Source organism: Mytilus californianus, unplaced genomic scaffold (assembly GCF_021869535.1).
Source record: "Mytilus californianus isolate M0D057914Y unplaced genomic scaffold, xbMytCali1.0.p SCAF_9, whole genome shotgun sequence".
Taxonomy (NCBI): domain Eukaryota; kingdom Metazoa; phylum Mollusca; class Bivalvia; order Mytilida; family Mytilidae; genus Mytilus; species Mytilus californianus.
In genome coordinates this window covers 53,033,456-53,155,351 of record NW_026262745.1, presented here as the reverse complement: position 1 = coordinate 53,155,351, position 121,896 = coordinate 53,033,456, and the positions used below count along the sequence as shown (strand labels likewise).

General features: G+C 32.2%; 2 protein-coding genes and 3 long non-coding RNA genes across 5 annotated transcripts; 2 read left to right on the top strand and 3 right to left on the bottom strand.

Annotated features, from left to right (window-relative positions):
* Window positions 1-4,942: 4,942 nt before the first annotated feature.
* Window positions 4,943-11,338, top strand: LOC127715425 (uncharacterized). Its single transcript, XR_007988409.1, has 3 exons — window positions 4,943-5,303; window positions 10,838-10,910; window positions 11,229-11,338. It is a non-coding gene; the product is annotated as an uncharacterized LOC127715425 (long non-coding RNA).
* A 1,437-nt stretch (window positions 11,339-12,775) lies between these two features.
* On the top strand, window positions 12,776-31,407 carry LOC127715363 (uncharacterized). Its single transcript, XM_052221398.1, has 12 exons — window positions 12,776-12,838; window positions 13,623-13,670; window positions 14,710-14,793; window positions 15,306-15,386; window positions 16,545-16,774; window positions 23,246-23,495; window positions 25,313-25,386; window positions 26,117-26,620; window positions 27,179-27,289; window positions 27,930-28,135; window positions 29,092-29,269; window positions 31,132-31,407. The coding sequence occupies exons 3-8, from the start codon at window positions 14,721-14,723 to the stop codon at window positions 26,360-26,362; spliced, it is 954 nt and encodes a 317-aa protein (XP_052077358.1). The 5' UTR covers window positions 12,776-12,838; window positions 13,623-13,670; window positions 14,710-14,720; the 3' UTR covers window positions 26,363-26,620; window positions 27,179-27,289; window positions 27,930-28,135; window positions 29,092-29,269; window positions 31,132-31,407.
* Window positions 31,408-39,713: 8,306 nt separating this feature from the next.
* On the bottom strand, window positions 39,714-44,811 carry LOC127715364 (uncharacterized). The gene is made up of 3 exons (XR_007988355.1): window positions 44,705-44,811; window positions 41,245-41,340; window positions 39,714-39,782 (listed from the first exon to the last, which is right to left on the bottom strand). It is a non-coding gene; the product is annotated as an uncharacterized LOC127715364 (long non-coding RNA).
* Window positions 44,812-49,965: 5,154 nt separating this feature from the next.
* LOC127715365 (uncharacterized) lies at window positions 49,966-53,312 on the bottom strand. The gene is made up of 4 exons (XR_007988356.1): window positions 53,293-53,312; window positions 51,153-51,406; window positions 50,780-50,853; window positions 49,966-50,074 (listed from the first exon to the last, which is right to left on the bottom strand). It is a non-coding gene; the product is annotated as an uncharacterized LOC127715365 (long non-coding RNA).
* A 6,039-nt stretch (window positions 53,313-59,351) lies between these two features.
* Window positions 59,352-60,710, bottom strand: LOC127715948 (ankyrin repeat domain-containing protein 50-like). Its single transcript, XM_052222054.1, has one exon. The coding sequence runs from the start codon at window positions 60,636-60,638 to the stop codon at window positions 59,352-59,354; it is 1,287 nt and encodes a 428-aa protein (XP_052078014.1). The 5' UTR covers window positions 60,639-60,710.
* Window positions 60,711-121,896: the final 61,186 nt, after the last annotated feature.

Here is a 121,896-nt window from a genome sequence, read left to right as displayed (position 1 = left end):
CATGTGACACCCTTCGTGATGCTCATGTTAGTACAAACCCGGTAATAAGTCTAATTCGGTAGACTAAATTACTCTTGTCCCTCCGTGATTTCATTTTATAGGTATACGGGACAGTAGCAAGGGGGGGGGGGGGGATAATAACTCATCGAAGCAAGTTTAAGGCGTTGTTTTCATGAAGATGCTTGTAATAAGCATCCAAATTTCTCTGTCAAATATTTATGATATTGCACTTTAAAGCGTTCAAATTCGATTTCTCAACATTTCGAAAAATGGGAGTTACATCATTAAAACACTCACACGACGAAATACCAGAGATTCATATAATGTTGGGGTAAACAGTATGAATGCTTACATAAACACTGCGACATTATGTTGTGCCAAAACCAGAAATGCTACCTATACATGTCGATAGCATTGACAAAATCAGGTTGTTTGTTTTTAGCAACAACAAAAAACCACTAAAACAAATCAAGGAACACCATATGTTTCTTTTGCAATTGGTTATGTGCTCTTTCAAAACTGTTTTGTCCTAATTCAAAGAAATTAATCAACTATACATATCTACTGTATGAATTTGTATTGCTGTCTGTGTCTTTTTGTCACCGATAATATCACTGTGATACATTTTCATCTTCTCTTATCTTTGATGTAAAAAAATATCTTTAAAACCTATGAACATGATAAACAAAGAAAAACTATACAAACTGAGTGAATAAATCTCTTTCTGTTTGAAAGATTTGCTATTTTTTTAGTTGACGTAACCCGAAAGGACAGTGTGATCGTTTGTCATCATTTTGGCGTCCGTCGTCTGATCATTTTTATAAACATCTTCTCATCTGAAACTATTTGGCCAAATTTAACCACACTTGGCCATTATCATCATTGGGGCATCTAGTTTTAAAATGTGTCCGATGACATCGCCTGCCAATTAAGATGGTAGACATGTCTACAAATAGAACATAGAAGTAAAATGCAAGTGTTGTCTTTTATTTTGAAAATCGCTACACACAGAAAAGATCTGTTAATACAGAATATTTTATTGTTGAGGTCTACCTATTGTCCATTTACGTCAAAACAGTCAGATCACTCATATCAGGAGTTATTGCCCTTAAATGACGAATTGTACTATTTTTTTTATGTTTGCCTATTATATTAAAATCTATAATATAGAGATAAACTTTAAGTAGACAAGATTTACAAATAAGTCACCATAGCCGAAATTGCTAGATGACCCCTTTTTCAGAGTTACTGCCCTTTACTAACGATTTTTAACACTTTTTGGCGCTTGTATTGAATATCATAAAAGCAGTAAAAGATAGAAATAAACTCAAAAAAGCAAATTGCTCTACAAATAAATAAATTGGCCAAAACCATTAGTCTACTTGTTATTGGGGTAATTACTCTATAATGATGATTTTTACAGATATGTTTTGTATTTTTGCCTATTATCTTAAAAATTATTTTAGATAGATAAACACTTTTAAAAGTAAAATTGATCAATAAAATATAATCTACAATACGTCAACATGACTGAAATTGTCAGTCGACTCATTATTGGAGTTTTGCTCTTGCATGAAGTTTTTTACCAATTTATATATGTTTTTGTCTATTACCTTGAAAATTTATAATAGATAGAAAAGACACTTTGGGTAACAAAAATTATCAGCAAGACAATATCTGAATAGTAAGTAGATTCTTTATCGGAGTGATTGCCCTTAAATGACGTTTTGTTTACCCCTTTTTATGTTTTGGGCAATAATGGTTACCAAATTAGATCTGAGTTATGCCGCTTTGTGCGACGAATATCAGTTTAAACAACTAAAACTGAAGACAAATTGTAAGTCGAACACTTTTTAAATGGAAAGGGTTAGAAATCAAAAAGAACTGCATTACTCGAATTAAAACCAACAACAAAAAACAATATGTGATCTTCTATGAAAGACTGGATTTGTTGAAATCCTTTTTTGGTCCGTCATTACAGACTTGTATACTTGTCAAACCATTGAAGCTTTTGTCAGAGGTACAATATTTACATTTTGTTCGTCGGGTTGTCTGTTGGACATGATCCCCTATCATCGACTGTATTGTGGAACACCACCCGTTAAACCGTTGTAAGCGGTCTATATTTGTTGAAAATTCCCATTAATATCCATCCAATAATGGTGTGCAAGCTGTCTGCGGGAGAACATCTCCAGTCATCAATGATCTGCAAGATGTTTGTTTTGCAAAGTATCTCTCGTCTTCAATGCTAAGCAAAATGAAAGCTTTTTTCGATATGTATACTCGCCTTAACGCCTTGGAAGGATAATGTACTCCAAGTATTCAGCGGCGCCACAAAGTTTAAGTCACCTATCCATAACGGCTATGGACTCACATTTCTAAATTTGGGCACAGTTCTTAACGACAATGTGCATGGTGTGTTTGATCAGTGGTAGGTGGTATGAAAGTCATTGTTCATACCTTAAATTAATATAAATGCCCAGATAAAATAATGCACATGAGAACTACAGCTTAGTGTTAAGACTTTTAATTGCCCTTCCACTATGTACCATTAGACTTGTTTCCATAACTCACCATAATATCGCTTCGACAAAGTCTTGCTTATTCCTATAAGAATTGAAAGCTGTTTTCTGACCTTTCATTCATGAAAATACCTGGGTTGAATCATGTATCAGAGGTTCATAACAGCATCTCATCATTCCAGTTCACCCTCAGAGTTAAGGTGTCTCAATTCACCTTTTCTATATACATGTATTTCCTGACACCAAAGTAGCTGAAAACTGGTTGTTACATTGATAGCTTTTGTACATATCTTACCATTAATTGAACGCATTGTCCAAGTATTCCGCAACACCAAATACACTTATCTTTTACGGGTATCGACAAACATTTTCTTGTATCTGTGTACATATCAATGCGGTAAATAATTTGTCCCGTGTCAGTTGAAATGAAAGTCAATATCAATACCTTTTATTGGTTTAAGCACAATATGGGATTATGCACCTGATGTCTACAGCCTGATGTCAAAAGCTAAGTTGCACATCCATCCACTATGTGCCAGTAGAAGTGCTTCCATAATTTACAATAATTTCCGTGCGGTAAACATTCTACAAAAGTTGGATTGACACCTCTTTTCTAGCCGTTTAACTCGTGCAAATGTCTTTAATATTTATTCATTGTCACAGAAGTAGAAATCAATCTGAAAATCCGGCAACCGCTCTATGATAGATAATTGCAGTCTATTTATTCCACTTGGAATTACCAACATTGTCAGTTAGATATCAACAAATTAATAAGAACACATGTTAATTATTTTATCGCAAAATAAACCATTTTTTTATTCTAAATCTATCTGGATTCTGAAATATATAAATGTTAGACATGACACATGTTACTGTAAAGACTATTCTTTATGAATTAAAACAGTTCGCTGGAAAGAAGTCATACGCCGTTTTTGTGTGATATTATTATTTAAAGTATTTGTTTTGCATGCTATAAGCACAGACTCGAAAACTGTTTTAATAACATTCAAGTAATTTAAAAAAACACAAACATGAACATTTAAATAGCTACCAATAAACAAATAAACAATAGACGAATATAAGTATAAATGTTCACCTACATTTGGTATTTAAAGACTCGTAGTTTTAGTGGAAATGACATGGGTAAGTTGTCATATTTTTTTTCCAGAAAGTACAAACGAACTTAATGTGTATTAAAAAGAAAACGCTGCGTATATGAGTTGCAACAACTAATCTAAAGCAAGTATAAATATAACATTGTGTTTAGCTTATTGATTATTTGTATTTTGGGTCAATGACATGATTGGTGTGTATTCAATTTTGTATCAAACTGGAAAGCGGACATGACAGCATAGAACCATCTTGTTTGGGAATATGAACAAATAATGTGTGCATTTTGAAAATAGTGACCAAAATATAGTTGTTAAAGTGGAGCCAACGGATAATTTTGGAACCGGAAATCAGATAATTTTCTATACATTGTATATGGATATCAAATGTCGTTAAAATTTGAATAATTTAGGTTTTGCGTCAATATTGAAAATGACGTTTGTTGAATAATTGCCTTTTTCGCCAGGAATTAATTTATATTCCTACAATATATTTTTCTACAATAATACACTTCTGATTCAGTGTTCTCAACTTAATTCAAGTTAAAAATATCATAGTGATTGTGCCAGTTATTTTTAATTGAAAGAACATGCTCGCCATACATTGATTTCTTAAATAAATAAATACAAATTACAAGCAGTTCAAACGCAATTGACCCTAACATGATCTAGAAATTTAATGCAAAAATGCAAATACCACGACTTCAAAAATATTTAAAAGTTACGTATAAACTCATCATGGATACAAGGATTGAAATTGTGTATGCCAAACGCGCGTTTCGTCTACACAGACTCATCAGTGACGCTGGAATAAAAAAAAGTTAAAACAGCAAAATAAAGTACGAAGTTGAAGAAATTCCTAAACGTTTTGCCAAAAACAGATAATTTATTATTACCATATCAATGATAACTCATATCAACACGGAATTGATGTCTACTGTGTAGTAAAGTTAATAATATTACTATAAATGGACTTTATACATATTATATGCATTCAATATATATGTTTGACAAACTGTACCTAGCACGTAATACATGGTACTACTAATAAAGCCTCCTCCGAAAAGAAGATTAATCAACATGATCAAAATCCAATGTAACGTTTATTTATTGTCACAGTAACGGAAATCAATCAACAAATCCTGCAACAGATTTATGAAAGACTTTTAGAAAAAAATGATAAATAATTGCACTCTTTGTATACCGCTTGGAATTACAAACATTGTTATTTATAGTAAGACGTAAACACAATTAAAAAACATATATAACATTATTTTCTTGCAATAACATATATTCAATACATAGTAAACATTGATTCGAATAGATATTGATTTATAATGCGTCAAACTTTAATGTACACTATTTCATAATAGCTTTAATTGTGTAAAACGTTGCACCATTGAAGTACTAAATTCAAGGTGATTCCTTTCATGGACTAAGTATAAAATGGATGACTCAGATAGCATTCAATAATTAGACAATACATATATCGATAAACATATATACAATTGACGAATTTAAATACAAATGTTCTCCTACATTATCAGGCATTTGAAAACACGTGGTTTAGTAAAATTACACTTATTGATATTTTCTTCATAAAATATATACGAACTGAAAGACTAGTAAACAAAGAAAGCTTGGACAATGGTTAACAACACCTAATATAAAGGTAAGTAATAATATATATATATATATCCGACGCAATCATAAGTTTGAACGTTGTTTTCAATTTAGACTTGTATATATATCAGATATCATCAACAATAGTAACATTTCACTTGACGATTTACCAATAATAAAACGTCGCCTCGCAGATATTGAAAAAATTTAACTATCCAAACATAAATAAAAACAAAGGAATAAATTTCAAAGAGATAAAATTCACACTGTCTATTTAAATCAGGATATGAATGATATCTATACAACAAACCATAAGGTCCCTAGAAAAAGAAAATTTAAAAGACGGAAACAAAAAACTGAAAGCATTGTTGTAAATTTGTCATCTAAAGAACTTACACGTGCTGAAGAATCTCTTTTAAGTAAAGGTTTAAACTTCTGTCCTATCCCATCAAATGTAAATAACTTTCAGCTAGACGAGGACTTAGACCAATTCGCTAGACGTTTACGCTTGAAAGATTTTTTCTACAATAGGGGCAAGAAAAACCTTGAAGAAGCTGGATTAACAGATTCAGATACTGACACCAATGTAGAAGTCACGCCCATCCCAAAATTTAAGAAAAAAAGTTCATGGAAACCACCTTAGAGTAAAAATGATAACTTGGAGTCATTCATTAACTACGTGAGGTCTGATATAAAGTCCTGTATAACAAATACAAGAAATTATAATTTATCCAAGTCAGAAAGCATTGCTTTGAAAGCGTTAAAAGATCAAGAGGATATCGTAATAAAACCTGCCGACAAAGGGGGCGCTGTGGTTGTCATGAATAAAACAGATTACATAGCAGAGGGAAATCGCCAACTTTCAAACTCCATTTTTTATAAACAATTAACCACAGATCCAACACTAAATATTATTCGAAGGATCAACACCATCCTTCAAGAGACGTTCGACAAAAAGCATATAGACAATGACACCTTTGATTATCTCCGACCTCTTGAGAACGAAGCAAAGGCCGGAAGATTCTATATGTTGCCTAAAATACATAAAACGGGAAATCCAGGTCGACCAATTGTTTCAGCAAATAGTCATCCAACTGAAAAGATATCAGAATTTGTAGACCATCATCTAAGACCTCATGTGAAAGAACTACCCTCTTACATTCAAGATACGACTGATTATCTAAAGAAAATGGAAAGCCTCAATCCTCTACCAAGCAATACTATACTTGCATCCATGGACGTGTCTTCTTTATATACCAACATTCCACAAGAAGAAGGAATAGCAGCGTGTGAAGAGGTATGGAACACTCGTAGTGAAAAAAAATCCTCCAACTGAGTGCCTTGTTACACTTCTAAAACTAGTGCTAGAGAACAACAACTTCTCTTTCAATGAAAAACATTATCTCCAGATAGACGGTACTAGTATGGGCACAAAAATGGCCCCGTCATATGCTAACATATTTATGGGCCAAATTGAAAAACGCCTCTTGGCTAGTGCTCCATACCAGCCCTTATCATGATTCCGATTCATTGACGATATTGATTTCAAATGGACAGATTCACAAGAACATCTTAATGAATTTCTAGGACACTGTCACTCTTTCCACCATTCAATAAAATTTACATATGAATCATCTATGGAGAAAATAAACTTCCTCGACACTACGAGTTACATCAAGAACGGAACCATTATAACGGACCTTCATACCAAACAAACGGACAAACATCAATTCCTTTCTTCTAAAAGTTGCCATCCTAAACACTGCTCCCGTGGCATCCCATTCAGCCAGGCATTGCGAATCAAGAGAATATGCTCTACTGAAAATACGCAAAATGCTAGACTTGGACAACTACGTAAACATCTAGTTGTTCGAGGATACAATAACAACATCATTGATAGCGCTTTCGAAAGAGCAAACAAAACTAGTCGCCAAGAACTTCTAGAGTACAAAGATAAGAATAAAGCATCTAACAGAACACCCCTTGTACTCACTTACCATCCTGATTTCAAAAATGTGTCTTCCATTGTTCAGAAGCATTGGAAAATTATAGAAAATGATTCAAATCTTAAAAAAGTATTTCCCTCACCACCAGTCAAGACCTAAAAACATCCGTGACAAATTAGTGACATCTGTATTAGCAAAGCAGCCTACTCCATCTCCCGGTTGCTACAAACAATGTGGTCGAAGGAACTGCTTGTGTTGTAAAGCTGCCAATACAAGCAGTTCTTTCATCAGCTCCGTTACTAAACAAAATTATACCATCTACTCAAATTCCAACTGTAAAACGGAGAACTCAATTTATATATTAACATGTGACACATGTGGCATTCATTATGTGGGAGAAACAATGGAAAAATTTAATATTCGGCTCAATAACCATCGTTCATGGTACAAAACCAACAAAAACTGTCCTCTCACAAGACATCTTCGTCCAACGAAACATCCTTTTGATAATGTTACCTTCCAAGTCATAGAAGTCAACACCGAGTGGGACACCACGGCGAGAAGGAGAAGAGAAAATTTTTGGATCCACCAACTCCACACTTTAGAACCTGATGGTCTTAACGAAAAAGATGAGAAAAGATACAGGAAAGATAAAGAATAATTTAGTACACAGCATCGTCCTTTTTATCCTGTAATATTGGCCAATGGACGTTGCTAACTTCAACTACCAATTTTGTAAAAATCTTGAACTTCATCCAAATTATGTATTATTTTCAAGGCAGCTAACTTCAAGTGCAACATATACATTGAGCTGCAAAAGTTTCTTATCATCTACATCCGATTTCACCTGGATAGATGCACGCTTGATAAAGCTAGTTAGTCTAGCGAAATATTGCGTTTATTTTCATCATTTTGTAAATATTTTAAACATTCTTATATTTACATACTAAATAGTGTGTTAAAATTACATTGTTAGGCAATCTATAATTTTATTTGTGTAATTGAATTAATCTCTGAACTGATTAATCCACACTCCCATAGATTTGTATGTCATGTGCTGCTATTTATAGGCACTTAAATATATATATATATATATATATATATAAATATAATTGATGAATTACATTTTGCGTCCATAATGTTGTTTGCTTTACTTTTTACTAAATTGTTTCAAACTGAAAAGCTGACATACCATTAAGGTCCAGCTCATATATAAGTGTCTGAGAACTGGGAGAAAAATAACGCATTTTAAAAAATGTGGCCAACAGATAGTCTAAAATTGAGAGAGAATGGATAATTTTGGACACCAGAAGTTAATTATATTATGTTATAACTTTATATCAAAATTCGTGAGACATTCTAACAATTAGAATTAGTACATATGTTGGGGTCCATATTGGAAATGGCGGTTGATTTATAAACGTTTGTAGCAGGAATTAATTCTTATTCAGACATTTTTCTACCACACTATATTCGATCACTTCAGTGTTTTCAACTAAATTAAATTTATAAACGACATAGTATTTTGTGTTAAATTCATTTAAAAATAGCATTGTGACCAAACATTTGTTTTTAAATAAAGATTGAGGAAGATTGCAAGCGCCAAATACGCTAGGTAACACTGACATATCATATTTACAATTGTATATGTAATACAAAGATGCAAATATTATGTATTCAAAACTAATTTACTTGATTCGTGTATGAAAGTTACTCATGTTACAATAAGAACATATATATCAAGCTATAATGATTAAAAAAAACGCACCAAATTGGTTTTGTCTGCATTGCATTAATATTGTGGTTAAAAGGGGCACTAGCTACCATATATGAAACAAATTAAAATATGATTTTGTTTCGTTCAATCATTAATAAAAGTGAAATAATGTAATAATTTGTTTTTAGTAGCCAATTCGGTTCAGTTTGGTCAAAATAACCATAGACACATTGCTGATGAATTTGGATATACGTTTAAGTATGTTATAAATCAAATATGAGAACTTGAGTCAAATCGGTGAACATGAATTTTACAGTTAGTGGCCCTGTAAGAGGTGTATGGATTAATTGATTGATTGTTGGTTGCTTAATTCCAGTGACAAATATTTCATGCATGCTCAGGACGACTATGTACGGATTAAGGCGTGTAGGATAATGTTTTTCTTCTTCATCATCTACATTTTACTCTTTTGTTATAATTCGTTGTTGCAGTCGAATCTTGTGTTTCTCTCCGAAATCTTTACGGGACATGCATTATTATTATTATTATTAATAATGACATGTATCAAATAAATGTTGTATCTTTATATTATTTAAGATTGAAACGGCAATTGAATAATCTATTTTATTTGTTTCTATTTTCTGCTATTTTTCATATACTATCATTGTATTATATTTACAGTTGTTGAAACGTCTCTTTTTTTGTCGAGCAGATACTGCTTATTTTTTCTAAAATCAACCCAGTAACGTCAATTGGATTAGGTTGACTTGATTATAATTTGATTTATACAGCTCATCAGATGGAATTTTAACAAAAATCACAACAAAACTAAATGCAAACATTAAGCTATCTAACCTCCAATTTTCTCATTGTAGGTATGAAGTTGCATGTTTAAATTTTAAGCATTTTCATAAATGGTCTTTGTGGCTGTTTCCCCTTTCACATTTACAGTGTAATAATAAACAGTCATCTGTACCAAGTCAGGAATATGACAGTTGTTATCCATTCGTTTGATGTGTTTGAGCTTTTTATTTTGCCATTTGATTAGGGACTTTCCGTTTTGAATTTTCCTTGGAAGTCGGTATTTTTGTTATTTTACTTTTGTCTCATATTAAAAATTAAGATGCACACTGAACCACACAAATGTCAGAAATATTAACAGAGCGAGACAACTTCACTCATATTTTCGTTAAACTGTGTTTTCAGATAAACAAAAGATATAAGAAAATAATTATCTCTTTAACTTGGTTGCACCATTTCAATTGAAACTTATCAATTGTGCATAGTTACGTTTATGTATTATCATAGTTACAGTGATATGTTTTCTCAATATCAAAATAGTTTTGTCTTGCATAGCGTAGTGTCACATATGTTGTGTGTTTATAGTTAACCAACCAGTCAGACAACTAACTTTAGAAGAAAAGCAGATGTCCCAATTTCAAAGTACAGTAATTATACAATGTGTTATTAAAAATCAAAGCATAACTTCCGAAAAACGTGAAACAAATCCAAAAAACCTGCGAAGAAGTTTTTTTTAGGTAAGCCTTCGTTCTGAACCCCCCCCCCAAAAAAAAAAGCCAATGATGTATTACTACCTCATAATGTGAAAAGCTTTAAGATCAAAAGGGACAAAAGATTAATTAAATCCACCTATAGTTAATCTTTGTCTGAGATCTTTATTTTTATTATTTTAATAATTTATCAATTTATCAAAGGATCATTGAATTGAAAATTTAAAGGTATATTATGAATCTTGTAAGTACCGAAGCCTGCACTACTAAGCTGGTGATACCCGTTGGGAACGAACAGTCCACTACCAGCCTTTCGGAACTATATGCCTAAGATCTGTCAGCTGTATATTTATTCGATTTGTCACGACTTGAAATTTCTTTTATCATTTTTCTGATTTTCAATTTTCAGGCTAGTTATGAGTAGAAAAGAGAGCAGGTCTTTTTATGTTGCCTTTTGAAAATATGGCGAAGGAAACTAACATGTAAGTTCAAATGTAAAAAGGGGTACACGTAAGAGCAAAGGTGGTTGACAGTTATTGCATTTATAAATTAACAGGGTTGACATTACGAACCCATTTCATCTGTGACGATTGATAATTTTCTTAAAAAAAACATTTTTTATTATACCTTTCAGATATTGGAAAATCATAACTTGCCAAATGTTTGATTCTTAATACTTGACTCACATTAAGTCATAATGCTTTAACTATTTTATTTTCTATTGTGTTTTGTTCTTTTCAGAGAACCTTATACTCAAACATACTCAAATACATAAATGTTTTTTTTTGTTTTCTTTATAGGGTAAATTATTTAACAAAATTAAAGGGCATCGTTAATATAGAAACATTGTCTCGAGTATATGGCAAATTAGGTAAAACAGGTATGTATATGTCCCGTAATACTATTTGGTTAACCTTACACAAGTTTTCGTTAACGAAGACCGATGATGTACCTATTACGTACTTAATAACTTAGTTATTTTGAACGCATAATAGTATGTTATTCAAAAGAGAGGCGAAAGATACCAGAGGTACATTCAAACTCGTAAGTCGAAAATAAACTGAACGCCATGGCTAAAAAAGAAAAGGACCCGCAGACAAACAAAGTACATAAAACACAACATAGAAAACTAACTGAGCAACGCGAACCCCACCAAAAACTGGGGGTGATCTCAAGTGCTCTGGATGGGTAAGCAGATCCTGCTCCACATGTGGCACCCGTCGTATTGCTCGTGTTAGTACAATCCCGGTAATAAGTCTGATTCGGTAGGTCACATTCGTGAAAAGGGGGCGGGGATTTAAAGGAACAAGTCGGCAAGAAGAGGGCCACAGTAATACAGCCTATAAAATTTACATAATTATACAAATATAATAGCAACAGTGATGAATTATATATAAGTTTAATAATTACAAACTAATTTGAATCATTGATTCATCGGCGGAAAATGACAACAATTAATATGAAATAGTTACTTTGAACAAAACACTATAGAATTGTCATTCATGACAAAGTACTAAAAGCATTATCTGCAATCAAAGTTTAAGAGAGAGAAAAACATACGAAAAAATTCTGGGGAAACCTGTATGATAATCGTTTAAACATATTCGTACAGACGACAAACAATAAAAATATCATCGATGTAAAAATTAAACTAATATTGATAGCGTTTGATTTTAGTCAGCTTTAACGGAATTCCCCTTTTTTGAATTTGCCTTGGGGTTTGGTATTTTATACGTTTTCACAAATTAGTAACTGTTGTTCTCATTTGATTTATCGATTTGATAACTTATAACATGGGAGAGAGAAAAAAAGACTTATAAGTAAATTGAATTTACAACTTAATTTTAACAAATTTTCAAAGAACTGAATTATTTTTTTAGAGCTCTAGTCACGTTTTGAAGCAACTTTTACGGTTAATTTCCTCTCCATTAATACTTATGGTAAATTTTCTAAAATACATTGATCTAGATTTCAAGGAGTCTATTTTCGCCTTTCAATCCTATCAAGATATTACATACATTTAACTCTTGAATTCGCCGTTATTTTTTTAAAGCTATTTTGCTAGATACACAATACTATTTGCAGCAGTGATTTGAATGCTAGAAAAAGTACATTTTTACAAAATGTGTAGTTACAAATTACTCATCAGACCTCGATTAACCGAAAGACGACATTTTCTGTGTATTGATGAGAGAAGCATTCAAACGCTGAAACATATATAATATTAACATCTTTCAGAGTGTTCCTTCTGCAGGTATACAAGCTGTGTACTAACAGTTTTGTATCTAATGAATTCACATAACGGTCTATACATGCAATTATATATTTTTTAATTATTAATGTGCGGCGAGTGTAACCTTGGTGAGTGCATTTACGGCATATAAGGTTTTTATACAAGATCTTATCACAGGTGTGTTTAATATATGCTATATGATAAATATTTGATCGACAACTTCGTTAAAGTATGTAAATTTTATGGGTTAATCGGCTTTCAAATATTTGGCTTTGAGCGTTCCTGGTGAAGGTAAATCCAGAAAAGCGCTTCGGACGCATGCAATTAAAAACATGTTGTTTTCATTTTTATGCTGCAATAGTCATTCTAAACGGTGAATATCGAAGTATTTTACATTTAGCGATCAATTGTGAGCAGTTTTATTCTAATATTTGCACATTGATGAAGGGCACACAATCAACACTATAAGACAGCAGATAAACAGGGAGTAATCACAAGCAGAATGTCTCAGAAAATTACAAAACGCGTGCCATGACCAAAACAAAATCGATGAAAGACAAACAACGATCAACAAACACTACATAGAAAACTTAAGATTAAGAACCAAGAACTTTGGCAAACAATGGAATGAACTCTAGAAGGGTAAGCAGTCCCTACATTACCACAGACATACGTCCTATTGCTCATGCCATCTTATATATATATATATGATTTCTGGCAGAAGGAAAGCATAACTACAATTACACTAAGCCATTCGAACATTTGTGGTACTAGACAAGCGATTAATAGATTTTTTTCTCAGTTAAAACGACTTTTATCATATGCTTTTATTCTCAATATTGTAATCAAATCGAAATTTTCTACTACTTACAAAAAAGGGAAAGAAAATATTTCCTCGACTTAAGAAAACGCTATGTATAAATTACTATTTTAACATGTTTAATTTATTGTTGTTGTGCAGGGTTAAACTGGTCTTCAGGGAAAATTACAGAGAAGAGAGAAGCGGAAGGTTAGTGTGTGACTTAAAACATATGGTCCTTATATCAAGGATTGAACTTCTGTATTAATATAAAACTAATGAGTAAAATAAATCATTTGACATTTTAAATTTAAATGTATTTTATTTCTATAATTACTATCAAACAAGTATTATGACAACTTGTAATTAACATATATTGATTATAGTTTTATCTGAGACGTAATCATTATTAAAAAAAAAGGATGTATGTGCAAACATATTATTACATCTACTACTTACAAAGAGAAAAATATTTTCCAAAAAGAAATTTGTTTAGTATAAATATAAATATAAAATATGTAGAAATACCATTTTCCACATTAGTAGGTACATCGTAAAGCTACGTCAGGGTAGGGCGTTGGGTTGTTTAATGTATTAAGCACGACCGAAAAATATTATGATAAACAGAATTTCGCATATCCTTATGAATTGTCACTTAACATTACATGTTATAGATATTTCTGAATTTTAGTCATATATTAGTTGGACATCTGAATGTTCCATTTAGTTTACTTAAATTGAAAACTTTATATGGCCTTATTTAATGGTATATATTGGAGCTTCACATATGATAGTATTTGTCGAAGACTTCCAAACAGATTGTGAAATGTGTAAAGTATGTATCGTGTACCAGTAATGAGAATAAGTTTGTATGATAACTCGAGTGGATTGTTATGAATACATTGGTCAATTATTGATATGTATTATACTACTACGATTCGCTTGGCACTGGTATCATTTATTAATACATCTGTGTTGACATGAATTATCATTGATATTGTCATAAGTAAATTATCTGGGTATTTTTTCGAAATACTAAGGATTTACTACCCTAAGAATAGATTACCTTAGCTGAATTTGAGGTCCTCAATGCTCTTTAACTCGTACTTTTTTTTGGGTCATTATAGCATCACTGAAGAATATTTTATTAACGAAACGCGATTCTGGTGTACACAATTTTAAGCCTGGTATCTATGATGAGTTTAGTTTTAAGAACACTGAAAACATTTGTTTTGTATGCATGTTATAGAGAGAAGAAAGATGATTGGAAATGACGTGGCCCATGGGCTTGCGTGGTCACATTACTGTGGTTATCTACAGCATGTTTTACCAGGTAATGTAGTAATATGATGCTACATTTGTATATTGATTCCAGGAAAATAAATCTATGGCAGATAAAGAAAGGCAACAGTAGTATACCGCTGTTCAAAAGTCATAAATCGATTGAGAGAAAACAAATCCGGGTTACAAATTAAAACCAAGGGAAGCACATCAACTATAAGAGTAAAACAACGCAATAACAGAACACAGAAGTGCAACAAAAACTAACAACAACAATGCAACATTCATAGAAATGAACTATTAAATAACAACTGCCATATTCCTGACTTGGTACAGGACATTTTAAGAAAAAATGGTGGGTTGAACCTAGTTTTGTGGCTAGCCAAACCTTCGCGCTTTATGGCAATGTTAAATATACCGCTAAAATGTCAACATTACATGACGGGAACAGTGTACAAATAGATGCAAAAACACCAAAGACAGAGACATACATAAATAAATAATATAATATTACATTTCGACATGTTAACCACAGAATAACAACGAATAACTAGAATAATTTAGGACACAAAAACAGCTTAATAGAATTACGATGTGTGTGTCTGTACCTCGAATGGATCAACGCCACAAAAAGTAACGTCACAGGTAAATTTCTAAAAATTGGATATATTTCAAGATTAGGTTTTTTCTAATTACGTTATTTGATGTATTTTATAACAATTACAAGAATACTAATATAGAATTGTGTTAGTAATAGTGCAACGAACTATGTCGGCCTTTCTTCCAAATCAAACTGTGTAAAACAAATAAATCCTGTTCACAAAGTTGCTTTAAACTAAGATTATACAAATGAACTGGGTGATTAATTATCGTTATACTTGCACATACGAATAGAAAATAAAAGATAGAATCACAACTACAAACGATAAGACACAAAACAATATCCGTTCAGAATTACAAATAAAACTTCGTAACTCAATACATGAACGCTGGATAAACAAATACCGAGACACGTCTTATAGCAATGTGAATTAACACTCAGTAAAACAGTCATATTCAGAACGGTTTTAGGAAATTCAAGCAAAAAAAGAATATACTTAGTTCAATGTTTTAGCGGTGAAAGTATAATGATTTTCTCAAGGTAATATTGATGATTGATTGCATGTTTTACCTCTTCAACAAAATGAGGTACTTTATGAACCTCTGTGTTATCAACGGACTGTATAATAAAGCAACAGCATAGCTCCTTTTGAACATATAACATAACACCGTCACATTGACACACGATATCGAGTGGAAATGAAAACGCTATCGGTGTCCTAAAAGTATTGCAAAATGCCAATCCGATTATTGCTCCAACAAAGTTTTGAGGGGAAACGACGGAAATATAAAATACTTAAGTTTTTCGGTAACATTACACATATGTCAATTGACAATAAATCGACAGACGCAATTCTACATTGAAGGATAAGCCGTTATGAAAGTGTGACTCGAAAATAAGTAAATACCCTCATTTACAACAACATTCAAAAAAATAATACATAACAAAATCAAATGAAAACAAGCAATGACAGCCGATTGTTATGTTTAGTTTTTTTTGTAAACCGTTTACAGAATATTCACGCGAATTGGAATAGGACTGGTGTATAGAGAGATATCTGGTTGCGTGTTAACATACAACAATAACTGAAAGATAGGACTTGCAACTAGTTCGCAGCATTTTGAAAGAAAACACTTGTTTAATAGTTTTAGTCATAACTTTAATCTTCAATATCCAATATTTTTTTCAATATGTACCCGTAGTGATTGAAGAGAAGATTGAACAAACAGAATGGTACAAAAAGCTACCAAATGATGAAAGAAAGAAAATACCAAAGAAACTATATGAATTGATTCCAAGAAAATGTTATGTAGATATACCAGGGAGTGATGAGAACATTGCAAGAGTATCAGATATAGCTATAGAGGGAGACAGAGCCGGCAATAAAAGAAAAATAAAACTTCAAATTTATAGCATTAAGGATGGGAAAATGGTAAAATTTACATTATACATATCTAAGATAACATATGCATAAACTAAGTAATTCATTGCTGTATTAACTAAGCTAGATATAGTTTACAATAATTTTATTTTGTTATGATTTTCCACAAATACTTAAATGTAATTTTTCCGTTAGAATGTTTGTCTCTCCTTCGACGAAATTCACAAAATGCGAGACATAGGGTTGTGCATCAGGCTGTGTCACTGGCGACGATGTACACTAATCGTTAACAGATCAATATTACAGAAAGAAGACGACCTGGATGATTCCGACATTTCAAACAGATTCTTTATAAGACGAAGTTTCTCTGTGATACTTCCTTTGTCCATGACCTTATTTTCATGCTTCAGCGACTGCTTAAAAAACTGTTTAATTTTGTCATGGAATTTCTCAATAACTTTAGTTGGAATATGGGATTCTTGCAAGGTCTGCATGTCTGTCAACTGGGTTCAACTTTTATTTACCCCTGAATACTTGATCAGAGTGACGTTTTTGTGGTCAAGTTCCTATCTCATATATTATAAGCAATGAGTCAACTATTATTGGTGTATGGAATTACTATAAGGAGAACATTTTGATAAACACTGATGGTCTTCTTCCTACTATCTATGTTTCACTCCTCGTACGATAAAGCCTATAGGTTGCATTTCTGTAAATATCGACAATGCAATTTCCCATAGGAACTCCTTTTACGACTAAAACTGTACCACTTTTACTATGAAGTTTTGAAAAAAATTATATCCTAGAATGGAAAGTTCATATGCACTACTATTTTTTTTAAAGGTCAAAATATAAGGGTGTGCGGCATATTTTCAACATTTATATGACCCGAACTTCTAAGAGTTTAAACTTGTAAAATTCTGTACTACCCCTACCTTGACGTTTGGTCTTCCGCAAATTTCAATTTTACCGCTATGCTTGTGTATATTTACTGGTAACATTCCCAAGTTATGTCTCTACGAGAAGAAACATAGAGATCATATCTGGGAACCAGTACGTAAGCAAAAATAAATATCTATGAATATTATATATCTCCCCAAAAGAGGCGTGGTTTGTGAAACAGTTGTATTTACAAAGTGCAACCTTGAGATTTGTTTTAGAAAGCTTCACGACTCAGCTTGATGTTCTAAAATCGTAAGATACTGAAATGTTCTATCTTTTATGTGGAAGTGAAAGACGATTTTAAATTTAATTTCGTTTTTAAGTAAAATATTTTAAAATGGAATATGTTCTTGTTATTAAAAGGATCATCCCAAAATAGTTCACCGTGAATGCAAAAAAAAAAAAATACTTATCTAAAGTAGGGAGACAAATAAATTATCAAACACATTAACAAAGAAATAACATATTGTTAGTTATATGAATTACTTGCAGCACGAATCCGTTTTTACTTTATGCTTCAAAAATCATAAAATAGTAATTTTTTGCTAGTTTTGTGGAAATAAATTCATTTAATTTTTAATTTAATTTTCAATACACTTTAGGTATTTAAAAAAACCAATATTGTTTTATCATGAAAGAAAATCTTTTCAGAATAAGTTTACTTCGAATGCAAACAAAATTCCTATTTAGAGTAGCGAGACAACCAAATAAAAAAACAAACAAACAAACAAAGCAATCATTATAAAATAACTAATAACGAAGAATTCAAATATAGAAAATAGTTCAACGAGTGACCGAACAACCCATTAAGTCACGAATTAATTATCAGTGTTGTTCGGTCACGAGTTGAATATTTTTCGATATTTGAATCTTTGATTACATTTTTTTGTAGTTATTCTTTTATTACAATAACAATGGGCTTTTAAATGAAATAAAAATAGAAAATGTAAGGAACTATATCTTTTTTACGCATTCACAATTTGCATTGATGCGACGTCATCGACAACGTCTTGACAACACCTATTGTAACCAGATCCGAGTTTATTTCACATGTGAAATTATCGGTTTTTTTTATTTGACTGGAACATCACGGTAATTCACTGCAACCAATGTAATAAATAAATTTAATCATATATAAAAAAAATCACTAAAATATTTTAAACAAGTCACACATTTTATAACATTGTTTATTAATAATTAGTTATTATTATTGAAAATTACGCACTAATTAAACGTTGTTAAAACAAATCGTTAAACAATATGGAAAGAGCGAAAATTATTATTTAAGTTTAAACAAGATTGTCAAAAGTTGGATTTGGTCTCACGTTATAAATCCTTGGTCAAATCAAAATAAATCTTCGTTAACGCATGAACATCTTTACTACGGCGCGAAGTCACTGTGTCCAAACTACCCCAAAAAATGTTTGGACTCGATGGTATCTAATATCCGGCACGGTGACGGAACATCAATAGACAGAGAAAAGGTAGTTTTCTGTTTATTTATTTGTTATTTTTATGATATCGAAGAATATATATACATATATAACTATTTTCTATTGTGATATGTAATAATTTCTACAACCGTTCTAGATTAACGGAGAAATAAGTAAAAATGCACGTCAAAATAACGAATTGAGTGAACCTTGCCTCGAATTTGTTTAATTTCTCGTTAAATTGTTCACATGGTACGGAAAGAAAGGTACGGAAAGAAAGATATTGACATGGAGATTGAAAAACTAGTCACTTTGAGCACCTCAATACTTGTATTTCTGCGTATGGAACGAAAGAAATGGGTCATGTCAAAATGGAAGCACCCGGTTTTGTCAATGTGTTTAAACAGGTTTTGTCTTAGATTTCACAAGGCAGAACCCGTTTTTGTCAAGGAAAAAAAATGCATAATTGCATAGCATAATTGAACTTCAGCGTTTAAAAGGAGTTTGGTGGCAGGTTGGAAAGCGATTTCTTACAGAGGACAACTTATTATTTATTTGAATCTGTAAACACTTGAATTCCTACTTTATTGGAACATAAATAATTATTATTTTGCTTTGCATTTAAAAAAAAATACTCTTACTGCGAAATAGATAGAAATGAAGGTTAAACCGCAAATTGAGGTTTAAGCTCTCTATACGTTTTTTTTTTTTATATGAATTATGTAAATTTGAGTGTTTAAACTTAAAATTAGAGTTTATGGTCTTAAAAATTGAAGGACGCACATTTAATATGTGATTTTCTTGCACAACAGGATGGTTATCTTTATAGGTAATCTAGGGGTGTAATCTTTCCTATGATCGTTTAAAATAAATCTTCTTAAGGATAACTGTTCATTATAAGGCATGATAACCAGACAAATGTATATATGCATGCAGAATCGCCATAGAAAATGAATGTTTATGGTGAGAAAAGGATTACAATAATCATACATTAAAAATCAAATCTATTTATCCCCAATTGTAACTATAATACTAAGTATAAATTAGAATAATAGTCTCAGGCCATCGAGAAAATGCAATAATGATTATTTTATTAATAGTTGTATAAATAAACGGTACTGTTATCTCTCCATTGTGTTATGATTATCGTACATTGACAATATATATGGACGAATTCAGGATTTTTCAAAGTAGTCGTAATTCAAACAGCTTACATACCGCAGAGCGTAGCGAAGCGAACAATGTTTTGGACGAATTTATGCTAAAAAAAATCGTAAAAAAAAAAAAGATTTTTGGGCCATCAAAGGTGGGGGTGGGGGGCGTGCGACCTATACGCCGCCTGGATTCGCCACTGATGTTATATAACTAAATCGTAAACCAACTTAAAATTTTATAAGAAATAAAAAAGCAGGGACACCCGCGAAATTGGATGTATGTGAGTAGGATTATCATGTTTATTCTAAAAATTCACATTGATATTTTGGAATTGTCGGAATGCAAGACCAAGGGATGCAAATTTGTGGCGGCTTGAACTATTTGTATGAAGCTTTATATGTCAGAAGTTAGAAGGCCTGACTGAAACATACCTCGTACACAGATCAAGGTTAACATTTCGTGTTCAAGTCCGTATCTCTAATATCATAAGTAATAGGTCAACTATATTTGCTCGTATGGCGCAAATGACTATTTATGTGACCTTGAACTTATTTTCTTGATTTATTGGTAAATGTTAATTTTTTTTTGTTTTTTTTTTTTTGTTTTAATGATTGTAATGTGTTCATGTCCGTCTGGCAGGTTTCATCAGACCTTGACTTTTTTTATGGTTCCATGAACCATGTTAATCTTATGTGATACTTTTATTAAATTATTTATCTTACAGGCCTTCAAAATAAATTCAATAATGATCATTCCAGCAGTCGCGACATGTCAGTGCGTACAGTCACTCTTGTATAAATAATACGTAGTATTTATTTTTGTAAAAAAAAACGCAATTAAAGTTGTTTTGCCATGTATTAGTTTATGTCGTTCGTGTAAGCCTTAAATATGAATTGTTAGACATTTTTTTTCATTCAAGAACGGTGCAATCTTGTTTGGAATTCTTGGTTGGTTTTAGCTTACCTGACCCCAAGGGAAAAGTGAGTTTTTTTCATCACTTGGTCCCCGTCGTCCGTTGTCTTCCGTTATTTTTTTACATTATCTTCTCCTCTGAAATTACTGGGCTACAATACATAAAACAAACCTTATCCACAATCTTATGTCGGTTTTAAAAGGTCTAACGAACTATGTTTAACTGTTTTTCATCATCATTGGGGTATCTAGTTTAAAAAGTTTTTGATGACCCCGCTTGTCAACAAAATAGAACATAGGGGGATGCAAGTTTTGTCTATTATTTTTGTAAAACAGCTATAGATAGAGAAAATTTAAAACAGGAACAGATATGTTCACAATGTTGAGCTCTACCTTTTGTCCATATACATCAAAACTCTCACACAATTCTTATAGAAATTAATGTCTTGAATGACAGATTTCTTCTTTTTCCCATTTCTGTCTATTATCTTGAAATATATAAAAAGTATATAGCAAAAATGATCAGTAAGACAATATATACGAATAAGTCGACTTGGTCGATATCCTTGTAAGAATTGTTGACCTTTAATTACGATTTTTACCATTTCTTTGCGTTTTTGCCAATTATCTTACAAAAATCTTCTCCTCTTTAACAATTTAATTAAACTTGGCCGCATGCTTTATTGAGATATCTGGTTTGAAAACCCACATGATCAGCCATTTGTAAATTTATTTTTTGTTTCAGGGTATCAGTGTTAACGTTGCTTTTCATAAAATAAACAAAACCGGGTTCTATACATAGACAAAACCGGGTCATTGTGTAGTAAACAACATTGACGAAACCGGGTGCTTCCATTTTGACATGACCCATTTCTTTCGTTCCATACGCAGAAATACAAGTATTGAGGTGCTCAAAGTGACTAGTTTTGCAATCTCCATGTCAATATCTTTCTTTCCGTACCTTTCTTTCCGTACCATGTGAACAATTTAACGAGAAATTAAACAAATTCGAGGCAAGGTTCACTCAATTCGTTATTTTGACGTGCATTTTTACTTATTTCTCCGTTAATCTAGAACGGTTGTAGAAAATATTACATCTCACAATAGAAAATAGTGATATATGTATATATATTCTTCGATATCATAAAAATAACAAATAAATAAACAGAAAACTACCTTTTCTCTGTCTATTGATGTTCCGTCACCGTGCCGGATATTAGATACCATCGAGTCCAAACATTTTTTGCCAGGGTAGTTTAGACACAGGGGAAGTGTTTCATGAGTATAAGCCATTTTATTTTTGTGCATGCTACATACCTTGTTTTATTTGTTATTGTATATGTTTTTATATTCGGTGAAAAGCTCATCAGAGCTTACGTTTAATTTGTTTGTCAATATTTCGAATCAAAATAAAGTTTTACTTACTTACTAATAGTTTGAAAGTGTTTAACTGGTGCGTGCCTAAGCAGTTTGACGGAACTTAACCAAGTCTTTAATAACTTTAATTGAACGCAAGAGAATCTATTTGAAAGGGATTAATTTTGTTTAAAAGCGATTAAATCAAACTTATATAAGTTTTCCAGTTTGTGTCAAGCTTTTTTTAAATTTTCAATAATCTATTTGAAAGAGGTTTTTTTTTTTTTTTACTCTTTGGCCGATTAATCTATTTATTGTTGCTGCTTACAAGGACGCTATTAATTTACAGTTCAAAGTGGGGATGTTGAAGCCATCCCTTCGATATTTGTACGGACGATTTTACGAGTTGGTTGTTTGTTATTGAAGATCTGTTTCACAGATGGCGACGGATATGTTCCAATTGTCGTAACCACAAGCCCGTCCCCTTTACCACGAATGTGATATAACCGAATTTGTACTTAAGTGAGTGACCCGGTAGCCCCATGTGGAACATGATTTGGTTACTCTACAGGAGCACACGGGTTAATCACCGGTTTTGCTGGGATTGGTGCTGCTCTGTCTTTATTTTTCTATGTTTTGTTGTGTAGATTATTGTTTGTCGTTTTACTTTAAAATCAATCAGTAGTCTTCAAATAGTTAAAGAAATCATATTATAATATTTTAGAAATACTATTGTGTTTGTGAATGCCCTCCTGTGTTGAATACAATAAACAACATGAATGACATTCAGACGGCTGGGATTTCACGTTCTACATCCAGCAATTTGTTATTCCCTTGGCGAAAAAGTCCCACACTACAGTTGTTTACCGTTGACACAAAACTGGTTCAGCTGATGAGATTCTACTACGCAATGAATTCATTACTTTGTTTGAAAAAAGACAACAAAGAAAAAGCTAGATTTCTTTTGTTTAACGGTAATTGGTTAATTATTACTTAATTAGATGTGATGCACACCTTTGAAAGAAGAAATTAATTCAAAATAATAATTTCTTAACTAAATCTTATTGCATGATTCAACTAGTTGAATTGCATGTTTGTTTAACTAATTTTATTGCAAGTTTTAAGCTTAGAATATATTTCTGCCAAATCATATGTTTGCACCTAGCCTTGCCAGTGGTTAAACAATATAAAGATATTTCGACTTCCTCCATTATGGCAGTAAATAGAACATTTTCTCTTATATAACCTTGTTTGTCGTTTGGTCGGTCTTCAACTCATGAGTTTGAATAACCATTTGGTATCTCCCACCTCTTTTAAGATTGGTTTGATCAATTGTTGCTTAAAAATATATTCTAATTCCGAAAATAATTATTACTAATTATTGAATGGAAATGAATATTGTTGAAATGCTGCCCATCCATTTCTTTTAAAACATGCAATAATTCTGAAATTGTATTTATTTATGCAAATATTAAATATGTCAAATCCAACATTTTTCTTTCTAATGGCGAGCCCTGATTTCCAAATAAGGTGACATGTTTTTATTTCATCGTTCATGTAAGTGGTAAAAATTCAATTGACAAGGTTTTGTTGTTTTTTTTTTTTTTTAACAAAATATGGTCTACATATGAACAAATAGAAACGGGGACATTCAACAATCATGTTAAAACACTTATTACGACGAAAAGACAAAATAGTCAAAGTTTTGTATGGGTAGGGTGTGTGGCGCACGCAAAATATGAAAGACCCAAACACAGTTTGTGCCTCTTCAAAGTCAGACTATCTAGACCGTGTGTTCATAGTTATTTGTCGCCGTTTTCATAGCTGTTATTTTTATGGAGGAGTCAGCGGTTGGTTGTTGGTGTGGTTGTGCTGCCCAGTATTTGTTCAGTTTTCATTTGTATGTATTATTAATAATTCAAACGGCGTAGATAGTCTCTGTAATAATCAGGAAGCAACAGTAAAATCTGATATTGACATTTTAAATTTTGAATTAGGCTTTTATTATTGTATATGATATCGAATATACAAAACTGACACTATACGTAAATGGTAAATCGAATAAAGTAATACCTATGACATACAATTAGTTTCTATGTTGTGATCAATTATTTGTCTCATGAATAAAAACAACACAAATGTAGAATTGGCGAATTTGTCATAGCTTTAGTTTTACAACATCAGATCAACAATCAGATTTTCAAGAGGCCAAAGAATAAATCATTCAATGACAATATAATTATGTTTTTCTTTGATTAAGTAAAGGGCAACCAGCACTGAAGAGGTGGTAACTGGGCTTCCAGCACCTAAATAAGATAGATTCTGCCATACACATTTATTGTTCAAATGGATCACAGCACCATCCATCATATGTCATAATGATCAAATTCGTATTCTTCAAAGTCATAACGATTTGGTAAAGACTGCATACAAAATCTGTAATTATAAAAAATATCAGCAGCAAACAAATAATTTTTAGGGTAGAGTGTGGTTGATTATTTTGTCCTTCCACTCCATCAAAAGTTTGTTAAACAATGAAACAATATGTCCGAAACAACTGGTTTTATTATTGTCTAAATTCCCGCCTTTTAATGCACGAGCTAATTGCGTATGGCTTGTGTACAGAAAAATATATAATATTATACCGGTTTAATATGTCGCTTGCAACAATCAAAACTTTAAGGGACTTTTAGGGACATAAATCAAATACTTATCAATTCAATAAATAAATTTAATTCATATTGATTAAATTTCATTGAAAACATTATATTTTGGATGTTCTGTTTTACAGAATCAGAAGATAAACTTTCAAGAGTTCTGCTTCGGGCCATAAAAGAAGATTTAAAAGTTGACAGTTCAGAACAGGTTTGATATTAATATTAATATCATCTAGATGCATTATATATACCGATGTTCAGAACTGGTAAATCCACATGCTATGTACGAATTGGATAACACTGAAGGAATCATATTCACTTCAGACAGAGCGAGACTGGTGGGTAGACGGAAATCGTCTACCGCAAGCGTTGCTTTATCCGTCATTCAAGTCAAAATATCATAGTAGGGATTACAACACTATCAATAGATTTACATATCAAACGACTATCATGGTATACTAAGATCTAAGTCATTTAATACGTAATAGTGACCGTACACAGCATAAGCATTGACCAATTCGACCATACTTTCTCATAAGCATGCTAGAGCTACAGAACAATCGCTGTCTGAAATCTATAATTAGGTACTGACCATTAAAATCATTGTTTATCATATTGGGGTGCAATGGCTAACTTGTCGCTGAAATAAGAAAAGGCAAACATCTGCAGAATATTTTTGACTGTTACATATTCATGAGCCGACTGTTTTTCAAAAACATTTTTTTTATTTATAAGCTAACCACCAGATTGATAAAGAAAATAATTCAAAAATACATCTTCCTTATATGAATATTGTTACGCTTATCTGCATTTAAAAACAACACTAGCATTTGACGGCTGTATCGACATTTATTGAATTGATTTATCGTTTGTTTTTATTTTATTTAGCTAGAAATTTGTATCATTATTCAGTATTCCAATTAAAAAACACATTTCAGACACTGCATGGTTCATTGATGGAAAATAAACTTCAGTCGGCAGAAGAAAATAAAGACGCCTTCTACCAATTTGATGTTTTTGTTACTTCCCCAGAAGATGTAGGAGAACACGACAAACAACCGGTTGAAAAAATGAGTAAACATTTAAAAGCCCGGAACATGAACATTTTGTTAGAGAAAGATTGCCTGGGAAAGGACTGGTTGGAAAAAATAAATTCGCTGCAACGAAATGCCGCTGGATTGTGATTTTAGACAAACCAAAAGGGTCTTCTTCAGAGAAAAAAAGTTGGTTTGAACACAAAGGGTCTAAAAGCAAAACATTGATGTCTTATAAAGTTGTAGCATCTTTGAAAGGTATACTTGAATCTAGGAAGGTCCAAACAGTTGCCATTGTAAATGAAAGTGATGAATTACATATCTATGATGATCTAAGATGGGTTGCTTGTATTCCATTCCATAACAATGAGAATAGTTTAGTTGATACATTATACAAGGTAATGAACGGTAAGTCTCGTGTTTATTTTTTATTTTTTTTATTTATTCTTTTTTAAAATGTATGTCCCACATAAGACAAAATAAAACTCTAGTATTAATGTATAAGCATATTATAACGTTATGGCCTTAATATTACAATAAGTGAATACGAATGATTTGCTGTACTTTGTTTTTCTTTACTTTTTGAGAAGTGTATTTTGTTATAAAATGTGCACCAAGGATATGGTCGCCGTTAACATAATTTGGGTTTGCTTTCTTTACATTATTGACGCAAGCAGACTTTCCCCGCATTTCACGTAATCTAGTTGAGCAAAACATAACTTCGAGCGAAAAAGCGTTGTGCATCAGAAAAAATGATTATTTTCTTTTGACAATCAAATAAGGAAAAGCTTGGAATTTAGAACCATAAACAAAATATTGTTATATACACGATGCTATGAATATGATTGTACAATTGTTCCATACAGAAGACTATTTTACGTCTAATTTAAAATCAGAATTTACTTTGTAGTTGCATCAACGTAGCAAATAATTTAAGCAATCCATCGTTGTACTTGATATTTCTAGGTAACGAAGTCAAACTTGAAAATTCTACAGATTTATATCTGAAACCAGGTGAAGCTGCAGTTGGGCTAGCATGGGGGTTTGCTGTCAATTACCTGAACAAAGTTCTACCAGGTGAGCTTTAACTTAAGAAAAGCCTGGTTCCAATGTTTACTATTTACACCTGTTAATCATGTTAACTTATCATGAATCACACTTCTGATGATGATGATGATGATGATGATGATGATGATGATGATGATGATGATGATGATGATGATGATGGGCGGTTGCTTAACGTCCAGCGGCAAATTAAATGCATATATTGAGGACGAGAACATATTAATTTGAAATGAATATTTACACTGCTTTGTACTAGACCGACCCGATGAGCCGTCGTGATTGTTCACAAGGTAACAGTCCGCAGGTTGAAATGTCATCCTACCCGGACACATTATTCTTACTCCGAGTCGACCAATTTTTGCTCTAACTCCTTAATGTCGCATGCTTAGCAGAGAAGCAGCAAATTGCAATTTTAAAGTTTTTGGTTTGACCCGGAAGGGTTCGAATCCACGACCTCCCGCACTCTAGGTGAACACGCTACCAAGAGATCACCGAGACGGTTATCACACATCTTAATTTATTTGTTTAGGTTTAATGTCTTCTAAAACTATATTCTTTTTGTGATAATTCCTTTCTTCAAACTTTGTTTGGAATAGTGTTTAATATTTCAAAATGATTTATATTTCTTGATGACTTTATTTTGTTCTCCAAGAAATGAAAGAAAAAACAGCAACAGTGATGGATGGCAAAAAAGAAAATTTTAAGTTAGACAAAAAGCTGTTCCTCGTCGTTCCGGAAAGCTGCAAAACAGAGCAGACATTGAAAGATATCCCTGTTCATGGTAAAACAAAACTACCAGACGATTCCTCAAGATCGTACCAGTTTACAATGTACAAGCTACATGCAGATAAAGAAAAGGTAAATACATGCATCTATTTGTTGAATATGTGTTAAGAGTGGCCATGTGACAACTACCATACAAAAACAAAAGGACGGAAGTACTAGTGTCCAAGAGGTTATTGCTGGGTGTTATTTGAAATAGTTGCATAAAATCGTGTTTTACTGTGATGTACGCCAACTGATATTAGTGTGTCATACGTCATGATTGCATATCAGCAGAATTAGTTCAGCTTGATTTGACTCTGGTGTTTACAACCTGATTTTGATAAATAAAAAAAAATAAGAATTAAAGGTCCGGATCTTTTTGAAATATAAAATACATCTATTTTAATTCTTTTCGACTCATATTCAGTGTAATACTAGTAGTGTAAATCACCCTGTCTTTTCAGCCTTTAACACAAGTATGTGTCTTTCATGACATAACAGAAAGATATATTGAAAGAATTATCCCATTCATATGAAAGAATGGAAAGTAAATATACGTATGCTTCTGTTTGAATTGGACAAAAGATGTTGTGCAAATCACTCTCAAGCAAACTATTTTCTAAAACAAATATCATGATGATGTTAAAGAAAAATGACAACAACACAAGAAGTTTTTTTCTGGATTTACCTTCACCAGGAACGCTCAAAGCCGAATACTTAAAGCCACTGACGTATAAGAACCGAAAAGTTGAAGAGCTATATTACCAAAAAAGGACCCAAAAAATAGCCACATCCATCTAAGATCTACCTGTCAGAAGGAGTTTCTTTATAATTTCAAAATATATAGCGGGCAATTTTAGAAAGGTCTGTTATAAAGTACGCCAGTACCGAAGTACTGGCTATAAAGCTGGTGATACCCCCGGGGGCTGATAGTCCACCAGCAGAGGTATCGACCCATGTCTTTAATAAATGACAACAACACGTTAGAAATTTTCTACTTATGACAATATTAAATAATATTTTTTTTTATATATTTCTATATTCAAAAGTATTTTGTTGGCCAATATGCAGCCCCAGTGGATGTGATATACCAAATGAAAGAAGCAGGTTTACTAACTCAGGAACAGATGAAGTCAGAGGTGAAAACATTCTACACAACTGTAGACAAAATAATGAAAATATTACTTCAAAACAAAACGAAAGATTATGAATTCGTTTTCTACAATGGTTAGTATCATTAGAAATCAATGAATTTAACACTCTTTAGTAAATATAGGGACGTTTAATTGAACAAAGGTTAACTAAAAAGTAACTCATTGAACGAATACGATACTTTTTAAATTGATAAACACAGATAAGAATTAACAAATGAAGTATTTAACTTTTCTCATCTTAGATGCTATTAGTTCAGAAGTTTGAAAACACAATCTTTAAGATATGATCTGTCGAAATTCCTGCTTTGTATTTATGACTAGAAGTGCTGCAGTATTCGTCAACTGTTGAATTTCATTATAGAACATGTTAAAACGTGTTGGTTGGTTTCATCATTCAGCTAATCAAATCCGTGCAAGTTATCGAAATAGTATCTCCGTTTCATAGTTGATCATCTGACCACTAACAAGACTTTATATTCTTTGAAAACCCATGATATGTGTAAATGGTGTTGAGATGAAGAAGTAAGTATATGCAATTCGTTTGTCAAATTATAGTCGTTCTGCGTTCTCATACTACCGTAATCGCTACAAATTACGGTATTTTCCTAGCCCTGAAAGTTTCCATTGCGACTTAAGGATTAAAAATGTTACGAAAAATGTATTTGGTGTAACAAATCTGCTACAAAATTACCATGCTATCATTGATTTTGGGGTATTTTGTTCTATGCAAAAACGAAAAAAAAAAAAAAAAATAAAGTAGGTACAAAATGAATTAAACGTTATCGCTTATGTCCACAGACAAAGAGATCTGAGGGAGTACGAAACTATCATTTGCTTCTGTTAAACAACAGAAGAAAATCTAGCGTTTTTAATGCTAATAATCCCATTTGTCTTGGTGTTCTTACGTACGTCTCCGGACGTGTCTGTTTATTCAACATTGCCGTGCAGCAGTTTTCAACGTAAACCAATAAGTAAAGGAATGACTGCCATTCTTTGGATTTATTGACCAAAATAAAAACTATATTTGCCTCGGAATGAACATATATCATAACCCTTAGATTGTACTTGCCTGAAAAACCACCATGTTTAACTTTGTGTTCCAAAATTTGCTTCTGCTGTTATATTTTTGCACCGATTTGAAGATATGGGTTATTTTTTTGCACTCGTATATGCCTTAAAAGCTTCATTAGCAAATCTGTGTAACTTATTATTTCATGTTTATTTGCCTTATTTTCGTTGACTGTTATCGTATTGCACGTCATTGGTTTAAATTCAGCATTTTGTAAATGCAAATTTCATCCTCTGGCAAAGTTGACTGTAGATGGATTTGGCTTTTAATTTATATCTATAGCTCTTCACGTGTTTCGGTGGTTGTACATTATCGGCTTTCAAATTTTAACTTTTACGCGTTCCTGGTGACAAGCGCGTCAAGCGCTTAGAATTTTAAAGTGTTATTTTCAGTTGTTATTTAAATGTCAAAAGAGAGAGTTACACAAAGGTCTTGTCACAAAATAATATAGAACCTCAAATCAGCCTGCTATACTTTAACCTTAAATCATTATTTTTATCGCAGTATACTGAATCCTTGTTTCATCCAGCTACTTTAATACAGTTAAAGCATCCAATATTTTGAAACTGTTGGTAACAATTGCCCAATCTGGAATTTGAACATATATTTTGACTAAAATTTAAATTAAGGGATTTTTGGTACTGTTGATCTATCATCACAAAGGATTTCCCCATAAATTTTGAAGAGTTATTTCCCCTACACAGTGAAAACGCCAATCTGATTTTAATATGTTACATCCGCTATCTTCTAAATGTTCAAGGGGAAAATCTCTGGTGTTTTTCTTTAAAACGATGATAAAAAAATCTCAGTATTCTGAAAATCGGCATTATGATCATTGTTACTGATTGTATTTTTCAATTTCACAGACAAAGAGGAAAAGTTGTCCACTGTAATGTCTAAAAGAGTTGAATGAGATAAAATTTATGGATTGTTTTGATTTTCGAGGAATTAAAGAACAAAAGACTTAATAAAGTGATACATTTCTTTTATAAATTAATCTTTTAGAGATTGTCTATGTTATTTTGTACAAATGTATAGTTATTTATTCACATTTGTTTTATATTGTAATATTTGGTACAACTGCCTTTTTATTATTGTTTCTAGGAACTTAACAACATTTAAATAGTAAATATTCTTATTCACTGCATACATGGTATATTTGAAGTACGTATCAAATTACTCAATGTTTAATATATTGTCTAATGATTTATGCCTGTTATGATTCTAATGGCTCTTTTTTCAACATTTAACTAGGCTTATTTCAAATAATTATTAAGTTTATGTATGCCTGTTTCTTAATAGCACTGTCTTATCGTCTAATAGTATTTTCATATACCTTTAACCTCGTTAACAACTATCCATCGGAGTCCAAATGAAGTGGATTCAAGCAACTATTGCTAACTGTACGGCATTCAATAAAAAGCAAAACCCATACCGGAACGAAAAACAAATATGATATAGACAGCAACCAACGACAATCACGGAATTACATACTCCTGATTTAGGACAGGCACAAATATAGTATGTGGCGGGGATAATTAGATATAAGAAGATGTGGTATGAGTGCTAATGAGACAACTCTCCATCGAAGTCACAATTTGTAAAAGTAATCCATTATAGGTCAAAGTACGGCCTTCAACACGGAGCCTTGGCTCACACCGAACAGTAAGCTATAAAGGTCTCCAACAATGACTAGTGTAAAACCATTCAAACGGGAAAAACCAACGGTCTAATCTATATAAAAAACGAATAACTAGAAACACTTATGAACCACATCAACAAACGACAACTACTGAATATCAGGTTCCTGACTTAGGACAGGTGCAAACAAATGCAGCGGGTTTAAACGTTTTAATAGGCGCCAACCTTCACCCTACCTGAAACAATAATGTAACATCACAACATAGAAAGAAACACTATAAAATATCAAACATGTTTGTGAATGTTCAACTTCCCCCAATTCTGGGATAGTGGTGTAACAAACCAACACAAGAACAAAACGTAAAAACCAACAGATCGGAACGAAGTCCAAAAAACCGCTAACATCAAAGGCACAAAGCATGAATTTCAGATTACTCAAAGCTAGTTCACTGCCAATAGCAAATAGTGAATAAATATTGTTTTCCCAGACTGAAGTAGACTTCATTGAAACAGCTGAACAAGTACGTTTTATACATATTTCATACATTTATAACACCGTTATGTGCATTGTAGCAACCTTATGAACGCGTATAAGATCAGTTGCTTTGCTTTGATACTTTATTCATACTGATTTTTAACTTTATTTCTAAAATTACTTGAAATTAATTATTGTTGTTTTTTTCGTGTGAAATTAGTATATATAATGAAAATCTCTAACATTGACAAACACATTTTTTTTTTAATAAACCGGAGCTTTTGACCGGACATGCAGTCTTCTTTATCAGAATTTTATTGTTGGTAAAGGCACAACTTTTATCATTACAATAAATAGTAATATAATAAAAATACCGAACTCCAAGGAACATTCAAAACGGAAAGTCCTTTTTTCAAATGGCAAAATCAAAAGCTCAAACACATCAATCGAATGGAAAACAACTGTCATATTCCTGTCTTGGTACAGACATTTCCTCATGTAGAAAATGGTGGATTAAACCTTGTTTTATGGCTAGCTATACCTCTCATTTGTATGACGGTCGCATAGAATTCCATTATATTGACATAAATGTGTGAGCAAAACAAACAGACATAATAGGTAAAATTGTCAAACATTGGGGTACAGCAGTCAACAATTTGTGATCATCTTAATCACTATAAGAACAAATGACTATTTTAACAAAGAAAAACAAAATGGCATATAGACTCTCTATAGACAAAGTACAGAAGCAAAAATGAAAGACAACAATACAAAATTGACCATAGCACAATAACACAATGGCGGGATGTATAAATACCGAGCCACACCAAAATTATATTACCAAAAATGGACTAAACAGTAAAGGTTAAAAATATACAAAGACAAAAAAAAAAAACTATTACACGTAATTGAAATGATAAACAACGTCAGAACCTAGAGACCATCATGTATAATTTGTGAAGTTGATACGGAATATTTATCAACAAGGTCTTGGTATCTTCCGATGAACTTTTTAAGAAAAAATACGAGACGTTCTTTGACATAACCCTGGTTCATCAACTTTCTTCTCAGACACTGGTGACGTTTTATAAAGTCTGATTACCGAATGTGTTGGGAAATGTATATTCCATATGCAGGTAAAGTTGGCATATTGCTCCAAAGGTGGGGGAAAAGACGTTAAATCTAACAATTGAAATTCGGGAAAGATAACGTCATTTTTTTATGTTTCGTTATTGCTTTTTTTTCTTCTTTTTGTCGGCAATTTTTTTTAGTCATAATGAAACCTGAAAAGGTTTGCACAAAGTTGTAGTCCCCCTTTAGCAACTCAGTATTGTGTATAAAGAAGTTTTGCAAGGGCGCATCACAGTGCCGACTGCTCTTTAAATGTCCTCCAATTCAGAAAAGCATTTATCATAAACGGTTAAAAGTGTGCATAAAATTATAATTTTTCATCAAATTGGTGATTCCTTGGGATAAATAACTAAAAGTCATAAACTTTACAAAAGAAATTTGAAGGGATGACTCGTGTTCAAATATCCCGTATCTTTTTTTTTATTTGTCTCTTCGATCTCGTGTATATATTAGATATAGTAATAGGAATATGTTGTATTACATAACAGAACAGAAAGGAAGCCAATTAATGCATATACTAGTCAAACTCTTAACGTGGTCTTGCCAGGAAGCATTCATTTTTCAAAATCCTAGATCCGACATGAAAACATATGAAACAAGTCAAAACTTATATGACTGAATACTGTAACAAGTTATTGGTTTCACCGCACCACCTGTATGTGCTTGCCTCAAGTAAGTGGTTGTCGTTTGTTGCTGTATGTCATATTTGTATTTCGTTTTATTGTTTTGTACATAAATCAGGCCGTTAGATTTTTCGTTGGTTTTATCGTTCGGATTGTTTTACATTGTCATGTCGATGTCTTCTTTAGCTTCCTATGCGGTATAGGTTTTGCTAATTTACTGTGATCTATAGTTGCTAACGTTTGCGTTATTTAGTCTCTGGCGGAGAGTTGTTTCATTGGCAATCATACCACATTTTCTTATTTTATATAAAACAGCGACAACCAGTGAGTAACAGGATCTTGACTTAAGTCAAGAACATAAAGAATGGGGCAAGGTTAACATGTTTGTGTGCGCTCCTCTTATCTAGGACAGTGGCATAACAGCAAACCAAAAGAACAAACTGCTTTAAATCATTAGAGTGGTACAAAGCACAAAACCAAAAAATAAAAACAATATACACAAAGCACCGATATAGGAGTACTCGTAGTTACTGAAAGATAGTTCAAAACCAATTACACTAATAAAATAAATCATGTTCTCCCAGACTAAAGTACCAATCAGTACACATCTAACGAATTTAGTGTAAAGACGTCACAAACAGCCCGATGCCAATACCAAGTTTGTATTGTATTAAAGATCTTCTTCCACAAGACAAGGTAGTCCTGCATGTACATACACCGATTTCCACTGGACATTTACAAACAATCTATAAATCTATCAACCGAAATTTACCCATGGACACATTTGAAATAGAAACATATTTTTCAATGAGGATTCCTTTTTTTCAATTGTTTTGAGAGAATAAAGATTTATATATTGAACTTCACAATAAGTTTTATTATTATATCGCAACATATTCATTATTCTAAAGATTTATCACTTGGTTGATGATTAATAAATTTTACTTTACGTCCAGTTGCAAGTATTTCATCAATATTAATTTGACAAAAAAAGTCTAGCAGGTAGGCCATGCAATGTTAGTGATAGACAAAGATGATGGGCGGGAATTTTGACTTTTAATTAATGGAAAACACTGAATATATGTTGGATAGGAGCAACAAAATTTAGCCTTGCAATAGGCCTACTACGTGTCTCTATAAACAGCGTACAACGAAGAAGAGAGTGTGCCATTTTCCTTTATCGAGACATCATATTTACTGTCTGCATCCTGTTCAGGCGATGGCTGTCCTCATATTCATACATTCACAATCAGCAAAACAGACGACACTTGATGAGGAGATCCTACCCCCAGAATAAGAACCGTTACCGATACCCCAGATACCTTCGGAGGGATATGTTTTGAAGTCCGCATTGTACATGTATCTCTAAATATTTTCACTGTTACCCTTTTATTGATAGGCGCTGACTTCTGTGTTATTGCATTGCTAATTAATAAAAAAAAAACAGTTAATCGTTTTGTGATTGTACTCTGTTTGCCCATTAGTGATGTTGTTACAATACTAGTATACAAGGACTGTCCGCATTTCTTCTTTGAAACTTATGTTGGAGCAAATTACATTAAAATTAAAAATTAAAAAAAAAACACACGCCTCGTTTACGCCAAAGCATATACGATTTTTTTTTCTAAATCTAATATTCTTTGATGAAAGGATCCTTTTATATATAAACATATCGTCTAAAATAGTATTTTGCATCGATACATAAAGCAATGCACGTCGAAGAAAAACATTAAAAATCGTATTTTATCTATATCCCTATTTATTATATTGATTAAGATCTTACTATGAACACCGGATAATTCTTATGATTCAATAATTTCGTCGATGATTGCAAATTGCATTCATAATTTACAGTGAAAATGTAGACACTCAAATGTTAGAAGTGCGAACTGCATGTGCGAAAATGCGAAAAGTGTTTCTTTCTTCTTTCCAAAAATGTTCAACGTTTATTTGATGTAGCGGCTTTTTTAACATGTTAAGGACACACCTCTAAATAGAAAAAAAAACAAAAACGTCATAAAATGTTGGGTCAGTAACCCAACAACTTAATAAAGAAAGAAAAAAAATAGTAATTGATCAGATATAGTTTTCATTCGTTAGAAAACTTACTCTTTTTTCATTATAATATGTCAAGTTAATTAACACCCTTAGTCTTAAACTAAAAGAGACTACTAAAGATATGTTATCAATGCCAATTGTTTTAAATTGAAAAACTACAGTATTCAAGAAGAGTAACCTTATTGCAATGAACCGCGTTTCAAGAAAAAAATCAAAATTGAAGCCTGGAAGTATATTAGGAATTTTCGTTCTCTGTTTTATTTTTATTTTGCACGCATATTATACAGAAAATTTCTCAATGCAGTCAGTCACCGACAATTGAAAAAGTGAGAAGGGAAGTGAAAAAAAATATATAATCAACTTAGCATTTTTAAGGACATTTGTTTAGTCTTTTTTATTAAAATTACAAAAAAACAATGCTTCATCAACATAAAATGAATGATTGATGTTTTATAATTATTTTTTCCTTACCCTGAGGTACAGCTATCGATAGTATGAATAAAGGGATACATGGGGTATACATCTATTCGATAGAAACCAAACATAAAAACAAGCTACTAGACATATAGAATTAAGAGGTATCGGTCTTATTCGTGCCTGTATCAACTGGCACAGTTCTTAGTAAAATTCCATATTATACTACTTTAACTTAATTTCAATAATTGCACACCTTCTTTATGATATCGTATTACTGGTACTGGTTTGTATTGCACTATAAGTCTTTTTTTTTTGTTACCAGACCAAATTGCTGAGCGGGATATACATCTTGATGACCTTGATAAATCACGCTGAAAGACATAAACATTTCGACCCACACAAACAGACACATTAATCTGAGTCCTAGTCCATTAGCGTTTGCTATTAAGATATTTTGTGCATGTTTTACCTGTACCATGACAGATATTTTCATCAATAACGAATGACATTCATTCAAAAAATGGTGACCCAATTTGCACTCTTTGATAAGTCGAATTAATCCAAGATACTGCTTTAAGTTTTCTCTTATAATGTGCGATGTACATGTACAATGTATTTACTTGTATTAAAAAACTTAGTAAAAATTCCTATCTGGAAATCAAATTACTGGTTTAGGAGAAGTAATGGATCGGTTCTTTTTGTTTTTTGTCCTTATTTTGTTTTTTGTTTGTGTTTCTTGTCAATCTGATCAGTCAAGCCACTTCTATCGGGATTTCATAGTTTGTTCTTATGTTGTGCTGTTATACACTGTCTAGGTTAAAGAAAGGCTCTAACGCTCACAAAAATGTTTAACCCCAACACATTCTAAATGTGCCTGTTTCAAGTCAGGAATCTGTAATCCACCTGTTATCGTTGGCTGATGTCTGTCATATTTGTTTTTAGTATTGTTTGGTCATAAATAAGAACGTTTATTTTCAAATTGTGTCACATTTGTCATGTCGGGGCCTTTTTCAGCTGCCTATACGGTATGAGTTTTGCTCATTGTTGAAAGCCGCACGGTAACCAATATTATTTTGCTTGAATCTGCTTAGTTTTAACTCTGTCTCATTAGCAAGCATTGATGTACACATACCACATCTCCTGATTTTATATGGACCCAAAACGATAACCCAAATATGTCACTCTTGCTGATATGACTTTGTTCATATAAAAATATGGGAAACAAAAAAAAAACGTCGGATTTCAAAATTAAAATGACCAGTAGGTGCACAACAGCATCATGAAATAAAACTTTTGTGAATGTAACATGGAATCGAGCAAGGGATTTAGGAAAAGTGGATACAAAATTTCTTCCAATAATTTGTCATATTTCCGGGTACGTTTTGTGTTTATATGTATTTATGGTTTATTCGGTCTTTTCTACGGGGAACCTTACACTCTATTAGTAAAAAAAACCAGAAGATAGAAAAATGCCTTGTAGGTTCTGATTTTTTTCTGTATCTAAAACAATACATGCAGATGCTAATGAGGAGTAATGGATTCATAGTGCTGATAGACGAATGAACAACAACAATGAACCCACTACCACTAACTAAAATGTCCAAACTCACAACCTTTTCTTAACCAGAGCAAATATATCTTAAGCAGTTACTGAAATAATTGTAAAAATCTCGCTTTACTATATACATTTGTACAACATTGTCTCCAGTTTGCCTAATTATTACGAGATTTGGTCTTTCCAAGACCAACCGAATATTTATGTGCAAAAATATAAATCAAATACGATAGATCCTTGGACTTCGGTTAGATTGAGTGTTTATGAGCAAAACCCATACCGCTCATATAATTAGTAAGCTATTAAAGGCCTAGAAATGACACATGTAAAACATTTCAAACGAGAAAACTAATGGCCTGATTTCAACGAAAAACAAATATGAAATCTTAATAAAAAAAAACGGTTGAAAAGGCTTAACTCATCAAATCGATACAAAGCACATACACAGTGTTTGGCACTTCAATGACTATTGAATATAATATAAAATCAGATTCTTAAATAACTTGCAGTTGCAAAACAAATTATTTCCACAACTGAAACTTTAGGAAGATTAACTAAAACAAATGTTCACTTGGACACTTTTAAGTATATGCAAAGCAACTGAAATGCTTACATAGTACAAACCATGTCTATTTCCTTATTTTATGTGTTATAATTTTTGATAAAAACTACACTGTCTGTCTACATCATGTGGTTCACTATTCTAAATAATTGTCCTGAATATAGATGAAATACTCGCCGTAGGACGTAAAGCAAACACAATCAAATCATTCTAAACAAACCATTTTATTGGTTAAAATTTTAACTTGATTTGCAGATAAATGCATGCGTACGTGTATGTCTCATAGTATTGGGATGTTATGTGTGTGTTAGGATGGGGATGTTGACTACTACCAAGCATATTTAACATCGGCAAATGTTAATGGTCCTGTAAATTTACAGATCAGTTGTATCATACACCTTTTCATTAATATTTTGCTGTTCTCATGTGGTGTGTTGTTTTATTCGTATACTTTGTTGCCTCTGGTGATTCAAGATTTTTTATCTTAAGGAACTATGACTTTTCAGTCGTTCTCCTCAACGTCACAGCGAAAAAGAAAAATTAATGCCTCGTTCACACGTACATTTAATTCGAATTGAATTCGAATCGAATGCGAATCGAATTCGCTAATCGCGTTCACACACTCTTCTTTTTTAATTCGAATTGATTCAAATTGGCTAAATCGCATTATCCAATTCGCATTAGAAATGCGTTTTTGTTAATACGAATTAAAAGTTAACGTCTTTAGGACAGTAAAGCGAATTTGACGCGCATTGCAATTCGAATTAGAATTTACGTTTGGACGTTAAACGTTTCGAATGCGAATTAAACTAATTCGAATTAGTTAATGCGAATCGAATTCGAATTACGTGTGAACGCAGCATAAAGTCACAACTTTCTGCAAGTTTAAGATAGTCCCCGTGATTGTCAAAAAACAAAATATCAAAATGGCCAAATAATCTCATTGCTGATACACTCCAAGTACTGGTAATTATTGAAAAGAATCGTTATGATGTTGCATGCAATTTTATTTCTATTACTCATCAGAATGCTTCTCATCACATGTTATCAGTAACCTACAAACAAAAATCATTGTAGAGATCAGGCTAAATATTAGAAATCAATAACAACAAATGATATAAAAGATATAGAAATAAGAATATTTATTGCACAAAAAAAAAAAACCAACACTATTAATGATTTCTCTGATGGTGCACGACTACAGGGGAGGTAATGACGTCGCTAACGTCAAATGTTATTTCTCGCGTTGTCAAACCGTAAAATATCGGGAAAGACGCATTGTTCAACTGATTTTAATCGTTAGCTTAAAGATGAGTACATAACCCCCTCTTTTTTTAAAATGATATTTGGCTTGATTATGTATCACGGTTATTTGTACCAATTTTTATTAAGAAATCACAGATGATTTTTTTTTTAATTGAATAAATATACTGCAAACAATGCCGTTTGTTTTTTCTAAAATCATGAAATAATGATAAAAATAAATTATTTCCAAAGATTTGTTACATAAACTTAGATTATATATGTAAAGACGATATTCCATATGGTTTTACAAAAATCCGCTTGTGATTATCATTAAAACAAAACAGTTAGGTATGTCTGTTCAACACGTTCAACGGATTGAAATGTCCAAGAAACCGAAATTTTGAGTAAAACGTCGACCCCATTTATCTCAAAAAGAAGCACATGAAGGTATATTTTTAAATACATATTTGAATTGACTAGGTGAAAAATAGCTTGTATGCACATTTTCGTAAAAACATCACCGTGGGATCAAAACTGTATCGTATGCCCTTAGCTCTAAATACATAAACTCATTTATTAGTGTACTCAGTCTGACTGATATTTTAGTCTTGGTGCAATAAAATTAATTATTAGTTGTAATATGCCTTGAACTAGCTTTCAGTAACTGTGAGTACTCAAAGATCGATACTTTGAGTTGTCTGTCCTTATGTTACTTTTTTATGTGTTTCGTTTCAACATGATGAGTCAAGCCATTTCTAACCGAATTTTACAGTTTATTCTTACAGGTTAGATAAGGATTGAGCGCTCACAAACATGTTAACCCCGCTACACATTTCATGTACTTGTCCCTAGCAAGGAACCAGAAATTCAGTGATTGTCGTTTGTTGCTGTCTTTTCATATCTGTTCATCATTTATTGTTTTGTCATAAATCAGTCTGTTTGTTTTCTTGATCGTTTTTGACATTTTTTTCTATGTCGAGGCATTTTTAGCTGACTATACGGTCCGAGTTTTGCTCATTGTAAAAGGCCATACGGTAGTCACATAATTTGCTTACATCAAAATTTGGAATAATAGTTGTCTGGAAATCATTCCATGCACATGTCCTTTTTTTAAAACGAATTACAATGTACAAAGAGTGTTGTTCAGTATAAAAACAAACCCGGTCAATGGCATTTAATATGATCAAAATATGTTGAATTGAAATAAAACTGACTGATAAAACAATATTCACTCTTGTCTTTTTAAAAAGCAGACATAACAGACAAACTTACATAAATTGCTTTCACAAACAAACTGCCTGCTCTTGTTACAAACTCCATTGTGCCATTTTTTATGTGGAGTTAAAAAAACACAATACGAATCAGTATCTGGAAAAAAATATTTTAAATGTAAAAAATGTACTCTATTCATAAGACCTATCAGCAGATAATTTTACATTGCAGCACATTATGCTTATACGAGAAGTTATAGTTGTAACATATGCAAATACTTGTCTGGTTTTTATGTCGTGTTTAGGGTTTGGCTGTGTATGTTTAAATGTACAGCCACCTGTCCTGTTAGAATGAGAATGTTAAATGCAATGCCTCATGTTGAGAGAACAAGGCTCTCTGCACGTTAAAAACCTTGATGGGCCAGTAGATTGCATGTTCCAATACTAGTTTCATGTTCCTGTTCAATATACCTGCATTGTCCAGTAGCGTTTTATGTTCCTGTTCAATATACCCTCATTGTCCAGTGACACTCCAATTTTCGCGCCCATCATCCAATTGCTAGACTACCTTATTTATATATTGGTAGTCTGTCCTGATTATGCATGACATATTAGCCACTGTACGTAAAAGGAAACAAAATTCAATTAATGCATAGGTAGGTTAAGTACAGGTACTTCCAAATATTTCGTCTTTTCTATAAACACTTTTAAAAAACAAATTTCTGAACGCTTCTGTTTTTTAAAGTTCTGCTTTACTGATAGTATTTCTAATGACGTCTTTCCAATGTTGTACCCGTTGTTACATTCGGAATATACCAGTATACGACATATACATTTTTTTTTGTGTACACAGGCCAATGTTCCGAGCGCACGAGTGAATATGGACGAAAATATTTAAAAATACGGGAGCGCTCGGACACTTTCAACCGGGCTCGATTTGAAGATGGGTGCAGACTATTTACCCCTCTCATGTTCTTTTTCAACGTCCATGCCTTGTTCGTTGTCAATGGATGTCTTGAATTATATACATTGCCACATAGCGTTTGTCTTTGTACGAATTTGCCTTTACCCTTGTCACTGGTTGTATTTCATTATATTCATGTATCAGTGATTTTATAATTGTCTGAATAAAATGTTAACCTGATAGTAAGGTTTCTATTATTTTTTCGCACCTTTTAAAGACATGAGGGATTTAGGACTGTTCAAGTTTTTCAGACATATGTCTATTGTTCAAGATCTTACATTGACCTCTTGATGTCTTTTGATTTCTTTGTGCCGATTGATTTCTGGCATCTCAATATATACCCCACGTCTCTTGTTATTATATTAACAGTTTGTATAAGATGTTCTTTATTATACAAGTTTTTTTTAGTTTATCCTGAAAGGGGCATTAGCTAAGAGATATAAACAAAATAAAATATGATTTTTTTTTTTGGTTTAAATCATTAATGAAAGTGAAACAGTGAAATATTAATTTGCTTTTAGCATCCAGTTAATTTCAATTTTGTCAAAATAAGCTAAGAAACATCGCTTGTGAATTATTCACCTACAAGTGAACAATTCGACCTCATTGAATCTGTATTCACGTGACCTTCAATTTAACCATATTAGCTAGAGATTGGTTACGGATGTATAAGTCGTATTCAGTCATTTAAAGAAAAAGAATATCATTAGGGAGCTACCATTTGATTTTTATGGGGGGTCAAGGATGAAAAATTTTGTTCTGCATTTTTTTTTAGTTGTAATCTCTGTCCTGCCTTTTTATGTTTACTCTATTCGTTCCTGCCTTTTTTTATTAGTTTATCCTGACTTTTTTTTACATAAATTGTCATCCTGCCTTTTTTTTGGGCCAAGTTGCTCATCCTGCCTCATCAAAACGGTGAACATGAATGTGACGGTAAATGCCCCTTTAATCATTATTCTTTTAAATACATTGAAATTTCATCGCATGATTTATCACGCTTTGAACAATGATCATGCATAGCGTCAGGTTGAAATGAAAGTAGGTAAATCATCGTTTAACAATAAATATAATCGAATTATCTTTAAAAAATACACACAAGCAAAAAAACAAAACACAGACACTGACACAAAACAAACACACAAAAACTCAGAGCTACAATCGCTTGGCATATTTTGACTAAGGAATATCTTTGGATTGTCTTAGAGAATTAGTCATAAATGATGTTTTTGAAAGTATCTTTTACAATTGTACCGATAAAACATTGATTGGGCTTCACGTTTTCCTTTTATTGTATTATTAGACATTAAGTCCTATGTATGGCAACCTTTCAATGTATATTTTGTTAAGGTCATATGGAACTTCAAATTTAAAAAAAAAAGTTGAACATAATTTATATACTTGAATGATTACGTTTTACTATAAACAAGTCAACACGAACTTTCTTGTATAAGAACGAAATCCTTTATCTTAAGTACCAAAATCTCCAAAAATGTACTGCTATTGAATTATGGTCTGACGTACAGTTTTTCTGTATGTAGTGACCTATACCACGAGACTCCCCAACAACCGCCCAGCACAAGAGTAAGGGAAAACCGTGATGAAAGAGAGGTAAACAAACGTGCATTGGAAGGTAGATAGTGTTATATGATTCTAAAAGAAATATTGAATACACCAAATCGTTTAACAACTGTTATGACAAATTTTGATAAGCAAATGGAATCGCATGGAAATGCAAAACAAAATTAACATCGATCTACTAGCTGACTTATTTTCACGTGCTCCATGATTCTGAGAGGATCGATTATAAAGGTGACGATCAATAAACTTCGGCAACAAAAGCCGAAAGAGAATAAGCAGGAAGAATGTTTACTGATCGAAATATGTTTGTAGATTTTACGTTACAGATTCGTATTAAATGTAAACAACTGTGTAAAGAGGACTTAGCTAAGTATATATACATGCATTGATTTAATGATGTCCTTTACATTATAATTGCAAGAAATCTGTTTTATATATATGACCTTTAAATGATTCCATTGAATTTATGGTGTAATTATTCGCGCAACTCATCTCACGACTCAATTTTAAATATTAGGTACATGATGAAAGATATAACTATATCCTTATAAATACATATGGAAGAAAATGATTACACTGCTTACACAATGGATATAACAATGTATGACTTTTAATGGTTAACCCTCCAAATAGATGAACTTCACACTTGTATAATAAGTATTATACATGTAAATATATACAATTTTATCGACCTATTGCAAGATTCAAAGTTGCGAAGTATGTGAATATCTGCAGCTTAAAAAGAAGTCCCTCTAAAAAAACAATGCTATAAGAGAAAGTCTATGAATGGACATTTTTAAATAAAGTTATTTAAAATATCCATTAAAAATGTATGTCATTGAGTTTGTAGCTGATAGTTTTGATTGAGAGCCATGAAAAGCTGAACAACTAGTTTAATTGGTCAGACTAGTTTTATTTTAGCAATCCAGAGCCCTAAAAGAAAAGAAGACAGTAGCAATTAGCCTATTTTTTTACTCACCCGGAGATTTTGGATATCCTGTTTCGAAGCGCATGAATTTTGGCTCGGTGTTATCCTGAGTCCAGGTAAACTTACCAATCTTGGCTCTTAGGTCAATCCAATAACTGTTGAATGTGGTAAACAAAAAATACAAGTACTTTTAGTAAAATGTAAAAAGATGATATATATATATATGTATAAAAATTGCGGTTTTTATCCAACGCAATCATAGGTTTGAACGTTGTTTTCAATTTAGATTTGTTTATATTTTTTCGTTTGGGCTTGTATTATATTTGCCTTCGGGTTTATATGATCCGTTCATCCTATTTTGACTCTTTCAAAATTCAGGAGTCTATCCTAAATTGAGGTAAATTATATGGCCTTCCAAATACCGTTTCGATTCCTTACATCACTGAAGAGACATTAATTGTCGAAATCCGGATATGGTGTGCAAATTTTTGCACCTCATGTTTGCGGTATACCATCTTTTCCGCAAATTTATTGTTTTCTGTTTGGTAATAAATCAATAATAAGATCCATTTTGTTACATCTGGTGATCCGTTTATTTGGCAATCGCCAATGGCAGTCAGTAGGGTTTAAGAACATCAGTTGTTCGACCTGCTAGTCAAATGCGTTTTGTTAAAATATACTTTTTCACTGTTTTGGTCTTTTGGAAAATGTTGTTTGTGCTGTATTTAGACCCCTCTACCAAGAAATTTGTTTTGCATGCACACGTATAAAAATTGCAGTTTTTATCCAACGCAATCATAGGTTTGAACGTTGTTTTCAATTTAGATTTGTTTATTATTTCGTTTGGGCTTGTATTATATTTGCCTTCGGGTTTATATGATCCGTTCATCCTATTTTGACTCTTTCAAAATTCAAGAGTCTATCCTAAATTGAGATAAATTATATGGCCTTCCAAATACCGTTTCGATTCCTAACATAACTGAAGAGACATTAATTGTCGAAATCCGGATATGGTGTACACCTTTTTGCACCTCATGTTTGCGGTATACCATCTTTTCCGCAAATTTATTGTTTTCTGTTTGGTAATAAATCAATAATAAGACCCATTTTGTTACATCTGGTGATCTGTTTATTTGGCAATCGCCAATGGCAGTCAGTAGGGTTTAAGAACATCAGTTGTTCGACCTGCTAGTCAAATGCGTTTTGTTAAAATATACTTTTTCACTTTTTTGGTCTTTTGGAAAATGTTGTTTGTGCTGTATTTAGACCCCTCTACCAAGAAATTTGTTTTGCATGCACACGTATAAAAATTGCGGTTTTTATCCAACGCAATCATAGGTTTGAACGTTGTTTTCAATTTAGATTTGTTTATATTTGTTCGTTTGGGCTTGTATTATATTTGCCTTCGGGTTTATATGATCCGTTCATCCTATTTTGACTCTTTCAAAATTCAGGAGTCTATCCTAAATTGAGGTAAATTATATGGCCTTCCAAATACCGTTTCGATTCCTTACATCACTGAAGAGACATTAATTGTCGAAATCCGGATATGGTGTGCAAATTTTTGCACCTCATGTTTGCGGTATACCATCTTTTCCGCAAATTTATTGTTTTCTGTTTGGTAATAAATCAATAATAAGATCCATTTTGTTACATCTGGTGATCCGTTTATTTGGCAATCGCCAATGGCAGTCAGTAGGGTTTAAGAACATCAGTTGTTCGACCTGCTAGTCAAATGCGTTTTGTTAAAATATACTTTTTCACTGTTTTGGTCTTTTGGAAAATGTTGTTTGTGCTGTATTTAGACCCCTCTACCAAGAAATTTGTTTTGCATGCACACGTATAAAAATTGCAGTTTTTATCCAACGCAATCATAGGTTTGAACGTTGTTTTCAATTTAGATTTGTTTATTATTTCGTTTGGGCTTGTATTATATTTGCCTTCGGGTTTATATGATCCGTTCATCCTATTTTGACTCTTTCAAAATTCAAGAGTCTATCCTAAATTGAGATAAATTATATGGCCTTCCAAATACCGTTTCGATTCCTTACATCACTGAAGAGACATTAATTGTCGAAATCGGATATGGTGTACAAATGTTTGCACCTCATGTTTGCGGTATACCATCTTTTCCGCAAATTTATTGTTTTCTGTTTGGTAATAAATCAATAATAAGATCCATTTTGTTACATCTGGTGATCCGTTTAATTGGCAATCGCCAATGGCAGTCAGTAGGGTTTAAGAACATCAGTTGTTCGACCTGCTAGTCAAATGCGTTTTGTTGAAATATACTTTTTCACTTTTTTTGGTCTTTTGGAAAATGTTGTTTGTGCTGTATTTAGACCCCTCTACCAAGAAATTTGTTTTGCATGCACACGTATAAAAATTGCGGTTTTTATCCAACGCAATCATAGGTTTGAACGTTGTTTTCAATTTAGATTTGTTTACATATATATATATATATATATGTTGTGTACAAGTTATCATTTTCTTTATTTTACAAATTATAAATTGTATGTTAACTTTGTACAAATTGTAATTTGTATAATTTGACTAGAATTGACTTGTAATGTGTACAAAAGATATATGATAAATTAGCATAATATAAATGGCCTTTTATATATTTTTAACATTAATAAATCTGAATTGTCTTGAAAAAAATATATTTGTATTCAACTCTTCTTGAACACTTTTCAACTGTTCATTATTTTGGGGTCAATTGTTTTAATACGTTGTCCATGTGCGCTGTCTCTAGTCGAATATCTTACCAAGAAAAGAAAAAAACAAAACGGAAATGATCAGAACTTGCTGTGGGAGATAATGTCATTATACCTTTTACTCAATATGATGATCTCCCAACTGACATAATTGTTAAATCTGGGTATTTTAGGTACCACATTGGAACAGCTGTAGGAATTTTAACAGGATATTTGTCTAGAAATCATATTGAAACTGTTAAAGACACGAATTTTAATCGCACAGCAGTTTCTGAGCCTCAACTTTCTCTACATGAAGCAGTTAAAAAGCTAACCTGGTGGTCATGGATTTCTTTCGTTTAAATGCTAAGGGGGTGCATCACTTCTAAATGTAAATGTGAAAAGCTTAAGATGTTTTCCATGCTCAAATAAATGATAAAGAGAATTAATTTTTGTATTCTGTAAATAACTTAAAGGTTTATTTTGTGGTTATTAAATAAAAATTCTAAACTGTGCATCAATGCTTGTTTATCCAAATCCATATAAAGAATTATTGTACAAGTGATAAGTGAATTTCAGTAAATATATATACAAAATGTGACTTGTACAAGCACTTTTTGGACAAATTACAATTTCTAAGGTGACCGCGAACTTATTGTAGTCGCCTTTTGCAGTATCATTGTTGGAGCAAATCCGTTTTATTCGTATGGCCTTGCTATAGGGAAATCAATGCTCTTGGTGCAATGTTTAGGATGACAACTCAAAGGATATCGATAAAGATATTTATGTTTGTCTGTGGGCTTAGTATATGTAAGAGAATGATAATCCCTTTCTTCATGATTAAGTACGAGCGTTAGCGAGTACTTATCATGAAGTAAGGGATTATCATTCTCTTACAAACTTAGAATATTGTAAAGTGCTCAAGGCTCAAACGATCTCTTGATTGGTTGTATTCAAGAATTAGTTTCATTGTCATTGCAATGTTTACAATTGATGGATGACTTCAATTTTCGGCATTTCATTTATGGATTAGTTTTAGTGATGTAAGGACTTTCTTATTATTGGGAAATATTTTTTTTTAAATGCGTTATAGACATTAGGTGACACAACAGTACAAAGAAAAGGTATGAATTGTATATGTTTCCTGATTGTGAGTATGACTGAGGCCAGAGGGTGATCTAACACTGACACACCAAGTCCGAATGGGATAACTATATTACATCCCAGCTGTTAGAGATTAGACGAAAAACCATTTACAATTCATAAAATCTAGTTTAGAACGCCACACAACCATTATAATATACTTTATATATTTCTATATAATATATACCCTGTATGACCCCCGAACACGATGTCTAATCATGAAACCATGTCAACTCACCCTACTGGCCAATCGGCCCACACTTGTTCGTCACTTTCTAAAAAATCGCCCCACTCTTGTTTACCGACTCGCCCCACTTATGAAAAAGGATAAAAGCTCATTTAACAATCAGTCTGACAACTCGCCTTATTTATGAAAAGGGTTAAAATCCCACTGAATAAAGGTCTTCCACCTGGCCCCACTCATGAAAATATATTGCTTCCTTTAAAAATGTTAAATTACTAGGTGTTGGTATACAGTCGTCCTGGTGTAGGGGTATGTGTCGTGGGTTGATATGCTAAAGATCTTGAGTTCGAATCCCAGCATAGACAATGGATTTTTACTACATAAATTTCGAAAGTGTGTCTTTTCTCAATAAATATTTCTAAGTTTTATTGTGGATTAGGCATTCCCGCCAAAATGTTTCAAAACAAAGGAAAGCATGCAAAACAAAGAAACTCAAGCTGGGGTGATCTGGTAGGGATGATCCGGCTCAGTTCACCCCTGGTAGAACAAAGGAGCTGGGATGTAAAGGAGGAATCGATTCCCAGTGAAGGCATGTAAAATACAATTTAAAGTTAAATGTAAATTTTTTAGTTAAACCAATTAGGAAACATAAATCAGTAAATAAGCCAATTCAAATTTAATGCAATTAAGGAAATAATTGCATATAAATTGGAGAGTCCATTTCAGCGACAGATGTATGAAGGTAAATGAATAGGCGAACGTCACGGCAAAAGTTTAATCTGTTTTATTCTGTTGTGTACCCTTAGAACTTTATCGGGCCTCTCGACAGACCACTTTTGTTTACAGTGAATCATTCTCTCGTAAACTCTCTTGTTCTACACTTATGTTTAATATGCTTTGCACTGTAACATTACTTGAATATTAAATATAACTTTTACAGTAAATCACATTCATTTCATCATATCTCTAAAAAGAATAATCTTACTCCAGGTGTTATCTGTTGCGTTCATTCATGTGAGGATTTTACAACTTCGTTATCAATTTAAGTTCATTTAGACCTTCAAACACGTCTATCGGTACTGTTGCAAAATGTAGGGGTCCCTATTTTCATCGTTGATCTGGTTTATAATCTTTCTAAAATGTATATGCGATCTCTCGATGTAATCGAATTCGTCTAAGTTTAATGCCACGATTACATGTTGTTTTGGTAAACACGTGGTCTTTGTCAATAGAACTGTGTACATCTGCGTATTTATTAGGTTAATCGACGGTTATATTAATAATTTTACCTACAGTTCTGTGTACTTGCCGTTGGTTTTCAATACTACGTTGAAGCCATTTTTCCTCTTCTCGATCGTCAATTTTCACCAAACTAGATTGATATCTTTCACAATGTGCCTATAAATTATAAATGCAAGTACAGTATATCGAATCTTATCATGTCTTTACAAAATCACAACAGAGAACATTTTTTTTTACACGATATAAAAATTACTATCAATTTAAGTCAACAAAGTATAAGACAATATACCCTTGTCTTTTACTTCGTTTCAGTCCTCAAATAGTTATACGCGTTTTATCAATAGCGGCCTTCGATTACCGTTGGTCTTCTTGTAGACATTTTCAAAAAGTCGTGTACACGAACACTGATATCGACACAGATACATGTACCTACGCTGACTAAAAAATAGAGGTATCAAGTTGTCTTTTGGTGATATTCAAATACTGCGATGAGTTATACTTTTTATTATATAGACGCAGAATATCAATAGTTGGCGTTGGTTCGATTATCTTTTAGTATTGTCGATTTCACTGTACTTTTGTTATTGTATGAACGAACATATGTGTATTTCACACAGTTGCCAAATTGGCAGATCGTCACTTGGAAAGGATTGATGCAGTTGTTTTAAATGCAACAGGACTAGTTATTGTTGATATGTGACAAGCTTAATCAATTAGTTTTACATGTCAAGGCCCAAATCTTTGGTTTAAAGTCTCAATTGAGCGTCCGGGAAAAGTCTGGTAAAGTCACGATAGTGAAAGTAAACGAATTATTTCACACAATTAAATTAAATCTTTCAGCGAAAGAAACCATCTATTTACCTTAGCACTTTGCCAGAAAGTGGCACTAGTTGAAAAGTAATAGCAGTGGCTGTTAAATCTCGTCCATTGTCTTTCTGAAATAATGATTATATTAATTTGCTTTTACTTAATTGCTCTTTGCATTATACTTTTAACACAGAGGTCAGTTATGTGTATTCGTAGGGACATGGAAGAATATTTTTTTATTAGTTGTTACATTAAGTTAACATGAATTCGAGATGTTAATTAAGAGTAAAGTTATTGGGAGAAGACTACTGAATTTTTTTTACAGCATTTGTGATACCGTGTATAGCTTTCAATATACTATTATTTCATCAATTAAAAATACACAAAATAATATTGCTTGCAATTCGCATCATTAAGCAACACTTACTGTGGTAAATGACATTAATCAGGTCAATATCCTTTATTACTTGCTCTGTATGTCGTCCAAGTAATTTCATTGGTTTCTTTAAATCATTGTCACTGTCACATTTGTCTAGATATTTGTTCAGACGTTGTGCATATGTATGTGCACTATTTAATGCTGATTGCATCTGTGATGAGAAGCAAGAGGAAGAATCATTTCCAACGTAAACAATGAATACCAAACATGCAAGTATCTGTATTATGCGTTCCATTTAAAAGCTGAAACAGCCGGAAAATTTATAATTTTAAACATAATACAAATATATGTTAAAGTACAAATTGGAATTCAGTAGGATGCAGCATCCGAATAGTACAAATTGCACTACGAGGATTCTGGATCCTACTGAATTCCAAATTGTACTGTACGTGGAGTTAATATCAATGGACAGTAATTATGTAACACAATTTTACCTTCACCATACACCGTTACGTTACGTGTAACTACACGATTATTGTATGTTATAAGCGACAAGCAATCAAACCAATTGGAAGCCCATTGCAATTAACTGAAAAAGTGTCTAGTTGAACTACAAAATAATCATTCACAATAAAAACCGAGATGCATAAACGAAATAACATGTTTATTGTAAGTTGGGCCTGTTATAAATGGAATGAAACTGTTTATTAGTTAATCTGACAAAATAAATAAAATGAACTCAGTTAGGTTTTTTAGTAGTTGGAACACAACAACAATTGCCAGGAGTGACAGGAGAATTGTATAACCACGGTATGATTTTTTACGTATCATAGCGAAAGAAATGATCAGTAGTGCACAATATTTGATCAGGTTATTATCAATGCGATCAAAAGATATTTTTATATAGCAAGTTATGTACATTTTGAATTAAATATGATTATTAATTAAACGATTATTTTGAAGAAAACGGTAAAGAAAAAAAAAATAATATTAATAAAACAAGCAATAATCAATTTGAAAAAAAGATTCTTACAGCAGAAAATTAAATGCCAATATTTTTGTAAGGGGATATACTGTGTAAGATGTGGTCCTCATTTCATTTCGCGAAATAAACTATAAAAGAATGTTATCATCGAGTGTTAGATAACAAACAGAGGCGCGTGATGATTCTGTGCTAGTCCTTGAATTTTAAAGGCTTGTACTTTCAAATTCAAAACGAAGGCTCATGACTGTTTTATCTTATGAATTTGGTCTGTTGAATATTAATTTCATGCTGGAATACAATTGAAGTTATAAACGTAACGTTGGTTGGTAGTGGATAATTTTGGGGAGGACACGTGATGACAGGATATGTGACCTGTGTAATTTAGAACAAATTTGGGATGAATTTCATTACCTTATGAATGTGATTTTTTTTAGGGCATCTGAGAGGAAAGATGGTTGCCTCCAATATATATACAGACCAAATGCAAATGTATAGATAAGTTTTATACATTGAGTAACAGCTATGATCGATCTGTCATCTGTAAGTTGGCAAGCATTTTCAAAATTGTGCAATCAGTATTAAATAAACATAATAATTTCAATTTTTTATTTAATCATGAATATATTATATGTTTATTCACATTCCATCACTTGTTTATCAACTTTCCTTACTGTGTTAAAAAATGCTGATATCTTCATGCACTTATTTATTAACATACCCTGGAGGCCTTTGTGCATGGGGTTTGAATTAAAATAAAATTTCAAACTTGAAACTTGGTAAACCAATGTTTATATTCATTAAATGTTCTCTTTACAGAATAGCTGTGAGTCCTGAAATATGATGCCCTTTACATTTTGGCGGTATCGCTATAATCTTATGCATCTAAATTATATCTCCGAACAAAGTGGCTTTACGGAAAAGGGAAGTACATCAAATATTCCTAAGTCCCTTTGATATTTTTTAAGTATTTCAAAAAATATTAATATATATATAAAAATAAGCAGATGTCTTATGATTGCCAATGAGACAACTCTCCACCAGAGACCAAATGACAGGAATTTGAATAGTCCTGGGAAGACATTTGAAAAATAACAAGACGATAACAGAATAAATAAAGCCATGATTAAGCTGGGATCATCAATTCTAAATATTCTATATAAATAGTTATGAAATCAATAAAAGTCTTCAATTTGACCAACTTACGTTTTATGTCAATCTAAAGAATCAGAAAATTGACGTTAATATTTTTTTACATTTATCTATAACGATTGAAAGTTGATACGTGGGACAGATGGCGATTAAAATGAAACAAATAAAAAATCAATTTACATGTTAGAATTAAAGATCAGCTTTCATGTCAACTTACCAAGCTTGAATATCCTTATTCCTCTTCATGAAACAATGTTGTACGTGTTGTACTGTTTCTGAACCCGCCTTTGTTACATAATCGCTGTTGGTCAATAATATTCCCAAGCTATCAGTTCTTTTGTCACAATATATATTTTCAAACTGTCAAAAAATGAAAACATTACGTTATAAATTCCATGCGTCTGAAGTGCTTTTCTGGATTTACCTTCATCAGGAACGCTCAAAGCGGATATTTGAAAGTATAAGAACTGCAACAGTCATTACTTATTTTTATGTTTATAATCTGTTATAAAAATAGACTGTTTTTTTTAATTCTTAATTTCATTCCTTTACGTAAGACTATATATAAAAAAACTTGAATAAAAAAATTAACACACATTTTACTGCGATACGTTGTTTACTGTTTGGTTTATCGTAAGCGGTAACTATTGTCTTTAGTTATATCTTACTGCGGATGACCTGTAGGGGATTTGGTTTAGTGGCAGATTTTTGATAGTCATTGGAACATGGTATCAAAACAACTCATCATATTCTAGGCAATCAAGATTTGCCATAGTGTATGTACATTTGCCTATTGTTTTTGACAGTATTTATATGTTGACTTTAAGATTTTATAATGATATTCTCTATACATTGAGAAAATATATGTTTTCCATTGTCAAGGCTTCTTTGTGGTTGTATATTTATTCATATTGGATTGATATACGTACTTATTTTCGGACAGAGGGCTTTTTTATTGTAGAAATTCATTTTTCGTTATTGCTTAATTGAGTATCAATGTCAACCCACTTTGTAGAATCTACCTATTGTATTTAATATTTAAGTTGATTTCGTTGTGAATATGCACGAAAAACTTGCCACTAGAGTTAAATGCCAAGATAGAAAGACAGCAAGCAATTATTGCTTTGATATACTGGTAATTTATCAACTTCTTTTTTATTAGCCTAACTGACTCGATCTAAAACCCATTTTAAAGATATATATGATGTTTGACTGTGAGGGATGTATTTATAAATGCGCAACTACGTATGTTAGAAATGAATTCGTCAATCGGATGCCTCGAGTAGAGAAAGTGTCACGCTCTTAGTCCGATATAGAACCTTGCTAAAAACTCTTCGAGGAGACCGTAGATGACCTGCTGCAGAGTAAAGTTTCAGCCCGTGTACAACATATCTTCTGTTGCCAGTGGTCGTGTAAATGTCCCTCCTTTTGTTTGCCGGGACTCACAGAACCTACATATACCTACTTCATTATAATTGTTAATTTGTTTTCGTCCGGAATATACATGAAATGCTTCTCTCTAGGCGTTATTTGTCAAGATAAAGAACAACAATAACAGCGTTATTCCTTTGATATACTGGTTATTGCTCAGAACTTTATTTTTATTAATCTAAGTGACACATATAAAAAATGTGTCGGCAATTGAGGAAACATTTTAAAACATTCAATTTTATAAACTTTTAAAGATAACTGTAGAGTGACTGTATATTTTTTACTGGAAGGTTTGAAATCACTATTGTACATTGAAGAGGGCCTTTATTTTGACTGCCAAATAAATAAAAAAGCAATAAAACGTTATTACTCTGATGTTCTTGTATTTTTTTGTCTAAATAAGTAAATGACTCTTACAAGAAATACTTTCGACAACAGAAGAGACCGTTTTTTATTACCAAATTATTGTGTATCCTGTACGTTATTCAAAAATCATGATCGTTCAGTTGTTGACAGGTAAATATAAACATTTGTCATCTAAAAAAAATAATAGTTTGAAGCGACTTTTGTTATCTAATCTGTATATATTCAAATATTTAGTCACGTCAGAAGCAGTTTTAGGGGAGGGATGGTGCCCGACCCCCCTTATGGAGCTAAATTTATGGTTAATCTAGACTGTTTTTCCTGTTCCATTCCAAACTTTGTCTAATTTGAGGGCCCGCAGCCTACCCCTTTTTTCAAAATCCTGGATCCGCATCTGCACGTCAAGTTAGATTGGATTTATTGACGCTCCTCATGTTGAAAAAATATCATACTTTCAGCAACTTTTAAAGTATAATCTTGTAACAACTTTAATTTTCTTGTATATTTTGAAAACTTAAAAAAAAAATGCATAAATGTTTCAGTGGTGGTAAAATAGTTTACTTGGTTATAGAATTATGGTCACTTCACTCCTGTCCTGCATTAGGACACACATGTGATAATCAGTTCATTGGTAGTTCAATCTCTGCACTTGAAAAAAAATTGCAATATCTCTTTGAGGGATGACCTATTGCCACGAAAAATGTTAAAACAATTAACAAAGGAAAACCTTAAAAGCGGCGCAAAAACAATTATTATGATAGACAGCAACCCAAAAACAGGCTTATACTTTACAGACTATTTCAAGTTGATTAAATGTTCAATTTTTTCTCGTTATATTTATGCACGAAATATTTACCTATGTACTATAAGCAAACAACGATCAATTGACGCATCACCTTTAGCTTACGCCGACAAATGGTTCATGATCGATCAGGACGTAACCAAAATCTTTCATTTAATGATTGTTTACATCATGCTGAGACAAATTGTATCGCAGAAATAAAACCCACATTTATAAAAAATGAACGAAGATTTGTTGTACACATTGTAAATGGTATATGATTTCCCTGTTTAGATTGGAAATACAACGCCTATCGGCAAAATTATGCACTTTTTGTTCTGTTAGGTTTCTGTTGCGTTGACTTATAAATTCTAATAGTCATGTAATGTTGGGAAATGTGCGTTAACGATCAATTTTTCATCATTTAATCACTGTAGTATATCCGGTATTTGCCTATATTCTATCATATACAGCTGATTTTTTATTACCAAAGAAAACATAACACAGTTAGGAGTGAAAATTTTAAACAAAAAAGTCTGTATCATGTAAGTTTACCAACATTTAAAACACATTTTCATTGACACTCTAGGGGATTCTCAAGTCTTCCGCTCATCTTTTTTGTTTTGTTTTATTTCGTAAATATCAATATTTTGCAAAATCCAGAGGAGATTGCAAATCAAACAGATCTCCCCATTATACATACAAATATACTGATCCAAATAACATGTATGAAATATGTATATCTATCATGTCTATGTTCCCTGTTTTAAATTAGCTATATATAACTGTTTTCAATGTTTTGTAGGTTGATTGCCTGACTGACGTGGAATTAATCTGAAAAATGAAGGCGATTTTTGCAGCTGTTCGTTCTATAACTACTAATCCATTAATTAATGATGCGTACCAAACATCTGCATTATGCCTGACTATGCTGTATGATCAACAACTGCAATTTTACGGAATTTGAACACAATACCTCTTAAGCATGCGCATTTATATAATGCGCGGAGACAGATCTTCATGTTATGAAAGATTACAAATCTCGAAAAATGTGATTTTCAAGTTTCGTGTTTAAATTTTGTTTCGTCTAAACATTTTAAATTTTAAAGGCCTATTTTGGGGTGTAATCGAAACGATTGGCGAAACTCGTTCAATTTCAAGGGTTTATCTTGAAATATTGGAATAGATATTTAGGTTCAAATAACAAATAAAACTCTTACCCTCCTCTTAAAGCTCGACATACTGAATTGACACATGTCTTTCGTGGAGTACGACATATAGATGTATTATGGTTTTATGTTCCTTGAACTTTCATGTGCCAAGGTGTTTTCATTTTTTCTAGAAAACACCTAGTTTTTTGTCTTTTAAATGTGTAGTTCTTTTTTAATTTTCGCTTTCATAATTTAATCTATCAATATCAAAATATGAACATATTAAGAAATTAGATTTTGTTTTTTTTTATTTTTTAATTTAGTTTAACTGATTTTTTTACTAAAAGCCTTGGCACGGAGCCTTGGCTCACACTGAACAGCCAGCCATAAAGGGCCTCAAAATGACTAGTGTAAAACAATTCAAACAGGAAAACCAACGGTCTAATCAATATGAAAAACGAGAAACATCTATGACCCAAACCAACAAACGACAATCACTGAAGAACACGCTCTTGATTAGGACAGATACATACAAATGCAGCGAGTTTAAACGTTTAAATAGGCGCCAACCTTCACCCTGACCTGAAACAGTAGTGTAACATTACAAAATAAAAATACACACTATAAAATATCAATTGAAATGGCTTAACTCGACCGAAAAGACATTTAAACTAAAACAAATAAACATACACTGAACGAATTAGTTTGATCTATGAAACAATATTAATACACTATTAAAACGTAGGTTCCTATATAACATATACGTTACAGGTAGTTATTAAAAACATTTAGGAATAATGTGAAAAAGACAACTCTAACCCTGGACAAAATAGCGTTAAATACAGGTAAATTTAAATATAATAATTATGTTCAACTTGTTAGGAGTACGCATTTTTAACAAAATAAATAAATTTGTTGTTCAGAGTACGAGTACAGAAGTAAAAATGTATAGCCATACTAAATACGTATCATAGGTTGTACGTATAAAAATAGTGACACAAGATATAACACAAAATAAATAAACATTGAATTACAGAAATGCATTACAAGTTGTGTCAACAGGTCAAATTAACACGAAAGTACGATGTGAGAGTACTCGCAGTTACTGAAAGCTAGTTAAAAGCCAAAAACAATTAACAATAAAAAATCATGCATCAGATACTAAAATCAATTAAAACACATCCCAGGGATTTAGTGTTTGAACGCCATAGACAGTCAAAGAAGGAATGACACACATGAGATGTTATTACCAATAAGACCACTAAAGAACAAATAGCACAGAAGCAAGCAACACTAAGTTTGGTCAGTCTACTTTAAGTAATTGTACATTTTTAATTTATTCATTGCGCCTCTTTCGTGTGTTGATTTATTAAGTTTCGTTTGTTTCGACCATGTAAACACTTATAAAAATTCAATATCGAATGCAATGTTTAGGAAAAGCCAAAGCATTTTAATCATAAAACATACTGAATTAGGAATTACGTCATATTACATTTATTTAGCTCGTCCATCTTTTACAAAATTATGAATTTTTTATCGTAAAATACATAGTTATGGTTTGTTTTATATTTAAGTGCCTAAACATACAATGTTCAAAAATAAAATCAATATTACCTTATATCACAAGCCTTTTAAAAAAACACTGTTTTATTCAAAATTGATATTACATAACTGTCCGGGAAAAACTGATGAACATTACGCTCTTTTTAAAAATATATTGATACATCCAATGCTCCAATTTCACGTTTACATTTCAGGGGGTATTTACGTTAAAGACGGACGTTAGGAGCTTCTTTGTCGCAATAGGGTATTGTAAAATATTTTAAATCTTCAAGATTTGCTTATCTCAGTTTTCATTTGAAAAATAGCTCCAATGGTAACTTTCAGAATTGTCCCTCAATCTTAACCTTTTCAGGGTAACTGTCTATGTACTCTTTGTTGCCTTCCTCACCTTTTTCAATGATCATTAGTGTTTTCTATGCGTCTAACTTTTATGATTGTTGATTACCTACATTCTATTTATAAAGGAACACTATTTGTATGACTTGTCTAAATTTTAAAGATAATTTCTAATCACAAAGGAAATATGAGATAGAATATGCGTTCATGTCTAACTTATACAGACATAAAGTATATTTTAAGTCGTAGAGTATAGTCTATTTATTAGCAATATGCTCTTAATTAAGAAACAACGAATCTTACGATCCACAAACCAGCTATTTTTCTAGGAAGTGGAAAATAAGTGTCTATGAATAAATTAATATTATGTAAGTTGATAAATTCACATTAAAAAAAACTGTATCAATACATTTTTAAATAAAAAAGTTGCGATATAATTGCCATGAGACAACTCTCCACCAAAAAAAAAAACAAATGACGTAAAAGGTTCATTTCTGATAATGTATGTCGTTCAAAATGTCTACAATGTTGCTGTGTCCTCTAATTTCTGCTATTTCTAAAGGCGTTTTGTGACCAGTATCTCTGTGATTAACATCAGCACCATTTTCGATTAAATATGCAACGACGTCAGCATATCCCCAATCGCAAGCTACGGAAAGAGGAGTTTGGCCATTATAAGCTGGAAGATTCAAATCAGCCTTTGCAGTAACTAAATACTGGATAACATCATAATGACCTTCTCTGCAAGCTACGAATAAAGGCGTCATTTGCAATTTATTACGTTTGTTTATCTGTGCACCCCTATCGACTAGCGTTTTAACAATTCTAATAAATCCCCCTTTACACGCTACGTATAATGGCGAACAGTCTTTGTTGTCGGCTTTCTCTAGAACTTCGACATCACACTTAGGCAATAACATATCCATAATAGTATCATGTCCTTGTTCGCATGTTATAAAGAAGGGTGTCCTACCATTTTCGTCACACTGCGAAATGTCAGCCTCATACTTAACTAACGACCGAACATTTGTGTCATCCCCCAAAGCGCATGCAATAAATAATGGCGATTGACGGTGCCGATCACAGTGTGAAACATCTGCTTTATTCTGAAGCAAAATCTCTACAATTCTATTATCTTCCTTTTCACATGCAATAAACAGTGCAGATCGTCCATCATTATCGATCTTTGAAATATCCGCTTTCTGTTCTAACAAATTAATAACTACATCTGACTTCCCCACAGAACAGGCTGCTAATAACGGAGATAAACCAAGTCTATCACATTCAAGTCCAGCCCCTTTCTGTAATAAAAGATCAACAACTTCTTTTCTGTCATTAATTGAAGCAATTAAGACAGCAGAACGATCGAAATTGTCATGTTGAAAAATATTTACATTGTTTTGGTCTGCTACATGTAATAATTTTTCTACAATTTTTATGTGACCAGCTTCACTAGCCACAAGAAGAGGAGAATAACCATTTGTATCGCATGCGGAAATATCAGCATCATTTTCCAGCAAAGCTTCTACTATTTTTGAGTATCCACCTCTACAAGCAGCATGAAGAGGTGATGTTTCATTTGCCTCACACAATGAATGCTTAGCTCCATTATTTAGAAGTTGTACAGCTATATTAGTCCTACCCAAATGGCAGGCAACAAACAATGCCGATCTTCCGAATTTGTCAGTTTCATTTACGTCGCGTTCCATATATATTAACAGATTGACAATATCTTCATACCCTTCCCATGCCGATTCAATTAATGGTTTCTTCATTTTATGTGACGAAAATTGGATTTGCTCCGTAAAATTTAGGTAATCTTCATATTCATTATTGCTGTCTTCACCAGTCGCTGTTTTTTTGTTTGTTTCATTTTCAGACTCTTTTAAAATGTGATTTTGTAATCTATTCAATATTTCTATTACCTGTTGTTTTCTTTGTCTGCAGTATACACAAAATTTGTCTCTGTATGATTTATTTATGAGTTGGCTGTTGTGGAATGTACTGTACGTGATACTTTGTTCTAAGTCGTTCATTAATCTGTCAAAGTATCTTTTTTGTGTTTCATCGTCATGAATGAATATAAGATTGTGTCTTTCCTCCTCGCCAGTTGACATAAAAGAATACTTCTCGGCAATGAAAGAACTAGGTGCAAATCTTATGAAAATGTTACTGATTATCTCACCACATAATACTGCCGCAATGTCATAAATGTTTTTATGCGCAAGGTGATAGGAATAACATGATTTAACAAAGTATGTATCTTCAAGATATCTAAGTTCGTTATCTAGTTTAGATCTTGTTGATTCTTTGTGAAGATCGAGATCAAACTCCGAGCAAACAGCTTCTATAACGACTCTATCTTCTTCGGGTATATGTTCCTTACAAAATACACCATCCTTTATACTTTCTAATAATACACACAAAGCAATCAAACACATTTGAGCTTTGTTTGTTTCTATAAGCACCAGAAAATCATGTCTGATAACCTTATTAGGATTTGTAAATAACTGTATTATCTGTTCTGCTGATTTTCCTACAGACAATTTACATAAAAAGGGATACATGTCTTCGTGTCGTTTTAACGTACTTGTGAATGTGTCTGCCATTTGTTCCTGTGTGAAATATTTGTCAATCATTTCAATTTTTTCGTTATCTTGTAATGGTAGTTCAGAAAGATTAAATTGGAACTTTGATAGACAGTTAATACGATTAAAAAGTAAGTCTTCAAAAATATCCGAAACAGTTGCAAATAAAAGTTTTACATTTCCTTTTCCAAGGATTTGATCTGTGTGTTCTTGATTATGAATGATCAATTTCAATATATCGTCCATGTGTAATGACCACATTTCGACATGTTGGGGATTTATAACCACTTTTCCACAAAAATCATCAATAACAAAAATTTGCTTTCTTTCGGGGTTATGGTACTGCAAAATGGTAGTTGGATCCAAAACAATGGGAACAATATCATACCTGTCTTCGTTAAAGAATTTAAGAGCAATGTGTCGTATTATAGCTGATTTTCCGTTTCTCGAGCGGCCGACAACTAGAACGCAGTTTTTTTCTTTGATCATTTCGTGTATTTTTTTTGTTCCCAATGTAACGTAAAATTTTATATCGTCCTTGTTCCAGTCAGTAACGTATGTATCAAAGGCATCTGTAAATAAACCAAGAAATTGTAATAATGATTTCCTAAACAATCATAATACTCAACATAACCGCCCTTTCTAAACGTATCTCGGCTTATTGCATTAAAAAATGATGTAGGGGACCGTAGACTGCATGCATTTTATGTTCGAGGAATACATACATGTATACTCTGTTGGAATATACGTTAATTAAACATTAATCTATTTTTTTATTTTAAATCTTCATATACTCTTTTATAAAATTCTTGGTGATTTTATTGACAACAACCTTTCTAAGCGAATAATTAATCTAGTCTAGGTAATCAAATGCACCGACCATTACTTGATAAGTTCACTTGACGCATATATTTAGTTCCCAAAGGGGGAATTCTTAAAACTATTAAATCAAAATTAAGCTTGAAAATATTTTAAAATTCAGTCCGAAGCCAGATGATATTTCTATTTTTGAGTTATAAGGTTAAAATAGGAGTTTTAAGCACGCCGGAATTTTAAAGGTGTACACGACTTACTTTTTTTAAAACATTTTCTCGGAATAATTGGCTGAGATAAAAGTGCAAATTGGTACCACGTTTTTATAAAGGAAGGAATTTGATAGTACTTTAACGACTTTCCGTTGAATGTTATCCAACGGAATTCAAAAAGGATGCATTTTCAAGGAAAAACAATATTACATTTTACTAAATGAGTTATTTTTTACTTCTTGTCTTTAATTATAATGATGCATGGGTTCTAGGAAGAGTATGTATGTGTAATTATCATTGTTAAAAATGTATCTATAAAATGTTTGGATTTTAACATGTTGGAATATTTGATTGCAGTTTTATTAAGTAGGATTCTTTTAATTTTATGAGCAATTTATAAATGAACTCTGCATAGACACTAGGTTAAACGTTCCTTACCCAGACGCGCATTTCGTCTGCAAAAGACTCATCAGTGATGCTAGAATATAAACAGTTAGAAAGGCCAAATGAAGTAAGAATTCGAAGAGCATTGAGGACCCAAAATTTCGAAAGGTTGTACAATATACAACAAAGTCTATTCCTGCACTAGAAAACCCTTAGTATTGAAAACAGTTCAAAGCTTGGATATCAGTTACTTTATAATTATGACCATATGAATGATAATTCATGTCAACATGTGCAGACTACATTAGAAGCAAGGGATATTATATTTTCTGGTCTCTGTGCATCCGTGTCGTTTAACATCTATAACTTTCAAAACTTTATACTTTTGGGTTTGACACGGGTTGAGTAGTTTTTTAACATGGAAATGTGGTAATATGAGGGAGTACAGTGTTGTATGGCCACATATTTTTGTTTCAAATTATTATGTGTGTTTATCTTCAATATTTATTGCATCCTCGGCATTCTTGTGGTAATTTACCTGCTTCAAGTGCGGGAGGTATTGGGTTCGATCCTCGCCAGTTTAAATCAAATTTTTGCTGTCTCTCTGCTAAGCAGTTAAAATATAGAAGTAAGAGCAACGATTGGACGGTCCGGATTCAGAATTATTTGTCGGTCTAGTATAAAGTTGGTTTATATTCATCTTCTCGTTCTACATCCTGTTGATACTTATATTTAGCGTTGTGCAAAGTAATAATCTTCTCCACTGCATTCAGGAATAACAACATTGAAAGGGGGAACAAACGTGCTTTTTTGACAGCATTCCTCATCGAATAATTATCTTATTTTCTCAGTGTGTATTACTTATGACACATGCGTTTAATGATTTAAGCAGTACAAACAAATTCGGTGACATCTATAAATTGTTTATCAATAAAATTAATAAAATACTACAAGTGAATAAACTTCAAGGGATATAAAATATTTTGCCTGGATATGTCACTTGTGTTTGCACTCATATTGCATTTTAAACTGTTGTTCCAGTGAAACAAAACAACACAGAACAATCCTTAATCGACTACACTTTCTAAAATACAACCTATACAGGGAACTTTTTTTTATCTACAAATGTTATAATAAATGGCTTTTAGATTTATTTAAAAATTAAATGGAAGCGATAGTTTTTATCTCAATTTTCAACTTTATCAAGAGACACATTCTGACAAACTCATATTTCGACATTTATGAACTTGTTAGGAAAATATTCCTTTCCCAAAAAACTATGAATAAATAGTTAAGTGGGTAAAGAAAAGAAGAAAGCATATTTGAGTGATATTGATACAGAGTCCCGCGGAAGGCTAGAAATGTTCCGCCAATCATGTTACATGAGTCGATTATTGTTTCGTGTTTAAATCGTTAAGGTACTAGCTATATCTTTCCTCTGAAACGGTCTGAAAAATCATCTAAAAAGTATGAACAATAAATTATTAAGTCATGTTCAGTCTTTCAGTCAATACTTAAACTTACCAACTGCGGTAGATTCAGTATTGTTCAAATAATTCGCTAGAAGTAAATTAAGTTCTGTTCAGTAGCTTTTCATATAATTCAGTATAATTTTGATGTGGAAAGGTAAATAACAGCATATTAAACAGTCTGAACTAAATTTACGGAAAAGATTAAAAATAACTTATAATTTATTGTTCGGTCTCTTAAGAACGGTTCAGATCAAAATGAATTAGATCAAAAACTACAAAACCTGTAAAATTTAATAACAATGCTCAATTTACTAGCAATTTAACTAAAATTCCTACTTCACCAGAACCTTCGATGATCTGAATTGTAAATCAACAAATATCGTCTACAGATTCGAATGTAAACTTTACAAATTGTCGGTGAAACGAAAGGAAGGTTTAATAAACATTTGCGCGCCAATAGCCCAGACATCAACAACAATTAACATTGTTTATATACCACCACAAGACTAACAATCCTCATCTTGCAGCACATCTCCGTAGACAAAAGAAAGACTACTGGATTCGGGATTTGTGAACTGTGGCAGCATATGGTTGCAAGGACAAAGTTGATGGTATTGTTATTCTACCTACTCCTTCCTGTAGCTAGGTGAATGTGATGAACATTTTCAACTCAACTCCTCAACGCAGACGCAGTCATGGTCATCGGCATAATACATCAGATACTCTCCATAATGTATCTATTAATGCCCTGCTGCAATTTATACAAAAGCCGTTGGGTATTCATCACATTCGCACTACCCTTTCAAAACTTCATTTTATGTGCAACTCATGTTTGGAAGTCTGTGTTACAAATCCCCATTCAAACCAACACAAACCTACAGCTATCATCTCGGATATTGCCAGTCATAGACTTTTCAAACAAGTTCGAATGGGAAAAGATGAAAAGAAGAAAATATCCTTTCTCAAATTTTCCTTTGTCAACAAAGGTCTCGATGCCATCAACATGATCAACTTGGGCATTATTCATGATATTCTTCATCATTAATCAGTTCACTCGAAAATACCTCTCTATTCTAAAGATCATTCTGTACCTATCATTTCTTATACCTATTTACAAACACGTGTTGCAGGATCTCAATATTGACGACTTCAATTATAAACCTCCTGATTGCACCTGTGCTAGTTCCCCATTTATATCTTATCCGACTGACCACGTTATTACTGGTGACCTAAACATTGTCAATAACAATTATCAGCGAAATTGGTCAGACATTTCTAAATCCATCGATTGGAAACACAACTGGAAAATACTGATGAATGCATTCGAGGATTATGCCAGACAATGGATTAAACGCGAGAAAGAAGACGTAGATACTCTTTCTGAATGGATTAAGCCTGTGAGATCGTTGACACTAACTAGAATAAAAAAAACTGAATGGGTCTATGAATACACATGCTACTTAAATCTTCAAAGACCCACATGTTGCAAAACAATTGTCCTACCTCCATGACAAATATGTTGTTGTCCCTGCAGATAAAGCCCCAAACAACATCGTTTTTCAGTGTGTGAAGCACATTACATAAACCGCTTGATAAATGAATAGGGTATTGATAATTAACTTGGAAACTCAACATTTACCCCCCCCCCCCCCCCCCCCCCCCCCCCCGACTCCTTTCTTAGTTATTAACATCAATATTGACAGCAATCAATACCGGGCTTCAACGTTATTGTGAAACTGCATATTCAAGAGGTGGCGTGAATCAGATGTGTATACTTAAAACAATCCAAAAATCCTGTTAGAGTACATACAATCTTAGACTTTTCCATCTTGCAATAGTATTAAAACATTTGACTTTTCTACACTTTCCACAAGTATTCCCAATTCAAAACTGAAAGACAGATTGACCTAGTTGGTCTTGCTTTGTTCCATAAAAAAAAATGGCCAAGGTAAATACAAGTATCTTGTCTGAGGAAGGGGTAAATCGTCACTCTGATTCAAACAAAACAAATGGCTGATTTCTTCATTTACAACATAATTGTTACGTTTAGAGGACGTGTTTTTCAACAAACAATTGGCATTCCCATTCCCTTCTTGCCGACTTCTTCCTTTATTCATATGAGGCTGACTTCATACACGACCTTCCTTAGGAAGAAAGAAAAGAAGTTAGCATTATCATTTAACTTCACATTCTGCTTTATAGATGATGCTCACTCACTAAAAAAATCGATGTGTGACGATTAATTTGAACGCATCTATCACATCAAACTTGAGATAAAGGATACAACACATACAGTTAAGTCTGCCTCATATCTTGACTAACATCTAGAAATTGAAAATGAAGGTAGGTTGAAAAATAAACTTTACAACAACAAAAATTGTTTGTTTCCATTTCTATGTAGCAACATTACAGCAGCGCCTGCATATGTAATATATATCTCCTCATTGATACGTTATGCCAGGGCTTGTATTTCCTACCATGATTTCCAGGATAGAGGTTTGCTGCTCAAAGGGAAGCTAATAAACCAAGAGTTCCAAGTGGTGACGTTGAAATCATCCCTTCGTAAATTTTACAGACGCCATCACGAGTTGGTTGACCGTTATTGAATATATGTTTCACAGATTACGAGGGATATGACCATGGTCATTCGTAAATTCAACGATTTGTTTCAAACAGTGAAAATATAAGCTTACAGTATTCGATTGATGCGGGTTTTGATTTACATCAATAGAATTCACGGACGTCCTATGATGGATTATTGTCATCAAAGGATACCTTATACAATTCGTTCTCTAAACAAACCTGCTTTATTTTTAATAACACTTAATACTTGTGGATTAGAAGATGTGGTCTCATTTATGGAACGCCAAAACTGTCTTGTTATGCCTATTTTCATTATATGATGTGCATTTACCTTTATATGATGTGCACTTGTCATTATATGATGTGCAAACACCTTTATATGATGTGCAAATATCCCTATATGATTTGCAAATATCCTTATATGATGTGCAAACATCCTTATGTGATGTGCAAATATACTTATATGATGTGCAAATGTACTTATACACTTATATGATGTGCAAATATACTTATATGATGCGCAAACATACTTATATGATGTGCACATATCTTATATAATGGGCAAATATACTTATATATTGTGCAAATAAACTAATATGATGTGCAAAGATCCTTATATGATGTGCAAATATACTTATATGATGCGCAAACATACTTATATGATGTGCAAACATTTACCCTTATATTATGTGCAAAAATCTTTATATGATGTGGTTGTGTCATTATATTATGTGCTTGTAACCTTATGTGATGTGGTTCGGTTTATTTCATTATATGATGTCAAAACGTCCTTATATGATGTGCTTTCATCGTTGTTATGGTCAATGAACATGATTACGATTGCAACGATTACAACGATTACAGCTGTCTACGTCATAACTGATTCCGATCTGCTTCTCCGGAATTACTATAAACCCGGCTCAATTCTGTAGCTATCGTTTGGAAAATGGTGTGAGATTTTAAAAGAGATAAACCTTGGCACGTTGGTACCCTCGTTTAAAGATGATATGGTTTGAAAATGGTCTAAATATGAATTGCAAAGTTTAGTTTTAATCGATGAGTCCACAATAATGAACATACGGTTAAAGTTATTTTTTTTTTTTTTTTTTTTTTTTTAAGTTATTAAATTACAGTGTATGGGTCCTCGACTGTGTACTGAGCACATGGAGTTCAAATATTTGATCTGCCTGAAGATATTCTGCATCATTTTTTTGAATGCCAGTTTACTGTTTCTGATCTAGCAGCTCCAGCCCAGATTCAGCTTCCGAAAGTGCAATTTGACAAAAATCTACGTTTCAAACATTTCGGAGGAAGATTTGAATCCATTAAAAAAGACAGCTTTGCCGGTATAGGTTTTCCCTCTTTGTGAATTTCTGTTTTATCTTAATTCCTTTCCTATACCAATAAAATCACAGTCATTTTTAAAAGTGTTTCATTACAATAGCTATAAAATTTTCTGCTCATGCATAAGTATACCGGTATGGATGATTGATTGATTAATTGGTTAATTCATTGGTGTTTAACGCCACTTTCGGCACTGTCGTGCTATTTCGAGGCGGTCATTTTATATTAGTGGAGGAAGCCGTAGTGCCCAGAGAGAAGCGCCGACCTTCGGTAGGAAAACTGACAATTCTTGTCAATTATTATTGAATTTGAGCTTACCTGCCGTCTTGTGTGGATTCGAACGCACAACCTAAGTGATACAGTAGTTCGACTTCTTCGACCACTCGGTCCCGGTATGGATGAAAGGAGCTATTGGATGAACATCAACTCGGTGCATTACATTTTCACACAGCTTTTTGTTACGTTTTCGTGCATTTATTCTACAGCTTCAACTAGACAGTAACCCGCAACATAAAAGGTTTCGTGGGTAGCCACTCATATGAAGACCTCCAGACTCAAGAACTGTAAACTGGGCAAAGGTACGAACCATTCATCTTTTTTTTTTGGGGGGGGGGGGGGGGGGCTATGTTTTTTTTAAATGTTCTTGAAAAATACATTATTTGTTTCAGAAGGGAAGCAAACAAAATAGTTTTTTTTTCATTCAATAATGTCTTTTATATTTAGAGGCAGTTTCTTCTATAAGAAGTTGATACATAAATTTCAAGTATGTTCATTTTTTGTAAATTTTGCCTTGCTGATCATTTAAGCTGTTCAAGTTTCTCTTTATATATTACTTTTCTCAAGATATTAGTAAAAGAGACATAAAAAATGAGCAAAAGTCGGACATTAACAGGGTAATGACGCCTGTAATGGACCGGTCATTTGTAACCCCAAAAAGAGGGGAAAGGATGAAATTAAAGGGAGAAGGGGGGCTTTAATTTTATTTGGAATGGAAAGGTGGTATTCTTTTTTTTTATATTTATAAATCTGCGGCCATATAATATTATGGCAATGTCGTCGTCGTCCAAAGACATTTGGTTGCCAGACAATAACTTATAAGTGTATGGATCTCTGTCAAATTGTATCACAAGGTTCCATACTGCAAAAGAAAGTTTGGGATTGATTTTTGGGGTTATTGTCTTAACTGTTTAGGAATATGGGACCAAAAAGGGACCAAAACAAGCATTTTTCTTGTTTCAGGAAAATCACTTGTGTATGGATCTCTATGAAATTATACCACGAGGTTCCATACCAAAAAGAGACGTTTGGGATTAATTTTGGGGGTTATGGCTTTAACCGTTAAGGAATTAGGGGCAAAAAACAATACTTTTCTAGTACTGTACAAATTGCTCATTTCTTGACTAATTTCAATGGTGTTCAATTCAAAGTCTTGGATTCTTGGGTCCTTTGATATTTCAATCTAACCGTGTAAATAGATTTTTGATTGTGGGATCCGTTGGGACCGAAATTGAGGTCCAAAGGGTCCAAAATTAACCTTTGTTTGATTTCATCAAAAAAGAATTATTGTGGTTCTTTGATATGCCGAATCTAACCGTGTATTTGGATTTTTTTTATTTTGGGCCTCGTTTTCAAATCGGTCCACATTAAGGTCCAAAAGGTCAAAATTAAACTTTGTTTGATTTCAACAAAAAAAGAAATTATTGTGTTCTTTGATATGCTAAATCTAACCATATATTTAGATTTTAGGTATTGGATATTGGACCATATAATAGGTTAATGTCCAATTTCAACATTTTAAGATCTTAGACCACATTCATTCTGTGTCAGAAACCTATGATGTGTCAAATATTTAATCATATTAAAATTCAGAGCTGTATCAAACTGGAATGGTGTGTCCATACTTGCCCCAAATGTTCAAGGGTTCGACCCTCACCCTAGACTCCCCCTACAGTAAAACAATGGTTTTGACTCGAAAGACATCATTTTTTACGCCTCGCTCCGCTCGACTCAAATGTTAGGACCTAAATACTAAGTTTCAACATGTTCTTTCAAGCAGAGTATTTTTCATCTGAAGCTAATATTGAATGAAGGTGGGGTAAATATCAATTAGACCATAACCGGCATTACCATACTAAGTTCCATGAAGTCGCAAACAACTTCCATACTTGAGTTCTAGATCCACTACTGACGCAATATTTTAAACTTATAATAGCAATAGAAATTTAATGCGTTTTTTTGTTGTTATTACGAACAAACATATTTAGAAATGTGTGGGTGTGTGTGTTTTAGTGGTTGGGTGTGTGCGTGAATTGTTTATGGCTATGAAAGGGGGGGGGGGGGTCTTCAATTTATTTTCATTCTTCAAGGTGGGGACTTGAAAAAATGAGACAAATTTCCATGTTTCCTCAAACGTCCACCCTCCCAATGAAAGCAAATGACTCTTAGAAGTTGATTTATAATTTCAGTCATGTTTAATTATTTATTTTTAAATCTGTTTCTTGTCTGTACCATTTTACAAGGAAATGTTTCTCTATAAATAAGTTATCAAGATAATAGGCAATAAAACAACAAAACTCATAATAGCCCAAAAAACTATGGAAATTCAGCCAATGACGTAACGTTATTTTCATTATGGTGTACGAACAATGAGATTACCCATAGTCCTTTAGATTCTGAAAAGGCGAATCGCCCAAATGGAACCTTTACCATAGAGCATATTCAGACTGTTTTCATTGCACTATTCTTTTCTTTTCATCTATTATAGTTTTCAATATAAACACAAAATATCAAAAGCCGCCGTCGCAAACTGAATCTCCCCGACCTGAACCTTTATAAAAAAGAAATTTTTTCAAGGGTTCACAATTTCAGAATGCTTGGAGGGAAAAATATTTACAAAACATTATCTTTTACTTTAACAAATGTTTTCAAATTAAAAATAAGATAATATATCCAAAATCGATATGAAGGTAGGGCTAACTATTTGGACATTGCTCTAGATCAAAAACTATTATTTAAGGCAAATTACTTCTACAAGGATTCATCGCCGGAATAAATTTGGTGGAAATAGAAAATACATGTAGGTATAGATCTTCACATTCTGCGCAATTGTTTAATAAAAAAAGTGGTTGAATAATACTATTTCCCGTTGTTTTTCATTTGAAACTATGTGCCACTGTGACCAGTATCGGCAACCTATCAACAGTAAATGATAACCGTTGAAAAGTGTCTACTCATCATTAATCATACAGAGTTTCTAAACAGATGGCTTTGCAGTTCCAGTGAAGAGGATTTTTAACAAATAACCTGTCAAATTCAAAGATTGACTTTGGTGGTATTATTTTTTACTAATCGGAACTAAATGAAGGTCTTTTGTATGGGACTTTCAATACATTATTCCTGCAAAGATTTATTAAAATTGGCTGAGTGGTTTCAAAGAAGAAGGTGAAAATGTGGAAATTTACGCACGACGTATGCTTAACGACGAGAATAGCTCACATGGCCTTACAGACTTGTATGACAATAACAGTTACTATTGGAAAACTGAGCTTTATTTAAAAAAAAGATATTTTTAACATCATCAATCCTCAAGCTTTAATAATTACAGAGCCTTGTTTGTCTTGAGATATAAAGTCCAGCGCTTGAGATGTAAAGGAAATTTATATCTTCAGCGCTGGACATTGTACCTACGGCGCTTCACATAAAAAAACACAAAAAGACATGCACACAAAAAAAGACTCTCTATCTGTAAGCCTCAGTAAACAATAAATTAATGCAGTTTTTCTATGTTCATTTAGACACCAATCTGATTAAAATACAGATCTTGTGTGTCCAAGTTTGGCTTACAAGGGTCTGAAAACGCTCCATTCTATTTTCTGTTTCAAAGATCATTTGAGATTCTCTGGTTTTGTCGAATTGATACACACCTTCAAAAATTGGAGACTGAAATTTCATTGGCTGGTGTAATAATTACTAGAACAGAAAGTAAAATGGAGTGTCTGTTGTCAGATCCTTGTAATCAAATCTTAATTTCTGAAAATAATAAAATTCTTGTTCAAGAAATTTGGAATAAAAACAACATGCTCCCCCCCCCCCCCCCTCCCCAACGAAAAAAAGATCAATGGTCGGTACCTTAGCCCTGTTTCCTTGCGTTTGGAGGTGTATATATGAGCGGCTCCCCATGAAACCGTTTATATTTCGAGTTACTGTCTACCGCCTCGGTGGTTTCGTTGTAGCGTGTTCGCCTCGAGTGCGGGAGGTCGTGTGTTCGAAACCCGGCCGGGTGAATCCAAAGACTTTAAAAATGGTACTTGCTGCTTCCCAGCTAAGCACGCGGCGTTAAGGAGTAAGAGCAAAGACTGGTCGGCTCGGAATCAGAATAATGTGTCCGGGTAAGGTAACATGTCTTTTTGTGGACTGTTACCTTGTGAACTAGCATGTTAAAAATCCGACTCAGCGTATTGGTCTAGTTCAAAGCAGGGTTAATATTCATATCATATTAACATGTTCTCGTCCTGAATACGCATATTAATTTGCCGCTGGACGTCAAGCATCTACCCATCATCATCTAGTTGAAGCTGTAAAAAAATGCAAGAAAACATTATGAAAAGTTGCGCGCAAATGTAATGCACCGGGTTGAAGTTCATCCCATATCTCCTTTCATCCCTACCAGGGGTAATGTCGAACTACTGTATCACTATCCTGTCAAAACTTATGTTGTGAGTTCGAATCCCGGTTCGAATCCCGCACATTGCACGTAAGCTCGACTTCAATCTTAATTGACTAGAATTGTCCGTTTTTCTATCGAAGGTTGATGGTTCTCTTCGGGCACTACGGCTTCATCAATAAATATAAACTTCCTCTACCAATATAATCTTATTTATATGACCCACACGAAATAGCAAAATAATGTTGAAAGTGGCGTTAAACACCAATCAATCAACCAATTAATCAATCAATCAACAGCAATCATCCATACCGGTATAATTATGCATGAGTAGATAATCTTAAAGCTATTGTTATGAAATACTTTTTAAAATGACTGTGATTTAATTGATGTATTTTGCAATTATAGTTGTTTTATCATATTTTCGCCGGCAGCCGGGAAATTCTTCAATTAGCTCCTGTATTAATTGATCTAAATCTTCCTCCGAAATGTTTGAAACGGAGATATTTGTTAAATTGCACTTCTCATTTTTTCTATAAAATGCACTTTCGCTAGCTGATACGAGGCTGGAGCTGCTAGATCAGAAACAGTAAACTGGCATTCAAAAAAAAGAAAAAAAGCAGACTATCCTCTGGTAGATGAATCTCCAGGTGCTCAATACACAGTCGAGGACCCATAATTTAATAACTTGTGATTTTTTTTCATCTTTAAAAGGTACCACACGTGCCAATGTTTATCTCTTTTAAAATCTCACGCCATTTTTCAAACGATAGCTACAGATTTGAGCCAGGTTTTTAGTAATTCCGGAGAAGCAGATTGGAATCAGTAATGACGTAGACAGTAATCGTTCTAATCGTAATCATGTGCATTGACCATAACAACGATGAAAGCACATCATATCAGGACGTTTTGACATTATATAATGAAGGAAACCGAACCATATCATATAAAGTTACAAGCACATAATACAATGACACAACCACATCATATAAAGATGTTGCACATAATATAACTAAAGGGAAAATGCATATCATATAAGGATATTTCCACATCACATATTAAGTATATTTGCACATCATATAAGTATATTTGCACATCATATAATTACATTTGCACATCATATAAGTACATTTGCACATCATATAAGTATATTTGCACATCATATAAGGATATTTGCGCATCATATAAGTATGTTTGCACATTATATAGAATCATGTGCAAAACAGTGTAGCCGAGACCATTGATTGGCGCGCTAAAATATCCCATTGACTAGGTCAGATTAGGTGAACGTTCGTCTGTAACGCCCACAACTCACGACGTATTTATTATAGACATTTAAACTGTGGGGTCACCAAAGGGTCTCAACGCCTAAATAAAATAATTCGAAAAACAAATCAGTAATAACCTTTGTGTTTTGATTTATATTGAATACTTAAACGTTCTTTACTTGTGTTTTTGTTATGTTTTGATAATGAATTTTTATGATATCGGACGTTCTTTCAGCAAAAAAGGATTTAACTGCCTTTAAAAGTTACAATGGATGTGTTGATAATTATCTTTTTTTCGGACGTCAAAGCGATTTAACAATTGTGGTTGTCCAATTATGTCATCTTTTAACTTTTATCTGGTCAAAATTTTATTTTAGAACGAATGCATGATCAACTTTAAAAAGTGTGCAAACACAAAACATATAGACAAAATATACTTCTTTCCTGTCTTTTTCGTACTTGCAAGTTATTAGACAGTAAAAAGGCTATTTGGATCAAGCCTTGTGAAATTTGCATTTCCGTTTTTGAATAGGTACAGTCAAGTTTAGCGATTGATAATTCATTGATAACATTCTGGCGTATCACAAACAAACAACCTGTAACGTCTCATTTCATTGGCCGAGAGATTTAAATACAACAACAATTGTAGTGTGCCAGTGAATTGACACAGGTGACCGACAATGGAATGTACTACGTTACTACGAACGTAAAAAACAATATTTTTGGTCGAAATAATTAAATAAGTAATTTGTGAATTTCAAATAGTGGGGTCGAAGTATTATACTAATAATTTGTGTTAAGTAATATTCTTTATGCATGCAGCACTTGTACCGCACTATGAAAAATATAAGGATAAAATAAAATACATGTGCTGATTTTATACGGATGAATGTATGAACCACTTTAATTTATTTCATATTGACGCTAGGTTATTATCCTGACAATGTCGTAGTTACTTATAATAAGGATCTCATAATACTGATCCATTTCAAATTCATGATGGGTTGCACATTCCTCTTTTATTGTTTTCATGCTATAAAACGAAAATAAAGTAGCTAAGCGTTTGGTCATTCAGAAATGACGTGTCATAAACGAGCAAATTGTCCCCGAAAGATCGTATCTTGTGTGCACGTGAATATAGATGTACTATGCAATGCACTATCATGGTCACCACGAAATTCAAATGAATTCAGTGAAGGCATGTTGGTGTAAAAAGGTTTGAAATGTTTCATCGGCGAAGATTTTATTTTTGCATGTGTGGAACTAAAAAATAAATAAATACTTTTGAGAAATGTCGTAGTTTATAAGGAACTATATAAATGTACTGTTTTCGATTTTAATTGGTTGAAAATTTATCCTTTAATTTCATACCGTAAGAATAGAGCTTTGCATAACATTGTTGAACCATCCGCCAAAGTAACGTGTGGCATGCGTGCGTATTAAAATGAAATACAAAATCATACATGTATGATTAACTTATAAACGAAATATTAAGAAATTAAGGATGACTACTGTAAAAGTATGTACAAAAATGGAGTCACCTTTTATCAATACATTTAGTGAATAACCACACTGTTTAAAACTGATTGTTTTCTATGCAACTATTTAAATATTTACAATATATAATTTTCAACCGAGGATAGCAAAACAGTTAATTATAAATTAAGAAAGTATATCGCTTGAGTTTATAAAGTACATTTCCTTCCACTGTGCAATGGTTTGCCATCTCCATTTTTTCTCTAAACAAAGCATGGCTGGTTACATGTTCTGAATTTACGTAGAATTTCGGGATTTTTTTTTCAAAATCAAGTAAACTAAATCAGAAAAAAAATCACACTATCCTAAAACTTATGAGAGAATATGAATAATGAACATGACAGTTTATAACACAAATCCATTTACTATAAAAATCGAGCAATATCTTTAGTATGTAATTTGGTTATTTTTGTAGTTAAGTACGGTTTCATTTCAAGTACAACGTTAATTCATCAAGTCCATTGAATAAAATATAAGGCAGGGTGAGCAACTTGACATAAAAAAGGCAGGATGACGATTTATGTAAAAAATCAGGATAAACTAATAAATATAGTCAGGACCTAACAGACTGAAAAATAGAAAGACAGGACAGAGATAACAACTAAAAAAAATGCAGGACAAAATGTTTCATCCAAGTCCCCAACCCCCAATCAAAATAAAATGGTAGCTCCCTTAATCCAGAACCAATTGAGAGGAGACAGTTGAATTAAATATTTCGACGTGACTGTTAAGATTAAAGTTTAAAATTTTACATGCACATGTATAAAAGCTAGTATTGCCATGGGATAATCAAGAACACAATCGTGTACGTGAATACGACGATGGACGTTTTTAACGACCTTGACCGGCTACGTGAATACTGATCAGTCCATTCAGCTTTATAGTACGCGTGTTCTATTTTCGCAGGTGTGAGGTCCCACATTGACCAATGAAAACGATCGTTCCTTAACGAGTTAATCTAATAAAGTTTGTTTGACTGATTATGTTGCACGACCTTTCGCTAAGCTTGGCCGCAGTTCAGTATACAATGTATAGTTTGATGATCTTTTCTGCTAACTACTATACTTGTGAAAAACCCTTGGCGACAGAAACATATTCAGCTTTTTTTTTAATCGACCCAATTTACATAGTAATGGACGACTTCGTACATTTTATGATCGCAAATAAAATATGTATATAATGTACTGTGCACTGTAGTTCGTATATATACTGAGACCCTGTGGCAACCCCACAGTTTAAAAGTTTATAATAAATACGTCGTGAGTTGTGGGCGTTACAGACGAACGTTCACCTAATCTGACCCAGTCAATGGGATATTTTAGCGCGCCAATCAATGGTCTCGGCTACACTGTTTGCACATGATTCTAAGCGCATTTGCACATAATATAAGTACATTTGCACATCATATGAGTATATTTGCACATCACATAATGATGTTTGTACAACATATAAGGATGTTTGCACATCATATAAAGGTGTTTGCACATCATATAATGACAAGTGCACATCATATAAAGGTGTTTGTACATCATATAAAGAAAATTGACATAACAAGACAGTTTCGGCGTTCCATACTCATTGCCAATAATACAACTCTTCACAAGAGACTTAATGAAAAAGAAATTAACAACAGTAGGTCACTGTACGACATTCACCAATTAGTAAAACCCATATCGCATAGTCATCTATAAAAGGCCCGAAAATGACAAATGTAAAACAATTCAAACGAAATAACTAACGACTTGATTTATGTAAAGAATAATGAACAAAAAACAAATATTATATACAGCAACACATGACAACCACTGAATTACAGGCTCCTGACTTGGGACAGGCACATACAGAATGTGGTGGGGTTAAACTAGTTTATTGGCACCATCCCTCCCCTAACCTGGGAAAATGGTGCAACGACACAACACAAGAACACACTATATAAATCAGTTGAAAAGGGCTCAACTCATATGCTATCCCGTTAAAAATAAGTTTTCTACAGGTACAACTGAACTTCAAAATCAAGTCTTTATATCTATGGAATAACTTATTAAATGTTTTAAGTAATTTGTGGTAACGAAATCCCTGACTTAATAATTTACAAGTAATACATAGATTACGTTCATTGCAATCAAAAACGTTACAGCAGACACAGGCATAGTGAACGAGTTGTGAAATATAAACACCGTAAGATGGTGCCAAAAAAGGAAACTTAACAATAGGGAACGAAAAATCGTCCCTTTTGTCGTAAATTTTAGTGCGGAGTTTCCCGTGTAAAACTGAAATATCCAAATCTAGGAAAGAATAGTTATAACTGTTTATATTTGATTTATTTAAAGTAAGTTCCTTTGGGTAAATTTCTGCAGAATACTTAAAAAATGATTGATTATTTAACGAAATAATATCATCAAGATAACCGTTAGTGTTGTTGAATTTATCAATTAAATGCAATTAAGACAGGTTTTTACTGAGTTTGACCAAAAACTGTGATTCATAACAGTAAAAGAACAAGTCTGCTATTAAAGGGACGCAATTGGTGCCCATAAGAATACCTACAACCTGTCGATAAACTTTATTGCCGAAACGTACAAAAATATTATATAGGAGAAAATTAACAGCTTCAATCATCTTATCACACCTCCAGTCAGTATATCTATAAATAAGAAGATGTGGTATGAGTGCCAAAGAGACAACTCTCCAATCACAAAACTCGACACATTTGTAATCCGTAATATATATATATATATATATATATATTCATTTGTGTTGTATGAATAGTCCATATGTCTTTGACGTTTACAATGTAATATATGCAAACGTACCTCGTACTTTTTTAGGGATCTTCTCGTTGAAGTCGTCTTGTATTTGAATTTGTTCAGGTAAACCTACATTAGATAATAAGATAATATACGATATAAAAGGAAATTTATAGTACTGTTGATTCATTAATTTTCGTGGGTACCAATTTTCGTGGATTGAGGAAAACTTGCGTGTTCGTGGATTTTAGATTTCGTTGTTTTGCCAATCACTGCATACAAAGACTATAGAATTTTTGTTATTCGTTAAACATTTGAATTGGTGGTTCACCTGTACCTACGAAACCCACGAATAATAATGAATCCACAGTAAACGACATGAAACAAACATAACACATACTCTTTAAACACTTTGTTTATGTAACAGATATACTATATTTGTGTATGGCTAGAATTGTGATTTATCAAAAGTTTCGAAGATATAACTTTAGAGCCTACGTGGTCAAAATGATTTTTTTTTTTCGATTTGAGTCAGTCATTCATCTTTTTCTGTTTGTTTTTTTTTTTTTCATAAGTGGGTTGAACAAAAGGTAATTATTTTGTATTTGATAGTACAACATGGCTCACATTCATTCACATTCTTTTAACTGAAAAAAGATATGACAATTAAATGCAACATTATACTAGTGCAATAAAAACGAAAAGCATTTTGAAAAAGGTAAACGAATTAAATTCATCATAATGCAGCTGCAGTCAGATGCCAAATATTGAATTATGCTACAATGTCATAATTTTCAGGGTCTAGTTATTTTGAACCAACATATATGTTCTCGGTAAAAAAAAAATGAAACATCACTATACATACAATAAATTGCAAAAAAAAAATCAATGAAAGTTACAATACTACAGAACGACCTCTTTCAAAAATCAAAGGGTACTTTTGCTTTGTCCGCATGATCCCTATAAATGTTAACCGATTTCAAATAAGGAATCGTCACGGTGTACATGTACTTGAGTTATTGTAAAGATTTGCTGAGTTCCTAGTTTTCAAGGATTAAGTTCAAATTCAGTGACGTGACTTATCTTAATCAAATCTATCATATTTCGAATGAAAGTAATACTGTTAACCACCCACTTGCTAGAAATAGCTCTTTCTTTGATTGTTTTACTACTTTCACTATAAATCGTCTTGTGAGAATAAACAAATCCCTAGGTTTATGCATTTTGAAAAGTAGACTAGACAAGTTGAAATATTTAAACCTCTCATTATGGGATATTGAATTATAATATCATTCATTGTAGTCTTTGAAATAATTCTAGCAACCTAAATCACATTCGTTTATTCAATTTTTATCAGAAAACACCATTTGTTCAAACATGGATCACCTTGTTGAGTACAACCAGTATTTTTGTATTTGCTCTATGTACAATGATTCATTTACTCAATTGTGGATAATACATAATGTTGACATAGCTTATTTCTTTCGTGGATACATATTAATTTCGCATGACATCAATATTGCTACTTTTAAATCTGTTCCAAAATATATCTGTGACACTCATTGTTTTGCTTATAAAATATCTTTTTACATTGTTAATTTATTTTTTCGGGTTTTGTTTCCCTTTCTTTGTTTTCCATACATTATTTCATTTATTCCACTAAGTATGCTTAGTAGCTCATCCACATCTTATTGTTAATATATATTTTGTTAATGCCTTATTAATTGTGATATGGATCTCGGTGGCCGAGTGGTCTAAGTAGTCGAACTACTGCATCACTAGCCTCTTCAAACTGAGGTTGTGATTTCAAATTCCGCATGTGGCAGGTGCGCTCGACTCCAATTTTAATTGACTAGAAATGTTAGTTTTCCAAAGGTTGGTGATTCCGTCCTTTTACTCCGGCTTGCTCCACCAATAACATGACCGCCGCGAAATAGGACAATAGTGCTGAAAGTGGAGTTGAACAACGATAAATCAATCAATTAATATAAATGGTTTTGATATAAACAATTCTTAACGAACTGGAATGTATTAAGCATTTTGTAATTAACATTGCAAATATGTATGTGTTTGTGAGTGCTCATAAATTGCATGTATTAATCATTTGAAGTTCTACTACTTGAAATAAAGTGCATGTAATGTGGACAGAGCTTTCATAAGCTGTGCCTTTTACTCAATCCTTTTCATATCTTGATATATCTAGAATGAAACAAATCAAACAAAACAAAACAACAGACGGAATAATATGAATTTCAACATGTCCGAGACTTAGTGCGTCCAAGCAGTATCAACACGATATGTCTGAATGTCAACAACCACAGGTATAATACTTCGAAAAAAAAACTAAACATTCGACTTTCCTTCACACTAAACCACGAATGTTCTTCATTCTACAATAATTACATTACATGTATGTTTCATTATAAAACTTTATTTTAATTGGCTAGCAGCATTCTCGCGTCATTCTGCAATTAATATTCCTTTCAAAACGAAATGTAACATTCATGATGACACGAGCTTCTACCATAAAGTGCACAGGTAAATAAAAGTAAAACTTGATAAAAATAGTGTTTTCATGATCCTAGCAAAAACTGTAATTACAAGTATTGAATGCTTCTTTTAGCAATTTTATAGGGTTGTAAAAGTGTTGATCGTGCGCACATTTAAATGCACTTCGGTCAACGCATTTACACCCAAATAAGTTTACAAAAAGAAGCATTCAATTTTTAATTGAAAGATCGTCGTTACCTTTTCATTTAATAGCTTTTGTTTTTAATCCCGAACATTACACGCAGATACAAGTTTTAGTTCCAGCTCAAGAAAGCAATCACCTTTCTAGATCTCCAGAACCACAATGGTTCCAATGAGAAAGTACAGCGCAATAACAATTTTTAAATGCTGGACATTTGAATCGACAACCTATTCGTTGATTACGGTGCATTTGTGTTCTAACAGACATTCGGTATCAAATTGTGTAATGTAATGTCATATATTTTCCCTACTACTTGACTTTGTATTCTGCTCTTTTGATAGAAAATTTACACATTATCCCCTTAAAGAAAAAAGAACTTCATCAATCGAAATAATCTGATGTTGCTCAAAAAATATGGATCGTATTCTTCTTCTGTTCAGAAAAAAACTACATATCGTTTACATCCAGTCAGTTTCTGTCATTCAGTCAATTTTCAAACTAACCCACTGTTGTAAATTCGGTACTGTTCAGACAATTTGTTTGCAGGCAATGACACTGTACAGAATTGAGCGCTGTGATAAGTCTGAGAATTGGCTTAAAGACTAACAAACTCTATTGATGTTTGTTCAGACTTGTCATGAGTTGTTAAGATCAAAATTACCGTTAAAGACTAAAATTCATTTAATAGTGCATGTTATAAGTTATTCTTTTGCTTAAAGTGTATGTGCTATAAAAAATGAAAAATAGGATCAGTTAATAACGAAATGATGTCCATGTTCGTACTTGTCATTGATACGTTTACTGAACACACATGAACAACAAAACATACCGTTGTAAAAGTATATATATAATTTTTAAAAATATCCAAACAAAAACACATACTCATAACAATCGTCATTATAAAATCTTAATCAATATCACTAGACATTTGCGGAAACTGTCATACACCTACGATCTATTATTTCAGGTCATTTTTTATTATATAGCTCTTCGGCTCTTGCGGATTTATACATCCTTGCCTTTCAAATATTCGGTGTTGTTTTCATTTTTTTAGGATTACAGTTACACTTACAGGTAGCATTTAAATCTTGGGTCGTCTCAAAGTGTAAATATGAACCGTCGTTCCAAAACAAAGTCTAACTCCTATGATGTTTTTTTCTATATTTGAACAACTGTGTTTTAAAGAAATATGTACACATAATTTAATAAATTTAATATTAGACATGCACACAAATTTCGCAATTGTCGTTGCAGTGGCAATGTTGGAACAATTTAAAGTTAGTTTCAATCAGACTTAGTGTAAAGAAAGAGCGATCAACTAAGGGGCATGTTGACAATATTCAATGTTTATGCTAAGACATAAATTTTCCATATTCTTAAAAAGAGAATGTAGGGATACAGCGGGTAGGTGTTAAAGAACTATTTATTCTTCATGTCATTCCACTTGCATTCTGTATATTTTTGTTATCTTTCTATTTTTTCTGACTTTTATTAACGTTTTTGTTATCATTTAAAAAAAATATACGAAAAAACACAATACCGTTTTCAAGGAACTCCTTTATGTATTCGTCTACGCTTTTAAAATATAAGAATAGGAGCACTCAAATAGTTGGAATTTTAATATATACATGCACACAATAAAGAATATGACAACCGGGTTCTAAGTCGTTTGTTTTTGTGCAATTTTATTAAGATTTTGGGACTCATTTGAATTTGGACAATCCTTTCACGGTATTGATAATTTTCTCCCATGAATATTGCGTATGCAATGGGTAGGTCTGGTATGCTCGAAACATGCGCAGTTTCTTCTGATCAGAGACCGGTTTAATTCTCATGAAATTGTACTGTATAGTGCACGTATGAAGGTGTACATTTAAACACAAAATTTATCCGCAATATTATTCTGTGATTAAACGGGATGCAAGGTGCAAAGGTATCACAGGTGAGAAGAAATTGCTAAAATAAATCACACAATATTAAAGTCGGTTAGGGAGCAGTTTCGAATACTGAAGTGTTATCGTGTAAAAGAAGGCCGAGGTATATTGTACGACATTAATATTTCAAAAGCACTGCGCCGCCACGGTTTTTATAATTTCATTTTGTTAGTTGCGTATCGCATTTTCCCGTGATTTTTAAGATCACCGTTTGTAGAGTATCCTTTGAACGAAATTTCTGCTGAATTTGCTCTACTTAAATAAGGTAAGACACATATTTAGAACCATGACATTAAAAGAAGTTCTAAGCTTCTCATAAAAAAACATATGGTTCTGCTGTTTTTGGTTGGCGACAAAATATATCCGAGCAGACAGTATTGATATCTTATACAAGACAACAGATTGTTCGAAAACCTAAGAATATGTAGAGGAAGTGTAGAAAATTAAATAGACTTATTGCACACTATATAGTACAGGTTGAGAGGTTGAAAACGCCATCGGATTGGCGACAAATAAGACAGCTATTCAAATATGTCGTGACCATATGCACTGCATTAGTGTGTTGTCGAAAAGATCTATTTACATAAAAAAAAAATATTTGGTTTTACTATGTATCTCTATTTTTGTTTTAATTTTGAGATGACCTTTGTTTTTCGCCAACTGTAATTGTAAGTCTAGGTGTAATCCTAGGTATAGATCTAGTTTCCGCAAAGGTTTACTAGGAACGAGCTCGAAATACCAGCTAAACATGTTAAAGATCTGTTTGCTGCAGATTGCGGGTAAAATGTTTTTAAAAAAAACCTGATCACCTTCATAGTTTATCGAATTATTATTCACTTAATCTACAATAATTAATCAATGTTTATGCGTTTTGAGTTGGTTTTATAACTGTTTGTATATTATAATTGTTTCCTTTTATTTTAGAAATAATCGTCTCAGATAATTGGTTACATTCTAGAAATTGCTTATCATACACTTACTGCGGCACCAAACCTAATCTTACCTACTAGTGGGTGATTTTCAATATTCCCTTTTGTTTTTTCATCTTCAAAGTCTGAAAATATATACATTTATTGCAATTAATACTATGTGATGATCCTAATGACGTTGAGAACGAAATTTTTTTCTCTGAGGGAAACAATATCTTGAAAAAATAGCTTTAATACCATTTTGCAATCACAAAACTGTAAACATATAATTGTCCCTCCAGCTGTGAACGTCTAAAATAAAATATTTGTAATATAACAATATATAGACGGTAAATATCAAACGAAAAATGTTAAGTTGATATCACTTATAGCCATGGCTCTATAAAACATTAAACATTTCCTTTTGTAACTTCTATAACTGAACTATCTCCAAAAGTTGGTGAACACGTGGTATAGTGCTGGCTTCATAGACAGGAGGTATCGATTGCAGGAGACCGTAGTTTCGAAACCTGGACGGGTCAAACAAAAGAGTTGAAAATTGGAATATGCTGCTTCTCCGCTAAGCAGGCGGCGTTTTGAAATAAGAGCAAAGACTTGTTGGATCGGAGTCAGAATAATGTGTCCTATTACCTTGTTAACAAGCACATAAAAAATCCAACTCAGCGTGTAGGTCTTTTTCAAAGCAGGGTTAATATTCATGTCACATTATCATGTTGTCGTCCTAAATATGCTTTTAATTTTCCACTGGGCGTTAAATATCCATCCTTCCATCCATCCTCTTAAACGTTGAAAATGGGCCTCCTGTTGGATTAAAACAATTGCATGCACATCAAGGCATGGGACTCTTGTTTTATACTGATAATGAATCGTCTACCTTTCTCAATCATGTAGCTGTATAATCTCAATTGAACTCTAAAAATATATCAAGCAAGCTTCTGGTTTCGATAAAAACAAAGTTGATTTTAAACCTAAGTTTACTTATCTAGCATCAAATCGCATATGCCGTTTGTACTCTCTTGCTGGAATTGAAACAATCGCATGCACATCAAGGCATGGATCTCTTGTTTTATACATATACTGAATCGTCTTCCTTTCTCAATTATGTAGCTGTATAATTTCATTTAAATTCTAAAAATAGACCAAACAAGCTTCTGGTTTCGATTAAACCAAAGTCGATTTTAAACCTAAGTTTACTTATCTAGCATTAACTCACATATGTCGTTTGCACACAAGTAAGGAAACAGGAAAATACAAATATGAAATGGAACTTCAAATATTCGATTATCATAGTACGAACGACTTAATAAACGAGTTAAATTATCATAAAGAATCATCCGAATACTATGCTAACCAAATGGTAACGTTTACGTATAAAGATATGGACATGTGGTTCGATTGGCAATGAGACAAGTAATAATAAAGACCAAACGACAAAGATGTGAAAATTCACAAGTTACCGCTATTCCTTCAACCTTGAGCTAAAACCATATCTTATGATCAGCTAAAAAAAGGTCCCGGTAAGAAAATTTAGGGAAGAAAACACACGGCCGATTTTATACTAGAACAATGACCTTAATAAAATATATATGTCAGACGGCTAACCACAATCACTGGATTTTATATTTCGGTCAATGTGCGCAATTCAGTTCAAGTATGCGATAATGGTTTCTTCAAATCCTCAGCCCATATCGTAAACATTTTCACATATGTGTTATGGCTTCTTTCAAAGCTGATACATTTTCACATATGTTTTTAAATTTGTGGGATGCGATTCATTTTGCAGCAGATTTACATACCCCAAAAAGCGCTTTAATTCGGTACTTTGCAGCATTTTATAGCTCCATAGTTTTTACAAATGCATCCTATGGTAGTCTACTGTTTAAATCAGCACAAAACGTAAACCTAAGTTACACATGTATTTTTTTTTTAAATACGGTATTTGCAATATTATTGCACACACAATATTTGATTACACATATTACTTAATTTGTGTGCCTCACATGGATGTGTATTAGACCTATATATGGCAGGGATTAACATGTTTGTGAGTGCTTAACCTTCCCCTAACTTACGACAGTGCTGAAAAAACACAACATATGAACCAACTGTATAAGTCAGTTGAAAAAATTGACCCCTCAGATCGGTACTAAGCACAAAAACTAATAAACGCACAGAGCAACTATATGTACAGGTTTCTACTGAAAGCTAGTTTAATGCCAAATTTTAATTAGCAAAAAAAACAGACCAAAACGTAAACTAGTGTACCTCACACGGGAATAGGTGTACAGAAGCCTTGAACAGCTGGAGAAAAAATATGCATGAACGGCTTTTTGCAATCCAACATATAAGTATATACAAAATGTAGGATCATACGTGTTAATACCTCGATAGCAATGCATGTTTAGATTTGTATCAAACTATTTAAAGAAAATCATTATAAGGATTGACAAAGAGAAATTTCAAAAATCATACTATAAAGCTTATTTAATAACCCTTCATAACTACTTTATTCAAAGTAAAAATAACTTTATATGGACAGTCTCTTAAAACTCTATAAACAACACCACTGTGCAAATTAGAATGTGATAAACCATATGTTATAACATTTTACCACCCAACCGCTCACCAAAACCTTAGCATCCATGCAAAAATCTAGTAAAGGTGTTAAAAAGTTTGCCCGATGAAATTTTCCTAACATAAACACATTATCTATTGCCGTTAATTGAATCTAAAACATCGTTATACCCACGAGCATAATGGACGAGTTTTAAAAGATACACTCCAACGATGCCGTAAAAAGACGTCAAAGGAATATTGACGTTCAAAAAGGAAAATTAACAATACAAAACGCAAACTCGACTTATTTATTGTACATTTCAGTGTAGAGTTTCCCTTGAGAAACTAAAACATCATAATCACGGAAATGACAATTATTGCTTTTCATTTTGAGCAAATGATAGATTTTTTTGTTACGTTTACATTTGTATGTTATTAATTGTAGCTATTCCTTTATTCTAGAAAATTGAAATACAGTCTATGCATCCGAGAAAATTCATAGACTGTTAAATTTTAATATTTGCAAAGCATAACAAAATGAACAGCTGAAAGTCATCGAAATGTATATCGTCTACATTCATCAAATTGAATAAGACTACTGCAAAGTTCTTGCGGATGTTTTATTTCTTATTTCTATTTTTCTTGTTTTTGGTTTTTTTCTTCAATTGATTCAGGCAAACCTTAACATTTTTTTCACTTAACTTTGTAACTCAGTTTAAAAACTGCATGTTTGTTACAAATATCTGTAAATTGCACATTGCACTTTATTTCATAAAATAGATATCATTGTATCAATATTGTTAATAAATGACGATAATACCAATCATTAAACTAAATTTGAAGAAATCATTGTGTAAATTTGACGACATTCTATCACAATTAAATCAACTATTAATATACATTATATGTCAATTGCATATTGCACTATATTTCATAAAACTGATATCATTGTATCAATATTTTTCATAGATGACAATAATACCAATGATTAAAATGTATTTGAAGAAATCAATGTGTAAATTTTACAACATTCTAGCACAATAAAAAAAAACCTATTAATATACATTGAAATCAATATGGGATTAGCAAACACAGGCATATATTCAGCATGTCAAACTCTATTCGACACAAATAGCCTATTTAAAAGCCCAATCCCAAATGGATAAAACGAAAACATGTTTTTATCATTTAAAGTCATATCAAACAAATCTAAAAATAAACACAGTTGCATATATTTTAAATACTTGAATGGCTAAGTGTTACTATAAAACACGTGTACAAGGGACTTTCTCTTGAAAGAAAATGAATTATATTATCAAAATCTTCAGAAATGTACTCTATCTAAACCGCACCGCCCTTCCCCCGGGTGATTTGCTATTTTCGTCCTGTTCGTCTTGATTATGGAGATAGCGTGTCTCTGTTATCTGAAATGTATGTCAAAAGAGCATGTCTGCAAAAAGATGTGGAGGATCCCAGGGTCAAAAAGAGACCAAGAACAAAAACGGAAACTGACGAAACACAAACAGCTGTCTTCAGATAATGTCAGCACTGCATGAATGGTTGAATGATAGACATAAGTCTAGAGTCATTTGCATGATTAACTTAATATTTTAGATATAAAAGACATTTCCTCTTCTGTCTGCTCTCTAAATCAGCTTCTATTTTTACTTTTCACATATCTTTTTCGAGAGAGAACAGTGTCCATCTTGGCTAAAGGGCCAGTTTGAGCATTGCCAATCACTTGGCGTCCGTCGTCCGTCGTCGGTATACTTTTACACAAATCATCTCCTCTGAAACTAATAGGTTACATTTGATTAAACTTAGCCAGAAAAGTTTTTGAGGTATATTGTTTAAAGAATATATCCATATGCCAATTTATATGGAAGACATTGCTTTAAATATAATATGGTGGTAACATATCTACCTACTATCTATTTAAATCTTTTAATAGCAAAAACGATTTACAAGACAAAACGACCCCCTGCTGAAGTAATTGCCCTTTAATGATAATTTTCAAAGCAGATTTTCATAAGATTATAATTGGCAGTAAACATAATAAACACCTGAAAATATATGAGAAAGCTCGATCTGTTCAGTTAGGATATATTGACGTCAAGAAATCACTTGTGCGCATAAGATAATTGATATATGTTCATTAGACTCTAAAAGACTGGATATAAAAAGAAGAATATTGGTCATACAACCATAAGTACTTGTAATATTAATAAGAAAAATTACTCAATCTTTACAATCGCAATCTCAACACATCTTGATATCTTAAACATACAGATACAATAAAACAACAGGGTAATTGCACTTACCAGTTAACTGATTTTAATAAAAAAAAATGACTTACGTTTTCTTGATCGTTTCAAATGTGAAAAATAATAAAAACATATCACTCCAATCACAATTATGATTGCAACAGGTACACCAATTCCCAAATACTTTAAATGGTGACCTGGAATGTATAGATAATTAAAAATATAACCATCCTAATAAAATGAAATGCGCCATAAATAAATATGAAAAGTACTAAACCATTTGTTGTAATGTCAACCTTCGACGAAGAACACACACATAAGGAGTTGATTAAAACAAACTGAGTTATTGTTCTTATATATCATACTAGAAAACAATATTACGGATAATCAACCAATATGATGGTTACCTTGACAGGGAATATGCCGAGATCTCATGTGAACACAAAATAAGGTCATAATGTGAATAATATTCAGAGTATTCCAGTTAAATATGGTATTCTTTGTTATCCGGCGTCGCAGGGGATATAAGTTCGTGTAAGTGTCAGTGCCAGATACCTCCATTTTTTAAAGCATATAAAAAGAAAAGGAAAATGAGCCCCTCTCCCCTGAAAAGATCCCGAATGACATGTTGTCAACATCTAATGATATGATAGCTATGCTTTTCACACAAGTAAAATTATATATTGAAAAGCCTCTAAAATTGTACTTATATAAATACATATAAATACGCAGGGATACAATTCCCGATTTATAGTTTATTCCCATTTTTAAATGTTCAGGTTCATTTGTATAATAACAACTAAATGAAGAACTCGCGTGATTGGTGAGTTGAAACCCATGTTGAACTAGTTAAAGTGATTGGTGGAAATGTTTTATATGGTATTCGCTGCAATAACCAACAGACTAAGCTTTCCGCTATCATGTCCAATGTTTCTAAGCGTTGAATCAACATTTTTATAGATATTTAGTAAAACTACTGTTAACAATGTCACTTTTACTTCAATTAGCAAATCGACACTCACTGAAATGTTGGCTATTGAGTGACATGACATCCTTGATATACCTAAGAGTTATATTAAAGAACCTTGCAAGATCCTCTTTCCTTTTGTCTATGATACGGTTTTGCATGAATAATGATTCATATGAGTTGAAAAACATGAAGTCGGCTAGTTGGGCGCCAATTAATACCAATTGAAATACTTACTTTCTGTTAGTATATCAATCAGACAACCAAAACGGATACGGACTTAAAAATAATTTCAACCGTTAGGTAAAAAACAATTCAAAAGTAAAATATCAAAAATACCGAACTCCAAGGAAAATTCAAAAGGGAAAGTCCCTTATCAAATGGAAAAATCAAAAGCGCAAACACTTTAAACGAATGGAAAACAACTGTCATATGCCTAACTTGGTACAGGCATTTCCTTATGTAGAAAATGGTGGATTAAACCTTGTTTTATAGCTAGCTTAACCTCTCACTTATTCCATTATATTGAAAACAATGTGTGAACAAACCAAACAGACAGAATAGGTAAAAATATCAAAAATAGGGGTACAGCTGTCAACATCGTGTTATCATCTTAATCACTATAAAAACAAACATATATGTCAACAAAGAAAACCAAAATGGCATATTAACAAAGCACATAAGCAAAAATGAAAGACAATAATACAACAACGACCAATGCACAAAGTACACAATGGCGGGATGTACAACTACCGAGCCACACCAAAAGGATATTATAAAGACAATCAAAAGAACACTATAACTTGTTTTCCATCCGTTTGATGTGTTTGAGCTTTTCATATTGCAAATTGACAAAGACTTTCCGTTTTGAATTTTCCTTGGAGTTTGGTATTTTTGTTGTTCTACTTTTTATACGTAATTAAGATGATAAACAACGCCAGTACCTATAATCTATACTTCAAGATCATCATGTATTATTTATTGATACATAGGTCTCTTGTTTTGTGTTTTTTGTTTTACTTTAGACGTCACAAGTATATCTTTGAGATGTTTGGGTCTACGGTAAGCCATACCAGGAGGTGATGAACAATCCTATTTAAGGAAGGATCAATTTCAATATGATGCCGTGCTTACGGACAGTAGATGACATATTTGTCAGATCGGGATGAAAAGTGATAAATCTAATTATGTAGGTCACATTCGATGAAACGAGGACGGGATTGTAGTTACAACATTTGACCATATACGTTATCACCTGTTTGTGTTACTTATGTTTGTATAAAGCTCCGGATTATCCAAAAGTGTTTTTGTTATATATAAAAAAAAATGTGGTAAAATTGTAGTTTTTTTGTTTAAATAACAAAACTTACTAGTACTGAAACTTCAACCAATATTGTTTAATATTTATTTTATTGTATCTAAAATTGTTTCTAGCTGTCAAAAGTTCATTTTCTTTTATCTCAATTGGAGAAACAGATTGGTGCAAAACCATGGTTTCGTTAAAGTTCACCATTTTTGAAATACTTATTCTTGCTACCATTTCAACAAAATTTAAAATGTAAATACAACAATTATGTACTATTCCAAAATGATTGCTATCAAATATTGAATAAAATCTAATCTGTTTTGAAAAAAAATTTCTAAAAGTCATGACACGTTTTCAGTATTAGGATTTAAACAGAAATTGATATAAAGGTGAACAATATACTCCTAATGATCTGTGATGTTAAAATTTATTTAAGATATGACGAAAAAAAGAGAAATATCTTTTTTCGCTCGGATTTCAATACCTGAGGTTTCTTTCTTATTTGTTGCGTCTGTAGTTTCTTCAATTTGTCCTTTTATTATTAATCTTTTAGTACCATTGGTTACAAGTTCTATAAAGTAAATAATCAAAGCATGTTCATCTGAAAACATAGAAAACTTTTTTTATTTCAATTTTATTTCTTTGCATTAAAATATTAAATACATGTAGATATGCCTTTTAGGTTTCGCCACGTAATATGAAATACCTCTTATGTTTACTTGTTTTTTCTTAGTATTGTACATAACGACATTTCACTGTTCTGATCGTTCTATGCAAAGATACTTTGTCTTATTAAATTAAATGTCGTCGGTTTGAATTGCTTATACATCATGTACAACATTCTTGCTAAAAAAAAGGTGATCCAGAATAGCTTAAAAAAATACATCATGATTGTTGTGTACATAATAAAATATTCTATAAGTTTCAAAGAAAAAATAATATATAATATATTTTTGATGTAGATTTCCTGTAAATTCTGGATGATTTAGAGCTTTATATTGTTTATACAACTGGTCAATGGTGAGGACCTTATGCTGCCCTCTAGATGTTTTATTATAATTTTTGTCATTGGTTTGATGTCTCGTTGACGTCTACCCCCCATACAGCTATCACAGTATCATTCACAAATATGTCAAATGGTTGTAAAGTGCTGAATCATTATTAATTAATGTGTTCAGAATAACATTATAAACGCCTACTGCTAATGACAAAAACATGCGAGAGTTCTTATTATCGTTAATATTAATATATGTTTAATGCTGGCATATTTGCTTAATAAATTAATTTGCCTGACATATGATCTCCTGGAAATTCAAGATGACTTTTGGAATATTAACTTACAGATTATCCTCTAAAATCCACAACAAAGCTTACTTTTGGGTAAATGATCACAAAACTACTTAAATCACCAGTCTTTAACCTTTCATTTGATACTGTACCTTTGTTATCAAAATATATTCTACATATTTATTCTAATATTTACGCCTATGCGTAAGAACTATTTTGTTTTAGATATGTAATACTATCCAATATGTTCTCTTTGACAGGGCCCACTTTGGTGGTGTTACATCTTTCAAAGTCTATCTGAAATATTTAGCAAGGAATTCCTCTCAAACCATAGCTAGGGGCCATTTTAAACTTGCAGTGAGGTTGCAGTTTTTTGCTCCGTGTTGAAAGCGCTAGCCTCACTGTGATTTTGAGATAAAGAACAGCAATACAATTGCTGTTCATTTGCTTTTTGTGTGTTTTTTTTTTCTGTGCATGTACTGATTTTGTGTCATGGATGGATGCCTAATATAGTAATCATCATACTTTGAACGCCTACATGCTACATGTGCCGGTTCAAGATTGTATTACCCAAGAGATGTTCACCTTTGTATTTGCCTAGTATTTGTTTAATAAATGAAAAGTACCAATTTGGAAGTATTTAACATATCTGTACAGTTTTATCTTACTTTTCAAAATAAACCCGTTGCAGTGAGTTCGTTTTATAACTGATGCATCATTTAAAATAATTAATTTATGAATGCAGTCGAGGACTAAGCCTGAGAATTATCAAAATATGATGAATTTTATATCAATTTAACACTAATGGGTTTTACTTTTAGTATTTTCAAATGCAATTTGCAGACTTTTGGAATAATTTCTTCTTAGTTTTATAATGCAGGAATAATAGGCATGGCAGTTAACTCATATTTTGTCTTTAACATGAAGCTCTAAATTACGTCTTACCTGTACCGTTATATATCAGTGTTGTGTAAACTGAATACTGGATTCCATTTTCATCATCTTTAGTGTTTATATTGCAAAAGAACTTCTGCCATTTAGGTATAGCAAGAGATGTATAGATCCAACTGAAACTATTTTCTGATTTAAAACAAGAACATGTATTTGGCAAACACACTCCCTCTTTGTCAAAACAAGTTCCATTGTGATACTTGATAACATCGTTTGTTTTATGATTGATTAAGAACTCAGCCATGTCATCAAAAACGTGCATACTCGATGAACACGTGAACGTGATAATGTTAGTGTTGTTACGTTTCAAAATATGCCCTTTCATATTTGATTCTGCATCTGTAATCGACGCTGTCAAAGTACATTGATACAAGTTGATTATCGATGCATATTTTATTACAATTAATATATTATGTTTCACAGCGTGTTTTATCACTGTGAAAAATATTTGTTTTCATATTAGATATCACATGAAAGACTTATTGTAACATATAACAGATGCGAGATGTAAAATGTAAGACAGTGGTTTTATTCTGTCGTTTGGTCTACTAATCAGGCGTCTTTACCATCAAAACACAAAATTTCATAATTAAAACTCCCCTTTCTAAATATCACGAACCCCTCTTTCTCTTTTCACTCAATCGGAAATCATTCAGATTTTAGAATGTTGGAGGAGCTCACGGTGTTTTAAATCACATCTTCGAGATTTTGTATAAATATAAATAAATATATTTTTTAAAGTATATTCGTTGTATAATGCAGTATAAACAGACCAGATAAATTACAGCATGTTTCATTCTTTTGTCAAAATTAATGTCCAACAAATTTGAACATACTCTGAATGTTCAACAAATTACACATTTGTATTGGATTGTATGCACACTTTGGTAAAACCACGAAATCAACTATCCAGCTAAGCTAAGCATCAAGCTAACAAAAAATTCGAACTCGCGAAATAAAAGATTCCACAGCAGAACACATTACCTTCAAAGCCGATACAATACACAAATACAACAGTTTATGATAGATATATTGTGATAGCAAGGTCATTCATTACCAAGACTCTTTAAAGTTGGTATTCACTAATTCTTTTTTAATAATGAACTATGAAAATTCAACATAGGCCGAATGTAAGACGCTATTAGTCAATTGTTATGGTTCAACAAAAATGCTTAAAGATAGATCGGGTGTCTTTTTCTGGCCATTCCTTTTGGTCATTCTGCAAAAATACATTTTAGATTTAAAAATATTTTACGAATATTAGTCAATAGACAACTGAAACATCCAAAACTTTAAATTGAAAGATAAAACTATTGCCACGGTATTATTGTTATAATTATATTTATCATTTGAATTCATTTACAAACAATCGTCATTATTAAAATAAGTTTATTTTATAGTTAATATTTTATACATATTTATATTACATACTATATAATTGTATTTTTTTGTGATAGTTTTTTTACCTACCACAGATTGTATGTTATCATAAGTGCACGTACATTTATTTCACATATAATCCTTTATCGAAAATTCTAAAGTGTGTGAAGCACGTGTCGTGTCGATGGCAATATCTAACAGGCATTTAAACGGAAACACAATTGAAATATATATTAAGATTTATTACTGGTTGTCTTTTGTTTACACGAAAAATGATTTGAACTTTAAACAGTTGAAATGGTTAGAGTATTTTGGAAGTATTTATGAAAAGCAATTCACTCATTGAAATTTAACCAGTTCTATCAATTAATGTTTTTTCAATAAGGAAAAATTAAGTTTCCCCTATATGACCCATATAAAATAACTCTGATTTCGTCAATTTCAATATATTTTGACGAAAAAAAGATCTGTCACCCTTAGTTTTTATATTGAAATTTGAAATTACATTGACTAATAAGTCTTTTACAAACGTTCTCAAAAAATCTATCGTCGAAAAGTTAGACACTTCAGCTACCTTAACAACATTAATTGATGATAAAATCAGTAACTTACTAATACATTCAACCACACGTTAAATATTAAGAAAAAAACATCGGCCATTATCAAGTCCTTAAAATACAGAAACAAAATGACTTTTACCTGCGTCGTCGGCGGTAATAACAAAACACATGACGGCGCAAACCGGCAATAACGTCTGCATGCTTTCAAAATACTTTACCCTAAAAAGTAACAAGACATGTTCAATAATACATAGCATTAGAAAGACAATTACGTAACTTTCAGAATAAGAATGTTACCATAGTCGTAGTTAACATTAAAAAAGTGTGTGTGTTTGTCAAATACAAGTTTTAACGTACATGTAATGGTTTAAATTACCTTTACCGAAGCATTGTCTGTCCTCAAACGTAACCACGATCTTGAAAAAGGAAACACATCGTCATATGAAATTGCCCCTGTGTAATGTCGTAAGGCTGAAATTGTAATACATGTACTTAAATCATTTAACCGTTATCGATAATTTGGCAAGATCATTAAATATTCGGCTATCTATGTAACATTGTTTTGTTATTTAAATGGTGTAATTATATTTAAATAACCCTTCACCAAACAACTGTCTTTTTTGTTGCATTCTGATATGACATGATTAAGGTACAGTGTATACTTTTAAACCATTTATTTATATATAATAGCTGTCTTTATATACGATTTCACCAATAAAAGACTTGAATAAAAACATCATTTGGAGAAATGCTGTTAAGTATTATCCTCTGTTTTGTTCATCTTACCCACATTGTATAGATAAATATATAAATATATTTAATTATTTTTTGAACAAAATTGAAACATTGGCTTTCTCCAAAATCTTATGAAACACGAATAAAGGACAATTTCACTTCAACAAAATTTATTTCACTCCTTAATTACTTTATTGATTGTTTTAAATGTTATAAAGTAATGCTATAGTAAAAAAAGTGATCAGAATAATAAGAGCAGATTGTATGTTCGACGATAACTACAAACATGAAGACTTTCTTGTTATAAAATAATAAATCGCTGTTTCGTATGGTTTCATCATTCTATTATATATAATTCATAGTCATACCTTTTTTGTCATGTAAGTATCGTTATTTCCTAACTTACCTGTGAAAGGTGTATATCAACATTGTGTGTTTTCTTTTTTCATCTAAGTTTGACCAAGTTTTGTTTTCGCAGTCCATAAATTTTATGTGGTATCAATGTCAAATAAAGGACATTTCATATTTTAAATCATTTTGTATTCACATAAATTTGATTTAAAAATCAATATCAGGTAGTTGTAAATAGTGTAAACATATTCAATGCATTTAATGATTTCAATAGGATTTATATTTAGAAGCGAATTCGCAGTAACGGTTAACAATAAGATAAAGAAAGACTATACAAGGCATTTCTTCAGGGTTGTCCGTACCTTACGTTATTTTCTAAAGGAACCTCGATCAGTAACTCCTCGACAAAATAATTTGAAAGTAAATAATAGAAAACGTTCGATGGCATAAACTTTCCATTTAACGAGCATGTATATGGATTAAAGGGATTATAATTTATTGTTCAACGCCATCAAGAAATGTTTTAGGAATGTGTTCGCGATTATATAAAATTAAGGAATTTAACAGATAGTCATTAATTCGATTAATTAAAGAAATGATTGCATAGTAATGCTGTTGAGATTCCAATATGATGATTTTACATTGAATGTAGATTGAACATATTATTTGATAAAAATAATCAAAGACAAGCAAATTTTGAATAAAGGGAAGACTATCGATTTGGCAACGACAAGTACTTTTCTTTATACTTGCATTTTTTTTATATTTTTTCCAGATTTGAAAATGAACTGGTACTTCCTATCACTTATGGTATCGTTATCCTGTATGAGAGGTAAATGACCTGTAAATACATGTATGTCGTATAGCACTTTACTATGAATATAAAATATATTTCATAGGAACAAGTACCACAATTTGACTGATACGACGACTGCAAACTAATGTTTTTTTCTATTAAATTTCGAATTTATTACTAATGCATTTAGAAAAGTCGTTTAGTGTGTTTCCAAGATACACTGCCAAAAAAGTGATGGGTCACATCAGTTTACAAACGGTTAGTGTTTTTTTTTTATATTTTCAACTGCAAGTATGTACTCGCTCAGCCAATCATATCGAAATGTTGCTTACTATTCATCTTCCATCAAGGTAAAAGTTTCAACCAATATTTGATTTAATGACATCTTCAAATTTTGAGATTGAAAAAATATTTTGTCCAGAAAATCTTTATTTCAAAGCTATAAGAGTAGAAAGATTGCCAACACTAGACTTTTATATAACCAACTAAGTCACCGTATGGCTTCCAAAGTCAGCAAATCCGTGTAGTCAGCTTCAAAACGCCACGCCCTGATAAAATTAGTTGTAAATCAATCTAACCGAATAAAAAAGTTCCGATTTAACCAATTAACGAAAAATAAATATGATTAACAGCAACCTCTGAATAAAAAGCTCTTGACTTGTAACAGGAACATACAGAATGTGAAGGGGTTAAACATATTTGCGAGCGTCTAAGCCTCTCCTAACATGTCACAATAGTGAAACAGCACAACAAAAGAACAAAGTATAAGGCTCAGTTCAAAAAGATTCCACTCATCATATCGACACAAAAAACTACTAGTAACTAAAACATCAATTAGTACACAACAACAAAATTTCCAACGTACTAATATAAGAGTACTCGTAGTTACTAGAATCTAGTTTAAAGACAATAATATCAAAACTAATAGATCAATCGCGTTTTGCTTACGAACACATCAGTAAGTACACATCGAATGGAGTTAGTGTATAGACGTCATAAGCAGTCTAAGATAATCTCATATGACAACTTGCTTTCAGAAATTGCGAGTTCTCTCAGATCTGTTCTTCATGTCGTTTGTATTTTTTTTTCTTGTGCTTTGTATCTAATGAGCCATTTTCAACTGATTTTTATAGACTGTGCTTATGTTGTTCTGTTACACCACTGTACCATGTCAGAAGGAGGGTTCGGCGCCAGCAATTATGTTTAACACCGTCACATGCTGTCCGGTCCCAAATCAAGAGCCTTTAATTCAATGGTTGTCGTCCGTTGGTGTATATCATATTTGTTTTCCGTTTAATGTTTTGAACATAAATCAGGCCGTTAGTTTACACGTTTGAATTGTTTTAAATGTGTCATTATGGGACCTTTTTATAGCTCAATGTGCTCGTTATTGAAGGCCATACGGTGATATAAATTTGTTAATCTCTACATTATTTGGTCTCTGGTGGAGAGTTGTCTCATCGTCAATCATACCACATTTTCTAATTTTTATATAAATGTTTATCATTGTATAGGAGTACCTTTATAGTTATAAATTAATTTATCAAAATAAAAATAACTGACAAGCTCAATAAATGTTTTGGACCTAAGGTCATCACTATTCTGAAATTCGAAATTGTTTATAGAATATTTGAAATGTTTTAGACATTGTGTTCATGTACTAATTGTCTTTTACCCATATTCCTATCATTTTTCTTGTGTTTGTTTTTTTTATTTCAGAAGGGTGTGGTAATCAAATACAACACTGTAATTACAGTTTAGTGATAGATAGGAAATCAAAGTCGCGTTAGGCAAATTCCTGTAAAGTTTGATTTAAATATTTTTAAAAGACAATCTGCATTTGCCTTGCAAATAAGACCAGGTGGATTACTGACTCCATAATCCTTTCTCAAGATTTCAAAATTATTACCACAGATCTTATCTTAAAATGTATATTAAAAGAAGACTACGTGTTTTGTATTTGTAGTACAAAAAATTAATAGTTTATCTTTCACTTGTTTTGTTAAGTTTTATACATTGTACCTGAAATGAAAGATAAACGATGTAAACACGAAACGTTTTCAAAAATGAACTTAAGTCGTGAATTCACTTAATGTTGAAAGACTGAAAATTTTGAATTACATTTGGACCATGTAAATGTCCTCGACTTCAGAACAGCATGAATCACTGTTGTATTATCATTGATAACGAATTTAAGAATTAATTATTATATATTTATTGAATATATATATATATATGCTGGTTCAAACAAAATATGTTTACTTGTGCAATCGGAAGACGCAAACATTTTGGTTTTAAAAATAATTAATCTGTAGTTTATTTCAATTACAGAATCAAAACAGTGCGATATAAAAGTTTGTTTGACCTGGAATATCATTGATAACAATATCACATTTATATGCAAAATTCACGATCTGCGATTTGCAGTTTATATAGTTGATCCGCACGGAAAGATACAGGCACACTGTTCATCGCCAATACCAACTGTTCAATGCTATCCAAAATTTTCGAACGGAAGTATCACGCAAAATATTAGCAGCAGCAAGACCTTTTACACAGTGAAAGGTTACCCTAGAAAAAATGTACTGGGCGAATGGACTTGCCGTCATGGTTTGCAGTTGGATAAAGGAACTGTCGAAGTAAAACTTTTGAACATACAAGGTATGTTGATGATGATAAATAACATATATTCAATTGTGTGTTTGCTACTGGCGAAAACAACATAATACATGTATCTCTTTATGATGGTGACTGCAATTTCATTATGTCTTCATCTATGTAGACGTGCTACCAAAATGTATGTACTCGGCGCTGAGGTTGACATATTAGACTTAACATGTGTGTTGAGGGGATGGGAAGGGTAAGCCAGTTTGAAGTTTTCGTATACAGTTTGTGAAAATATTCTATCTGTCGCTCCACTAAACCCGCACAAAGCACAACAGTGTGGTTAATTGTTCCCTTCGTATGTCTCCATTGGCTTCCAATAACTTAATAAAATAGTGTGCGCCTAATAGCGTGTTTCACATATATCCGACACTTCGATAATCACAAGTCAATTTGTTTTTATATTTCAATCTTTCAGCTCTTTAATTAGCTCTAAGTTTTTAATTTTACATGAAAATGGTATGTGTCTTTTTTCTTTATGTTATTTGTTTTTTGTGCTTCGTTCCGATCTGATTAGACAAGGGGAGGTTTGGGCGCTCATAAATATTTAAAATCCCGCCACATTTCATATGTACTTGCCCCAAATCTGGAGCCTGTAATTCAGTGGTTGTCGTGTGTTGATGTCTATCATATTTGTTTTTTTTTTTTCATAAACCAGGTCGTTGGTTTTTTAGTAAAACACTGATAGATTGCTTCACATATTTTCATATCAGGGCCTTTTAGAATTTGATTTTGAAGGTCTTACGATGAAAAGTAAAATGAAAAAAATATCGAACTCTAAGGAAATTTCAAAACGGAAATTCCCTTATAAAATGGCAAAATCAAAAGCTCAAACACATACATCAACAACTGTAATATTCCTGACTTGGTACAGACATTTCCTTCTGTAGAAAATAGTGTACATGGTGTATTAAACCTGGTTTTACAGCTAGTTTAATCTCTCACTTGTATGATTCCATTATATTGACAACAATTAGTGAGCAAAACAAACAGACATATTGTGTAAACAAATATGTCAAAAAATAGGGTACAGAAAAGAGGGACAAAAGATACCAGAGGGACAGTCAAACTCATAGATCGAAAACGCCATGGCCAAAAATAAAAAGACAAACAGACAAAAATAGTACAGATGACACAACATAGAAAACTAAAGACTAAGCAACACGAACCCCACCAAAAACTGGGGGTGATCTCAGGTGCTCCGGAAGGGTAAGCAGATCCTGCTCCACATGCGGCACCCGTCGTGTTGCTTATTACAGCAGTCACTTATAATTGCTTAAATCCGCATCATTTTTACTCTGTTGAACGATTATCCAATCGGCAATCATACTACATATCCTTATTTATATCAGGGTATAGACAAACAAACAAAAATGAAAATGACAAGATATTTTGTCTCGGACTTTTTGAACTAGTAAGGTCTCGGTATTGCCAAACCGAAACACACGGATTAGAGGAAAAGGCAAAACAAATATGTAGACCAAGAAGAATGGAAATTAAGAAACAAAGGTAAATCCGGGGATAAAAAAGGACAACTTCACTTTGAAACAAGAGACATATTGAGACCACTGATCCCGTAAAACGGGAAAAGAACTACAATGCTCCATATTTCAAGTTTAATAGAAATAAGAAGATGTGGTATGAGTGCCAATGAGACAACTCTCCATCCAAGTCACAATGTGTAAAAAGTAAACAATTATAGGTCAAAGTACGGCCTTCAACACGGATAATAAATATGTATAGTTGATCCTTACTTCAATCCCAATTAGGGAGGGAAAATATAGATACAGAGATGAAATGTATATTTAATAATTTTTTCTTGTTTACCATAACATATGTAGTTAATCATTGTTAATGGAAACATTCATTGCATATATATAGTAGGAACACAACAGTTTATCATACTATAGATCAATAGCAATATCTAATAAGGACTCGCGAGGCCACCAGCTTGTAATATTGGTCATACGTCAATTTTAGCCAAAACAAATGTTTCAGCCTTTTAAAAATCTGCAAAATATATCCGAAATGAATCTATTAAACAAAGAGCACATGTTCTAATAGTATAGTAAATACAATGTGCAAAGTTTGAAATAGCTTAGGTTAAAAACTGTAGGAAAAGTTTATTACACTAAATAGGTATCCTCTTTTACCGCTCGCCTGAATGTCCATCGGCCCACCCACAAGCTCGACGCTCATCATATTATATAATACGTTTTGCATTGTGAACAGCCCGTTCAAAAGTATTGAGCTCGAGTTAAACCCCTCTAAAATTAAAAGGTCCGCCGAAATTGATTTTGAAAACGCAAAAACAAAAAATTCCAAATATTGATCATTGTTTTGATCTACAAAGGTGGAATATTTATAATGTTGATTATAATAATGTTTAAAATGTTACATTATTATAAGGAACTACCTACAACGCGTAGGTATTAGTACAATGCAATTAAAACACACTATTCAATTGATACACAGGAAATTATAATCTTTAAATCTCTTTTGTCTTTTGATACGATACCTAAATTTAAATTCTAATTTGTAAACCTCAGCATCGAGAAAATATCTGTTTGTCACACTTCTATTAGCAGGAACATTGTTCGGATTGTGCAATAAGTTATTGATAACCTACTCGCGACCTACATTTCCTCTTCTGGAAATGGATAAAATTATGAATATGTGTGCAGCCAGTGATCGTTTTGATATTATTAACAGAACACGTCTCTGTTTCCGTTGGCATCGTCTGCAACATTCAGAATAATCTAATAAACTTTTATTTCGCTCTAATCGGAAAAGTTCAGAACAAAAATCCTCATCTACATGTTCATTACTTCGGTTACATTCCAAGAAACAGTATGTTTATTATTCTCTTGTTTTGGTTGCATTATAAATATATATACATGTTTCTGATTGTGTGTCGAACATTTTATTGTAAAGTTACTTCCAAAATGGCTAATATGTTAATTAACAAAATTGCTTACTTTAGTATAAAAAAAAACGCGAATAACGTAAAACTATTCTCTGTTTTCTTAGTTCTGTGCATGAATAAAGTCCATGATTACACCAGTTCCAATTAATATTGTAATTTCACATGTCAAATAAAATCTGATATTGCATCCTGTATTTTAATCATTTAACATCATACAAGAAAGTTTTTTTTTAAAGACGTAAAAAAGCGTCATCAATACGAAGCAGTAACGAATAGAAAAAGATAAAGTTCCTTGCATTTCTACTTCATTCACAATAAATGTTATGAGCAAAATAGCTGATCGAAGTATTCTGAAATATCCGAAATATCAACAAGTAACAAAATGGTACTTAACAATCACTCACTATGCGCGTGAGTGAATTAATGCGTTATTCGTTGTCATGTACTTGTTGAATACTTGTCGACATTCGAATTCTTCAATTAATTATTCTATATGTATTCGAAGATCATAATCAAGACTAAGAAAGAAAACTGTTGGTTTTATTTTACATTTCAGTATAGGCGATACCATTTACGTATTTTGCTTTATTTTTCATTACAGTATTGTCGCACCGTGTGGATAGTGAAGGGGGTGAAACAATAATGCAGATAGAATACAACATGTACAATGGCAATGAAATAATTAATCTAGAACAGAAAAAAATTAATAACAGAAAACTTGGTAGAAAATCATAGATGAGAATGTAATATTTCAAACGATTTGAAAGGCCAACTAAAATGCGTATTTAATAAGTTATTTCTATAATACTTTTTTGCAAGCCAACATAATCAATAATATTCAGGAAAACAAATCAAATTTTAGATAATTTTTTGTAACGGTTCTTATATTATATTTTTATATCTGTAATAAGAGTATTAGCAATGGAAATGTTAATTTCAAGCACGCGAAAACGTAGCAAACGTAAAAAACAGAAGAAATGTTCCTTCCATAATAAAAAGCTAACAAGCAGTCAGTCAGCAACGTCACCAAACCAGTGATTTAGTCTACACGTATAATACAAATTAAGTGCGTTTAAATTACCATTTGATCGGACACACTAATCAAAAACAAATTGTAGGAAGGCGCCTTATCCTTTGATTTTAATTTAATAGAACACACATTAAAAAGTATGTTATTCACAAAATATATTGAAATTTTCCTTCTTCCCCAAGCACCACCAATGAGAGATATGCTTTAAAATTCATTAAATGTATGTGGTGCAAATTGGAATAATTACGTTTTGTATTACAAACTTAATTCGTATTGTGCATTCCACAACAGTCATAACGATAGGTTTAAACAGTATGTCGATGCCTGAATAGTCGTCTTATCTGAATATTTACCTATCTTCTCCTATTCCCAATTGTTACATTTTGACTGAGTTTAGATTCGTATGGAAAATAGTATATGAACGAACCCAGACTCACTCCTTTTGAGTTCATGCGATTCCTTCAGGGTTTTTTTTACCTTGATTTGCATGTTCACAATGGATTCACGGTTTTGGAAAATCGGTTAACTGCCGTCGCTTTCAATTGAACCATTGCAAGGTATCTACAAATTATAAGGTGTTCACATATTCATAAATGTGCCACGATATTGTTAGAACCCGGAATTAAACATACAATGCTTTGGATGTTTTAAATTATATCAAGGACTAATGAATCTATCAAAAATGATTCAAGTTTGAAATAAGATCAATGGAAACCGACCCTTACTTTTTCGTGAAAATGAAAATTAGTGTGTCTTTCAAAAGGATTTCGTGGTCTCTACTATTTTACTTGGATTTAAGTTTAATGTTTTCTGTCTACACCTGACAAGTATCTTCCTTGAACGACCAAAATGTAAGTTACTGTTTCAAAGGTTAACTATGTGTCCCGATATTATTTGATTAAACAAATGGGTAGTGAAATGTAAATTATTATGAATTTGACCGATTTTGATTTGCTTTTTTTTACCTACATTTCTTTGCTAATACATGAATTATATATTATAATCTTGTTTCGTTGTAGCTTCTGTACAGACGCTACACAAAGGTAATATATTAAACTGGTTGTATTAGATTGAACTTAAAAGAGATGGGAGTTACAAATTGTACCTCAATAAGACACCAATCAACGAACACGATATAAATAGCATATTGTACTTTCAACATGATAACTTTCTATTAACCTGGACCAATAAAACTAATTTTAATTCTAAAAATGGCATTAGGTAAGGTACATATGTACATGCATATCTTCCAACAGACAGTATTGGTAACATTAGTACTACAAACTTTGAAAGTAATGTCGTTTTATTGAAAGGTTATGGGCATGTTCTCCTTATAGATCGAGTTAAAGCAGCTTTAGCTTTTGGTTCTCCTATATGGTTCATTCCAAAATAAGTGTTGGTAAATGTAAGGGCCATACTTTTTTCAATGGACTGCGGTAAACCCTTATTTAATTGACAAGAAGGCAGTATTATGTTATAATACCTAACAAAAACAAAAACAATGAGGAAATAATGTATGGTTGTCTATAAATATTTATAAATTATTTATAAAATTTTTTAAATAATTTCTGTCCATTTACTTTTGTTTCAATTCACCGAAAACAAATTCAAACAAAATATGGCCTCGGAAATGCCAGCTCGTTTTTTTAACACACAGGAGTAACAGTCAAGCAACAGATTACCTTATCCTAATTAAGCAGAACTGTTTTGAATTTTTCTATGCTTTCTATTCCATTTTTAGTTGTTCTTTAAATATTGAGTTTTTTCATTAGAGCATCACTGATAAGGTTAGTCTTGACGAAAAGAGCATTTGGCTTCATAAAGTAAAATGCCTGGTAGGTACCTTTAATAATTCTTTTTATCCAATTTCTCATTTCATAATGGCAGCAACAGGTGAAACAAGTAGATATATGAAGATGTGGTATGAGTGCCAATGAGACAACTCTACATCCAAGTTACAATTTATAAAAGTAAACCATTATAGGTCAAGGTACGGCCTTCAGCACGAAGCATTGGCTCACACCGAGCAGCAAGCTATAAAGGGCCCCAAAAAGTTACTAGTGTAAAACCATTCAAACGGAAAAACCAACGGTCTAATCTATATAAAAACGAGAAACGAGAAACACGTATGAACTACATAAACAGACGACTACTACTGTAATCAGATTCCTGACTTAGGACGTGCAAACATTTGCAGCGGGATTCAAAGTTTTAATGGTACCAAACCTTAATCCTTTTCTGAAACAATAGTATAACATTACAACATAGAAAAACACAGTATAAAATATCAATTGGAAGGCTTCACTCAATCAAAAATCGTAAATTAACACACAATGAACGAATAATTTGACCTGTGACACCTGAATGCAAATACACAGTTAATAAAAAATTACAAGGGATAAATAATTAAAGTCAAAAGTAAATAAACAGGTTTAAACAAAGTTAAAGTATGATATCACTGTGAAATTTCAAACAATTTATAGAAAATCATCACTTTTGAAGAAACCTGCGTCATATTATACACAGGTAAATGAAAATAATTGTGTTGTTAAGTATACTTCTTCTTCTGTGTGTATAAAATCTTCCGTTTAGGAATACCAAGAAATTTCTTTAATATCAATAAAACTATTCTAATCTAAGACCTGTTTACCCGACGTTACCCTTCTGTAGCACCTAATATAAAAATAAGGCGATGTGGTATGATTGCCAATGAGACAACTATCCACCAAAGTTCAAATGAAGTGAATCTTAGTTAAGCCCCGTCTCTAGGACAACATGAGGTTTAGAAAAAAAACCAGGTGTGTTTGTAATATGTCATACTCTCAACTTCACTTATCGAGTCTAGAAAACAAGTGAATTCATTAAAAAGATTATCACAGGTCTGTCAACTACGATTCACAAAATAACCTGTTCGTCTTTTTCTATTGGGCAAGGTCTTTTTGTATTTGCCCATCATCCTATTTGTGCTAACAGCTCAATGACATTTGTTTTCAAACAATTCAAACAAAATGTATATTATAGTGATGTTGGGTTATGGCAGTATGCAAACAATTCAAACAAATTTAAATGTATATTATAGTGATGTTGGGTTATGGCAGTATGCATTTAAGTCGGCTTGAAGTAGTCACCAGAACAAAACTTTTCGAATGAAAATATTTACGATCTGACATCACCACCAAATTTAAACAATGATAATAGTGTATAAATGAATAATCGCAGTCAATGAAAGAGGTTCAAACATTCAACCTGCTAATAAGAAATTATTCCATACTGCAAACTAGTATTGATGGTTGGTCTTCAGAGTTGATTAGATACATCAACGTTTTAAATAGTACAGACACGATCTTTCGAAACGTGAGAAAACACAGTATTACCACAATTTTAAAAATAAAGAAATACATTATTCTTTCTCAAAGAATAATCTAATCATAGTCATAACTAGACGTACATTTTTGTAATGATTGAACATGTTGAACGAAAATATTATCATTAGTTTTAGCAGTAAGTCGGTATACCATGATCTGAAGGACAATACTAAACTTGTAATGTTCATTAATTGTGTCTCCATAAAAAGCTGAGTGTTAAAACCACTTTTTTAAACTTCTGCATCACTGTACAACCACATTCTCATATATATCATGATATCTATATTAATGAATTGAAACATCTAAGTAACAAAACTTCTATCGTCGATTTAAATCTGAAAGCACGTGCATATTAAGCAATGCACATTCTAAGAAAAAGACATCCGAACATCACCACCAAATGAAAATGGAAAATACAAGAAAAATTTTAAATGATATTGTCAACGAGTGTTAGTTTAAATATAACCACGAACAACATGTAGAACTTAGTTTTCTAACTGGCCATCGGTCACTATTTATGTTTGACTAAGTAAGAGTGATTTGAGATGGATAAATGGCATTTGTATATTCATACATTGTTTCCAGAGAATAACAGTCTAAAATATTGCAAATATTAAGTTTAATGTTTATGAACTGGAGATGTTTTGGTTGTTATGAAGTTAAGCTATAAACTGTGAAACATATAAAAAAAAGAATAAATCGGATCAAATATTGGCATAAATTATTCCTTGTCGAAATACTAACCAATTGATTTTTTTTTCTCAAATTGATTCTTTATTGCACATATTGCTGTTTTAACAATAAAACTTGGTGTACAGCATTCCATCAAGTATCCCTGCTAAATTTACTACTAAATATCCAGGGAGAATATTCAGTAGAATTAACAATAAATAACATTGGTATAAATATCTGAATAAATAAATTACTGTTACAGACAGTCTTTATTAATACAAAATTTGTATATAATTTATACTTATAATAATATCATTCTGTAATATTCCAATATCTGTTATTACACAAGTTTGTCAGTATTTTTACGGAGATTATTCTTTACTCCGGAATTGGTTTTTTATACTATCTGTAATGTAGAAACGAAATGCGGTCAGTGACCTCGCACGTTTTTTTCCAATCTTTCAATTTTGAGAATACATGATTTTCAATCCTGGTGTTTGGATATATTATTTAATGCTTTGAAAATTTGGAATAATGATTCGAAAAGGTAAGTTGTTGTACTAATATAAATTTGTGTTTACAACTTAATTATTAACCAATTGATGGTGTATTGTGTCGCCTAACAATACTTTCTTCTGTGTGTTTGGCAAGACTTTACTTATAAATAAAGGCAACAGTAGTATACCGCTGTCCGAAACTCATAAATCGATAGAGATAAAAACAAATCCGGGTTACAAACTAAAACTGAGGGAAACGCATCAAATATAAGAGGAGAACAACGACACAACAAAAACACAACATTAAAATGTAACACTGGCAACTTTCCTGACTTGGTACAGGACATTTTAAGAAAACAATTGTGGGTTGAACCTGGTTTTGTAGCATGCCAAACCTCCCGCTTTTATGGCAACGTCAAACACAACACCAAAACGACAACATCATATGACAGGACCACAATACAAATAAATGGGAGAACATATAGGACAAAGAAACACACGAATAATAGCTAACAAAAGGTACTAGGCTTAAAATTCAATACGACAGACGTGCGTCTCGTCCACACAAGACCAACCAGTGACGCTCAGATGAAAAAGTTTGAAAGACAAAACAAGTACAAAGCTGAAGAGCACCGAGGACCAAAACTTCCAAAAAGTTGCGCCTAACACGGCCAGGGTTTTCTGCCTGGGACAAGAACATCCTTATTATTTAGAATAATTTATAATTTTGCAAACAGTAAATTTCATAAAATGACTATATAATAGATATACATGATAAAACCGAATTGGGGACTAACTACAGAATAAAAACGGATACATTACATAAAACAATTTAATCCAACACATGAAAATTCACAGCCGAGTTAGCCAAAGCCTCAACGCACAAAGTAATACTGTTAATCATTGAAGTTTATCCACTGACATAAGAAAGTAGAGTGCCATAAACAAGTTAATAACTTTAAGTTAGCTTTTAAAAAATATATGCGCCTTCTTCGATAAGGTATTATTACTCTTCATTTTCTTTCTATGAGCGCTTTTCCTGTACTAAATTGTAATTCACGTTCTGTCTGTACCTTTTTGTTAGTCTATTTATAGAGTTGGTTTTCCTGTTTGAATGGTTTTACACTAGTAATTTTTGGGGCCCTTTATAGCTTGCTGTTCAGTGTGGGTTAAAGGCCGTACTTTGACCTATAATGGTTTACTTTTACAAATTGTGATTTGGATGGAGAGTTGTCTCATTGGCACTCATACCACATCTTCTTATATCTATTAAACAACGGGGCATAGTTAATATCTCAGAACACTATTAAAATCCTGCCATATTTGCATGTGCCTGTCTCAAGTCAGCAATCTCGTTAGCTTTTGTCTAATGCCATATCATAACAGGTGTTTATTATTTAAAAATGTGTGCGGATGAAAGGTCTTTGACATTTCCTGTTTAATTCATTCCAAACTTGATTAGATTCAAAACGATGTAGACATTTTACAGCTTGGTGTGTATATCGTACAGACAAATGAATATTGTCAACTAATGGATGTTGACCTTTAGACTTTTTAAAATTATATCTGTAGTTGGGTTGATGTCTCATTGTCGTGTGCCCCTTTTTCTTCATTTGTTCATATTAAATGTTATAAACAAAAACGATTTAGTGTGAATTAAACAAACAATTTGAGTTTTCAGTGCATAAACATTGATGAAAGCAGTATTTGTAAATTTGTGTTTGTCTTTTTAATGTAAGAATTCAAAACATCTTAAACTCAAAAAATAACTAGGTGCGATAAGTATACTTCTAATAAAGTTTCCGACTTTTTCTAAATATACACCAAATAACCTTGTCTTCTAGGAATACAAGTTTTGTCTCGCGGGTGGCAAAATTAGCTTTATAAGAAACTAGAAATCGATTTTTCAATTACAATTTGTCATAACAAAAAACACTAAGCTACTATGGCTACAGTATAGAATAAATCATAGAATTATCACTTCATACAAAATTTGTAAACAAAATAGAGTTCGTTCAAAACCCATATTGTACTTTTTGTGAGACTGAATCGGAATCAACTGAACACATATCTTGGAGAATGTGATTATGTACAACAATTTATTGAGCAAACCGTAAAACTGGTTTCTCCAGAATTGATTAACATACCTTTTAAACAAGATTTTTTGTTGTTCGGAAATTCATCACGAATGTACAAAAGTGACCCTCAAAATAATACATTTCTCTAAACTAAACAATAATTGTGTATTTTAGTCTAGACGCCATCTAATTAACCATCGAGATGAACTCCGAAAACTGCCGACCGTCATATAACTCATATAAACATAAACATAACTATAAATAGATAGCGACCTAGTGCAATTGGACTTTTCTAGGTGTGTTTGATTTCATGTTATAGGGCAACAAAATAAGTTAATATTCGGTTTTATCTGTATAAGAATGATTTTTGTGAATCAGTCAACGAAATGGTTCACCTTTGTTTTACTTTCAATGTTGACATTCTTTTTTCTTTTAATGTCTGAACACGACTTATACATGCGTAACCTATCTCTAGCTAATAGGTTAAATTGAAGGTCACATGAATACGGATTCAATGGGGTAAAATATTCACTTGCAAGTGAATAATTCCACAGCGATGTTTCTCAGCATGCGTAGCTTATGTTGACAAAATTGAAATAAACTGGATGCTAAAAATAATTTGTTTTTCAATATCTCGTAGCGAATGCTCCTTTAAATAACAAAACCTTTAATTCTAAAATTCCAACAAAGTGTTAAATTCTAGTACAAATTCTATACATTTTCTGATAGTTTTATTTTAGTTTATCCATATAAACATGTATGTATATGCACTTGCTATTTTAATGTCTGTTCTGTTGTGAATTATATATGTTGGATAACAAATAAATAAAAATAGGAGACAAAAATAAATTTTCTCCGCCATTTAGCTCGGAAGATTTCACTGTCTCTTAACTAGGAGAGTACATAAATACGCAAAAGACCTTTCCCAAATAATAATTGGTCATTGTTTGAAATATTTAGGTAATTCCTTCCATAGGACGTTTATCAGCCAGCACTCAATCGATGAAATTATTTTCTCAACGGCTAATTTCCTATAATCATGATAATACTATTTTGTAGATTGCTTGAAGACATATGTTTTTTGGACATTATTAGGGGTGGCAGTTTCTTTTTTTCTGACCTTCTTGGTATTGATGGTGATGAGTTTTATAGTCCGGAAGAGTTAGTATCGATCTAACATATAATTTTGATACCAAATAATTTGAAAAATTGATAATTTTTATGATTTCTTTACTATATAGAGACTGTTTACACACAAGAAGCTCTTAAGAACCTGAATCAAACGCCTTTTAATTTGATATCTACCTTTAACTTAATTGTGTATGCCCATTTGTAAATTTTATTTAGACGCATTTGTGTAGATTTTGTATTGATAAACATCTTTACAGTGTCTATCTGTCTATTACAATTTATATATATATTGAGATAATTAGCAAGAACAGAAAAAAATATATATAAAACTATCATTTAAAGGCAATTAATCCTAAAAGAATCATCTTATGATTAAGTTCATTTGGATTTTGTTTATATCTTGCATTGCTGATTCATTTTACTTTTCACAGTTTTTACCAATTATTATAGTTTAAGAAATACTTGACCAAGACTCGAAAATTTGTCAAATATCGACATTTAAAGGGAATTAATCTTTACGAAGTCATCCACAAGTTTTGTACTATAAACATACTTTCGATATCGTATTGCTTATATTGTTTACTGTTTTCAGTCTCTATCGTAGTTTTAAGATGATATGCAAAAAACAGAAAATTTAGTCAAAAATAGCATTATAGGACAATAACTCCTTAAGGATTTCTGATGGTTTGTGTCGTTTCGCAATTATGTAAATCCTGTATTGCTGATAATTTTTGTTGTTTACAGTTTCTACAAGTCTATTACAGTTTCCGAGTGATAAGTAAAAAATCAAGACAAATCGGTCGTAATATAAACAGATAAAGGCAACAATAGTATACCGGTGTTCAAAAGTCATAAATCGATTGAGAGGAAACAAATCCGGGTAACAAACTAAAACCGAGGGAGACACATCAACTATAAGAGGAAAACAAAGGAACAACAGGAACACTGGAGTGCAAAAAAACAAACGCCAACATACATAGAAACGAACTATTTGATAACAACTGCCATATTCCTGACTTGGTACAGGACATTTTAAGAAAAAAATGGTGGGTTGAACCTGGTTTAATGGCTAGCCAAACCTCCCGCTTTATGACAATGTTAAAAAAAATATCGCTAAAATGACAACACTACGTGACAGAAATATAGCACAAACACATAATATAATAGTCGATACAACATGCAAATCGCAGAACAACGAACATATGCCCTCAACGACAGACACCACAGGAAAACGCAAATCGTGAATTAAGAGAAATACTCCTATAGCATGCACTGATAAGAATTCTTCTAAATGTTTCGATCATATAAGCATTTTTGTAAATCGTGTATTGTTGATCAATCTTGCCGTTTACAATTTATAACTTATAGATTTTGATATAATACATGGAATACATGTAAAAGGCAAACAAACAAAAATTAGTAAAAAAACACACATTTTAAACTAGATACCCTAATATTCATTCAGCCAAAATTTGGTTGAATTGGTCGTAAATTTAGCGGAAAAAATTATGAAATAGAAATCGATCACGATGATAGGCGAAATATGATGGCCACAGCTCATCTTCCCAAAAAAAAGCTGTGTGAGCTAAAAAATTAATTCTATATGTTGCATTGCTGAGGGTAATTGCAATGAACACAAAGTCATTGTATTATTGTATCTAGACACAGAAAACACCTATTATATTTGCTCTGATCAGAGCAGAAAGTACATATTCGAGAAAAGCATTTAATATATGCTTTCAAACTGATTGCATGTTATATTTGTCTATATGTGTATCAGAAAAAATATTTCAACTTTACTTCTTTTTTTTTAATTTGTGAAAGAATATATATTGTCAAAGATTAGTTGTTGTATTCCTTTTCAGGTGCTAACAATGAGTCAAAGAGTTGCAACAAAGATACATGTAGTAATTTACTTGATAAAGTAACCTTAAAAAATCCAATCAAAAACGGGAAAATTTTAAAATTCAGAGGTAAATTATTATATTTATAGCAGTACATTCAAAACAACAAACGCTGAGAATCAGAACATACTTAAAATATATACTGTGTGTTTCTTTCTAAAAAAAAAAGCAATAATATGAATTTCTATGCAGTTTCTTTTTTTTTTTTTTAGTCTAAACAAGAGTGTATTGACCTTTTACAAAGATATTACGTAGAAAACAATGCAGTAATAATTCATTGACAGCTTAAATTGTTTTACTAAAATAAGAAGAAAATTGAATTTTTCGGTGGCAGAAAAATAAATACTTTTCATCGATTTGAAGGGTATAAAGTTTGAACTAAAAACAGAAAAAAAAATGCGGCACCCTGTTTCTACCAAGTCATATTCTGTGGCGAATGCTAGGTTTTCGTCTTCTTATCATCCCAATACTATATGATTTCTAGCTATTTTTCAATATTATATATACTACCCCATATACTCAAGGTATCTAGTGATTGACTTTTTTTTCAATTTCATTTGTATCACTACGTAATGCTTAAGACTAAAAGGCTATATTTACCTGAGTATAAACCTTAGGCAAAAGTCATAAATCGAAACATTTCAGTCGCAATAAATATTATCACAATTGTTGTAACGATATGTTTCAAATCTTTGCCATAATACTTACCTTATATAAAATATACATATAGCAAAATGTAGCATAACTTCTAACGAAATATTCTACAAAAACAGTAGCAGAAAAAATGCTTTCAACTTCTTACTTTATTTGGCCTTTTAACCTTTCTGATAATAGCGTCACTAGTGAGTCTTATGTAGATGAAACTTTAATCTGGTATCTATAATGAGTGTTTTTCCTGTTATAAGCCTAATGGCCTATCCAGCCCTTTCAAAAACTTTACAGTTTGGTGTCACAGCCAATGCCTTCAGGCGTATCGTCATAAACGACATTGTGCGTAGACGTCAAATAAAGAGTCCAATGATATTATATAATGACTTATGTTTCGTATTTCCGTAAAGTATTAGACAAAGTTTAAAAAAAAAACCAAACCAAAAGACACTTCGAAAGAAAAAATCACTTGAACAGACACGATTAATAACTACAAATTATTCAAGTCGACCGTGCATTTTATACTTATAAGACAAACTGACAACGAGTTGGCATAAACGAAAAACGACAAAAAGACAAACAAAAGTCTAAAATAATGTTGATACAGGGCTAAAACACAGATTAATATATTTCTGATATATAACTGCATTTGTATATGTATGTATATATGTATATATCACCATTGACGATAATACTAAACGATAGTATTACATTATACCATTCATGTCATTTAATACATAAAAATGGATGGTGTGATTGGCAATGCGACAACTATCCACTAGAGACCAAATGATCTAAATGTGAGTAACATAAACAACATGGTATTTAAATATAGCCACCTCACTTTTATAGCATAATTTGATATTCAATAACGTTCACGAAACCAACTGTTTTGCACTGGTTTCGAATTTTTCATTTCTCCAGTCATGCCAGTGATGACCAAGGCCAAAATATTTGAAATATTAAAACCTATTTCAAATGAACAACTTGCATTTTATACTGAAATAGAAATATTAACTTATGTCCAATGTTGTTTTTTTATTTTTATTTACATTGGTTGTTTACTATGCAGGTCGTATGAACAAGTTCATATATACAGATGTCAAAGCATGTAAAATAATTAAAAACAAAGATAACTTTTTCATCAAATACGTTTGAAGATTTAGTCAGGTCGAATACAGAATAATGAAAAAAAAGAGCTTCCTTATGGCCTTTTCTATGCGTAATTACCTTGTCCTTTCAGTGTTTAAAATATCGCTGGCAGTATTATTGTCGTTATTAGTATTGATTTTACCAGTCATGTTTGGAATGCCCAGAAAAAGAACTTGTACAGGTAAATACATTTTTCATATCAATCCTAAGAATAAAGGTACATGATATATGATAATGATTCTTAGCTCGGGTAACATTCAAACAGGCATCGTGGAATTGACGTAGTACGTGGCCTTGAAACATATTAAAACAAGCTTGGTTTTACTTAAATTTCTGTATCTTCTTTAAGTAAATAAATCATCAAAATGAGACCATTGATAGGAAATGAAATTTTTACACGCATTTTCCGAGGCCAAACAAAACGAATCAATTTAAAAGTGATTGTTATTTTATTGGCCTTTTGATGGCCTAGTTGTTCTAAATGTTTTAAGCAGATTATGGATGTAGATAAGAGTGCTAAATGTACTTTTCGATGACTTATGTCTAATTCCTTTTAATTAAAGCCGTCTCGTTGCAGGGCTAAATGTTTAAATGTTTCTGGAAGCGTTGATCAAATTTAAGTTGACAATGGCAAACATCCATATATCTCCGTTTAAAGGTTCAAGACAAAATATTATTTTAGCAAACAAAGATGATATAAAGTGAGGCTTATGTTTCAAACAAAATAAACAGAGAGTTTTAATATTTTTGGACAAACGTCTTTGAACCATAAAACTGTTGTCCGTATTCTTCAAAAGCTAAATAACGCGTTGTATTTGTTAAGCATGTAAGTTTACATCAAAAAGAATAGTATATATATATATATATATATATATATATATATATATATATATATATAGGGGTCTAAATACAGCACAAACAACATTTTCCAAAAGACCAAAAAAGTGAAAAAGTATATTTTAACAAAACGCACTTGACTAGCAGGTCGAACAACGGATGTTCTTAAACCCTGCTGACTGCCATGGCGATTGCCAAATAAACGGATCACAGATGTAACACAATGGATCTAAATTATATTAATTTAATACCAAACAGAAAACAATAAACATGCGGAAAAGATGGTAAATCGCAAACATGAGGTGCAAAAATTTGTACACCATATCCGGATTTCGACAATTAATGTCTCTTCAGTGATGTGAGGAATTAATTGTCGAAATCCGGATATGGTGTACAAATTTTTGCACCTCATGTTTGCGATTTACCATCTTTTCCGCAAGTTTTTTGTTTTCTGTTTGGTATTAAATTAATATAATTTAGATCCATTGTGTTACATCTGTGATCCGTTAATTTGGCAATCGCCATGGCAGTCAGCAAGGTTTAAGAACATCCGTTGTTCGACCTGCTAGTCAAATGCGTTTTGTTAAAATATTCTTTTTCACTTTTTTGGTCTTTTGGAAAATGATGTTTGTGCTGTATTTAGACCCCTCTACAAAGAAATTTGTTTTGCATGCACACGTATAAAAATTGCGGTTTTTATCCAACGCAATCATAGGTTTGAACGTTGTTTTCAATTTAGACTTGTTTATATTTTTTCGTTTGGGCTTGTATTATATTTGCCTTCGGGTTTATATGATCCGTTCATCCTATTTCGACTCTTCAAAACTCAAGAGTCAATCCCAAATTGAGGTAAATTATATGGCCTTCCAAATACCGTTTCGATTCCTAACATCAATGAAGAGACATTAATTGTCGAAATCCGGATATGGTGTACAAATTTTTGCACCTCATGTTTGCGATTTACCATCTTTTCCGCAAGTTTATTGATTTCTGTTTGGTATTAAATTAATATAATTTAGATCCATTGTGTTACATCTGTGATCCGTTTATTTGGCAATCGCCATGGCAGTCAGCAGGGTTTAAGAACATCCGTTGTTCGACCTGCTAGTCAAATGCGTTTTGTTAAAATATACTTTTTCACTTTTTTGGTGTTTTGGAAAATGTTGTTTGTGCTGTATTTAGACCCCTCTACAAAGAAATTTGTTTTGCAAGCACACGTATAAAAATTGCGGTTTTTATCCAACGCAATCATAGGTTTGAACGTTGTTTTCAATTTAGACTTGTTTATATTTTTTCGTTTGGGCTTGTATTATATTTGCCTTCGGGTTTATATGATCCGTTCATCCTATTTCGACTCTTCAAAATTCAAGAGTCAATCCCAAATTGAGGTAAATTATATGGCCTTCCAAATACCGTTTCGATTCCTAACATCACTGAAGAGACATTAATTGTCGAAATCCGGATATGGTGTACAAATTTTTGCACCTCATGTTTGCGATTTACCATCTTTTCCGCAAGTTTATTGTTTTCTGTTTGGTATTAAATTAATATAATTTTGATCCATTGTGTTACATCTGTGATCCGTTTATTTGGCAATCGCCATGGCATTCAGCAGGGTTTAAGAACATCCGTTGTTCGACCTGCTAGTCAAATGCGTTTTGTTAAAATATACTTTTTCACTTTTTTGGTCTTTTGGAAAATGTTGTTTTTGCTGTATTTAGACCCCTATACAAATAAATTTGTTTGCATGCACACGTATAAAAATTGCGGTTTTTATCCAACGCAATCATAGGTTTGAACGTTGTTTTCAATTTAGACTTGTTTATATTTTTTCGTTTGGGCTTGTATTATATTTGCCTTCGGGTTTATATGATCCGTTCATCCTATTTCGACTCTTCAAAATTCAAGAGTCAATCCCAAATTGAGGTAAATTATATGGCCTTCCAAATACCGTTTCGATTCCTTACATCACTGAAGAGACATTAATTGTCGAAATAAGGATATGGTGTACAAATTTTTGCACCTCATGTTTGCGATTTATCATCTTTTCCGCAAGTTTATTGTTTTCTGTTTGGTATTAAATTAATATAATTTAGATCCATTGTGTAACATCTGTGATCCGTTTATTTGGCAATCATCATGGCAGTCAGCAGGGTTTAAGAACATCCGTTGTTCGACCTGCTAGTCAAATGCGTTTTGTTAAAATATACTTTTTCACTTTTTTGGTCTTTTGGAAAATGTTGTTTGTGCTGTATTTAGACCCCTCTACAAAGAAATTTGTTTTGCATGCACACGTATAAAAATTGCGGTTTTTATCCAACGCAATCATAGGTTTGAACGTTGTTTTCAATTTAGACTTGTATATATATATATATATTTATATGACAAAAAAAAAAAAAATAATAAATAAATAAAAAAGTCTAAATTGAAAACAACGTTCAAACCTATGATTGCGTTGGATAAAAACCGCAATTTTTATACGTGTGCATGTAAAATAAATTTCTTGGTAGAGGGGTCTTAAATACTGCACAAACAACATTTTCCAAAAGACCAAAAAGTGAAAAGTATATTTTAACAAAACGCATTTGACTAACATGTCGAACAACTGATGTTCGTAAACCCTGTTTATATGTATACATCACAAAGTTCATCATATACTAGCAAATGTTTATGTGTTCAATGCTACATATATAGTTGGTACGTACTTGGTTGTCCCTAGTATTTTGATACCAAGACATATTTTATATGTTCCACACGAAAGGAAAAATACATTTATAGAAACTAAAAACCGTATATAGTAACTTTAAAAGATTGGGCGCTGAATTCATAGCAGGAGATACTAACCCCGTCGACGCTTCCGGTTACGCTCATTTTCAAGTTCATTTGATTCCCTAAGTGTTTGTGTGTTACCTTTATTTGTCTCCTCCTAATCGATTTATGACATTTGCACATCGGTAAACTATTGACGCATTAATGTAGGTATGGTGTTCGGATGTTATTATTTGATACAATTATTAATGTCGATGGCTATAAAGCCTGATCATTCAAACTTTCTGCAATGTGTAATTTATAGGTTAGTGTTATCATCTCCTGGTACGTGTGTAAATTGTACCCTTAACTATTTGACCAATGTAAATGTGTGTGAATTGACGGCGTGCATCTAATTCTCTGTTTACATTCAAATAATGTTTCTCATATTTTCCAGAGAGTAAAAATGAGTCAATTATAAAGAGATAAAGAGACTTTTCCATGAAGGGTGTAACTAACTCAGCCTATATTTCAACAATGTTCCCGTATACATTGAAATGTGCACATCATTTTGTTATCATATTTTCTTGATATATAGTTTCCCATTCGTGTTATAGGCACTTTTTGCAGCTTATAACATGTATAACCACAAACGATATAGAATGTCGGTATATAATTTGACGACAAATCTCTTTCTGCTAAAATAGTTGATAATTTGGCATAGTTTCCTAATTGTGAAATTTATCTACTTAAGCTGCTTTCACGATGAAGGGTACATTTTTCTAGTTATATTATGTTTTCACTTAGTGTTCACCAATCGGTATAAGTCATTCTTTCTTAACTAACATTTCAATAGATGTTGCCTTTATTCTAATAACTCACAAGTGGAATTATCATTTATATCATGGTTTTTCGATCCTAATGAAAAGCAACCAGGCTTCCGTGGGTATGATTGTTTTGAATTCCCATTATTCTATTAAAGCGTACAATAGTTTGAAATAACGTAATGGTTACTTTTTCTATTTGTCGAAAGACAATCAGGCGGCATCGGTTAAATACGTTTTTTTGTAGAACTAAAACCAAGTTCCACATGTGTATCCGTTGTGTTTGAATGACTTATCTAAACTTCATTCTTGTATTTTTCTTATTTGGTTTAGTATTTTATTTTTAGATGATAAGTATTTCGTTGGAGTTGGAGCCATTTCTGGAGTTATGTGGAGTCTTTTTTGTAACCCTTGGAGAGGTAAAGGATTTAATATAGTACTTAAATGGACAAAATAAGTCTCAAATATGTTTACATATGACAAGAAGCTTGTTTTCTATGAATACTTATTCTACGGTCCGATGCACACGTGCTGTAAGAATTCAGACAACAACTGTTCCTACTAAGAATGAGACCCCATACAACCTTCAAGTGGAAGTCGCATTAGTTGGAAATGCATTCCAAAAAGTGTTCTTTTATTTGTCTTTGTAACTTATTAACGTTTACTGTTCGGTCCATTTTTGGTAATATCCTTTAGGAGTGGCTCGGTACTTGTACATCCCGCCATAATGTTGTTGGATTGTGGCAATTTTTTGTTTTCTTGTGTTTCATTTTTGCGTATGTGCCTTGCTATATGCCATTGAGATTATAACACAATGTTGACTGCTGTACCCCTATTTTTGACATTTTTACCTATTATATCTGTTTGTTTTGTTCACACATTGTTGTCAATATAATGGAATTTTATGCGACTCTCATACAAGTGAGAGGTTTAGCTAGCTTTAACACCAGGTTGAATCCACAATTTTATACATAAGGAAATGCCTGTATCAAGTCAGGAATATGACAGTTGTTTTCCATTCGTTTGATGTGTTTGAGCTTTTGATTTTGCCAATTGTTAAGGGACTTTCCGTTTTGAATATCATTGGAGTTCAGTATTTTTGTTGTTTTACTTTTTATAAATGCAACACTGATTGACATAAATGATAGAGGTACCACAGCTGGAACGCGTTACATATACGAAACTTCAACACTTGATCGTGTTGAGTTTTAGTGACCTTTCTTTTCTTTTAATCGTTATTTATATAGTTCAAATCAAAATGACATTCAACATTTACAACATTGTTAAACTACTGTTTGCACATTTGACTGGAGATAGACACTCATTTTTGACAAAAAAGCGCCTCAATCATTTTTTAACAAGGGTAAGCTCAAATGGGGTTGTCACTAAGACTTAATTGTAAGGCCCTACCTAAATCTCCATGTATTTTCCGTATCTATCAAACTTCGTTCCTTTTTATGTTTATGTTCAACTTTTTTCATCAGGCACAATTGACATTTAAAGGATTTTTGCTATTCGTTTTATTTCTCATTTATTCAAGAACACCTATGGCTTTGAAAATTTTGAGTTTTAGCGATTTTAATATTTGTGTTATTTACTACTGGGTCAATACCGTTTACTGGCTTACTGTAAGAACATAATTGTATCACCAGCTAGGTCAATGTGCGTACTTCATATAAGTTATGCTATTCTAGTCGCCTTTTCTTCAATTCCTTTATTAATATTAATAATTTGGATATGTAAGATGGTTCGTTTTAAAGATGATACATATTCACATACAAAACATATGTGGTTTACTTTTAAGATTACTCGTAAGTGTGATTCGATTTTCTGAATTGTTTTTTGGAACTCAAAAGGGCCCTTTGTGATGAGGCTTCAACGTTTCAAAAATCCCAATTTCACACAATTAAAGTCTCTCTATGTTCCAAGTCAGTTTTTGACAGATATTCAACTTGTTTAACAATGCCAAAGTGTTCTATCTTCATTCTATGGTCTTCTGATAAAAGATAACATGGTCATGCTCAGTTAATTACTAAAAAACCGCAATGTTTTATATCAATGAAAATAGTGTTTTTGTTTACAAAATGTAATGGTGATTCTCAAATTTAGGCGCATTAGTGATATTGACTCGTTTGTGATATACTTCGGTATTACCCTCTAGATACATATGTGTATTTATGTTCGTTTCTCAGAGAACATACGGTCGTTTCTACACGTTAGGGCAATAGTCTACCAGTAT

Bases quoted from the DNA above. Each gene is read 5' to 3' on its own strand.
- LOC127715363 (XM_052221398.1), top strand. From the start codon at position 14,721: ATGATTGGAAATGACGTGGCCCATGGGCTTGCGTGGTCACATTACTGT. The intron at 15,387-16,544 runs GTAAATTTCTAA...ATGTACCCGTAG, and splicing joins CACAAAAAGTAACGTCACAG to TGATTGAAGAGAAGATTGAA. The intron at 23,496-25,312 runs GTAATTGGTTAA...TCTGTTTTACAG, and splicing joins TAGATTTCTTTTGTTTAACG to AATCAGAAGATAAACTTTCA.
- LOC127715948 (XM_052222054.1), bottom strand. From the start codon at position 60,638: ATGAAGAAACCATTAATTGAATCGGCATGGGAAGGGTATGAAGATATT.